The 121,896-nt window shown below is 37.1% G+C and overlaps 8 protein-coding genes across 11 annotated transcripts in view; 4 read left to right on the top strand and 4 right to left on the bottom strand.

Annotated features, from left to right (window-relative positions):
- Positions 1–592: 592 nt before the first annotated feature.
- Positions 593–24,385, bottom strand: LOC117296345 (xaa-Pro aminopeptidase 1-like). 2 transcript variants are annotated; one of them, XM_033779218.1, is made up of 23 exons: positions 24,243–24,385; positions 22,577–22,728; positions 20,993–21,103; positions 19,911–19,974; positions 19,131–19,235; positions 18,624–18,719; positions 17,328–17,489; positions 16,821–16,946; positions 16,056–16,137; positions 15,687–15,784; positions 15,088–15,209; positions 14,718–14,804; positions 13,730–13,795; positions 13,349–13,419; positions 13,152–13,229; positions 12,819–12,890; positions 12,628–12,688; positions 11,896–11,965; positions 11,174–11,278; positions 9,326–9,397; positions 3,450–3,526; positions 2,981–3,079; positions 593–2,795 (listed from the first exon to the last, which is right to left on the bottom strand). In XM_033779218.1, exons 1-23 carry the CDS (start codon positions 24,283–24,285, stop codon positions 2,571–2,573), a joined length of 2,244 nt encoding a protein of 747 aa, XP_033635109.1. In that variant the 5' UTR covers positions 24,286–24,385; the 3' UTR covers positions 593–2,570. The 2 variants fall into 2 exon arrangements, with proteins under 2 accessions (XP_033635109.1, XP_033635110.1); XM_033779219.1 differs by lacking the exon at positions 9,326–9,397 and adding an exon at positions 8,631–8,696.
- A 3,552-nt stretch (positions 24,386–27,937) lies between these two features.
- On the bottom strand, positions 27,938–33,446 carry LOC117296343 (caspase-3-like). 3 transcript variants are annotated; one of them, XM_033779212.1, is made up of 7 exons: positions 33,297–33,446; positions 32,671–32,718; positions 30,394–30,503; positions 29,907–30,253; positions 29,339–29,514; positions 29,064–29,205; positions 27,938–28,462 (listed from the first exon to the last, which is right to left on the bottom strand). In XM_033779212.1, exons 1-7 carry the CDS (start codon positions 33,336–33,338, stop codon positions 28,200–28,202), a joined length of 1,128 nt encoding a protein of 375 aa, XP_033635103.1. In that variant the 5' UTR covers positions 33,339–33,446; the 3' UTR covers positions 27,938–28,199. The 3 variants fall into 3 exon arrangements, with proteins under 3 accessions (XP_033635103.1, XP_033635106.1, XP_033635104.1); XM_033779215.1 differs by lacking the exon at positions 32,671–32,718; XM_033779213.1 differs by lacking the exon at positions 33,297–33,446 and having other exon boundaries at positions 30,394–30,505; positions 32,671–33,290.
- Positions 33,447–33,709: 263 nt separating this feature from the next.
- Positions 33,710–44,606, top strand: LOC117296342 (eukaryotic translation initiation factor 2 subunit 3). The gene is made up of 12 exons (XM_033779211.1): positions 33,710–33,787; positions 34,293–34,356; positions 35,140–35,267; positions 35,788–35,909; positions 37,689–37,783; positions 38,324–38,482; positions 39,012–39,146; positions 40,261–40,355; positions 40,882–41,026; positions 41,464–41,633; positions 42,042–42,214; positions 43,463–44,606. The coding sequence occupies exons 1-12, from the start codon at positions 33,725–33,727 to the stop codon at positions 43,518–43,520; spliced, it is 1,407 nt and encodes a 468-aa protein (XP_033635102.1). The 5' UTR covers positions 33,710–33,724; the 3' UTR covers positions 43,521–44,606.
- A 635-nt stretch (positions 44,607–45,241) lies between these two features.
- Positions 45,242–52,003, bottom strand: LOC117296929 (organic cation transporter protein-like). Its single transcript, XM_033780035.1, has 11 exons — positions 51,610–52,003; positions 51,035–51,138; positions 50,481–50,635; positions 49,915–50,083; positions 49,529–49,670; positions 49,242–49,333; positions 48,127–48,335; positions 47,636–47,744; positions 46,943–47,152; positions 46,121–46,163; positions 45,242–45,356 (listed from the first exon to the last, which is right to left on the bottom strand). Exons 1-11 carry the CDS (start codon positions 52,000–52,002, stop codon positions 45,330–45,332), a joined length of 1,653 nt encoding a protein of 550 aa, XP_033635926.1. The 5' UTR covers position 52,003; the 3' UTR covers positions 45,242–45,329.
- A 2,618-nt stretch (positions 52,004–54,621) lies between these two features.
- Positions 54,622–67,494, top strand: LOC117296927 (zinc finger C4H2 domain-containing protein-like). The gene is made up of 5 exons (XM_033780034.1): positions 54,622–54,865; positions 63,888–64,059; positions 64,639–64,811; positions 65,585–65,747; positions 66,344–67,494. The coding sequence occupies exons 1-5, from the start codon at positions 54,801–54,803 to the stop codon at positions 66,458–66,460; spliced, it is 690 nt and encodes a 229-aa protein (XP_033635925.1). The 5' UTR covers positions 54,622–54,800; the 3' UTR covers positions 66,461–67,494.
- Positions 67,495–78,179: 10,685 nt separating this feature from the next.
- Positions 78,180–83,071, bottom strand: LOC117297091 (glutathione S-transferase A4-like). Its single transcript, XM_033780225.1, has 6 exons — positions 82,684–83,071; positions 82,098–82,149; positions 80,949–81,081; positions 80,498–80,645; positions 79,752–79,883; positions 78,180–79,160 (listed from the first exon to the last, which is right to left on the bottom strand). Exons 1-6 carry the CDS (start codon positions 82,768–82,770, stop codon positions 79,041–79,043), a joined length of 672 nt encoding a protein of 223 aa, XP_033636116.1. The 5' UTR covers positions 82,771–83,071; the 3' UTR covers positions 78,180–79,040.
- A 388-nt stretch (positions 83,072–83,459) lies between these two features.
- On the top strand, positions 83,460–94,004 carry LOC117296350 (ATP-dependent RNA helicase HAS1-like). The gene is made up of 13 exons (XM_033779232.1): positions 83,460–83,696; positions 84,794–84,892; positions 85,204–85,560; positions 86,440–86,590; positions 87,261–87,361; positions 88,136–88,335; positions 88,940–89,054; positions 90,015–90,154; positions 90,588–90,749; positions 91,434–91,586; positions 91,965–92,135; positions 92,475–92,652; positions 93,675–94,004. The coding sequence occupies exons 1-13, from the start codon at positions 83,585–83,587 to the stop codon at positions 93,809–93,811; spliced, it is 2,076 nt and encodes a 691-aa protein (XP_033635123.1). The 5' UTR covers positions 83,460–83,584; the 3' UTR covers positions 93,812–94,004.
- Positions 94,005–94,035: 31 nt separating this feature from the next.
- Positions 94,036–121,896, top strand: part of LOC117296349 (tubby-related protein 4-like) — a 58,166-nt gene continuing 30,305 nt past the window's right edge. Inside the window, exons 1-4 of the mRNA XM_033779231.1 lie at positions 94,036–96,046; positions 101,394–101,586; positions 104,748–105,004; positions 116,115–116,243. Coding sequence (XP_033635122.1) covers positions 104,753–105,004; positions 116,115–116,243 — 381 coding nt within the window. The 5' untranslated portion in view covers positions 94,036–96,046; positions 101,394–101,586; positions 104,748–104,752. The remainder of the gene's footprint in view (positions 96,047–101,393; positions 101,587–104,747; positions 105,005–116,114; positions 116,244–121,896) is intronic.

The raw sequence follows: 121,896 nt of genomic DNA, 5'->3' as shown, positions 1-121,896 counted from the left end.
TGAATCTACGTTGCATAACTAAAAGAAGGGTTCATCAAACTTGCAAAATTTCCAAAACATCACAGTTTGGCAACTGAAACCTTTCCAGTTTCTTCCAATAAGTGATTGATTGATGATGAATGTCTTTGTACAATATCTTATTGTTATAGGGAATTGGTTAATCATTAATATGTAAATGAATTTGGGTATGTCATGGCAGAGTTCTGATGGCTCAGTCATAAGGGCGTGGATCCGAATCCAGGTCCCCACATGTTTGTTCCTGGGCAAGACAATTTACTACAATATCTTTTCATCACTCATGAGTTAGCGGGTTCATGCAATCATGGTGGCTAATTCGACCTCCATGATGCCCGGGTAGAAATTGTTGATGTGGTTGTGAATAATAAGCAACCTCTGCACCCATTTTCTGCCGGTTGTGCATACTCCCAAGGAGTTGAGACTTTAGATGGTACAGAATAGATTCAATTAAAAGGTAGAAATAGTGTAAGATGCTTTGATACAATGTTTAAAAGCACCTAATAATGCATATTGTTATAATTATCATAATTACTTTGGGGAGAATTTGAACAGAATTAAAAGACAAACAATCCAATACTTTAATATGGTTTTGTGCAATTTATTTCTTATCATTTTTAAAAACTAAAATGAAAGAACTTCTGTACAACAATCTGTTCTTGTGAGTAGAGTGCGTTTGATATCTTGTAGTACTGATGTAGTATAGATTTGTCTTTGTACCTCTTGTATTATACTCTAAATATTACTAATGACTTTATAAATCAAATTAATTTCACTTCTACAGGGAATATGTAACATTGTTTATAGAAGCAGAATTTAAATCTTATCCTTGAGTTTTTTTCACAAATATGACACTTTACACATACAAGTTTTATCACACTGTGCATTTTTTTTCAAACATCCAAAATGTATTATTTTCTATGAGCACAAATGCAACGGTTTCAATCTAACTTTGTAATTTTGAACTTTCATTTCCAAGTTTTAATCTCCCTTTAATCTAACTCTAACATTCAAACTCAATCCTACTGAAATATGAAAATGTTTAACCACAAAATCAGTATACAGTAAAAACAAAATTTAAGGTCAACAAGTATCATAATCTTTTCAATTATAATTCAGTTTACAGATGATTGCCATTCAAGTGGAAAGTATTTGAAATCCTTGTTTATGTCTCTGCCCAAAAAGTCAAATGACAGCGGCTTCATACGACAACAATCTTTTCATCAGTGTGTTCACATAATATGTACATGATTTTGTGTTTGCATTATAGCCAATTTGTCCAAGTTTGAAATCAAGTTCTGAGATATTGGAATAGGTTATTAGTGATTTGGTTTAGTGAAGGTATGGTAGTGATTGGTTATGAATGTCTTTCCCCACACTCTAAGCTCCGACTTGTGATGCCACTAGCCACTTTGAAGTCTTTGCCTAAAGCGTTGTTTGACTAAAGCCCACTTTTGTGGAGCTACGCACAAAAAGTTGCTAAGCACAACAAAATTATGCTTATCAGAATTAGATTACCTGTAAAAATGCTATGTAACATCTGTGGACGAATTTCTGTGTAGTCTTGCTATGCAGAAAACTGTTATGACGAATTTTATGCTTAAGCAGCTCTATGCAAATTGGGCCAAACTTGTGCTTAGTTTACAAGTTTCCATTTCATAGTGCTGCAATTTTTAACACATGAAAAGGCATGCTAACCTTCCACATCCAATGCTTACTGTATGAAAATGAATGATGTAACAATTCAAATCCATTGTGAACGCTCAGGCTGGGTGCCTTTCTTTCTTGCTAACCTGTGAAATACTGGGCTAACACTTAAGCAATTTTTTCTGCTATAGTAAGCACAAAACTTTGCTTACCATTAAGCAGTGCTTTGAAATTGGCCCCTGGTTTAAGCCAAAGCCATTTTCTTTAAGAGAAAACATTTTATACCATTCTTCAGTTCTAACAGCATTTTAAATACTGTGTATCTAATCTGTGATAATTTTGATGTTTTGATGAAATTTTAAATAACCACCCCAGGCGTTACTTCTCTAGACATACCAATTATTTCCCTCAAAATTCAACCCTATTTAACAAAAACTATTTGTGTTGATTATTAGTATACTTTGATACCTGAGAGACTTATTGCTACACATAAAGGTATTGTGTTAGAAGAAGGTCATGACATCCATGCACTGTTTTTACACCTTGGTTTATGCCTTTAAAGTATTGCTGAAAACAGTCTAATGGTTATGTCACTCTAGACAATTTACAGGCAACCAGTTCCAGGCAATCGCAAAGAAGAGAATTCATTGACTTGTTCACATTATTCTTGGGGATTGTAAGACATTGTTTAAAAAAATACCCATGTGCTACCAAAGTGTTCCTGTAGCATGCACTGTAGTTGGTTGCCTCCAAGTTGCCTGTAAAAGTTGCCTCATGTAACGAATACATGTAACAAAAGAAACGTGGTAAGAAGTTTGTGTATCAAAAAGCCTTCAATAACTGATCTAAATCATAAAATAATGTACCTCCCTTGAAATATTACTGATTTTTAAGACAGTTTGTTCACTTTACAAGATGGAGCACAGTGTACTGAGGAGCATAGCTAAGATGGTAACCACACACGGTGCTGCTTTCATCACCCCTCTGCTTGCCGAACCAGGAAGTTCAACTTCAAAGGTGAACTTCACAGGGTTGGTGTTCGCCATCATCCATTCCTTACCCTCTGGAGAGAGTCCTTCTCTGGGTCCTATCTCATCACGGACCCTTTGATTATACTCGTTGTACCATTGCAACTGGTGAAATAGAGAATATTTGATAAGGTTTTTTTCTATAAGTAAATCAAAATAATCCAGATGTGGAGCAACATTCAAAAACTTCTTATGAAACAATGCTTACAACTGTTTTCTTTTCATTTTTAACTTTGAAATCAACTGTGCATACTATTTTCTACATAAGTGTTGTGATATTTTTCTCTTACCTGTTTGTTGTTGAACAAAGTGAAGTCGATGAGTTTTTCTTCAAATGGCACAAGGGAGATCATCTTGAAAGTCATGTAGTTGTAGTTATTGAAGTCATGCTGAGATAAAATTAATCGAAATCATAATCAATGTTGGGTTTCTTTCGTTATAGGTTGAACAACCAGATTCCTCACATGCTCTCAGTATTTACGCTCAAAGCGCTCAGGGACAACTTGAAGTAAGTACCTTGCAATTTCTTCAACACCTATAGCATATACAGGCATGCAGCTTTTCAACTTTTCAACTTTTGGTACTTGAAACTGTTAAAGGAATGCTCAGGGTCAAATGTACAGGGGTAGTAATGTGCTTTGATACAATGTTTTAAAGTGCCTTATAAATGCCTTATAATCTAGTTTTGTTTTGTTATCCTAAAAGAAAATGCTCAAAAGCTGGCTCTGTGAGATAATGATTTCTTGAGTTGTCTCTTACCTCAACCGTTGCTGGAATACTTCTCATAACATTCTCAATACGTATTCCAAAAGAGCCATCCTCGTAATATCCAGGCTCTGTCAAATAATACAAACAATGATTATATTGATTTAACATTTAGAAAGAGTTCAGAAAGTTGTTCAAGTTTAGGTGTATCATTAGCACGAACCACATGCATGGTTGAATCATTTGGGAATAGTAACTGAGGATTGTGTTCTTGTCAAAAAGTTTTGTCAAAATTTGTTTTTTTTTAAGAAATGTGTATAAGTTCGTTCAAAGAAAGTTAGATTGCTTGCTTGCATTCAACCAATGCTATACCTTACCCAAAATCCAAATTGACAAAAGATTTGTAATATGTAAAACAAAAAAAGCTGCTATTTAGCACATTATAATTAAATTTTTGTTGGGGGTGGGGGTATTTCACCCATAAATTTTGATACTTTCCTCAGTATAATAGCAAATTCTAGTGTTTCTAAATTATTTTTCAAATTGAATTAGTTCGTTTTAAGACCGATGTTTTAATAATTTTTTTGAGAAAACTTTATTTGTGGGGAGTTTAAACCTTAGTGCCAAGTAGTTTCACATGAAGAAAGTCTCAATATTGTAGAATGTAGTTTTATAATTTATAATTTTAACAATTTTGACCTGTCACTCTGAACCCACACAAAGTCACAACCCTATCTTTATTAAGTTTGACTTGATGGTACAGTGTCTTTTCCCCACATGAGATAATTGGGAGGGGTTAAATTATTGTCATTTAAAAGCTATTGAACTGGCGATCTTGAAAATGTCAAAAGTTTAACATTTTAAACTTTGTCTGGGTTTCATGGTGACAGGTCAGAATTGACAAACAAAATGCAAAACCACCAATCGTCGATTATTTGAGCATGTTTAAGATGTTTAAGCATGTGGTATAGCGAGCAAAGCAGTTATTTCAAACAATGCATGGTGTTAGGTTAATGAATGAAGTGCAAGAATGACTGCAATGCATGACGTGTAAGAAATGATCATAGAAAATTCTATGATTCAAAAATTCTAGTTTGTGAAATGACAGAAGTTACCAAATAAAGGACAGTTTTCGTCATGCTATCAATAGAGTGTTAGATGCTCTAAACAAACCTGTATCATGTTGTCTCACGTTATTTAAAAAAAAAAAGAACAGAATTTTAATTAATGTTTTCCAGATTTTGTGGAGTTCAAAAACATAGAAAAGGATTTCTGTTTAAACATAACACATGTCTTTAAGAATGATAGGTATATCATTTTTTAATTTATTTCGAAATTCTTTTATTTCTTCTTGTAGAGGCAACATTATTTCCACCATTGGGGATTCAAGAGTTCATTAGTGGTGTTGATCATGAAGTTAATACATCCCACAACTTGCCTTACTTTAAGCAAACAAATCATTGCTTTGGAATGAGTTCATTTATCATGCCCGATGTATCATGCCCGATGTGTCGCAAGAGGGTGTCCCCTAAATATTGAGGAAGTACCCCTCTAAATTCTTCTAAAGAATGACTGAGATTCTCAGAACACAATGAAGACACAATAGACCGTTATCATGCTGCCTCCATCTTGGTCATGTACCTCGTATCGTATAACAATAATGAATGCTTTAAATAGGAGCCAGACTATTAATTTGTGTTATTCCAACCTCGGCTTGTTAACAATGATACCAAGGGGGGGGGGGGAGTTCAAGATGGCTGAACCATGATATAGGTCTATATAGGGGTACACCATGACACATATCACGCACCAAATTTGAGTTTTGCTTACCTGTTGAGTGTGCTGCCTAAAAAATCTTGTTTATCTCACACACTTCTGTGTCCTGCCTTTGAGGAATGATTTTTCTGTTCCTCCCTCAACCCATAAGACTCATCCCATGATCTTTCATTGGCTAACAAATATCATAAAGTAAACATTCAAACGAAGAAAAGAACAGCACAAAACGTTATTGTTCTATTTTAATTTTATTAATGCGTGTAATCCTCGTTCTGTGTTTTTATTATGTCTGATGGTTTGCACAACTGAAGCATGTTTAAATAACTTGAAAAAAACCTGAAGTTTAAGAATGTTGTATTCTTGAAAGGTTGAAATTCATTAGTTTCAGTGAATCTCGCTGTGTGTGGTAAATATTGGCAGTTTAGTTCTTGGTCCTACAAGAGAGGGCCATAGATTGGTTGTTGTGCTAATTCATTGGCAAATATCAAGAAAGTAACAATTATAAAAATCACATGTGAAAGTCTCAGCTGAATAAAGTGTCTATACTTGTTGAGTATACAGCAACAAAAAACTGTTAGGGTATTTCCAAAAGAACGTTTTAGAGAGGTGACAGTGACCAACTGATCTCCGGCCTCGGTATTCGTGAACAGAAACCAACCCTCAGAAACCTGAGATGTCATCATGAAGGGATCTCTTTTTAGATTCAAATGTTTAAATTGATTTCTAAGAACGGAGGCAAATCAGACAAACTAATTTCACTGGTTGCTTTATACTGTGTTTATAAGTAAGCTTTTAGATAGAAACTGTTTTCCCCCGGGGTCATTACTATTATGTATGACCCTACCTTTAAATGAGTGATTTTGGTGTGGGATATGTATATGTATTTCATAGCTGTTGATCAATCAACAACAAGGGTTCTTGCTGACTGGATAACAATCATGATTGTTGAACTTGTAAAATTGTGATTTTTGCAAACATTAATGCCCGATACTTTCCACAGTAAAATGACATCATGTTTTGTCAAGTTGACTTTCAATGTATTGATAATGGTATTGATCCATATTGACAATGTATTGATGATCATTGACATTGATGTTGGTGATAATTGATTGATTTAGGACTGAATTGAAATGACTGTATTATTATGACACATGTACCCTCAGAGATATTGATGATAGTCAAGTATAAGTTCAATAACCAAGGTCTTGAACGCCACTCTTGAAGGGGCAGAGGCAATTTGTCCTGTGGTAAGGAACTGAGGAAAAGTGGAATTGTATTCCAAAGGGCACCACAGCAAAAGCACTGAGCACCATAGCCCTATATAGGGCGCTTTCTCTGCACACAGATACATTGTAGTATAATATGAAAGTGTAAGGCCGCCAGGGCTAGCAGCACCACTGGAATTGCTGTGGGTGCTGTGCATTAGTTCACTGTACTGTATCCTCTGATTGATATCAACAAGTAACACTGTATGTAACAAAGGCAAAGTTCGTTTTTATTGTGAATTGTATATTTTACACTGTAAAGTTCAGAAGTACTGAAAATTGTCCGCTCGTTGCTCTAAATGCCCTTTTTCCCCCAACAAACTTGTTCACACTTTTGCCTATCAGACGGTGATCCTTTCATATCTTTGAGTAGACAAGTGAAAGTGATGTGAGTAATACAGACCACACTCAGAGTTTCATTATTGATCTTGTCAAGTGTTTCCAAGGGTATTTTTGGAGAAAGCAGTATTTGAACATTTTATAAATGGGTCATTACATTGAACACCCTAATGTTCAAACTTAATGAACACGTGTGTTGTAATGTAAAGGCCATCACTATCCCCCTACTACTCTTACAAATATTTTTTTGACATAATTTGAGACATTCTTAGCTCTAGTTTGTTTGTTTGTATCCATTCTTATAGATTGAACGCCCTGGTAACATCAACAGCTTGATCGAGGAACGCTTTATGGGAGTATCCAACAAAGGTAAACTCTTTGGGGATATAAATGTTGTTTAAATTTGTTGTGTTGGCTTACCGTTGGATTGGATGAAGTTTGAACGGAAAGATGACAGTGCTACAAATATTCATTGCAAAAAAGCAGAGGGAAAAAAAACACACAAAGAGAGAAAATGAAAATGAGATATAGGAAACATAGGATTCGAACTGCCTCTAGCTGCCGGGCAACCTCGGTAGTCTAGTTGGTAAGACACTGCTCTAGAATTGCAAGGGTCGTGGGTTCGAATCCCACCCGAGTAACATGCCTGTGATATTTTTTCACAGGACTCGGGAAAGTACTGAGTATACAGTGCTAACACACATCGGTGTATGGGTAAAAAAAACCAAAATTAATATTCTTTATCCCCGATGCAAATTTAACATCTATTAAAATGAGATATATTATTTGTATTGAAGAACCCGGCTTGATGGTTACTGTTGATGACCCTCTGTGACCTGCTAATAGATAAAAGAAGTTAACAAAACTTACCTTTAAGTTTGGGTCCAAGACAAATTTACTTGGGCATTTCTAGTTATGATCTGTGTTTCTGGTCTAGAAATGAGGAGCTTTACCTACTTCTATTGCTGTATCAAGCAAAAACTGCAATAGATTATGAATCGAGGCCTCAAAGAAATTTGTGATTTTTTAAATTCATTCTAAATTTTGCAAGCATGCTAAATCACAAGTGCTCTAAAAACTAAGCATTTGCAGTAGCATTGGCAGTGTGAGATGATTCAAGAATGGAGAGCACTTGGTAAATGTTTAAGAGCACGAGTTGCAGATGCATTTCAGTCTCGAGCCATACATACCATCTGATATAAAGACGTCTAAACGTATACTCTGTAATCTGTCATGAATATTTATAGGATCTGATGTGGATATTAGGTGACAAGAAAATACAGGACCAAGATTATCAATGTATGAATCCTTTCAATGCAATTTGAAAAGATCAAAAATAGAACCCTGATGGTGTTTACTGAATCATAAAGCTTTTCAGATGACACGCCTTGAACTTGAACCTTGTTACCTTTGACCTGTTAAGTTTGTATGATAGGATGGAAAAGATGAAGTGTACAATGAGGGATGCATGAGGGATTACAGTCATGAGCCAAGATGCTAAGGTTGCGTATCTAGGGAAAAAGCTCTTTTTAAACAAATTGCTTACTTTGAACTAAGGCAACCCAGTAAGGCCTCTAATTATATTTATATAGTTCTGGTTATGAAACCAGAAAGTGAATTCAATCACTGTAGCTTGCAAGCCCGAGGAAACCTGTAGGGTGCTAAATGCTGTGTAAGCCAGCAACACTGACGGTAACCCCCTACTCTTCCCTAATACTTACAGACTACCCAAAGCAGTGAATGCATTGCAACATTAGGTGTGAAAGGATTACCTGCTTTTTGTTGCAAGAGAAACTGTACATGCTTTATGATAGCCACAGCACTGCATTACACTACACTCTCAAGCCATACATACCATTTGATTCACAAACATTTAAACGTAAACTTTGTTCTCCCGGGTAGTTGGCAACATTTATGGGATCTGATGTGAAAATCAGTTGATAATTAAAATAAAAGAAACAAAAATCTACACTTGATTGTGAAGCTTTTCAGATGACACACCTTAGAGATGAACCTTGAACTGTGAACTTTGTCCTGTCAAGTTAGTGGAAGTTTTTAATACGTATAGTAGATGTGTATTGCTACGAAGAGGCTCTTTTTCGAAGAACGTCTTCATCGTGGATGTTGGCAGACTCTGTAGGTACCGTGTTTCCCATTGGTTGGCTTTTTACTGGCAGGTAGCTTCCTCTAAGGTCAAAGGTGAATATGTTTCAACAAGGAATATCCACTTTTTTGGGTAATTCAATCATTACATGCAAATGAGATTGTAAAGTAGTGGGTTGTTTGCCCTCTACTGCTCATGGATGATTAACCACACAATGTTAGCATCTTGACTCAAGACTTATTTATTAGTAATATTTTTGCTCAACTAAAATAAGTGGACTGCGTCACTTATACACCAAGCTGTCAAATAAAAACTAGGAAAATCCCAGTATGAAGAAATGCGAATGATTGATGTTACGGTTAAAAGCATCATGCATTTTGGAGGTTAATGGTTGCTCCCAGAAAGGCATAGGGAGGGGGCAGAAGGTGGGATGGGGTTCAACATACCATCAGATTGAAACATATTTGTCTGTAATGGTTTCTCTCCTTGCCTAACTCCAATCCTGATCCTGGCTGGACCTACATTAATAAACTTTATTAGTAGCGGGGAACACCTGGAGTTTCAGCACTTGATGCTATGATGAATTTTAGAGGGAATATATAGCTTTACTAATTTATTGATTGTTGACACAAGGAATTGCATCTAGATCAAACAAATAACTACCTAAGGCTGATATAACTTTCTTTGAGTAGCGGTTTGCTACCCTGGGCAGCTAGCTTTACGATACCTCAGTGCCCACTAGTAGGGATATACTGACAAATATCGCTGAGTGGCTCCTCATAGTGACTATAGCCAGCTACAAACTTTTGAGCACTTGTATGGCGCTTGTATGATTCTTAGTACACTTGTTATATGATACTGAGTACACTTGTTAAAATGCAAGTCCCATTTTAAATGAATTATGATTTTACTTTTGTCACAAGATCAACTTGAGAAGAATTGATTGGACAATGAAGTTGCCTTTTTTTGCGAGATACTATTTTGTCCCCTTGCATGTACTTGAGCGCATGCACATGTGGATCAACCACAGGCCAATTTTAAGTGTGTCATATTACCACATAAAGTGAATATACCAGGGGTAATGAGTGAGCAAGGCAAGCTGGAAAAATGTTGGGGGAAATGGTTTGGAGAGATCGTTCACCACTGGGAACGAGGTTGAATGAAAAGGTATTGTTCCACTCCATCTGTTGAATGCCACCTTTGGATGCTCGTTAGCATGATTATAGTCACTAAACATACCTGGGCAAATCATAGTAAATGTAGTGTCATATTATGAATCAGATACCCAGTTGGTCGTTACATTCTGACATCTTGGACGGTTGAAGTTTAGGGCACAAATTGTTATCTGCCAACCGCATCCCCTAGCAAGGATGGGTCTATAATCTAACTTTCTTAACTTAAGAACATCTCACTCCATGGCTTGTCCCATACATAATGAAACTTATACAAAGTAAATGATGACAACATCTTCTTCGTATTTATGATCTGAAAATGAAATCATGCGGACCTACTAAAAACGATTTGGACAAACATCAAAACAGGTTAATATGCATTGATACAAACAGATCATCAGAGTGTTGTCCATGACTCTTTTTAATTCTTTAAACATTTAAAAACAGTTTTTCTGTGTTGTATATTCACATTGTGGTTAAACACAGCTCCTGATTAATTCAAAACGGTACAAAATCTACAAAAAACCTAACCATAGGGTTAGGTGATATATCATTGCCCTGTCCCAAATATCTTGCTGCTACCCATTCTTACCACAATTCGGTTCAAGTAACATTGAAACTGACATTTTAGAGGGCTTTCTAATGCATTTGAATGATAACGTTCAATGCCTCATCCAGTCAAGTGCTAAATTTTGATCTCGAAAAAACTGAGTAAATGATGCTTTATCTGGCAAGGGATGTAAACAACAGCAACCAAAAAATTGTAAATTTTTCCTTATTCCTTGATGACATTCTGTTACACTTTATAGAAGACTTGTCCGGAGTATTCAATTGAATACTCACTCCCTGAGATCCCAATGATCAGAATCAGCAACTGCAATGGAACTTTTTTGCTCAAAATATCCAGCTGTCAAACAATCACCGTATCATCAACGCGACAAACTGCACTTTTTAGTGTGTACACAAGTACAACTTGTAATTGCGCGCATATTTATAGTGAAATTTGATACCTTTGTTTGGGAGTTCAGGTATTTTTTGCTTCTAGTTTTAGCGAGTGTGGAGTGATGCTCCCCAAGATGACATTTGAATCTGTTATACATTGAAACCATGAATTCTACATACCTTCATGGACATTGAGGAAATGCCCAATACCGTGTCCTGTTCCGTGGTTATAGTCCAATCCGCCTTGCCACAAATTGCCTCTTGCGTATGCATCAATATCCCGGCCTGATTATTTATAAAAAATATCAATGGTCACAATCATGTAGTTTTAATTTCATCAATGATGAAAAAATTCTCTTAGTTGTAGGAATTACTTCCATTTATCTCCAGGACCACATGTCACCTTTGTACTTTACTTGCAAACTTGAGAACTAACACAACTCCCCTGTACAAACAGGACCAGTTGGTACTGGAGTACATGCTTGATATCTCCCTTTTTTCTCTGGATTATTTTTTTCATTCCTGATTCCAGACATTCAACATTTTCATGTGTAAAATGAGGATTATGAGAGACTCAATAGGCTTACTACCATTGATTATTATTGCATATTGGGATTATTCCTGATATTCTAGCATAACATGGCTGATTATCGGCCGTGGATATGTCCAAGTGTTCGCTAATGGGAGACTTTGGGACACTAGGCAGCAGACTTACCGGGTAACCTTACATTGTTCACATAGTTCTGAGCATGCGCACATTACCGATAACAATGGATATTACCTAGTAATGTTGCTGCCACCAAGCATCTTAAAAGTCCCCCATTCGCGGTGAAAACATTCTAAATTTTCTCAAAAGAGAAAAACAAAGTCCTGATAATCTTGATTGAGAATGAGGAACTTACCATAAATGCCATCTCTGAACACAGCCATAACCAAGTCGATGCTTCCCAGTAGAACTCTAGTATATGCTTCCTAAAGAGAGATATTAGAAAAGCTCATTAGGGTACAATATCCTTAAGTGCACTACGGGTCTTCCATTCTCCTTTAGTTTGATAGACTTAGTCCAGTACTGCAATGCTAACTTAGCCAAACAATAAAGAGGTTGTTGTTTGATTTCAACTCAGCCAAACAATAAAGAGGTTGTTGTTTGATTTCAAGTGGATCCACACCAATATGGTTTATAATTACTCTTTGGATAGAGTATGATGAGCAAGCAGTAGTCTGCATGGATTTCAGGTAGTTGCCAGAGATGGGTTATAATTCATAGTCTATCCAGTCATTGTCGTGGTGGTCTCAATGTTGTCAAGTAAGAGTTTTGGGCTAGGCAACTTTTTTGGATGGTAAGTTGAATTTTCTACAAAACTTGAGACCAAATGTAAATAGTTATGTAGGGTAGACCAATGAAAAGCAGAATTTGGAGCATCATCCCACGGTCTAAGAGTTTTTGTACCAGTTTCACACTAAGATGTACAGTGTATGAAACAAGCTTGGAACTCTCATTATCGGAGAGTCGCAGTACTCCAGACTCCTTCCCTCCTTGTGTGTTTCTGGTTCATTCTGCAAGAACCGTCCTTGTTTCAACTCTTTGTGTGTTTACAAAGGCTTGTGAATATAATTTGTAGTGAGTCACTCACCCTCTGGAAATTGGTTGGAGTACCAAAATGAAAGGTCCTGGTGATGTCACACGTACCTTGCCTGAAATTATGGAAAGTGGAAACAGTTGCTAAATAGACTGGAAGAAAAATGTCTACTTTGTTATCAAAATGTTGTTGTTTTTGCCTTTTTTCACATTTCCAGCAAAACATTCGAGATTCAATTTACTTACAAGTATTGGCCTCCAGAATCCAACAGGAAAGTACTGCCTTTTGTTATGGCAACATCGGTTTCTGGTGTAGATCTATTAAAATAATATATAAATGTGTTGATTTTGAGATCCAGAATGGGTTACATAATCCATTGTCGTGACCTACTCCTGCAAGGAGGGAAAAATGGTACTATAGCTTAAGACAACTGAACACTATACCACTGTAAAGTATGAAAGTAATAACTTCACCTTTAAAACACAATTCTGTACTTTTATCAACTCCTTGGAGCAGTGAAGCAATTATGGCAATGAGTTACAAAGACAAATCAAAGGGAATCAGAAAAAGGTACTTACGTGTAGTGAATGATGGCACCATGTGGTCCAAACCCAGCAATGGTCCCAAAACTTAATCCTCGGTTGTCCTCAAACGCACTATTCAATTTAGGCAAAGAAAATTAAAAATCAATCAAACAAAATATAGATAAGGTGGGTAAATCACTCAAGTAAATTATAAGACTCACTCAAAAAGTAAAAAAGTAATGTGTACTTACGCTCTAAACTCAATAGCTTTCTGCATAACAATCTGCTCACTGATCACACTTTTGTCTCCTACCATTGGATCCTGCAAATTAATTTATCATAAAAGGTTGAATTTAGAAATGGCTGTTTTTAATTGCTATGCTTAATCTGAAAGTCTAGACACGAAGGCAGTGTTGTAAGATGAAATTGTACGTTATAAGTATTAGAAGATTCAGTGAGGATTGTTATTGTTTCTACAGTAGAGGGATTTGCACTGAATTGGTTACCACATAAGTTGAAATTTTCATCTGTCATCACTTCATTGTGTTTTCAATATTTGCAAATAGTCTATAAAAGTCTGATCATTTACGTGATTACAATTTCTCTTAAATAAAACATGTTTATCATCTTACCTCTAAACCGTCTATGGTTTTTTGCATCCAAGCCCCAAGATTACACAATGCGATGGAATCCATGGCCTATTCAGAAAATGTTGTAAAATATCAAAGAAGGTTCAGAGTTTGTTTGTTGTAACGATTCCTGAAACAATTTGAATGACTTATATAAATAGAACTTATCATATCCTGCATTTACATGAGATTCTTGTCTTTTAATTATCTACTATAATGTGTTTAAAGTATGGTTAGCCACATTTTCAAACAGTAAGGAAATGGCTTACTTGGTCTCACATAAGAGCTCCCTACATTGCAAAGGCTTCTTGTCTTTTAACTTTAACCTGATAAGTTTGAAATAGATGGTAACCCGCATTCACAAACCGGGAAAAATGCCTTAACTTGGTCTGATCGAGCTTCCATCATCATAAAGGCTTCTTGTCTGTAAAAGGTACTGGACCCATTTGGCAATTGCTCAAAATATATATCAACATAAAAACTGACTTGGTAACGAGCAACAGAGAGCTGTTGGTAGTACACCACATTGTGAATACAACTCCCTTTATAGTACAACAAAGCTTTTGAGAAAGAAGTAATTTCTAACTCAAATATTTGGATCTGAGAAAGACTTCAGGCCTGAAGCCTTTCTCGGGCATCTGAGAGCACACAAATTTGTGCAACAATAGTTTTATTTATTTCGTTATTAACTTGTGACTTTGATGACCAATTAAGCCCAATTTCACCGATTTGTTATTTTAGCATACATTGGTGAGAATACTGGTCTTTGAAAATTACCAAATGTGTCCATTGCCTTCAATATTACCTACTACTATACAAAGTTTTTCCGTACTCAGATCAGTTAAAGAAATGCCTTGACTAGGAATTACAAGAGCTTCCTCTATCACAAAAGCTTTTGAGGTTTCTGTTTCTAACTATGACTTCTAAGAAGTATAGAGTATGGTTATCCATTTACTCAAACCAGTAACAAAATGCCTTAATTTGATCTTACATGAGCTTCCTCCATGCCTAGAGCCTCTGTTTCACTCTTTATTGCTTTCATGAGAAGAAGTGGAGAAGCTGTTACATAACGCTTATCCTAAAACAACAAAATAATCACAAAAATACATCATGAATTTCAGTTTTGTTAGTATGGCGATTTTTTGGAGATGGGGGTAGGGAGAAATGTAGTACTTATCAAATCATAAGGTAGTCTTGAATAAATTGTTATGAACTAATAAATGGGACTTAAAATTCATGAAACACTTTAGCAAAACACAGTTTGGCTATTTTTCTTGAAATCTCAATTTTATACTTAGCTACATGTATAGTTGCAGGAGAAGGGGAGGGGCCCTCAATATATTCCTCTCACTGAAACTTACCCCAACAACATCGTAGACAGCATAACTTGCAGCATCACTAACCAGCATCTTGCCATTTATTGCAGCACTCATGGTTGCCAGGTCAGTGAAAAACATGTCATAGTCTTTGATGATGACACAAGCTGTTGATGAAATCAAACGCTAGGAAAATAAGTTGTTTTTCCCCAGACAATGACACTGGCATAACCACCAAAAGAAGGCTGGGCTTCTCCCTGCCTAAAACCCTTGCACCCTCCCCCCAATGTGATCAAATGCAGAAATGAAATGTTTGATATACTATGTATAGCCCCAAGTCTTAACACCATGCTTGCCCCCTCCTAATAGCCCCCCCCCCCCCAAAAAAAAAAAAAGAAAAAAAAAAAAAAAAAAAAAAAAATAATAATAATAATAATAATAATAATAATAATAATAATAATAAAAAAAAAAATGTGTCTGTGCCCCCTGTTCCTTTTTTAAGGAAACTGTTTTATTTATACATACTAAGGTCTTTAACAATCACAAGCTTTTTTCTCTGAAGTTAATGATATTGATATCTAGTAACTCCATTGTGGTAGTCAAAGTAATTCTGTAGTAGGGAGTCTTGATTTGGTTGTACTTACGTGATGATGTACAGGCGTTTGAAGCAGAGTCAAAATTGAGATGGGTTTTGACTTCATCTGGTACTCTCTTTGTTGATGTGCTGTCATAGAGATACAGACTGCAAGAGGCCAAACATCAGAAAAAGTAGATTTTATATTTCCATCTAAGAAGCCTACCTAAAAGCAGGGTTGTTATACTGCTTTCTTTTCACTGGATATGTACATGTATATATGAATTGTTTTGTTTACATTGTCATCTGCCTTGAACATCTCCTTAGATTGATTTGATGCATTACAATGCATTGTTATAATTAGTATTTTACTATTATCAATCAATGAAATATTCTTGAAAATAACTTGAACTTGATCCAAGATGTCATAGGAACTTACATTTGTTCTGTCATGGTTACAATGGCATAGGAGACAATCATTGGATTGTATGGGATATCATCACCACGGATGTTAAACAACCCTGAAAAAAAAACAAATGAAATAGATAAACAAAGTTGTTAGGTTACTTCATTAGAAGATAATTTGTAAAGAATAGTTTACCAATCTAGATTATTTAACACCACTCAGTGCTTCTTAATATATGTTTATAAGTAACTACCTGAGCTAGATTAGATTTCATTTGATTTACAGGAATTGAATTATATTTTTCATATAGATTTCATGCTTATACTAGATTGGTAATTATGAGAAGTGGATGAGATTATTAACCAGACTATTTGAAGATAAGATTTGAGAGAAGATCAGCTCACATCAGATTGAAGTGGATAAACCAGGGCCTAATTTCAGACAGCTGCTTAAGTGCAAAGAATTATGCTTACCTGAATAAGGTTACCATCCAAAACATCACATGTACAACCTGTAACTGGTATCCGTTTTTGCTAAGCAGAAAATTGCTGACTTCGTCTTTGTCTTGGCACCACTTCCAAAATTTTCAATTAGACTTTAAGATTTTCCAATGGAAGTGGCATTAGCAACATATAAATGGCCTTTACCTCCCAAAGATCTGGATATCATACAAAGCCTGTAGTGACTATGACACTGAATGGAGGCTGAAGGAGCTTGAGAAGAGAGCGTAGCTAAACGCCTCTGTGTCGGGAATGGCCCCTACTACTAAAAGAAAATGTTAATAAAATACAATCTTACATGCGATTTCATCAAGCTTGTTGATAACCAATCCCTCAACAGTCTCTGCTGTCATATCTTGGAGTTGTTTGCGAACACTGTCCTGCTCTGGGGCACCGTCAATGATCTTCTGCTGCCAAGTCTCACCTGGCGAAAAAAATCCCAAACAAAACAAATATTGTCATTAAAAGTCTCATACACGAATTTCCTGGTTCGTACTTACTCTCATGTGTTCGGAGAAGAAGTTAATGGTTAGGTTTATACTCGATACACAGGTCACAACAACCAGCTTGGTTTGGTGTATCAATACATATATCCTCAATCATATTTTGTAGAACTTTGTGCAAATCAGCAAGTACTGATTTTAATTTGTAACCGTAACAAGAACTTGTATTCACCACCGCTCAGGTCCCCTGTAACTCAGCTTGGTTCAAAAGCTATCACTTGAACATGTAATGTGTAATTTAAAAACAAGTTTGATTTCAATATGTTATATTTGTTTCATTTTTTTTCCTGTAGTTATCATACCTGTGTATTTGGCTGCATCTAAGACAGTGATGACAGTTTCTGAATTGTATGATGGCTGGTCATCCCAGATTTCATCAACGAGGTTTGTACTGATGGATGTCATGTTGATCATCTTAGATGGTGATTGTTCCTTGAGGGCCGCCTCATAGGCCTGAAAGTCACCTGAAGAGGAAGGGGGCAAGAAAAGGTTGGTCACTTTAAAGACACTGGACACTTCTGGTAATTGACAAAGACCAGTCTTCTCACTTGGTGTATCTCAACATATGCATAAAACTGGCTGTAACGAAGCATAAAATAAAAAAAACTCAATTTTTAAGCTCAATTTTTCGTTGAAGTTGCGAGATAACGATGAAAGAAAAAACACCCTTGTCACATGAAGTTGTGTGCTTTCAGATGCTTGATTTCGAGACCTCAAAATCTAATTCAAAGGTCTCGAAATCAAATTCGTAAAAAATTACTTCTTTCTCAAAAACTACGTCACTTCTAACAATGTTTTATACTATCAACCTCTCCCCTTTACTCGTTACTAAGTAAGGTTTTATGCTAATAATTATTTTGAGTAATTACCAATAGTGTCCACTGCCCTAAAATGTCTCAATAAAATTAATGTTATGCTTATCACTCAGCTTCGCAGCTTTGAGTAATAATTGCTGTAGACTTATAAAAGTTTTTTTTTAGCCAGCCTCATTGACCCTTGATTACAGCTAGAGATCAAGAATTTGTATTTTTCAAAAGGATTGAAAACCGGAGAACACAGAAAATAACCCCCAGGGAGTGAAGTAATGCACATCTCTAGTCACATGTCCCCAACCTGGATTCGAACCAGGGCCACAGTTGTTAGAGTCATGCATGTATCAAGTTCATTTGAAGCTGAAGATAACAGCAACAAACTGCCTTATGTTTCCGTAGTTGTTAATGGATACATAATCTTAGACAAAATATATGACTGAAAGAGAATGCAGATTCTGCATTGTAGAAACTGTTTGCAGTATCTTCATCTTTTGTTGGCGTGAATACATTTGCCCCAAATGAGGATAGAAACAGTCTGGCACTTTAAGTATGGGATTAAGTGCACAAAAATGTTGTTCCATGGAACCTGCTGTTGGAAATCCCATTCTCAATCAGAAAATAAAGAAAGTATAAAGTTCATTTGAAGTTCCTCTGAGGCCAGACTCCACTGCAGTTAGCTTTTAGGGCCACAAACCCACATTTTGAACTGTCAAAGATAAATATCAAATCAATAATAGATGTCAAATCAATAGTTTACTTTTGTATTTGTCTGCATTCAGTACTTACTGACTGACATCAGTGCAGGGTCAAATCCTACTGTATCTCCATCTGCAAGAGTTGTTGCTAAATATGCGCTTGCTGACGGGTCAGTAGATCCACCACCTGCAAAGAATTAGATTATAACGTGAACTGGAAACAAGGTTTCACACCGAAGCAGGTTTTTAGTACTACAGAATTGAATGTAAACATTAATGTACCTCAAACATTAATGTTGCTCAATTGGGGACCTTTGTTACCTTCATTGGGATAAATGTCACAATTGGGGGTAAAAATCTAACCTAATTGGGATCAATGGATGACAACAACTCAGATGATAAATTGTGGATACATTTCTTGCGAGATTCTTTACTAGGTCGCTCCAATAATAACCAATTTTTAAACCCATTTCAAACTTCCACTAACGCCCACCAAACCATCAGGATCTAGTAATGGTATACCAGGCAAGGAGGATTTGGGTAACACATCAAGCAACGGAAAATCTGGGGATGCTATTTTGATACTAAAGCAAGTTACCGATCTTCATAAGATCCCAGTTGCAGTCCATTTCTTTCTCAGCTTGGAGGAAATATCGTCCATCTGTCCACAGTTTAGCCTCGGTCATGGTCACTACGGCAAGACCTAAAATACAAAATAGTGTAAAATCAACATCGTTTGAGTATTTTGGGCCAGGCTTTGCTATTTTCAAGTATTAAAGTCCTATTCTGAAATGGTTTATAATTCAGATAAAATGCTTTTTTTGCACTGTTTGTTTTGGGTGTATACAGACAAATTAACCCAAACCCAATATTCCCAATAGTGTCATATGAATGTGTTTATTAGCATATATCTCGAAATGGCTTATTGTAAAGTGTGACTGTTGAGCTGCTTGATTTTGTCATCCTTTCAAACAATATAAACAAAATGACACAGGAAGAGAAAGAAGATGGTTCCCATTTAATCAACTATATTTATGAAATATTATTGTCATAATTGGCAGGGAATATGATGAAATGGTCGTATATCTTTCAGTATCGAAATAAGTGGTCAAGCCTGGCCCCTCCCCCACTCATGAAAACAATCTGATTTAAAGTTATTTCTTTTTGTCTAAAACTTTAAACATTAGGGTCTATATTCGTGTCTTGATTTTTTTCTGAGAGGAGACAAATATGTATGAGGATAACGAAAGAAAACTTGTAATTATTTAAATATAGGAAACATCTTTTGAAAAAAATACAAAAAGCAAACCTCAAACAATATAGAAAAGGAAGCAAAGTGTTTAGAAATGACTTAGTTGGAGGTTCTTGATTCTCTCACCTGCCGAGCCTTTCAAACCGCAGATAAACGCTCGTCTCATGTCACGTGCAGCCACGTACTCACTCTAAAATAAACCAACCAGATACATCGGGACCTATTACGATTATACAGGTTATGTTAAAGCATTTTTTGTGTATAACTTTTTACTATATTGACCCGAATTCGTTAAAACCAACGAGCGTTTATTAATTTATTTGGCATATCCAACCGTAGTTGTCTCATAAACACGGAGCTTAATGGGATATACGTTTGATAATCACTCTAATTGAAATAAGTGGCACTGAAAACTTTGTTCGAAAAGTACATCTCAGCTTTCGATAGAATGAAGCATTTTAAAGGCAATGGACACTATTGGTAATTGCTCAAAACAATTATTAGCATAAAACCTTTCTTGGTGACGAGTAATGGGGAGAGATTGATGGCATAAAACATTGTGAGAAACGGCTCCCTCTGAAGTGCCATAGTTTTCGAGAAAGAAGCAATTTTCCACGAATTTGATTTCGAGACCTCAGATTTAGAACTTGAGGTCTCGAAATCAACCATCCAAACGTACACAACTTCGTGTGACAAGGGTGTTTTTTTCTTTCATTATTATCTCGTAAGTTCGATGACCGATTGAGCTCAAATCTTCACAGGTTTGTTATTTTATGCATATGTTGAGATACACCAACTGTGAAGGCTAGTCTTTGACAATTACCAATAGTGTCCACTGCCTTTAAGAATCATTTCACTTCGAAGTAATTTAGTTATGGAAAAATATATCAGTTCGTGTCCCAAAAATCTGAATCTTGGAAACGTTACTAGATGAGATACTAGATGAGATACATTTCTCATATTGTGTATTTCAGTAAACGAATATTCTTCCTCTATGGATAAAGGGTAAACCTCTCCAGACCTTTAGCGATATCTCAAAAAAAAAATCTAACACGTTCTGAAATGTTCACAAGGTACACGATAATAAGGATTACAACCGGCTTAAAAAATAAAGATACCTTGCTTATAAACAGGACCATTAATTTTATTTAAGGAAAATTACTTATCTTAAACTTACGATCTCTGATCCAATGTTCCGCTGTACTTACCCCATGTGCGTCTTCTGATGGGATGATATAAGCAGCAATGTTATTATCAGCCATTTGATTGCGAAGAGCAGAAAGCCTGGCTGAAGTATCGGTGACCGTAGGGGGGTAAAACTATAGAGTCAAATCAATACGAACTATATCGGTTAAAATTGTTAGGTTTGTGGGGTTTATTTTGATATTCATTTTATGCCGAGGGTTGTTGTTTTGTTTAGCTTTACTCTTATTTGTTAACACTTTACATGAAATAACGCTATTTTTGTATTACACGTTTGTTAAATATTGACTTTTTAGTACTTCAAATTCTGCATGAATACTTCCAAATGAAGTTACTTGTTGAGTTTGTAATGTTGTGTCCTTGCAGGGTGTGAACCTGCTACGAATTATGCGACTCTATACAAAAAACACGTTTGCCTTTGTTTTGTCAATGCATTCTGTTCCATTTAAAAGCCGTACTACTGAGTCGCGACAACAACGTTACACGTAGTAAAACTACGGTGCGAAAGTAGCAAAGTCGTGTAACTGATTAGACTTTTGTATACATTGGTTGTTGGATGTTCTGATCGATCCAAAATAAGCGAACACTTTCCTTCTTATTCATGTTTTACAAATTACAATAATCTATGCAGGTCTGATGATACTAAAGCCGGCCTCAGGTCGACCTTTAGTCAACAAAAAACAGTCGGCGACTGACTCTTCAGGATCACACTGCGCCTGAGCCAAGACCATCGGGAACTTTTCAGTCAGCGATTATTTACGACCTGAGCGTAACTGCGATGATTTTAAGACAATCTGAAAGAGTCGCCGCTCGAAAAAAAAACAATTAACAGTCGCAAGAGTAGAACAATTTCAATTTGTACGACGTGATCCCGACGGTCGGGAACCAATCGCAGGCGCCAATTTCTCAGTTGTTGTGACCTGAGAATATTAAAGGAACACGTTGACTTGGATCGGTCGAGTTGGTCTTTGAAAAGCGTTTGAAACCGTTTGTTTTGAAATGCATATGGCTAGAAGTAGAATATACAAATCCACACAAACATGCCTCGGAATTTCACGGTTTACGTCGCAAAGAAACACGGTCAGGCCATTTATGGGAGTCAAAAAATTGACTCCCATAAATGGCAAAAACAATTAATTGACTCCCATAAATGGCCGACCGTGTTAGTCGACGATGTAAAAGGAAAACCACGCAATTTCAAGATCATTGTATTCTACTTTTACAACATCTTTCTAACCATATGCATTTGATAACAAACGGTTACAAACTCTTTTTATAGACCAACTCGTCCGAACCAACAACACGTCCTTTAATTTTGTCTGCGCGTTGCTGACGGTTTGTTGCGGACGCAAGAACATCGTAGGTCGACCTGAGACCGGCTTGCAACGAAGGCGATTGCCCCCATGCCCTGTTGCCTTGGTGCCCTCTAACTCCTCATTATAGTGTGCACTTTACCGATGAGAAAATGCCTTGGTGTCCTTTGCCCTTTTAAAAACGAAGCATCAGGCATGTCTGATGTGTACAAAATAAATAAAGTAATGACTGAAAATTTAAAAGGCCATGCGTTATTAATTTTGCTTTATACTTACCGGTGGATCTATTGCACAATTTCGCACATCCTCTGACATCGCCTGACGCTTGCCGCGATCGTGTACACCACATATCGGCGGGCAGCGTGGCCTAGCAGCTGGCTTATCATCCCTAAGCGAAGCAATGGGATCGGCAGTTACATCCAACAATCCTGAAAACGAGATAGTACAAAAACACAGTGAACCATAAAGACTGGATCTAAATAATGCACGGGGTCTTTAAGGTCAGGGATTACGTTTGGTACACAGCAGCTTTCGATAGCATTTTGAGAAGCATTTCAATTCAAAGTGGATGTGTTTATAATAATAGTAATAATATGGATTTATAACGCGCACTTCTCCAGAAAACCGATCAAGGCGCCTACACAAAATGAAAACATTATACAACAGTAAATCAAGAAAAAAACATAGTTTAACTTATGCAGAAAGATATCAGTGTTTATGCCTCCAAATTTTGAATCTGAGAAGCGGACAGTCGGTCTCTCTATTATTCGACGATATCTGATAAAGGTAAACACGTTATGAAATGTTCACAATCCATGTTAATTTTATTGTATTCGTCAATAAACAACCGAACGGTCAAAACCAAAGGTATTACTTGCCTTTAGGTGACAACTCTTTAGCTTTGATATGATGTCCTTGACACTTGAGTGCATTCGGAAAATCCCCTTTTTTAGTAATGAGTTAATTTTTGTCAAGGCGCGGTGCATACCGTGATTCAGCTGTTTTGTAGATTTTGGTGCATAACCCGGACCTGGGTCTTGAAAACACATTGGGAAAAGAGCTGTAATTCCATTCAACCGTTCCCACACAGGTTTTTTTTCACAGAATCCGGGTCAACTATTTCATCTTATTCTGATTACAAGTTCTATTAGTAAGAGATGATTTATTTCCAGGAGACGCCCGTGAACATCTTAAGAATTCCCCCTTAAATGAACTCGTCTAACCCTGGGGCATGTTTAGCTTCCAGTAAACCTGTGAGGAGTTTAAACCTCGAAAGGGAAAATCATGGGTGCGCCATTCTCAACGTCTGTGTACTTTCTGTGGAATGTAAAACAATATTCCAAACCACGGTGCTTTCGTTGCCTTTTCACACGCGTGTAAAGCAATATTTGATTTCGAAAAAAAGCACCGCATTCTCTTTCAAAACAGAGATTCGTCTTACGTTGACTTTTTGGGAATTTGAAGCAAGTCGTTTTTACATGAGATTTAAATCAAAAGAAGTCGGCCCCACCAAATCATTTAACGACCAATGTGAGTATTTACCTGGTATTTACCTGGTACTATGAAAATGTCTACCATGACTAGAGTATAAGGACAGAGATCTATTTATTGCCTGCTACTATTTCACCACAGGAGATAATGTACTATGAACATGTCTACCATGTCTAGAGTATAAGGACAGAGATCTATTTATTGCCTGGTACTATTTCACCACAGGAGATAATGTCTACCACGACAGTATTTTTAGTATATACCCTCTCACTAAATCTTGCGCGGAAACACCTTCTTTAAAATAATCATTGCTTCAATACACTACGTAATAATAAATTAGTGAGGGGACCAACAACGTCTGATTTTGGTGTACGGTGTACACGCCCCTTACCGTTACTCTCTTTAAACATACGTTGCTTTGTTCACTAATCTATAAACAATAACAACTTACCTGCCGTGAGCATAAAGCCAAACACCAACACAATTCGCAACATTTTAAAAGTCTTTCTACCCGATTTGTGAATCAAAATCAATGTCTTGGAAGAGAAACTGCAGAGTTGCTGTAAAACACTGCCTTCTGTGTGCCCTTGTTATGAGCACTGGTGGCTTAGTATAAGACCTCCCACTATTTTGTCCCCAATACTGTTTGGTAACGTGATTGTATTATTGGAGGCTGTGTGAGATGTGGGGGAAATATCAATATTTGTGAACCTTATCGAAAGTCAACATATTTGATATTCAAAATGTTTAAGGGTGTCATTTTCTAAGCTTTGGCTTCGAATTCAAGCATTTGTCTTTTATTTTCCTTTCGAGACAAACTAATGTACGACTTGTTCGTTAAAAAGTCTAGTTTGAGCAAATTTTCTCTCGGAGCACAATTAGACGTGTCCATTGTTGTTTTGGTGCTTGTTTAATTCTTGAGGTAGATTAAGCTAGATTGAAAGCGCATTTTCACCAGGAAAACGATAAAACAATACGTGACTTGCAAACATGTTTTTGTAACACAGTTCACAATCTGTAAAAGTTTAAGTAGCACGGATGTTATACATATCTTTGTAATCAAATACGGTATTTATTCTGATGGGGCAACCAGACTTGACACGCACCGTGTAAAGATGGAATATAAGACCCGTAATATTTCGGGTCAAGGTTTTCATCTCTAAAAATGCAATAACCGAAGATTGTCACGGCCTCTAGACGGATATCCAGCTGTTCCTTTAATCTAAACCAGCCCTGGGACGTCAAAGGTCATTGGAAAGGTCTCAGACTGACTGTTTCTTTGTTGTTGTTGTTGTTGTTGTTGTTGTTGTTGTTGTTGTTGTTGTTGTTGTTGTTGTTGTTGTTGTTGTTGTTGTTGTTGTTGTTGTTGTGTTTGTTTTTGTTGTTGCTGTTGTTGTTGTTTTGTCGTTGTTGTTGTTGTTTTTACTTTTGTTGTTGTTGCCTGGGGCTTCTAAGCCAAAGTCGCAGTGTATTTGGGCCCCAGTTATAAGTGGACCGTAGGGGCTGCTTGCCATTGGTGGAACCCTATAGGTTGGCACCACGACCACACAATGCTGATAATGATAAACACTTGAAAATCGTGCAGCCAGTGAATTTGTCATTAGAAATCGGTTCTCCTGCCAAGTTTATGTTCAGCAGATACATTGTGGCAAGTGCTTTGATTAAGATCTCCTATACACGAAGACTAGAGTCTTGTCAACTCTGCAACTTTAATATCATGGTCGTATTTCCTGTCTGCAATTGATGCGTATGTAACACTGACTCTCATTATACCAGACTTCGATACCAAGTTCGATCAACGACCATAGTTAACTATAGTTCGACTAACTCTGTTCGAACCCGCGTTAGTCAACGATAGTTGGACCAGTCTAGTCGACTATTCGCGACCATCCACTCAAGGCTGGTCGAGGTTGGTCGCATCGTTGGTTACCGATAGCAATTGGTCATATCACAGTGTGATGCAGGCAGAGAGGACCTGGCAAGTAGATACACACATGGTGTTATTGCAAACCAAGAGGACCAGTTATTCTTAAAATGGCTGAAAAGAAGAATGGACTTTTTATGTGTTCACGGTCATCCTTTTCACATGCGGTCGCTAGACTAGTCGTTCGCACTTTTATTTCAGCGCGCATGCGCGGCGTACGTCACGAACTAATTAGTCGACGATTGACCCTGATCGAACTTGCTCTTAGCGGCTGTGGCTGTAACAAATGGTGTTACCCACCCCAGGCAGCCTTTACCTTAACACATGCATGATGAAGTGATGACCAAGCCTCAGCCGCAGTCGTAGCTGCTTCACACTGATTTGAATTACATCTAGCCAAGTGTTTTTCTAGTAGCTATGATTCCATACACCAAGTCTGACCCAAAGGTCAAACATGCCAAACGTGTCAAAACAACCCATTTCTCTACAACATTTTTGTTGTTGTTATTTGAGTAAAAAGTAGTATTTGTGTGTAATTGTTATTTAAATATGTGAAAATGCCACGAAATCGTTGAATGTACAGCCCATGCGGAAGCATAAAAAAAACTCAGCTTACAGTACTATCGAAGTTCATCGGAGCCAAAGATGTGTAACTTGGCATTTATAATCAAAAAGTGTTATTTGAATTAGGCATGTAACATAAGCGGCACTGTTTCACTGTAGACTGGTTTCGGGTGAGGACTGTTCCCCAATGTACTATTTGTTCTTGTTAATAACACCCATGCTTACAATGTGTGTTTATTTTAGGCTAAGTGCATAAGACGAAGCTACTGTTATAAACCATTAGGCCCTTTTTTTTAATAAACCCTATACGCTAAACTGATTGGACTTTGTCCTTTACCTTCGACCAAATTTACCTTTCTACACGCTTGGTGATCATGTGGAAATAAAACAGCACAGTTTAATAGCGACAAATAATAAAACATTATATTTGCAGATAAACATCTACATGTGCTAAACATTTCCTTCATCCATAAAGGCATGAAGACCACAACTTGTTTCCACATTTCCCCCAAAACGTGGCTCAGACCATGCTCAGACGAACCTTTCACATTATCAGCATGAGGGCTAGTATTATAAGCTCAAGTAAGTTCATATTATGTCCAACAATATTTTTAAGAATTAAGCATTTATTTAGATTGTGAATAAACTTGCGATTGCTCAGCAACTAAAACATAAATAAACAAAACAGGCGCTGTTTGATTACTTTATTTAACAAAAAAATCAAGAGGAGAGTACAGAAACACTCACAAGGTTGTGAAAATGCAAGACTTTTGCTAGATTCGTTCATTGAAACATACTGCTGATCAAAAACGGACCTATTTTTGATAGCAATCTCTGATATCTTATTTGCTTGTACCTGAACGATGTTTGATGATAATAGATTGGACCTATTTTTGATAGCAATCTCTGATATCTTATTTGCTTCTACCTGAACGATGTTTGTTGATTTAGATTGTGTGTGTGTGGTAGGTCCATGGGTCAAATGAATTAAAGATATCATTTTATCGTATTACTCGGTACCACGCTATGAGCGGAGTTTCTGGGGTCACAATGTCAACTTGGATCTAACCAAAGTAGCACAAACTTGCTCGTAATGTAACACCCATAAACCCTATTAATGATTAGACCCGACATTCATGTTGTTGTCATGTGTGTGTCACCAACATGCAACCATTCGTTAAACTCAAATGAGGACTTTGACGTGCAGACTTGGCAGCAGCTCAGCTACGGCTCTATCTACTAGTCGCGTCATTATTTGTTTAAGTAAAGTATGTCATTAGCAACACCCTTTGCATTCAGTCGTATGCTGTAGTAACCTCTAGCCAATTCGGGTTCTGACTCAATGATTAATGACACTAAACACTATTGGTAATTGTCAAAGACCAGTCTTCTCACTTGGTGTATCTCAACATATATGCATAAAATAACAAACCTGTGAAAATTTGAACTCAACTGGTCGTCGAAGTTGCGAGATAACAATGAAAGAAAAAATACCCTTGTCACACGAAATTATGTGCGTTTTGATGGATGATTTCGAGACCTCAAATTCTAAATCTGAGGTCGCGAAATCAACTTCGTGGAAAATTACTCCTTTCTCGAAAACTACGTCACTTCAGAGGGAGCCGCTTCTCACAATGTTTTATACCATCAACCTCTCCCCGTTACTTGTTACTAAGTAAGGTTTTACGCTAATAATTATTTTGAGTAATTACCAATAGTGTCCACTACATTTAAATAATAAGTTTAATAAAGATGGTTTAATTTACATAATAATAAATTGGTATCAACTAATTATTTACATACCATAATAGATAATTGTTTGGCCACCTTTGTGTGTGAATGCGTTAAGACAGTGTTTAAATTCCAGTTGCAAAAAACACAGTTAAGTTTATTCAAACTTATGATAGTATACTCCTTTGTTTAAAGTTGTTTGTGCATTTCCTTTGCGACTTCTTTCGGCTTAAAATACAGCTCCTTCGTCAGTGTCGATACAAAACATGGCATTTGTTTCTTCTGCGTCATAGACGTGTTTTGTGATCTGGATTCATACTGAAGCGCCACCATGCGGTTGACAAGAGCTAGGATTCTTGTGATTTCCCAAATTTCGCCATAGGCGTTGAGAACTTTAACAAGGGATTGGATGAACCAGGCGCCGGCGGTACCGTTTCGCCACGATGCGTAACCTGTGGAAAGTATAATAAACATGTGACTTTGTTTTGCAGGCACGTCGAAGACATATTACAAAAGCAAGTTTGTGTCATGCATTGCTTGATGAACCAGATCATATCAGTCGTTCATATCAGTGGTTCTACTACAACAAAGACACTAACAGCTAAAACATTTTGATAATGTGATTTTCAGATAAAACTTAATTGAGAATTTACGTCTATAGAGGGCCTATTATAAACTTAACTGGCGCATTGAGTTTGAGCTTTCCTTGTAAACGCTTACGCAGACTATTTCGCTTAGAAATTCATGCTTCGTAGAAATAAGCAGGAAACAAGACAGAAATGCTACATGTGACATGGTATTTTGGCTGGTAATCTTATTCTGGTAAGCAATATTTTGTTGTGCATATAGCATAATGGTGTGTTTAAGCAGTGTTATGAAATTGGGCCCGGGTCGTTTCTAATTCTTCGTAGAGGTCAGTTCTTTGTATTTTTTTTTATTTGTTTACTAGAAATAGACTGCAATCATATTGCCAAGTTTCGTCACTTGCGATATTTGCCTTTTTTTTAATGCTTTAAATTTGTTAAATTTATTTAGTTTTGAGGGTTTTTTTACCGTCTGGGGATGAGTAAGCTAACAGGAAATCCGCCTCGACTGGAATAGTATGAGCATTTTCGTAGGCAATCAATGCGTCCGTTTCATCGACGTCATCTCTGTTTATAGCAACGCCCTGGTCCACAAGGCCTCCTCGACAAGCCTTTTAAGAAACACATATATCGTAAATTAAATTGAGCGGTGATTAATTTCACATAATCTAGCGTGTGACTTACACAAATGGCACACCCGACTGTTTTTTCACTTTTCTGAGACAAAATCAATACTTAACATACCTGGAAAATGAACAGCTTGGGTTTGCCGATCAAACCCTGGCAATGGTCTCCACGGAACGGCGTGGTGATCTCGCTTGCGTTCATGGGTCCATCCGTGCCGTAGATCTCGCCTTTGTCCCCATGCGTCATCACGGCGACTAAGAGGCAGTCAACATCACTGTGATCGTCTTTGCTTACTGAGGAAAGTGCAATATAAATAACATTTATATCAAAACGACACCCTTTGTAGCAAACAATTGCCATTTTCAATTAATAAAAAGTCGTCCTTAACTTAATTATTTCCCAAGATAGTTCGTTCCCATTTGAATTAGAGATGTCTGTCGAACCTCACCCTTCGAGCCACTATCACGTGGCTCGATTTAAAAAAACACTATTAAAGATTCAACCCAAGATGATTTGTCAGTTTTTTACAAATGTTGTGTAACATCACACGTTGCTTAGCAGTTAATATTGATGTATTCTTTAAGATCAGTTTAATGTAAAATCGCCCCGATCTCATTAATTTTATTATAAGACGCTCGTCGTGTGCGTTTACAAAAGCTGATTTTTTTTTTTTTTTTTTACTCACGTAGGTGCATTAAGTGTCTTATCCTTCCACACGTAAGGTCCTCAAAAGTCTGAACTAAAAATCCCAAATCCTTTAAAGTGCTGCTTAGGGGGTCTACATCGATTGCTGGATTGGGACGATTGGGCATATCAGAGCACTCTTTGAAATTCTCATTATTGATTAATACCGCCCTTCCTCGTTGGCGGTGCGTCATATCGTAGCGGTAGTCTGCCAACAGTGATGTAGACAGTGCAGGTTGTTTTAAGTCGGCTTTGTCTTCCATACTTTTATCATTTGAAGTCAGATGTGTAGGTGGTGGCAACTTTGGTTTTGAAGATGGCTTCAAGTGAAGTTTTGAAACGAGTTTTCTGAAAGAGATATCGTTTGACAAAGATAGAATGGGTGGATACAAATTTCTAATAAGACATTACTTGTTTGTAGCGTAAATAATGTTGTATTTAATACAATACCCGTTTAATGCCTATACCATAGTCTACTTAAAATTTACCCGACTGATTTCAGTTTCTTAGCGTATCCCTCGAAAGTATCATCTGATGTAATCATGTCGTCATTTGAGTCTGCCCCTTCACGAATTGGTCCATTTGTGTGTGTGTCCATCTCTTGGAAAAAGAAAAGGGAAATACCAAAATGAGGCCCTTAATTTTGCTTAACCTATTAGAGGCAACCGGCATTCTCAAACCTTAGTGTTGGTTTCACTTTGTGGTGCAGTTCGTTTCAGTGTTCAAACAGAAGGCAGTGTCTACCCATGGTATAATTGTGACAATGCAACAATAAAACTGTAAACCGTTTCCTCCACATGCAATCTACAGTGCATTCAAAGGCTCTTTTAGATCCAACAATCATGAATTCTTTCGGAAACATTGAACAGCCACCAGCTGCCTGTCTAGCTGAGAACCCCCAAAATACGAACTGAGTTTATGACCGCAGCGTGGCCCGATTATTCTAAAATACTACGAGTCATTTTTCACTTTAGAAAATGTGGTTATTAATAATTTATTACTGCCCCATAATATGTTGGACTTTATTATCTAATCGCTGCATGATAAGATAATGATGATGCCTGTTCATAAATATTGTAAGATTATTATTTCCCTTTTTTTTTTAAAGTAAAACTGTCTACTAGATTGTCAATAGATGCGATACCGAACCAGATGGAAACACAAACTAGGGAAAGTCGACACCCATGCGCAGTACATCCGTGGTAAGATTGGCGTCGCTTGACATTTTGCTGCTTGATTATAGACTCGTGCTCAGACAAAACATTTTTGGGAAATTTGAATAATCAAGAACATAAAAAAGGTAGAAATTCCGGCGACCGAGCAAAGTTGATTTAAAAAGTTTGTTAAATTGTCTATCCCTCCTATCCAAACAATAGGGACGTTTCGTTTTCGACGACGGATGGTTCTGCAACGGCAAAGATGACATTATGGCGTCATCTGCGCATGCGTCGGCTTTGAGGACGGTCGTCCCTCAATTTCTACGACAGTAACCGTCGCAGAACCATCCGTCGTCGAAAACGAAAAGTCCCTAATGTCCAATGTGCGAGGCTGGAGACCTGGCTGAGTTAAATGCCGGTGCCAGCGATTGTGTTCAGTTCTGGTGTCTTCAATCTTCAATGGTGGAATCCTTATTCAGCTATATGTAGCTATACTAGGATGGTGCAGAAGTGACACAGCATCTAGCGTGTGTGGACCATAGAGCTATATAATATAGCTTTATCTACGGTGTGGACACTGTATTATGATTAGAAGAACCACTTTCAAAAATATTATAGACTTGTTATTGTAGCTGGGCCTGCTTCAGACACATCTTCTTCTATGTGGACATTAAGTCAGACATGTGATTTCTATGAGTTTTCTTGATTTCATGATTTTCCCCAAACATTGAAAGACAATGAAAGACATAAATCAGTCGCCCCAATAGTTAGAAAGGAATAGTCGTTGTGTCAAAAATTTAGTTTTGTATTTCTGGGTAGTCCGTAAACCCCATTGATTTTTAGAATCTGAGAGGTTTTTCTGTGTTACAAATAGGAAAACCCAGGCCTAAAAGCAATTTTCCCAGGAAATTTCACCGTCGTTAAAGTCACCTGGAAGTGGTATTTTTTCAAAATAAAGCTTTTGTCACTAATTTTCTATGTTTTGATGAGTGGAATGTAAATAAACAGTTAACTAAGGTTTTGAAAAAATCAGTTCTTATGTTATTTACAAATTTAAGAGTAGACCCCGACCCGAGAGGGCGCTGTTCGTGACGTCAATCGAGGCAGACTTTGCCTGTAATGCGTAGAGTGAACACAATTGCAAAGTACATACGGACCAAGTCGTGAGTTCGTACGTTTAAAAAAAAAAAAATGTTTTTTTTCCGGCAATGCCGACCAGGTGTATTGCTGCTGAATGCAGAAAAACACTTTTTGAAATGTACCAACTCACGACTTGGACGTACATGTACTTTGCACGTCAGTTACTATACGCATTGCAGGCAAAGTCTGCCTCGATTGACGTCACAAAATGGGTAGGCGGAGTCAGCCCCCAAACAACTTTATATATTTTTTAAACATATAAATCGTGACAAACAATTACTTAAAAAATTGTTTTATTGTTCGTAAGCATATACTCTTATGTTTGAAAGAAAATAAATTCTATTTCCAGGTGACTTTAAATTTCATCTCTTTTGTAATTTTTCTGCTATTAATATATACATAAACAAAATTTGCGACAAAACCATTTATAGTCCACATATGAGTTGAGCTTGCGAATGTATGACTTACCTGTGCTCGATCCAACCCCGGCAGTTTCCTCACCACAAGTCCCACTGTCTGGAGACAAATCAGTCATTTCTACTTCAATAGAAACTATAGTTTGTACTTGAGTAGGAATTTTAAATGCAGCTGGATTTTCCGAAAAATTAGGTTTGATTAAGTTGACCTCTTAAATAAAAATGAAAGCAATGTCCGATCGAAAGCAAGATTGCCACATAACGGAATGCAGGGATACTCAATTATTGCTGGTATACCCGTAGCTAGTCAGTCGATGTGTCATTTATTTACAGTATACGTGACTTGTTATTCTTTTTTATCTGAAGCAAAGACCATTAAACAAAATATATTTTTGTGTAGGTTTTTTATGATGGTTTTATTCCCCGTCGATTTTCATCAAACTCGTGTAGTGTGCATGGAGGCATGTACATGACTGTCTGATACGGTGGGAAGGGCCGCTTGGCACGGTTTCTAGTACATGTATGATACGGTGTGGGAAGGGCCGCTTGGCACGGTTTCTAGTACATGTTGTGCTCTTGTTATATGTACCCTCCTATTTGTCTTCATTGTGTGTTGGAATCTTAGGAATTCTTTACATTTTAGGTTGGGTATTAACTTCGTTCAAGATAGCTTGTTACCTGATCATAGAGTGACGGTCCGGCTGCCCCCACGGCGGGCATATGGCTGAAAGTCACTTGAAAATGTTCCCGTTTCAACTTTATAATAAAGATTTAGCCCTTCCCACACCACTCTCTGTCGCCACTCTTCTACTTTAAACCTTGGCGCTGTGTGATACTGTTCCTTTACTTTGTCGCCCCCCTGCCTTTCGACAGTCGCCCCGCCCCTTCTAAGTTGAACATAATGCAGTTCATTACACATTTAAAACAAATTAATAAAAAAGTGTTTAATTAAATAAATTGGTTGAATTATGTGTCAAGAGTAATGTTTTTTTTAGTAATTTATATTTTTAATGTATATTTTATTGAACATGTAGTACAGAATCTTTTTAATTTTATACTTTAGAAATCACAATTTCGTGAACGAGCTTGATATTTCATCAGTCAAGATGGCGACCGAACCCATGCTGAACCCGAACCCGCATCTGGCGAAACAAGATTTAGAAAATCTCGTAAGTTTCCTTGTTGTTTGGTATTTTACAATTTTATATGATGTTTGTGTAGATGTTGGACGGTTATGATTTGTTTTTGTTGTGTATTTGATTTTCATATTATGGAGTTTTATCCTGCCAAACGAAGAACGGTCAGTTGCCGACTTCACTGTTTTTTCTGTAGTGTTTGTGCTGCTCTGCGCTGCCCGTCATGTCCACTGTCCATGTTCAAATGCTAACAACTTGTCTTGTTTGTCGTTTATGTATTGGTACACTGGACTGGAAGTATAAATTGTGCGGCCGGCACTCAAATATTTGAAGCTACGACCCTGCCTTTCTTGAGTATGACTAGCTAGTTTTTCTGTTTACGGGGCCCTTTTGTCTATTGATTGTGTGTGTGATCTGAACTGTTTTATTATTTAATTAAAACTTAAATATTAAGTCGGATTGTTAGGACTTTAGGGGCCTATATAATTCAAAATTTGTTTCTATTGATATTTTATTTGTTATCTCTTTTGTTTTGTAGGATGCTTCCACATTAAATCCTCTATCCCCAGAAGTCATAAGTCGACAAGCCACAATCAATATAGGTTAGTATAAATTAGTAAAAAAATTATTGTTAATAATTTGACCTGTCTTCTCAAGATTGTTAATAGTTTTGTAAATTTGTTGTATTATGAGTATTTGTTTGTTGAGATCGAAAAATGCTCTGTCTGTACAAACCAATACTCTCGGCTCGGTCAAATTTAATTGCACAAACAAACAGACCCATTAACTGGGGCACTTTACTCTTCTGTTCTGATGAAATTTTTATTAAACTTTGACAGTTCCTACTATAGCACCTCGAGGAAAAGTACATGTGTGTACCCCTTGATTCTGCGACTTGCTATGATTTTTTTTGCACATATCCCATTCCAAAGATTTCGCAAATAACGAAAAAGACATGACAAAATAGCCTGAAATATGTCAAAGATGAAATACCAGCCGTTTAATTGTACTCATTATCAAGTTTTCTGTTTTCCAATTTGACATCATCGCTTCAATCAATTATAGGAGGCAGATTCCCTGTGTCTTATTACTGTGCTCGGCACATTTTAGATGACACGCTGTCTGAATGACGTTGTCTACACACCCTTTATCAGTGGTTCTGGGATTGGGTTCAGTTCACATGCTTTGGTGGAGCATGGAGCTATATGTACTCGCACTTTGACTCCCAAAATGACTCCCACAAGTGACCTCAGTGCTAAGGGTCATTAGATGCAAAATGCCTGCGGTTGAAATTGCTTTGGATTCGATTATCTTATATCTATTTTGATATGCCGTTGTTATGAATCTGTCATGGATTATTAATTCACACAATCTTATAATTGTAGGAACTATTGGTCATGTGGCTCATGGAAAGTCCACTGTAGTGAAAGCCATCTCTGGAGTTCAGACTGTCCGCTTCAAGAATGAGCTGATCAGGAATATCACAATTAAGCTGGGATATGCAAATGCAAAGGTACAGTTATCATCTTCCAATTCTTCAAAATTATTTTCTCTCTTTACCACTAACAGTGACATGTCCTCCAAAATCCCTCTGATCAATGTTGTAGCCACGGTGGGTGGGCGGTCCCGGGCGGGCTTGCCCAGAACTAACAAATTTCACCCATCACTCTGAGCAAAATACACTGTGCTGCCCAAGATTGCACTTTAGCAATGATGGTCCCATATTCTGAATGTGTACTATTGGTAATGCTTATTATAACTGCCATATTTTTTAGCATTCGTCTTTAGTTACAACACACCGAGTGACCTTTGTAAAAAAAAATCAAGCAAGCGTTAAACTCGGTATGCCTTGACTGCAGTAATTTTATTAAAGAATTCATATTTGCAGTATTAAAAAAAACTGTTATGTAGTAATTTGCAACTTAAATTCCATGGCACTACACATGTTTAATACATGGCACTGATTTCGATTAGATTTTTGCAAGACTCAACATTCATAATTTTGATTGTTTAAATCTTGGTGTATTTTCCAGGTCTACAAATGTGATAATCCAGCGTGTCCCCGTCCTGGTTGCTACAGGTCAGCAGGCAGCAATAAGGAAGATGTATTTCTCTGTGATCGACAAGGCTGCAACGGCAAATTCAAACTGTTAAGGTATAATTAAACTTTGTTATTTTCTTACAGCGACACCTATCATCTTGGTTATGTTACAATGTTATTGCTGTCTTAGCATATATTCCTACATGAGGTAGTTTGCTGATGAGATGTGAGTTCTGGCTATGTCAGGATATAGGCCATGCCGTCTGTGTCCATGAGCAATGGTGTGGCGTGGTCAAGTGCAGTGGACTCATGCTCTCTTTTTTTCAGATCGACAAAGTTTTGGCTCGAGTCCCAATCTTGACACTTGTGTCCTTAAAGGCAGTGGACACAGGGCTCGAATTTGGGGAAAAAATCCACAAGACTGCAGGGCTTGTTGCTCAGAATTTTTACTGGACCGGAAGATTTTTTACAAGACCAAAATTTTATTAGGAAAAAAAAATTAACACGATAGAACAGCAGGCCTTTTTCATCCCTTAGGAGGCTTTTTTTTGCTGTGAAACCCAATCAATAAAGTTCCATATACCTACTTCACAACATTCTCCCGCCTCAAAAAAAAAATTCTGATTTGACAGGCAAATCACCAACAAAACACTGCAACGTGCAGCATTCATAAAAAGATCGTCATAAAAAGATTGACCAAAAATTTGACAGCAGTAGTCAGAAGCTCATCACTGTTGGTAGCCATACTTAGCAAGACGTTTGGCAACAAGACCTTACTTTTAATCCATGCAACACAGACCTTCTTAATGCAAATTCAACACTCCTTTGTAAGGTATCAGACTTTACACATGGTCAGTGGTAAACAAACATCGCTGTACTAAGGTGTGCTGCCGCGCCGGGTACCAACACACCACTCCCTCGTCCCCGCTCGCTCACTCCCCGGGTGCATAAACATAAATGGTTTGAGACTAGATGTACAATGTGTGGGCATGAGTAAACTGAATGGAAAACTTGTATGCAGCCTGATGCACGTGAAAAAAGGACGGATTGACACTCCGCAGGCGTGCTCAGAACACTGATTTGACGACAAGTAAACAAAAACTTTTATTCTAAATGAGATTGAAATACATTTTTTAATGAAAGATATTATATGCTTCATATAATTATTTGTAATAGTAACTATAATTATTAGTATGCATAAAAAAAAACACAAGACCGCCGGACTTGTTCGGCTTAAAGTTTACTGGACCGAAGCTAAAATCACTGGCCTCGGGCCTGCGGTCCAGCGTGAAATTCGAGCCCTGGGACACGATTGGTAATTACTCAAAATAATTATTAGCATAAAACCTCACTTGGTAACGAGTAATAGGGAGAGGTTGATGAAGTGTCATGGTTTTCGAGAAAGATGTAATATTCCACGAATTCGATTTTGAGACCTCAGATTAAGAATTTGATGTCTTGAAATCAACAATCTAAAAGCACACAGTTTTGTGTGACAAGGGTATTTTTTTCTTTCATTATTTTCTTGCAACTTTGGCTGCCAATTGAGCTCAAATTTTCACAGTTTTGTTATTTTATGCATATGTTGAGATACATCAAATGAAAAGACTGGTCTTTGACAATTACCAATAGTGTCTTTAACTGCAAGCAAGACATATAACCATTATTGCTTCGCCCACTAGTTTAGATGTAAAGTTGTAGCCTCCATGTGTTGTGTGTTGTTCATGTTAAAGAACCGAGTTACACATAGGGAGCATCTCAAACGTCAGAATGGTACAAATGGCCTAATTTGATTGGATAAGTTTTCCAGCCAGGACACATGCTTTACCATCTCTAGAAATGTATTCAGTATGTTAAATTTTTTGTTTTTTCCCTTCTCTTGGTGAACCACAGGCACGTTTCTTTTGTTGATTGCCCCGGTCACGACATTCTTATGGCAACTATGTTAAACGGAGCTGCTGTAATGGACGCAGCCCTTCTTCTTATCGGTAAGAAGAACACATTGCTTCTTTTTTACTCACAAATACGGTATTTAAAAGCTGGTACACTATTGGTATTCCATGGTCAATCAGAGATTCCAACTGTTTGTGAATTTTTGTCCCTGAATGTACAACCATTCTGAACTTATGCAGGGGTTTCCCATAACTTTTTTTTTCAATCGCGATACGACCAAAATTTGGATCGCCCGCAGGTTTTTTCACAAGCCCATATGTAATGACACACAAGATATTTTCAAAACGTAAAAATACAAAAAATAAAAGTGAAGTTTGCAAAATTGCATTTTGGGACGATTTTTTCTGCCTTACATTATACTCTTTCCATCAAGAGTCCTTTTTATGGATTCGAGGATCAGCTGTTTTGAAGTTCAATTGCAATAAAATCTTTGTGAATTAACAATCGGTTGACAACGCACATTGAGAAATAGTATTAGGGTTATTCAACATTGCTTTTCGCCATCCATATAAGGGTCTAGTCTGATAATTTGTTTGCGCCTATGTTGATGTGACATTATTTGTTTTCCTGTACAGCTGGTAATGAGTCCTGTCCCCAGCCCCAGACCTCTGAGCATCTCGCTGCTATTGAGATTATGAAGCTCAAGCATATACTGATCTTACAGAATAAGATTGACTTGGTCAAGGAGACCCAGGCCAGGGAACAGTACGACCAAATCCTCAGATTCGTCCAAGGTAATCTAAGATCTAACCCCCCCCTTAGAGGGAAGATATATGTTTGGTAGTCACTCTTAAAACTAATGGCAATAAACAATTTTGGTTAGAAGCCTACAGCAATTTTTGCTATTTAAAGCTTTGAAGTTACGCGGTTAAGTAAAAAGATATTAGGTTGTTTGCCCCAAAATTTGAATCTTAGAAGTGTTACGCTTAGATCTTCAAATTGTGTTTTTCTATCAGGGTTATTCCTCCTGCGGGGAAATAACCACTCAAGATTTTCGCTGATATCTCAAAAACTTTTTCACATGTTAATTTTATTGTATACATTCATTTATATAGGAATAACATAATCAAACGGTTCAAAAAAACAAAGGAATACTGGGATAACATTTTAAATATTTGTCCAAATTTAAAATTTACTGAATGTTTTTGTAGAAACTCCCTCAAGAAGACAATCTTAATATCTACTTTGCCTTTAAAATAAGTACTTTTACAACCACAGTACAAGATTCAATTTTTATATGTAAGTTGTATCTTAACTTTTTAGGGACAGTAGCAGAGGGTGCACCTATCATCCCGATCTCTGCCCAGCTCAAGTACAACATTGAAGTCATCTGTGAATACATCACAAAGAAAATCCCAATTCCTATCAGGGACTTCACATCTGAACCTCGACTAATTGGTTAGTACTCAAAGTTATTAATTACTTTATAGACCAGTTTTAGACTACTCTTCTTAGCGTGCTAGACATGTTGTTTTGCAAAGTTTGAATTAGTCTAATAATTGCACAAGTTCCAGTGCCTTAGGCGAATACAGGCCTGATACAGTAACAAATTCCCAGTTAAAATTAAAATCCTCAGACTATACAAACAGTTGCTTTGTCAAATTCTGGTCATGTGATTCGGAGCAAGCTTTTGTATAGTAACCTCCCGATGGGCTAAGCCCGCTACCATTGTGCCATACACAGTATCAAAACAATAAATTACCAAATATTAGGTCCATGTCAATGTTAATACAGGCAAACACCAAAGCAAACTCCAAAAAGAAAAATCAATTACTTTTGAAATTTCATATAATTTTGTCAGTTTGACACTGTAAGCATCATGTGCTACCTATGTTTTCCTTTTGTACTGCACTGCAGTTGGTTGCCGCCAAGTTGCCCTTACATGTTGTTACTTAGTTCCTTGACTGGTCATTGGATAAATTAAACAGCCAATAAAGGATTATCTCAAATATATAGATATTACAGTTTTCTAACAGCTGCAGTCCATCCAGGAAACCTAAAAAATATAACGTGTCTCTTACGTCATGTTAAAACATGGTAAAAAATGGGTTTTCTCCAGAATGCTCCGAGCCAAATTTCTGAAATGTGTGGGGTCAAACAAACTCGCGCGACAAAGCAATCATGACATCAGTGGCGGCTATTTGGTGTGGAAACGCCAAAGCTGGAGAACTGTGTTCAAAACCAATATGGGGAAATTCATCACTGGCGTCTAGGGTCATTATATTAGATGAGCCGTTTTTGACTCTCGGCTGAAAAAGCCGCGCGGCCGGGTGCATTTTTGACCTGAGATATTTATTGCTAAATGCAAATTTTGAGAGTAAAATGGTTATTTACCGGTATCTGCGATGTCTATTTGGTCATACAAAGGTAATAGTTGACATATTGAGATCATCCTTTATTGGCTCTTTAATTTCAATGCACTTTTCTATTAAGAGAGTTCTTGTATGGGATCTTTAAAAGAAACTGGTTAATGAAAATATTGAATTGATGTTGTTGTTTTTTTTCTTTCTAGTGATCCGATCTTTCGATGTAAACAAACCAGGAAGTGAAGTCAAGGACCTTAAAGGAGGCGTGGCTGGAGGCAGTATACTAAGGGGGGTGCTTCGGGTATGTACTTCTTAGGTGTCTCTTTGCATTGTTATCTCTGGAGCTGTTAAGAAATCCTTTGATATATTGCTTCACCCCGTCCAAGAATACAACACATACCCTAATGATATATTTATCTGGCTTGTCATGGCCAAGGGTTCAAGCACACAGCACTCAAGCTTTGGTGTTTCTGGTCAGTTGAGTGTGGGTTGAAGTCCCGTTCATAACACGTGTGTCCTTAAGCAAGACACTTTTTACCATTATTGCTCCGGATGGGATGTAGAGCCGTTGGTTTTGTGTGTTGCAAAATGCACATAAAAGAAGCAAGTAGTGATTCCCCTGGTGTTCATGGCGGTGGCTGCTGAGTGCGCCGCAGCACCTTGTAAAAGGCTTACAAGGTGATGAATTTGTTTTGTAATTCATAATAACTCAAAAACCTGTTTTGAAAGTGCCTCTCTTTGTTCAAGGACCTCGAACACCTTATTGGTCAATACATGCGCAATATAATATGAGTATTATTAATTTTTTTATTATCTTTCTGGAATAGGTTGGCCAAGAAATTGAAGTCAGACCTGGTATTGTGTCTGAGGATAATGAAGGCAAGCTGCAGTGTAGACCTATATTCTCCAAAATCATCTCACTGTTTGCTGAAAAGAATGATCTTCAGTTTGCTGTCCCTGGTGGGCTCATTGGTAAGTTCCAATACACTGTATTCTGGAAGGTGTAAACAAAAACCTATAGCTCTGCTAAAATTGAAGACTTTGGCTTAACAAAAACTGGACGCTATTGGTAATTACTCAAAATAATTGTAAGCATAAAACCTAACTTGGTAACAGGCAATGGAGAGCTGTTGATAGTATAAAACATTTTGAGAAACGGCTCCCTTTTGAACACAGATTTTGAGAAAGAGGTAAATTTTCACTCAAATAATAAAAGACTTCAGCCGAAGTCTTTTATTATGCATCTGATGGCACACAAAACAAGGATGTTTTTTCTTTTGTTATTCTCTTGCAAATTCGATGACCAATTATTGAGCCCAAATTTTCACAGGTTTAGCATGTTATGCTTATGTTGGGATACACCAAGTGAGAATAAATTCAACCCAATTTCCTATTGTTCTTTCATCAAGGTGTGGGTACCAAGATTGATCCAACACTGTGCCGAGCTGATCGCCTTGTTGGCCAGGTCTTAGGTGCAGTAGGAGCTCTACCAGAAATCTATACAGAGTTGGAGATCTCATACTTTTTGCTTCGACGTCTGCTGGGTGTACGGACAGAGGGAGACAAGAAGGCAGCCAAGGTAGGTCTACAGACCGCAAATAAACCGATGCAAATTAACGGTTGCAAACTCCATGTTTCATCTTAGTGGCGATACTGAAATAAATCTGGTTGCTTTGTCCTAGCCCTATAGATATGGCCAATACTCTGGCAGCCCTTATACTAAAGGGGTAGGAAATTTTTGTACAAGTTTAGGGCACCAATGCAATTTTCAGAAGTTTCAAAGGGCAGCAAGGCAATCGTAAAAAGTTGCGACGGGAACCAAGGCAATGTTTTGGGGATGAAATTGTCAGAGGTCAGGGTAACGATAGTGCGTTGAAGTCAACAGATCCAACATGAAGATTAAAGTGCCCTAGGGCTTAGGGGTTTCAGCATCTTATTTTTTTAAGTTTCTACGGTGAAGAACATCTTGATGCCTTTTGAATCACAGGTTCAAAAATTGAGTAAAAGTGAAGCCCTGATGGTCAACATTGGATCTCTCTCAACTGGTAGTCGAGTTCTAGCGGTCAAAGCTGATTTGGCAAAAATTGTGCTGACCAATCCAGTGTGCACAGAAATTGGAGAAAAGATTGCACTGAGCAGACGAGTAGAAAAACATTGGAGGTACGTGAATAATAAACAAAATGTGTGTATTTTGTAATCAAAGTTGGTCATGTCAGAAGCATGGCCAAGTTTGAATCTGTTTAGATTTTAACCCAAACAATTCTGGTCCCAAAAGGCACTACAAACTTTGAAAAAAAAAATCCCCAAGTATTATTGCTAAAAACCTTATCAATTACAAGTTTAACCACTTGCCATTTTGTTAACCCAAAAATAAAATAGCCCTAAATTGCTCAAAAGAACAAGTTTAACCCCTTGCAGTTGATTTAACCCAAAATCCTGGCCCAAAAAGTCACATTTTTAAATTTTGGGCGAAAAATAAAATGGTCAGAAATCACTCAAAAGGACAAGTTCCACACCTTGCAGTTTTTTTTTACTTAAAAATCTTGGCTCAAAAAGGCCCATTATAAAACTTGGGCCAAAATTTAAATGGTCTGAAATCGTTTGCAGTTTTTATAACCACAAATCCTAGCAAAAAAACCTATTTTTGAAAATTTGCCCCATAATACAATGGTCCGAAATCAGTCAAAATAACAAGTTTAACCCCTTGCATTTTTTTCCCCTCATAATCCTGGCCCGAAAAGGTCAATGTTTAAAGTTGGGCCAAAATTAAAATGGTCCAAAATCCTGGCCCCAAAAAGCCAATTTAAAAAAATTGGCCCGAAAATAAAATGGTTCGAATTTTCCCAAAACAACAAGTTTAACCCCTTGCAGTTTTTTAAACTCAAAATCCTGGCCAAAAAAGGCTAAACTTGAAAAGTTTGCCACAAATAAAATGGTCCAAATTTTCTCAAAACAAGTTTAACCCCTTGCAGTTTTTGTTTTACCCCAAATTCTGACCCGAAATAAAAAAAATTTTAATTTGGGCCAAAAAATAAATGGCCTGAAATTGCTAAAAAAAACAAGTTAAACCCCTTGCAGTTTTTTAACACAAATTCCTAACCTATTTTTAAAAATTGGGCCAAAATTAAAATGGTCAAAAATTGCGCAAATAAATAAGTTAAACCCCTTGCAGTTTTTTCACTTCAAAATCCTGGCTCAAAATTGCTAAAAAAAATTTTAAATGACCCAAAAATAAAATGGTCTGAAATTGTTAAAAACAAGTTTAACCCCTTGCAGTTTTTATAACCCAAAATCTTGGCCAGAAAAGGCCCATTTTAAAAAATTGGCCTAAAAATTAAATGTCAGTAATCGCTCAAAAGTACCACTTTAAATTAAAATTGTTGTTCTTTATTGTTTTGTTGTTTACAGGTTGATTGGATGGGGACAAATCCGAAAAGGAATTACAATCAAGCCAACAGAGTCATGAAGGGTGCCTGCAATGTATGTCACCCCTCTTCTTTCCATACTCATTGCACCTGTTACTTTTATTCATACACAACCATGGAGATGCTTTCTAACATCAACTCTCATTTTGCTTTGTTTGCCTCGTGTCAAGGAATATTATAGTCCGTCATTTCAATTACATCAAAATGGTGTATAAATATGAGCTATTAATGTTAAAGCAATGGCTTTGGTTATACTTTTATTTGGTACAAACTAATGACTACAGCATCAAAGCCATAGTTATATACCTGTACATGTTTATAGACCGATCCATTAAGCCTTGCCTAACACAGCAACTGCAAAGAAATGGGCCGTTCCACAATATTTACCTCCTTGACAATAGTGCAATTTTGTTCAAAGTTGTTGGCCCTTTATGGTGCTGATTGATCAATGTATCAATAGCAGTTCTTAATGGATCAGTCTTAAATCGGATTTAGAATGGTTAAGTGCCAATTATTCAATATTATTACTCATATTGATGTTGATAATAATCCTTTTGCTGTATCTAATTTACATGCTATTTTTGTTCCCTGCCTTTAACTAACAGCGTTGATCAATGCATACATTGATATTCCTTAACCATACCAAATTAAGTAATTTTTGGTGCAGTGGCAATAATCAGGTTTGAGGCAAAAGCGCTGATGCAGGACTAAAAGCTGAATCACGTTACTTTGTCCTTCGCTGTAGCCAGTGGCTTCAGTGACAATAAAATACAAGACTTTTCCAGTAATGTGGTCATAGCCACTTCCAAAGCTATCAAGGGATATAGCGATACTTGGTTACAACTTCTTGTATACATTGGTTCATCATACTTTATCAAAAGAAGAGCTTTTTGAGAGGGAAAATATTTACTTAAACCTAAATCTATGACTGTGTATCTGCCTCGAGTATGTTCATTTGACATTTGTAACTACCTGATATGTGTTCCCTTTTCGTTGAAAGAGTACTTCATTTATTATTACATGTGAATGTTCTATAGCTTTTGCCACCCACCTCTGGCTTAATATTGTAAGTTGCATTTGTGATGAACCATGTCAGAAATACAATAAAACATAAGTAGATCAATGGATACACTCTCTTGTTTAACAGTTATTTGTTTTGTTAAGGGAAGGTGACACCAATTTACGATGCTAAATATATAGTTGGGAAAACTTGGCTAGACAAACAAGAAATATGTTTTGTCCTGAAGAATTGATCCTATTAAAATATTTTGATAATCCAGAATATCTATAGTAGGTTATTACAGAAATCTTAATTAAAGTAAAATTGACAAAGAATAACAAACACCTCATAAAAAATTGATAGCCACAAATATCAAATTACCACCAGTAGTAAAAATTAAAATCTAAAGTAAAAAAACATAAAAATAATGCAGAGCTTCTCAAAGTATTCTATTAAAGGAACACGTTGCCTTGGATCGGTCGAGTTGGTCTTTGAAAAGCGTTTGTAACCGTTTGTTATAAAATGCATATTGTTAGAAAGATGTTTTAAAAGTAGAACTAACACCGTCGGCCATTTATGGGAGTCGACCCATAAATGGCCGACCGTGTTTGTCGACGAGGTAAAGGGAAAACCACGCACGCAATTTCGAGTGATACTTGTGTGGATCATTATATTCTACTTTTAAAATATCTTTCTAATTGTATGGATTTTATAACAAATAGTTACAAACGCTTTTTATAGACAAACTCGTCCAATCTAAGGCAACGTGTTCCTTTAAATTGTTCCATTTTTATCATGTTTATAAAAACCTTCGTTGACATGTCCAGACAGTTCATTCTCTTCTTGATCTTTACAATTCTTCACTGCCCTTGCCTTCCTAAAGTGAAAAAAGAAAAATCTGAATCGTGTCCAAACATAATTTCTACCATACTGAATTTTTTTAGCCAAAAATCAAAAGGCCCATTTTAAAAATTTTGGCAAAAAGTATAGTGGTCCGAAATCACTCAAAAGAGCAAGTGTAACCCCTTGCAGTTTTTTAACCCCAAAACCTTGCCTAAAAAGGCCCACTTTTAAAATTTGGGCCAAAAATAAAATGGTTTTTCATTGCTCAAAAGTACAAGTTTGACCCCTTGCAAATCTGTTTATCCAAAATCGTGGCTCAAAAAGGCCCATTTTTAAAATTTGGAAAAAAATATAGTAGTCTGAAATCGCTCAAAAGTAAAAGTTTAACCGCATGCAGTTTTTTCCCCAAAAGTCTTGGCTCAAAAAGGCCCATTTTCAAAACTTTGCCAAAAATAAAATTTATCTGAAAATCGTTCAAAACAACAAGCCTTGCAATTCTTTTTAACCCAAAATCCTGGCACATAAAAGGCCCATTTTTAAAAATTGGCTCAAAAATGTAATGGTCTGAATTTTCTCAAAACAACAAGTTTAACCCCTTGCAGTTTTTTAAACCCTAAATGCTGGCCCCAAACGGCCCATTTATTTTTAAATTGCCCCCCCCCCCCCCCCAAAAAAAAAAAAAAAAAAACTTGTCCTAAATCAATCAAAAGTTAAAAGAATCACTGTAGATACAAAATTAGTATAAATTATAATTGTTTAAAGATGGAACATATAGCACTTATCAAACTGAAATCTTACCCTGTGAACATGTATGTATTCAGAAGAACTCAAGCAGCTACACCTGATCATGTTTACAATGAAATAACATGGATATGAATGAAATAAAATGACAATGAAATCATGCCCCCCCCCTCCCCCCCCCCCCCCCCCCCTCATTGCCCATGTCATTTAATATGTTATTGAAATGAAGGGTATGTAGATATTTAAGGGTCGTCCTGTAAATGGATGGACATGACAATATTGCAACCTTTCCCATGGGCAGCTGACATTGTCCTCTCTCCTCCCCAACCCTGGGAGAGAACCTGACACATTAATCGTGTTGTATATGCACACTTTCAAACCTGGATATGACACAAGCATGTGTCAAAAGTTCCAGTGTTTTGCTGCAATCACAGTTCAGCTAGATATTGTTTTATGATACTCAATAAGCAATTGAGGATTATGATCGAGCAGAACATGGGGGGAAAATAAACGCTGCAAGATTTAAAACCCTTGGGAATGAGGTTGATAGTTGTGTTCTGTAAAGTATAATTGCATTCGTGTCTACCTGAGCAATCATAATAAACACAGAAGAACATGACAAGTATCTGACCATTTTAGATTTGGTCCACACCCTTGGGTATGAGGTTGATAGTTGTGTTCTGTAAGTATATTGCATTCATGTCTACCTGAGCAATTATAATAAACACAGAAGAACATGACAAGTATCTGACTATTTTAGATTTGGTTAATGACTGATAATGAAACATAAGTAACATGATCTGTAGCCTCTAGCCTCTGTAGCCTCTGATCTGTAGCCTCTACAAACAAACTTCTTAAGCTTCTAAAGATGAATCTTACCTCCCAAACTGTTCAGCCTCCTCTACTGTCTCTGGCAGTGATCTTCCTTTTGTCTCAGGTAAGAGTAATGCTAGGAGACCAGCCAAGATGGATGGTCCCCCAAACAGAACCAGTGGGAGAGGTTCCCAAGTGTCCCTCAGAAGGAGAATAAGAGGTGAGAGGATACCCCCAATCCTAGATGCCATGGAGCATATGCCCATTCCTGCTGTCCTGTAGTGGGTGCATGAGTTGAAGGTATTAGACAATGAAAAGGTTTTGTGGCTGGTTGACTTAAGATTAAAGACTACAGAAAATAGAGTTTTCTGTTATAATCTGCTTATCAAACCAAAAGGACCTACAGTATAAACACAAAAAAAGTTAATGGCCTGGCGTTTCAAACAAACAGTCATGCCATTATTACTTTACAAGATACTATATACTTGAATATTTCAGGGGGGGGGGGTTGGGGGAGGGGGGGGGGCTCTTCTGAAGTATAATGCAAAGAATATGAGTAAACACTTCGATTAAGAAGTTAATATTTACTTTTATTGTACTTTAAAATCTTTAAATGAAAAATACTCCCCAAATCAAACTGAAAACTGGCATTTTTCTAGATATACTTGAAGACAAGTCTCACATGTACCCCAACTTTGGGCCCTGTTAAAGTGTGCATTGTGTGTACTTTAATCTTGGATTTGTGTGGTTCGCTCTCACCTTAGAGGGGTTGGGAAGATTTCTGCTGAGTAGATATAGACAATGGAGAATGATGCTGCCACACAGAACTTGCCGATCATTGCAACAGCAGTTTGCCATATACCAGGACCTTAGTTAAACAGTTAACAACAGGAAATACTCAAACTAAAGATACTGAAAGAGCCTTGCTCCATTAGGGCATAATTAGCTTTTAAAGTATTGCCCAAATCCGAAGGCCCAATTTCTACAGATCAATATTATTTGAAGGCTTTTTGTTCTGTTTCCTTCATTAATTATCCCTCTTATTGGCCTTGCACCAGGCTCGAATGCTCCATCTTGAATAGACTTGGCCCCCCCCCCCCTAAAATGTTGGTCTGGATCTGCGAGTGGGTCAATCTTCGAGGTATACAAAACCAAATGTATTGTTAAGTTTATTTCGTCTATTTCTCCTCCAACCCCCCCCCCCCCAAAAAAAAAGGTCTTCACCTTTTGTAAAACGATATCTGACTCACCTATAAATATGGTACCCAAACAAGCTGCACCGCCGATGACCATGGTGGCACTCAGATTGAACCTCCTACCTAGTTTCTCAATGGAAACCATTGCAAATAGATAGGCTGGGATCTCAATGGCACCAGATATGAAGAAAGCCAAGTAGCCATTAGAGGCCAAGTCTGGTATGCTTAAAGAGAGCCCATAGTACACCAAGCTGTTAACACACCTGAAATTGTATAGCGGTAAAAACAATAATATACCTAAAGGCATTATTTCATCAATTAGATGGGTACTTCCATTCTTTTTTCTCTGGTTTTAAAAACCACATCAATAGACAGTAAAAAAAGGCCCCGAAATTGTATTTTTCTTTGTGTATGGAATGTGCATTTAAGTATTAAGTGGGACAATTTATTGTTTGAACTTTGTATTTTGTTCATGACATTTGGCTATTAAAGGCAGTGGACACTGTTGGTACTTACTCAAAATAATTATTAGCATGAAACCTTTCTTGGTGACGAGTAATGGGGAGAGGTTGGTGGTATAAAACATTGTGAGAAACAGCTCCCTCTGAAGTGCCATAGTTTTCGAGAAAGAAGTAGTTTTCCACGAATTTGATTTCGAGACCTCAAGTTTAGAATATGAGGTCTCGAAATCAACCATCTAAACGCACACAACTTCGTGTGACATGGGTGTTTTCTTCTTTCATTAATATCTCGCAATTTTGATGACCGATTGAGCTCATATCTTCACAGGTTATTTATTTTATGCATATGTTGAGATACACCAACTGTGAAGGCTAGTCTTTGACAATTACAAGTGTCCACTGCGTTTAAAACAAATGCTCATGTGATTTTCCATCATTATACCAAATTTAGAATACATATAATATAACGATGTCATAGAATGACATTGAAAAACACACTATTTTACTAATAAACAGAATGACCATCAAAGAGCAACTTTTAAAATGGTTTAGAAAAATATTGCAAAACTGTTTGGATTAGATTTTTTTAAAGTGATTTAGGAACTTTTGTTCAGGCTTTGTGCACAATTCTATTCGGAAAATTTACAAATATCATTTCATTGAATCATATAATATCAACAGATTATTTATGCAACAAAAATCTCTTACCAATTAAACATAAGGTTGATCGTCTTGACAGCAGTGTTGGGCGTCTTAAACAAGTCCAAAACTGTCGGCTTGCGTTCAGTTTTCAATTTCACCTACAGAAAGTAGAGGCAAAAAGTATCTTTGAAAATCACAGATTGTTACATTTTGCTTCAGTCTCCACCTTGCTCAACAACAAATGCCAATTGAAGTAAATCCTCTCTTTAGTCAGACGTTTTGATCACATGATATACTTGTAATAATTTAGGATCCATTTGTTTCTTCTTTAACTGTGTCATCGCTTGGTTTACCTTTAGTTCATCAATTTCATCATCTTCAAACAGCACATCGGGAAGCTCCTTTTTGTTCACCTTGGCAACTTTTCGGATGATTTTTTCAGCTTCTTTGTGCCGCCCTCTATTAATCAACCACCGTGCCGACTCTGGCAAAATGCTTTAAGAAAAAAATACATAACGAAACCACCAATAAATGAAAGCAAAAAAGGATTGAAAACTGTTTATAAAAACTAATATGTTTAACAACTTTCAGAAAAATTTCCGAATTCAAACTTTCATGGAGGCAATGGTTTCGAGAAAACTTACATTTACTTTTCTCCCTTGCAATATTGCTGACAATAAATTGACGACAGCTATATTAGTGGATGATGTTTTATAGGAGTACTTAAGTGCTAACTTACGGTATGTAAAGGAAGAATAAGACGATCGGTGCCGTGATGACAAGCTCAAGGGTACGCCAAGCCCGGACAAGGTACGCAATACCTGCTAACATCATTAGCCCGATGGCAAAGAAGATCTGCCCCACGATCCCAGCGATAACACGCTTGGACGGACCTACGAACTCCGTTCCTGGGAGGTTAACAATTACACACACAGCATGGAAAAAAACGCACAAGAAGTCACTTAAAGGACTCTTGTCTTATGAGGTTTTAGTTAGAACCTTTAGATTTGAGTAATGTGGTAACCGGAAACAGAACAATGCATTGTTTTTTTGTTTTTTTTTCTCTCAATATTATAGTCAGCCTTCCATATTAGACAGTATCATGGGCCAATTCCTCAATTTATTTTTAAGAAAACATAAATTATTTTTAAAATTACGAATAAATTATGTGACAAGGCGGTGTGTAATTTAATCACGTTTACGTCATGGGGAACAGTCAATACACGTTGTTTGCTGTTAAAAAAAATAGATAATTGGCAACAAAAATCAGCCGATGTTTTTTAAAGATTCTGTAAATATACTTGCCAAGCACATAGGCAGGAAGAAAGGTGCCATAGCTCCCTGCCCCTCCAAATGCTCTGAATATCGCATAAGCTTCAATACTTGGCGAGAATGCAACAGCAATGGAAGCAACTAACCACAGGGTCAAAGCGATGTACATCGTCTTAGTTCGCCCGATCCTTAAACAAGAAGAAAACACTTATTTTGAGTCACTTTCCGCATTATTTATTGTTTCCAAATTAGTTTTTATTGTGTTGAAATTTACGGTGGTGCATAAAAATAAAACTCCAGACAAAAATTAATTTTCTTCAGTTACCTAAATATCCCATTGATCCTATACTTTGATCTATTCTCCAAGATGCTGTTATTGAAAGAAACATACATTTCTGGCGGCTTCTTTGAAACTATCGAGTCAACTTTTAATAAAAATTGAATAAGCTGTGTGAAATAAATATGTAATTTAGGGTTGAAAATAGACAATTTACATTTTGCTGAACCTTTTAAACACCGATCAAGACAATTCATGAACATTTAATTTACTTCGCTATTTTCAAAAAAAGATTAACTTTTCAACTCACCAATCAGCAAGCGACCCAAAGACCAAAGAGCCAATCAAGATCCCAACAAAGTAGACAGATTGGGCTAAGTTTGACAATGATTTCCTGTCGCAAACTAAATTAAACTGTTGATGTAAAGAGACACAATTTTCGGAATATGTTTTATGGGGAAGTGCTTGTCTCCAAAACAATGTTGACAACTTTTGAAAACAAATAAAAGTTAGTAATAATAACATCTCCATAAATAGAGATAACTTGGGCTTAAATTGAGTGTAAGGTAGAAGAGCAGTGAAAATAAGCCCCTGAAAACTTGAGAATTTGTTTTTAGAAATTTTGAAATATTAACATGCTCTGATCTTGATGAATTTGTTGACAATGTGAAACAAGTCCTTCATATAGCCTTTCAACTTTTCTATCGAAGATGAGCAATACACACACAAAATATTAACAAAACAGACCGGAATTACAAGATCTTTATTTTTATGTGGGTATTTTTTGTGTGGAATCAAAATAATAAAAATGATTTCATAGAAATCGATCAGAAATACATAACTTTAGTAACGTGAGGGGAAAAAAACATAATGATTTACCCGTACATCGGTTTTAATAGTGGTCTGGTACTGACTGGTGTCGAACACCCACCCATCCAAGCATCCCTCCACACTTAAGTTTCTCGGGTCCAAACCAGGATGGAAAGAAACCCCCGTCACGTTGTACCGTTCACACTGATCATAACCCTCCCCATCAGACTGTGGGATCGACGCATTCTTCTTGGCAAGTTCGCACTCTGCATCGGTGAGATTCCACGCCGTGCAATCTTGGTTGTCCCACTCCGGCACAGCACACCAGTGATCACTGGATGCCCCAAGGAACACCTGGGCTAGCTTATGAAAAGCCCCGGGTACACTTACGAGACAGATGAGGAAGAAGATTCGACGCTGGTAAGGGCCAAACTCACCCAGGAGTCCAAGGATCCGGTCAAAATGCATATTGTTGGAAGATATTTGCTCGTATTTCTGACGATATGACTGTAGGAATTAATACAATAATGATAATATTAATCATTAGGGGCCTATAGTTATGGAATATTAGTTTAACAAAATGTTGAATGCAACGAAGGGACCAACATAGCATATCTTTTGCGATGTGCCAAGTTTTATGGTTTCTGCAATTGTGTGCTGACAGCCGTACGATGTTTGTTTGCATTTGCGACATCGCAAATAGCTTTGTCGCAGATAATCAATAATTGCCGATTATTATGCGTGATGAGTGATGCCCCTTTATGGCCACCTGAAGCCACTGGCAGACGTCTACGATGTCGCACAAAGTTAAAGATGCTATGTCAGATTTTTGGCCGATTTGACCTAAAAATTTTGATTTAAAATGCAATAGGTATTTTGATTGGGGTCGAGAAAGTTACAAGCTTTCATTTGAGCCATTGCTCGAAACAGTCCGCCAATTATTAGTAGCAGTGAAATAAAGTGCTCAAAATTAGTTTTTGTCGTGATCCCGACAATATATCACGTGACCAATTCTTATGTGTTTTATAAGAAACGTTTTACATTTTTGTCATGGTTCCTGTCCATTAAAAGTAAAAGTTAAACTTGTTTTCGTTAGAGCGGGTGATACTCTTTGAAATACCATTCACTCAAAAAAATATATTTTTTAATATTTGGGGCCAAAAATCTGACATAGCATCTTTAACACAAAATAATATGTGTAATTCCGCTAAAATGTGCACCAATGTTTGTGTAAACGCAACTTTTTGCAAATAAATTTGCGACGATGTTTGTGACAATAGGCCTATAATAGTGTGGCGACCATGCAACTATTTTAGGCTCGGATAAAAAAAACATTTGTTTTGCAATCTTCGCGATCGGAAAATATGATTATTTGCCATGATTTCCTCAAAGGGTCATCATAATTTATTTCGTTTGAATTACGTAACTCTCAGACCACTATGAGCATTAACATCGATCCACGTTTTAACGACACTTTTATTGTCAAAGATCATTATTCTCACTTGGTGTATTTTAACATAATGCAAAAAATAACAAACCTGTACAATTTTGACTCAATTGGTCGTCGAAGTTGCAAGAGATCAGTTGGAAGAAAAAACACCTTATGTCTCACAAGTTGTGTGCTTTCAGATGCCTTGAATTCGAGACCTCAGCTGAGGTCTCGAATTCGAATACTTTAGTGATAAATTAATTCTTCCTCAAAAACTAAGTTACTTCAGACTTTTAAGTTTATGTAGTATACATTTTTAAGTTCTAGCTTGAATGCACATGCCGGCGTCAAGGGCAGTGTATACCTACCGTGTTGTCTACAGCTACGAAATAAAACCAACAGCTTCTCTATACTAATCAGCAACTACGTGCCAAAAGTGTACCGTTGCGTAACAATACTTCGCCCTTTAGACCCGTTGAGCTTATTTCGAATTTGTGTATTATTTCGGGAGTTGTTTATTTATATAGTGTTGAATGCTATTGGTTTACTGAGAGTGTAAAATGAGAAAACAGAGCATTGTTCGATACACAATAGGCCTACATTTACAACCTTTCTATTTCGTTCTTTCTGAGATCTTTTTACGAACACAACTGACCTGCAACGGATAGCCCGGGGTATACTACGGACACTTATTGTTCTCATTTTTTTTCTTTTAGGGGCCCCTTCTGGCCCAGAAAACTGGGTTGGTTGTTTTTGGGAGGGGGGGGGGTCTAACTTGAGAGGGGTTGTCTACCTGTGCTCGACTATAATGGGCTGCTATTGGGACATGTGCAAAGCAAGATAACTTTTACAGGTTGTTGTAAGAGTGCAGGGGTCTTTGTGTCAGATGAAATTTAATATCTCTGTACACCAGGAGGGTCACCAATAAGAAAAAATTCCATGAAAAGTTGCCAGCTATGTAAAAATTGCCTCTATATGAATTAAACATCACCGCAATATCGGTTCTCAAAGTAATCTCACCTTGGCTAAACACATAAACCAATCAATAGAAAGCTCCAATAAAATATTTTGACTTCTTAGAAGCAATTCTGGAAATGTACAAAAGCCACTAAAATAAATAACTGGAAATGTCCATATCCAGCCAACACTTTTTTTGTATTCATAAACTAAATAGGTATCTGTACTAAAAAAGCAATTATTTAATGAGATAATTACTTTTTGTAAAAATTTGTGAAAATGAGATGGCATGATACGGAAATCTTTAAGAAATAGCTTATAAAACTTTAGTCCGGCCGAAACTCGATACTGCAGTTTTAGGTGCAACCAATATTATTGGGAATAAACCTACAACTCGGGATTATCAGACTCCTAGCAAAACAAAGTCTGGTACAGCTACTCCTCGTATCAAGAACTAGTCTGGAACTCACTCCTGCCATAAATCAGCCCCTGACATACAGTGGACACCAATATTTTGTTATTGCCAAGTACTAGCGCTGGTTTTGCAAAAAGACAAAAGGCAAGACAAAAACATTAATAAGTAAATTTAATCACAAGAGGGCGTTGCACCAATGGGGTGAAAACAAGATTGGTACCTAGACTACTCAGTGTACATAAAGTAAAGTAAACTGTTAAAACAGACTACACGTTGACAACAATAAACAGCTAGCAAAGTCTGCTTTAAAAATCTGTACTCTTTGCAGGAATTCAATCATTTTGCAGCAGTTGTTGGGAAGCGAAGACGTGTAACTAACCTGGTCCTGTGAAAACTCATCACATACATTCTAGTTAGTTAGTTTGAATACCAGTTACAGCTTTTAGCTTTCCATAAAACCAGACGATGGAGGGTGGTGAACGTGAAACGGCAGAGTTATTGTACAAGATGGAGAGAATCAAAGAAATACGGTAAGCAAAGCATTTTGTGTTTACACTAGTTATAAATCTAGCCCAGGTTGGACTTCTGCTTTTACTGGACTCCTCCGTCTACCTCCATGGTGAGGTAGAATTATGGTCCTACCATGCAGTTATCACTGCCAGGCCTTTGTGTTTACAGTTTGTCGACCGTTCTTGATTGATTTTGATACGCAAGTACGGGTATACATTTGGATAATTTGGAAAAGTTTCCGTATGGCGCCACCACTTTTTCATTCGATATGAAAAATATAGTATCTAATTTACCTCAATGAGATATCCCTTTTTGTAAAAATTAGTGAAAAAGTGGTGTCGCCATATGGAAAGTTATCCGATAATTTTCCGTATAGATAATGGTGCCACCACTTTTTCACTCATTTTTACAAAAAGGGATATCTCATGAGCGAGTCATTGAGGTAAATTAAATAATATATTATTTCGGAAAAGTTTCCGTATGGCGCCACCACTTTTTCACTCGATATGAAATAATATAGTATCTAATTTACCTCAATGAGATATCCCTTTTTGTAAAAATGAGTGAAAAAGTGGTGGCGCCATACGGAAAGTTATCCATTATTTCATATCGAATGCGGACGAAACCGAAATAGTTCTAGGAGTAGTCTCGCGCCATCTGGAAACTTTTCCCTACTTCCAACATGGTTTTGCCTTGTTGTGGGAATTTGTTTTCTTCAAATTTTCTTGTTAGTTTACAATAAAACCATAATTTGCTCTGTGAAAGAATAGATACAAATTTCATGGTCAGGATAGATGACGTTCGATTTGAATATTGCTTCGCTCGTACTTTTTCAAGAAACGTTGAAGCATTGGTTGAGCAAAACTTACTCCTACTAGAACTATATATGAGGTTCGTTCCGCTATCGTCTCTTGTTCGTGGTGACAATGGCACAAAAAACTCATAGTTCTGGGAGTAAGCAAACCTTTCAAAAAAAAGAAAAAAATTCAGTGCAGTTTTTAAATTGTTTTAAAAGTATTGTTTTGCCTTGTGCACAAGGAAAGCTCTAAAAAGCAGAACTTGACAAAAAACTGTTCCAAACCAAGCCCTAACCTTTTCGGGACCCTTTTTGACCCATACCATTCTCCTTTCTCGGAAGTGATGCAAAATAAAAATTAGGTAGAAGCGCTCCACCCAACTCAACTCATCCCACAACAAACCAATATGTAAAAATGTCTTTGCTTGCCATTTTCATTTCCGCATTTAATTAAAAGGAAGAAGTATACAGAACTAACATAACTCCATGCTCCTAATGTGTTTTTTAATAGAAATGACATGGTGTTACCGCAAACCTTTATATTTCGTATTTCCACCATGCAAAGTTTCAAATCCTACTTAGAAATGACATGGAAATTACAAAGAAAGATAACCTTTTTATATTAACATTTACTCTCTTCTTAGGAAACATGTGTTTTCCTTAGTGTTGTTTTGTACGTAAACAAAGGTACAGAAATTGTTTCAGAAATAATTGTTTTAATTAATGATGACACAGGTGCATGTATGAAGGAGGCAGGATTTTGGGGGAGTTAAGGGCATTTACATGTACATGTAGTGCAGGACTGAAGACAATTCTTCAAATGGAGTTCTTTACATTGTTTACTGATTTATTAGTAAAGACAAGTATGTACCTCACGTCAATTTTCCAGCATGAGGAATTGTGTTTAGCCAGATTGTAGAAACTATGCTTACAAATGTACTTAATAATTTAGAAACCTTATTTTATGGATGCCCTGTTTCCCAATTCTTGGCAAAAAACCTACCTAGAGAACAAAATACTACAATTATCAATTGACAAGTTTTCAATTTTTTTTCTTTTCCAAAAGCCATTAAGACCTCGTTGACTTTATCTATGCAATCAATGTGAGGAGTCGGTCTTCACTGCCTGACAATGACCGAGTTGGCAGCCTAACACTATTATTGCCATTAATAAATTTCCTTCAATGAAAAAACAGTATCAGTCATTTAAGAATTTCAACTATTTGTAATATTTGTCAAACATGTGGTATGCTTAGTTTACAAGTGACCCAATCCCTCCTTGCCAAAAACACAAAAACATATGCACAAATAAAACATGATTTTACTGTTTCCACACAACACATGCTTGAGTGCATCAATGCTTTTACCAGCTTTTACACAACAAGATACTTGCATGCCATATCGCTAGTTCACAGAGCTGCTAGTATACAGAGCCGCTAGTTCACAGAGCCGGTCTTGATATCACATTTTACTACACCCTGGCCCAATGTGACCAGTCTTCGACCAAATTAGACAGGCATGTGACTTTTCCTCAGATCAGCTGATTTCCTCTCTTTTTTGATCTCAGTTTTATCATTCAAAATGGAAAAATACTGTACAAAATCATAGCAGTTTTGTAAATTCCTCTTTTTTTGGTGAAGTAATAGTTGCATGCCTGATCAGAGTGCATAAACCCTAAATCAGGTATTTATTCATCAATAAGCTTTTGTTTGATATTTGATCGAGGGTTTTGCAAGTGAAAATGTGGTTTTGACTAAAACATCCACTGTTTGCAGTTAAAATTCAACAATTTATGTTGATATTCAGGCCAAATACAAGTTCATCTTTGTTATTTGAAAAAAAGGTTTCAATTATGATTCCTCCCCAAACCAAATGACCAATTTGCTTTGACTCTCATTTTTCCCAAGTAGTCAACATTCACAGAATATTATGTTTCTGCCCATTATTTGAAAGAAACTGCTTAGATTGAAGTGTGCTTTCTCATCACGCTTTCTCTGAATATGTAAAATTCAATTTTAACATTAAGTCTATACATACACACTTTTGTATATAAATGTGCTGTACGTTCAACAAATGATAAGGCATCCCGAATAGCCCCTTTCATACTACGCTGTCATTGCTGAGGTCAAACAAAGGAACAGAATGTGTGTCCTAACCATGCACAACTTTCAGCCAATGACAAGGCTTCCTTTGACCTCAGTAAGGGTATTGTCTTAGACCCATCTGCTATAAGCTCCTCCTCCTAAGGCATTGACCAATCAAAGTCCTGTGACTACAAGTCCCATTACAAAATGTAAACAAGCTGTCACCGTTCTTATTGCTGTTTTGTATTTTGTGTGTGTGTGGTGGTTATTTTTTTGGCGCGCATGTTAACCCATTGAAACTGAGGACTGTAACAAAAAGGATCTGGATATTTTGACAGAGCGAGAACGCCCTTGCTTTGCTTGCAGGTCCTAATGGGGACATGACTAACAAACAGAACACACAATTGGAGAACAAAAAGAAGTCCTTGATTAACCAGGTCAAAACATATGGTTGCCTGTTTACTCTACTTGTTATGACATTCAAAACCAAAGGACTTTAAGAAAAAGGACAATGAATGCGCGATTGTTATCACAAAGGAAATCAATAAGGTCGTCTTTTGTCAGGACAAAGACTCAAACAAAGGAGCACTTGCCTGTGTGGGGGGAGGGGGGGGGGTCGAGGTTGCATACCTTGTGGTAGCTAGATCATACTGGGTCATGTGAAGGCATGCTTTTGTTAATAGCCTTATTTATAATATATTAATGCTTTCGTTAAATTTACATATGATTGGATAGGTCGTTCATAAAACTACAAATTTCATCTAAAATTAGAGACAAGATAACAATCTTGGGATGTTTTACATGATAAAAAGTGATTGTAGTTTGCAATGTGGTCATTCCAATAATGTTTTTCATAAAACAAATGAATGTCACTTAACTTTTCAACATACAGGACACTCAGGTCAATAATTTATTTCTGAAAAGAAGAATACAAAAGGAAAAGAACCAACCAAGTGGAAGTATTTTCCTGGGTGATTGGTTCTTGTCTATTTGTCTTGATTGGCAGCATATTGCCCCACAGCACCTTGTAAACCATTATATGGTGCTGTAAAAGGAATAGATCTCATAATTCAAACTTATTCCAACATACATTGTACCTTGCATGAAATACTGTATGTTTAAAGCGCTTTGAGACGCCCTTCGGGTGTATAAAGCGCCATATAAAAAATGACTATTATTATTATTTCACAGTAAAATGAGCTGATATATGCTTTTTAGGGATGAAATTCTACAGAAAAAAAAAGGAAAAAGACTATAATTTGTCGCTGGCCGAAGGATTCAAACAACATTTAGGATTGCCCGCAAGTTTTTTTCACTAGCCCACATCTAATTCGGTTTTATCAGATTATTTTTATTGTCTCATTTTAAAATATTTTTATTGCATGTATTGTAACAATGTACAATTATCAAAGTGTCCAAATATGACAAGTAATATTTGGAAAATTTGATAACATGCTTGAAGGAAACATAACATTTTACAATAAAGTACTGAATGCAGAAATGCAGAGAGAGAGAGATAAAGAGAAAACAAAACCCAGTGGAAAAAGTTTAAAAAAAACATATCGGCAAAAGCTGTATTGGATTGTGACAAACTTCTCAAGTTTGTGAAGTACAGTTTCTGTCACACAGTCACTGAGACCCATCCCTGGGGACAACTTGCATTTCTCTGAATATAAAAAAAAGAAATTACTACTCTAAATGTAAAACATACAAATTACTCTCTAGATCGAATTGCAGGAACCTTCTTCTGGAACAAAACAGCCCGTGGCTATAAACTCAAACATAGGTTGTTTGCAGAAGAAAAGACCCACCATACGTGCCAGAATGTGTTCCCTTCTTTTCTGTTGTGGAAGACTTTTTTTAATCGTCCATTTACTTTAGGAGAAGCTGTCTATTTGCAAATCAAGCCGGGAGAAAGTGCCCCTTGGACTAAAGCGTAATTGGCTAGACTGTTATACACAGGGCCAGGTTAATGGAAGCGTGGATCATTTACATCATTGACACAGGGCAGAAGCGTTAATGTCACCCTTGGGGCTCTGCCTGTAGGGTTCTAGTTATATGGAGTAGCTAGCCGAGATGATTTTCTTAGGATCAGAGGAGACACAAGTCCTTATAGTCCTTACAAATTTGTGTTGCTTAATAAGTTGTAAGTTTTATTCTGCAATGCTTGCATTCAATGTACCATCTAAAACATTGTAGAGCCTTCTTTCTACACACTTTATAAAAAAATTGGTGATGTCTATGTTGTAGCTTTCTGTAAATGCACTAAAAGGAGTGTACTTGTTAATCGTTTTTGTAATTTAGCAATGTAGACAAAAGGCAAGGCATGAGGATCCAGTCTGTATCCATCCAGCTCAAAGACATTACCGTAAACAAACAGCATGTATCTTCAAGATCCAAAGATCCTTTCAAATGTCCCAAAGAAAAAAAAAAACAAAGTATGGTAAAACAGCAAATAAAAAGTCCAAACAGCCTGACAAATCCAAAGGTGATTAACTTATGTTAAATTACTACACTAGCAAAGCCAAAGGTAGCTGGAATACAATAATTGCATTCTCCCAAGGGCTGCAACAAACTACAGGATATAATCACTATTATTTGGGTTAAAAAACAAAATTAAGGAGATGTAAAAAGAAAGGTGAAAAGTATGTACACAAGGCATTGAAATGTTGGGATTCTTTATTAAAGGCCCTGGACACTATCGGTAATTACTCAAAACCATTTTTAGCATAAAACCTTATTTGGTAACGAGTAATGTTGATGTTATAAAACATTGTGAGAAACGGCTCCCTCTGAAGTAATGTAGTTTTTGAGAAAGAAGTAATTTTCCAAGAATTTGATTTCAAGACCTCAGAATTAGATTTTGAGGTCTCGAAATCAAGCATCTAAAAGCACACAACTTCGTGTGACAAGGGTGTGTTTTATTTCATTCATATCTCACAACTTCGACGACCAATTGAGCTCAAATTTTCACAGGTTTGTATTTTGTGCATAAGTTGATATACACAAAATAGGAAGACTAGTCTTTGACAAGTACCAGTAGTGTCCAATGTCTTTAAAAGACGACTTGGTTTTAAATTGTAGGTGCAATTGGTGCTCGATGTTGGGTATAGCGATACCATCCTCTTATTATTAAGTCTTCATTGTGTGCTTTGAATCGCAGATATTCTTTAGAGGATTTTATGTGGAGGGGGTACGTAGGAACCTTTTTTTGGGTGGGGAGGGGTGGGGTGGTACCCTCTGCCCTAAAATCAGGCATGGTATGATGGTATAAATAAGTTTAATAAAGACTAAACCCAAGTTTGCAAACAGATACTCGGCAGTCTGACTCCCTAACCTCCCACATGTTTATAAGCTCCCAGCTACAGCTATTTCTTGCCTTGGGTTGGGGTTTATGCCTCGTTAGTTCTCAACGAACCACGGTAGTTAATACATTGGATATTGCCTCAGTGTTTTCATAAGGCTAGCCCCCACGCTGTGCACCGTGAAACACACTTCTATTGTACGGACTCTTTTAATTAAACTCTCTAACTTTGATTTTTCATAATTATTCATAAATTTTATCCACAATCTGAATACATAGCATCTTTTGTCTAATACTCATGAATAATTGTGAAAACAACAGAATTGAATTTGGTGCAGTAATCAACTTTTGTTAACACGTAGTGAAGAACTCCCACTGTTATTGCCATTAATAAAAACCATGGTATTCGGATCGAAAAATTGCTTCACCCCCCCCCCCCTCGACCAGAAAGCTGGCTACGTGCCTGACTTTAGATACTATGAACCGTACAATGGGCCAAAAATTGGCTTTGCCATATTGAGGTTGTGCTCAGTGTTTGAATATCCCTACTGTTATTTCAGTTGTTATTTATTTGCTTGTTTTTTCCCCAAAAGTTTTTCTTTAAAATGTTGTAGAATAACAAGGTTATGGCATCAACTGCACAATGACTAATCCCTACATGTACCTGCTGTTTCAAACAGTTTTGTCTGGTTGTCAGTATTCTTTATATTTAAAAAGATCACTTTTGTCTTCTATTAACAGTAACACTAACAACTTTGGAGCACTTACTCTGTTGATAAACTTTCCCTTTTGAACATTGTACAGTTTTGTCTGGTTGTCAGTATTCTTTATATTTAAAAAGATCACTTTTGTCTTCTATTAACAGTAACACTAACAACTTTGGAGCACTTACTCTGTTGATAAACTTTCCCTTTTGAACATTGTACAAATCTTTTCATTTTAGAAATCAATAACACACATGCTGAAAATGTTACAGCAATACCATGTTTAATTAATTTTACAGTTTACTCCTTTGATTAAGAATCTAATTGCAAATATTGATTGAATAAATGTTTAAATAGTAAACTCTCTTCAAGGATGAGCCAGAAAATACAAAAATACGCCTTGAGAATTTAATTTGATTAAAAAGCAGATTCTGCTTTTCAATCAACCTACACAATACAATGCAGTAGCTGATGCAGTTGTGTTGCTACAAGTGTGGATTTCCCACATAAACCAGCTTTCCTCCCAAGTGATTCAGAGCTGAATGCTTAAACAAACATCCATAAACAATAACGATTTCATTTTTTCCCCTGTCAAACTCAACGATCTATCCCTGCCAGCGTATGCCCGGGCTTAAGTCAACAACATGTTTTTTTGCAACAAATTGTCCCCCAAGTGGGTTGGAAAAACAGTTACAAAAGAAAATTCAAATCACTGATCTGAGTTGAGTCTGGTAGGACCCAGGTGCGGAAAGCTGCGAAGATCTAATTTAGTTCTCACTTGAGTTGTATATTCAATAATAGCTGTCCGTTGATCTGAAAGACTTTTTTAAAATAACGCTTTAGGCAGCCCCCGTTTCAATTTGCTGTAATAAATGGCTCACGGTTATGCCTGGAGTTGTACGCTTGGCTTTGTTCCAGCACAATGCATCCTTTGAATTAAAATTGCACTAATTAATTTTTTTGTAGACGGTGGATTGTTGGGGGAGCTAAATGTCAGTGTCAGTCTCGGTTGGATTCAGATGCTAAATTTGTCAAGTCTTTTGGGGAATAGTGCATTATGCATGGTTTGTCCTTCTGGGATTGACCAATCATACCAAATCTCTAAAGAGCTGTAATGTTTTGTTTGTTCAAATAAGTTATAAAACACATTTGACAATGTTTTTGTTTGAATCTATCTGCACTGAAAAAATATCACATAATTGAAAAATTATATTTTTTCATAAGAACGATGTGTTCCTTTAAAAGAGCATAATGCATTTGTTGCAAAATTACAGTTTCGATATCATAAAGAGTATGCATGATACAATTCACTCGCAGTATAAATATGATACTTTTTTGGTACTTTGGTATCGATTGAAATTTCTGTTCAAATATGTGAACAGGCCCAAATGCAAACTTAATTTAATTAGATTTGCTCCTAAGATAATCTCGAATGGTTTATCATTGGTGTGCATAAACCATTATATTGATTTGCTCCTGTGTCAATGTTGTAATGGAGTGTATTGTACTTTAGTATTCAAATGAAACTTTGAAGGTCTGTTCTCCTTATTGCCCCTTTGGATCCGAGATAAATAGCTTTCTAAAAGCACATTCAAACAGGTAATTTTTATCTCTGACTAAAAAACTTTAGAGTTTAGAACTGCGTGTGTATGATAATGAAAGTAGACTTTATATAATAAGGACCATGACTTAAACGTACACAAGTGGTTTTTCTGATGGGAATTTCCCCAATGAGGAGTTCTTTTTGCAATAATCTTTAATTGTAACAGCTCAAATAACCAAATTATTTTCCTTATAAAAAAGATAGGTGAAACATTTAAAGGATTGTACACCTTTTTGATGATGTTAAAAAACTACCATAAAATGTCTGTTGTAGATCTGATAAATATTGACTGGGTATGTCAAATAAAGATTTTTCAAGCATTGCAAAGTAAAATGCTTGTAAACACATGAAACAAAGCAAGTGCTCATGTGTATGAAATAGTTGAGCACCAGCATTGATGAGACTTGTACAGGTTTTCTGATGTAATGGAAATGTTCTTGAGTGAATGTTCAAGTACTCTATTCAGAATTAAGCACTCTTCAGAGTTCCGATTCTCTGTCTTCAAACCTTGGATAAAACAGTAAAAGATTTGTATCTTGTAATTATTTTCAGATTCAAAGCAGTGCAGCTGGAGAAACTGAAAGGGCGTCTTCTCCAGGATGTAGAGGAGACAGAGAGTGAGGAAGAGAGGATGAAGGAATATCGTAATGAAATGGAGCTCCTTAATCAAGAAAAGATGGCACATGTAGAAGAACTCAGGCAGATACATGCAGACATCAATGCTGTAAGAGTTGTGTTCATTATTAGGGTGTTCATTTAGTATACTGTTTACCAGGCCCAATACTTCCCCCCCAATTTTAACCAACAATCTTGTTCTTGTAAAGAAGTACATGTAACCCCACCACCTAAAATCCCCTCAAGAACTCCCAAGATTACCAGCCCCCACTCCCCCTGCTTAAAAGCATTGCCCCCCCCCCCCCCTCATGCCCCCACCAACAAGTTTGGCTTTTACCGCTGTTCCAAGCACACAATGGAGACACAAGGGGGGGGGGGGTATCACCATGCCCTACATGTATATCCAGCACCAAATGTCATGTACAATGTAGAGGTTTGTTTGAAGGGGACATACTGGGGTGGGACAGGTATTAGGATGGAGCAGGTGTTTGGATAAAGAGAAGGTGAAGAATCGTAAAGAGATGGAACTATTGAACAGGACAAGATGGCATGTGATGCTAGTCTTGCATCTTTGTCCAAACAATCATCCCTTACACCAAACTGGAGCAGTGAAATGCTTGTGGTAGAGTACTGCACATGTATTGTGGAAGTAAGTTAAAAGTCAATTTTATTTTGTTAAAATTACCAGATAGAAAATGTGGTGAAGCACGCTGAGCATGACAGGAACAGATCTTTTGAAGCAGCATGCCAGGCCTATCAGGAGTACATGTCTTTGAAGGGTGATATTGACTCCATGAGAACAGCCATTGGCCTAGAGGGGCTACCAACACTGAGTGAAGATGATGGAAGACTAACCCCAAGGTAGGAACGTAGAACCTGAATTGGGATATTACTGCACAGATCCCTTGAATTATTGATAGACATGGGGTGGAGGGTTTCTACGAGCTGTTGAAGACCAATGTTAAGACTCAATACCACTAGGTTGTTTTAAGTAAAAAGGGACCATTTGGTGTAAATGGTTGGCGTATGAATAATCATACTCATCAGTGTTGTGTAGCTACAGTGGGTGGTGCCGGGCAAGCCAGTCTAGAACTTACAAATTTCTCCCAGCACTCTGAGCCAAATATACTATGCTGCTCAGAACAGATTTCTCCCGGATTGCACTCCAGCAATTATTGCCCCATATCTTTTAAAATGAATAATTTGTTGAACCACTCACCTTGGTGAACTAAATTGGATTTAGAGCCCACCACTAAAATTGGTTTAGTTACAACACTGATGCTCATGTACCTATGCAAAAGTCTGTCACATCAGGACTAAGAATCACACCACATCTGCTTGGTTATAACATGGGAACGTGCCTGTACGCTTCGTTTTTGAAAGGGCAAGGGCACCAAGGCATTTTTCCTTGATAAAGGGCACCCTACGAGGAAATTTCTATTGGAGCATTTTAAGTGCACCAAGGCAAAGACCAGAGGGCAAGGAGGCAATCACCTTTGTGAAGTACCATGCCTGGGGGAAACTTGCTCACAGAAAAAAAGTTACAGCTGGCTGCCAAACTGTGTTTAACTTTCGAGGAAATAAACATCAAATGAAAGGTAACAAAACACCTTGAAATTTACTTGTTCCCTCAGTTATTTTCGAAAGAGGAAATCTGACTGGCAGGAGGAGCAAACAGACGCACCCCTGCCAGCTCCACTGACGATCCCTACAGACACCACGCCTACATTCCAGCTACCCTCAACAAGCCACAGCGAGGAACGCCCTCCATTCAGACAACAACCCCCTCCCATGAAGGTACAATTTCTCTCCATTATTTTATAGACTGCCAGTTGCAAAACACTGTGGGCAAACTGCAAATTTATTTTATATACAAAAAGGGGAAAATATTACAGAGTTCTCGCCTTATCACAAGTTAGCTTATCAGGCAAAAATAGTTTTGTTTTGTTGTTGTTTATATGTAAAATTAAAATATTAAAACTCCCCAAACAAAAAACATATTCTATTCCATGAAACGTCCAAAGAATTTATTAAGTATACTTTCAAGTATCACACATGTTGCAAAACTGTAAAACCAACAACACACCCTCACCAACCCCAAACCCAATGATTTCAAAAATAAGTATGAAACCATTGCAGAACAGACAATGTCATGGTTTGGTGTGAAGAAAGGTTTCGTAGTCAGGCTCTATATCAAATATGACAAACCCCTTTAATGATGACATGATCTGGAGCAAAAACGCAACTTTCTATCTTGATATTCAGTTCCAAACCAACACCAACAGAGGGCACTATTTAGCTAAGCTGCACCTGATGGGAACATGTGTACTGATCAACAACACTCTAACTCTATACTTATTTTATAAGTCAACCCGTTCTTTTTTCCCTTGCAGAATTGTCTGTCTTGTCATCAGCAGATTCATCGCAATGCTCCAATCTGCCCTTTGTGTAAGGCAAAGAGTAGATCACGCAATCCCAAGAAGCCAAAAAGGAAACAAGAGGTCAACTAGAGCATGAAGACACAGTAAAAGGTTCGGCAATGGGTTTGGAACAGCTAATATGGTTTATCCACTAAAACTAACCTTGGATTTTTAGTCATGAATCAAAAGTAATGAGATACCATTGTTACTTGCCAGATTTTAAAAATATTATTAACAAATCATTTTCTGCAAACTGCTGATCCATTTCGGGTACCACTTGTTGAGCGAGGGAGCCTTACAAATTGTTCTTCAAGCCCAGTTCATACTTCCTGCGAATTCGAAACAAATTTTGACGTTACAAATATGCTAAGAATGAGTGGCAACAGTTAAACTGTGTTCATCTCCTGCGAAACTTTCGCTGTGAAACAGCCATGTAACCTCAAAATTCTCTTGGCATTCGCATTCAAAGGAAGTATGAACCGGGCATAAGATGCATTATATCAGTGGGTAACTCATTTGGATGAGAATAAATTCATAAGCCAGTCAAGCAGGCAGAGACATGCAGTGATGTACATTTTCAGGTTGTATAACTTGCGCTTTTAGTACAATCAGTTTTACTTGTAAAAGCTTAATGATGTCTTCACAAAAAAAGGTTTTCACTTATGGTGGATTAAAAACTGTTTTAAGTTGACCACACTTTGTGTTTAACCATTATGAATAACTAAACCATGCTTTTCAGTTCAGCAAACTTTATTATCTCATCCTTGTAAATAATCCAAGCTACGCAAAGTATTTAAACGTTTGTAGCCTTTACTAAGCTTTAACCTAGTTAAATCCAGCACACACTGCATATAACATTGACAATAAATTGGTATGGGGGCACATACAAAGGGAGGTTTAACCCATTTAAGTTTATTAACCTTTTGGTGGTAGAGAGTGCATGGATTCCTCCAGATATTTTGTTGATATTTTAGGTTATAATAAACCTTGATCATTTTCAAATGTTCCAAATTTGCCTAGAGAAAGTAAAATTAGTTTTATATTTGATATCCCAGCCTATTTTCTATACCATCCGCCCAGGTAATAGTTAAAAAGCAGGACAGTTCTTTTCAGAACTGAGAAGTCTCCCGAACCACCGAACATCTACTCCGCGGTAGTAGAATAAAGCAAGACAGTTCTCTAAGAACAAACTCTACCTGGCAAGTAGATACACACATGGCAAACCAAATATACATGTACATGTATATTGATACCTCACATTGCAATGCCTCAAATCCTATATATTTTATATCACAACTCTGATTAGTTAATTTTTTGGGGATAGCCACAAACAAAAACAAAACATTACAACAACGGATTTTTAATAATTGTTCAATCCCCTTAAAATCACAGAATTCTTTTTTTGAGTTAATGTCCAACTCGATACATTGTCAAGTAGTTTGTATTTTTTAAGCTGTTAATAGAGCCCTCCAATGTGTTTTTGTAACCTCAGTCAGTTTTTCAAGCTCAGTTTTTTGGGGGTCTAAAGACCAAAGTTAAAGGGACACGTTACGTTGCCGGGCAAGTTGGTCTATGAAAAGCATTTGAAACCGTTCATTATGAAATGCATATGGTTATAAAGATATTTTAAAAGTAGAATATAATAATCCACACAAATATGCCTCGAAATTGCGTGGTTTTCAATCTAACATGGTCGGCCATTTTGTGGAGTAAAGAATGGTCGACCGTGTTAGTTCGCGATGTATAAGGAAAACTGTGCAATTTCAAGGCATGTTTGTGCAGATCATTATATTCTACTTTTGAAACATCTTTCTAACCAATTGCATTTCATAACAAACGGTTTCAAAATGATTTTCATGGACAAACTCGCCCGATCCAAGGCAATGTGTCCTTTTAATTAAAACTTACAGTTGTGGACATTTATTTGCTTTGTTAAGAAAATACACAAATGCAAAGCTTTCTATGCTTCTCCTCAATGAACCCAAGTCTCGACACTCATGGGGTGACAGGTCTTTTTCTTCAGCCGCGCCACGCATCTGGAACTCTCTACCACTTAATCTTCGATCTTGTCTTTGTACCGCAAAATTCAAGACTCTTCTCAAAATTTATCTTACAGGTTTTCAATGACTAATTTTGTTGTGTCTGTTTTTCTTTGTGTTGTGTTTTTTTATTTTTTTATTTTTTACTGCGCCTTGAACATTACAAGTCTTATTATTGTTATTGTTATTGTTATGGTGAAGATTCTTTAATGGAAATCTTTCAATATATGTGTATGACAATGGTACTAAGATTTGGCTGTACATTTCACAAGCACAATGTAAATAATTATTACTTGGCAGTGTTACTTAGATCAGTGCAATATTAAATGTCATTTATTTTAAGGCGTTTAACTTGAGCCCTTGCTGTCTGTAAAATAGTATGGTTGTAAATCATTGTATATTAGTCATTGGTTAGTTTTGAAAAAGTGAGGCCTGGCAGAAAAAATTCCTTGTAAAAATTTGAAATGTTTCGTACTGTAATAAATAATAAAACACTATAAAACATGCACCACAGTTATTCTTTTTGTTTGTTTGATGTATTTGATCACCTCTGAACACTAGATTTGCACTTTTACAGGGCAATAAAGTAACAAGTGATAACACATTACCATGCACCACACACCCTGTTTGATTTATTTTGCTTTATGATCACTTTGCAAATTGGGAGGGGAAAAGTCAACTTTGCACTTAAGATATATTATCCTGAAAATTCAAAAACAAAATGTAAGAAGATAACTAACCTTGCAAGACTCTGTTGTTCAAGTTATTCTTCTGAAGTGTAGACACTCAACTCCTCCCTGATGAAAACCGACCCAGTGCCTGATTCACAGGCTTAATCCCCCGTATAGTTTCTTCAAGAACAGGTCATGCATGCATGGCTGGCTGGATTCATAGAAGCGGTGTCAACAGGGATTATTTACAAATATTATTTATGCAATTCTGCAAACTGGGTCATTTAAAATTCTTTCATGAAGTGGGGGGAATTCGTTACAAGGACTTTTGACAACAATAATCAAAATAGCATCTACTGATCAACCTATAATATCCATTGTGTTTCTGTATTAAATGTCCATCCATAAGGGCCTTTTTATCGTAGCAGAAAGTTGCTACATGTATGTATTTATCCCAAGTACGACATACACAAAGCTAACCACACTGTCCCTGGGCATGGGGCTTTACAAATTCTTCTAACAATCAACTTTCATACAAAGCACCATTTGCTTTGGTTATTTTGTCATTTTGAAAACAATACTGATTTTTGTAAGCAGTTGAGTGATGAATATTTGTGTAAAAAGTGACTTACTTACCTTGTGAAAACTGTTGTCTGAGCAGAAACCTGGCCAGAGTGGGGTATTTCCATTGAATACCTTCTATATTTCTTGCATTTGTGTACCAATGAGGACACAATAATACTTCTAAATTTTCAGCTGAGTGAATCTTCAATACTGAAACAAAAATAAGACAATAATTAAAGACAATCCCAGAACCCAAGCCTTATACAAATGCAACTGCAAATCACATTCCAAGGGATTTACATGTGAAGCATTTGGGAAACTATAGGGCACAGTTTAACTAGTTGAAATTCTTGCCAGATAGTTGTGATGCCTGATTTGTTTTGCGTTAACTTCAAGGATGAATCGATTTTAATATGAACAACCATGTACAGATTACTTTCTGAGTATCATGAAATACATGTTTCAAGTGATTGACTTCAAAATTAGGTAAAATGTCCAATAACTATTATCTTGTCTTCCACTTGTGATCTTACCTTGTCATGTGTTGTCAAAAGGAATTTGCCTGTCTTCCCTTTAATGTGCATTCAACCGTGACGCACGGGCCCTTCTGCGCTCCCCAAAAAGTCATCAATATTTAGCCTATTACCGCAAAATTTTTCACTAGTTTTTGCCAACGTACTTACCTGACAACCTTGCTGACCATGGCCGAATCACCTGAAAAGAGTAAACCTGCACGAGGAAGCAAAAAACGAGGGAAACGGGATCCGTCACCGACCCAATCCCCCAAGGAGCCTGTTGGGGTGCAAGATGGCTGCCAGTCTTGTCATGGTTCATTGGCCAATGTGAACACCAAGCTGGACAAAATTCTCGCTACTCTGGAGACCATGGGTGCTAGACTGTCCACCCTTGAAGTCAACCTCCGGGATATGGATCATCGTGTTAGTGCCAACATCAAGGACATTAACGACCTAAAACATCTCTGGAAATGCTTGAGAAGCAACATATGAATCACTTAGCAGCCACAAACAGCAGGTTCGACGGTCACCATAGTGATACACACAAGCTTGGTAACCAGCTAGACGATCTTCAAAACCGGAACAGGAGAAATAACATTGTCATCCATGGTGTCCCAGAGGGATCTGAGAAAGATCAAAAGTCCTGCGAGGAGTTTGTGGCGGGCTTTTTAGCTTTCCACATGAAGCTGGAGGGAAGTGAAGAAGTTGAAATCGAACGGGCCCACCGCACTCCGGGAAACCATCAATCTCGCTCCGGGTCCGGTACTCAGACTCGCCCACGACTAATTCACGTCAAGCTCCTCAGGTATACGGACAGAAAATTCATTCTCAAAAACGCCGCCCGAACCTTGAAGAACAATCCCTACAAAGGAGCTAACATCTACATCACCGATGACGTCACCTCAAGGATCCGGGCAGGCAGAAAATGTCTCAGAGAGGATCATCTCCAATCCATTCGAAATGACTCAAGGGTACAGTTCGCCTACATCCCTATGTCCGTCCCCGCAGTAATCTCCTACAAACTGAAAAGCGGTCCGTTCAAGACCTTTCGGCTTGGGGAAGCAACCCCCATCTCCTAGCTTGTTTTCTTCATAGTACAACCCACGTCAGCTGAGTAATTTTCTTCTGAGTGTTATCACAAGATTTCTTTAAATTTAATTGTATATTATTTTCACAAATCAATCTTATTGGAATGTACTTGTGTTATTTTCTTGTAAATCAAGTTACCCCATGTTGCTTTATATTGTGGTGCCATTTTGTTCCCTTTGCTTTCATCAGTCTGTACACAGTGCATCTTCTTATTCTTAGCTTGATACATGTAATCACCCCATTGTACTTAATCAGTCTGCTTGTCCGTCGTCACCAATTTGAATTCATTTCACACAATGAGTGATAACGAAAGCGCAAGTATTGACGACAGTAGCTCTGAGCCATTGAATGACACTACTCTTCGTTTCAATGATTGTGTTTTTAACCCGACAATTCTGAATTCAGCGAATCCTAGTCAGCTTTTATTTAACACCTGTGGTGCTCAATACCTGTCAGAAAGACAACTCAGAGATAAAACAAAGGAATTAGAAAATGACTCCTTTTCAATCTTCCACGCCAATATCAGAAGTGTAAACAAAAATGTTGAAGATCTCACCTTTACTCTAAATGAAATACAACATAAGTTCCACATTATCGGTCTTACTGAAACATGGCTCAAAATCACCCCGCATTCTATGTTATCCATTCCTGGATATAAATGTGAGCACAAAAATAGACCTATGCAAAATGGCGGTGGTGTCATGTTATATGTAAATGACTCATTGCAATACACCATTCGGCCCGACATTGTTAGTGCTTCAGGATGTTTTGAATCAATTTTTTTAGAAATCGGTACAAATACAAAGAAAACTATCATCATAGGTTTAATTTACAGACCTCCCGGTCTTGCTGTTTCTAACTTTTCCGAAGAAATGGATGAAATTCTTAACAAACTAACGACTGAAAACAAAATCTGCTACATTTTAGGGGATCTCAATATAAACTTACTTAAAAGTGATTCCCATAACCCAACTCGCGAGTTTTTGGATATCTTATATTCACACTCCTTTCGCCCCACTGTAGACAAACCAACAAGAATAACGTGCAATTCAGCTACTCTTATTGACAGCATTTTCACCAACAGCGTAGACTCTCATCAGGCAGAAATTATTACTTCAGGTCTTAGTGATCATTTGCCAATTGTATTGTTCGGTACAAGTTTTGTTAAAGTTACAAACTCAAATATGTTTTATTGGAAACGGGATACCAGAGATCGAAATGTCTCCTTCATGAAACGTGAAATGGACACAATCCAATGGGATGAAATTGTTAATACTGAAGATGTAAATGAATGTTACTCCCGGTTTGTTACAAAATTAAATGAAGTGTTTGATAGATATGTTCCATATAAACGATTCAAATGTAAGAAATCCGTGTGCAATCCCTGGATGACCAAGGGTCTGTTGAAATCAATCAGACGAAAACACAAGTTGTATAAATGTTATCTCCGAAACCCAAATGAATCTAACAAAAGAAAGTATGATAAATACAGAAACAAGTTAACAACTGTAATTAGAGAAGCGAAAAAGATTTATTTCACTGCTTCCTTTGATAAGGAAAAAGGTAATATTAAACAAACATGGAAAATGATCAATAATGTCTTGAACAAAAGAAGTAAAAAGCCGCCCGGTTCTGATTCATTCTTTGTCAATGGTACGACCGTAGACGACCCAAGACACATTGCTGAGCATTTTAACGATTTATTTACTAATATTGGTCCTAACCTGGCATCAAAGATTCCGGATTCAAGACTAAACCCCACTGATTTTATCGAAGGTGATTATCCTAATTCTCTTTTTATTACCCCTATAACTAAAAGTGAACTTCTGAAGTGTATTGATGGTTTATCGTCTAACAAAAGTCCTGGCCATGATAAATTAAACAGCTATCTTATTAAAAAGACTGGCACCATTATTGCTGGGCCGTTGCTGAAAATATTTAACCTATCGCTGGAGTCAGGAATTGTGCCACATGATTTTTAAGAAGGCTAAGGTTATTCCTTTGTATAAAAATGGTGACCCTAAATTAATATGCAACTACCGCCCTATTTCTATATTACCATGTCTCTCCAAATTGCTTGAGCGCTTGGTTGCTAATCGTCTTAATACCTTTATAACTAAGTATAATATTCTGCATAACTCCCAGTATGGTTTCCGTGCTAACTTCTCAACCCAAACGGCACTTATAGACCTTGTTGACAAAATCAGTTCGTCTATTGATCAATGTCACCACACTATAGGATTGTTCTTGGACCTTTCAAAGGCATTCGACACTATTGATCATGTTATCTTACTTTCAAAGCTTGAGAGGTATGGAATTAGGGGAAAGGCCTTGGACTGGTTCAAAAGCTATCTCTCTGATAGGAAACAATTCGTTCATTGGAAAGATTATGACTCTACATCTAAAACTATTAAATGTGGCGTACCTCAAGGTTCAATTCTAGGTCCAATACTCTTTCTCTTATATATAAACGATAGCTGTAATTCTTCGAAATTGTTATCTTTTATTCTTTTTGCCGATGACACCAATGTTTTCTTTAGTCATAGTAACTTAAAGGAGGCAGTTTCAGTAATGAACTCAGAACTGCATAAGGTTTCATTGTGGTTTAAATGTAACAAACTATCAATTAATGAAAAGAAAACTTGCTTTATGTTATTTTCAAATATATGTAAAGATGACAACATCAATATTTATATAAACAACTCTAAAATAAGCCAAGTTAATTCTTTTAGATTTCTAGGTGTTATAATTGACAGCAACCTTACATGGAAGTCTCACTGCCAAAAGATTCACACATCAGTTTCCCAAATTGTGGGTGTTCTACGTAAACTTAAACATATTCTGCCTAGAAATGTGCTTTTCTCTATTTATAATACGCTGGCATTGCCCCACTTTCAATACGGGATTCTAGCCTGGGGAAATACTCATGCTTCTTACCTGAACAAGCTATTAATCGTACAGAAGAAATCCTTGAGAGTTATAGCCAATTTTAGCTTTAGAGAGCACACTGCACCCCTTTTCAAGCAATTTAAAACACTCGATATTTTTAAACTGTATAAATATCATCTTGGGGTCCTTATGTTAAAGTTTGAATTTAACTTGTTACCAGGTAACATAAGACTCCTCTTTACACGAAATATTGACATCCATTCACATAACACTAGATCAGCTACTAAAATTCATATTGGAAAGGCTCGGACCACTTTATTTATGAAAACAGTCAGACATCAAGGCCCCCTACTCTGGAATCAGCTCACCCCAATACCTTCATTTAGAACTGTGCACAGTTTCAAAAAATACATGAAAAACCTACTTATAACCAGTATCGTCTAAAATGACACCACCTGTAACTACACGCGTACCATGATTATCCATTCCAAATTATCAAGTTTTTTGTAATTTCCTAAATAATGTTCTGTTAATTTTCCTTTTTGTTATCAACTCTCAATATGTATTTATGGCTGCATAGCAAACAATTTTTTTTCAAAACAGTTTATTTACAAACAGTCATTGTTTTGTGTTATTTTTGCTGTATGCACTATACCTTTCACCGTACCTTAATTTCAATAATCAACATTGTTATTGTTATAAAGTAAAACCTATTAATTTATATTATAAAGGGTCCAGGCTCTGTACAAGCCTAGGCTTTTTCCTGGTGCCCTCCTCTTATCACTCGTTGTTCTTATTTCTTGTATGTTTCATGATTATTTATTGTGATATTTGGAAATAAAAAACAAACAAACAAACAATAGTATGGATTCATCTGCAGAGGCAGCAGACTGGAATTTCATTCAATCAAGTATAAGTCCTGAGGTACTAGCATTTCATTATCTAAAGGTATCAACAAAATTAAGATCCATTATTAAACTAAAAACATCCGTGCATTGGTAATCCATACCCCGAATAACTCATTCTTATGCCACTGCAGTAAAACCTATTGGATTTATGTCACACATTAGAATTGTAAAAGAGATTGTCATTGTGAAGTTGTTTCCTCCTGGATGCACACAAAAACAAATTTTGTGGTCGACTGTATCCAAAAAGACGATAAGCTATACATTGCATTAGTTGCAACTCAGTTGTCACCCATGTCATGTTGGGTATGACCTGGTCATTTCCATGTATTATCTCATAATTTAACTTATTACCTTGCAATTTTGACCTTTTATCTTATTTTATTGACTTATTATCAGATAATTTTGACTTATTTACCTTAATATTACATGATAAGGGGGGGGATTATTTAATTTTTTAATTTTTTTATTTTGTATTTTATCCCAACTCACAAGGCTGGACAGCCACTTAAAGGTGCACCCTAGATCAAGTGTCAGCAAGGGCACGCTCAAACAGGGTTACCCTATTCACATTAATTCAAATTCCGTAAGAATAGGAAGGGTGTCGTCCACTAGCAGCCTTGTTGGTTGAGCAGAATGCACTACCTTCCCAACTTTTTATAAAGCAATGATGCTTAAGTGCCTAGCTCAATGGCACAGGTGTCTCGCATGACCACGATTCAAACCCACACTCTTCTGCAGACAACACCTTGAACTAGACGGCTAGGCCATGACATTCACAGTTGCTATGCTATGGTGAATTGAAGGGAGCATGCTTAACACCAAACTCAACCAGTCAAGCATGTTACCTGTTTAGTTGTATAATAAGGTGACCCTGGCTGAGCTCAAACTTGACTTTCCATTCATCCCTCGTCCTCTCTGCCTGTAGGGGGTTACCAAGACAACTTTGAACTTTGATATAGAGCTAAAAAAGTGAAATGGTTAAAGGATAGCATTAGGTTTCAAATTGTATTATTGCGGAACTCTTGTTTGTAAGTTTTAGTCGGAATAATAAGTCATTTTTAAGTCAACAATTACTAGATAATAAGTCAAAACTGTGAAACAATAAGTCCAAACTAAGAGATCAGAAGCTATATTAAAAAGATTGATTTTGGATTGACTACACTTAAGAGTTGCTAAACAAAATCTTTATGATTTATAAAGTTCATTACCATTTTGAAGTTTCAGAAACTGTTCTCTTCTTTCAAGACAATGCCTCTTTAAAACTACACTAAGAAATGAAAGAGAAAGAATGCAGGTAAATCTTTTGACATTTTTGTTCAGTCTTTGTCAAAAAACAGTTAACATTCAATACCACACAACCAGGGCCCTAATTTTTGTTTACAGAAAATATTGCAACAGTTTTCTAAAAAAGCAAAAGTTAGCTTTGAAATTGGGCACAGGGCCCATTTGCATGGCGAAGAAAAACAGAACAAGATGTTAAGCTTCCCCGCCCGCTTCCTTTTTGGGGCTGCTGATTTAATTTTTTGTTACAATTCAATATGAGATTAAAAGATATATAAAAAGACTCAACAAAATACCAACTTGCAATTCATCACTTAGCCTGTGCTGGTTACATGGTTAAAAATGGGACACAATTTCATAAAGCCAGTTAGCATTAAACTTGCTAAGCACAGACAAATCTTGCTTAACCAGTCAAAACTCCATAAAGTTTACCTTGTTGCAATTGGTGCCCCTATGTTAAAGCTAAAACTAAAACCACTTTAAATGTAAGCAATGAACTGCATGTACTGTGCCTTGTCTGAGTGCAACATAAATAATTATTTCTTGCATTCATGTGTGTGCAGAACAGTGGAAAGCAGCCACCTTGAAAATAAAAAATAAATAAATGCCCCTCTCCGCACCCTCTTTCACGAACTCAGACGCTAAACATTTAATTTGTGGCATTCTGTAAAGCGCATAATGATGGTTCTAAGGGCGTGGCCCTGAATAAAATAAAATATAAAAATATGAACTCCAACTCCAAACAAGTTCATTTACAGCGAAGTTGAAAAAGTACTGTTCCTCTTTTGAAAAAACCTTTTGTGTAAATTATTTTATCACAAAAAGGTCGGTTAACTGAAATAAATAAAACATACCAATAACCAATATTACTAAGCTTTGTTTTTGCTGTTTAAGCTACTCAAAAATATTACACAGATTCAAACACTGACAAAAAAACGTCGGATTTTGTTTGATTGAATACATCATGATTTATTTTTATATGCACCATACATTGTACATGTATATTCCAAAGTGCTGGCTAACACACAATTTACATGTAACACACTCGGTTTTGAGACAGTCGAAAAACTAAAACGATTAGTTACTGTTTTTGAATCGGATAATGAAGTAAACAAAATAATGCGCCATATTATGATGAGGCTTGTGTTGTTAAGGAAAACCCTTAAGCTAATAGAAACAACTTTGTTTTGTTTCAACTTGTGGGTTATCCGTTTCAGCATTCACATGTGTACAGCTCAAAACTTTTTGCAAAATGAAATCGGATTTATCACAAAAAAATATACTTTAGGAGTACTCTTCCCTCGTTTAATTGAGTTTTTGTATCAAATATACTGCAAGTATCAAAAGTTTATATCCGTACAAAATTTATGATCAACATGAAGTTATGAAATTAAAGACAGTGGACACTATTGGTAATTGTCAAACACAAGTCTTCTCACTTGGTGTATATCAACATATTTATAAAATAACAAACCTGTGAAAATTTGAGCTTGATTGGTCGTCGGAGTTGCGAGATAACTATGAAAGAAAAGAACACCCTTGTCACACGAAGTTGTGTGCTTTTAGATGCTGGATTTCGAGACCTCAAATTCTAAACTTGAGGTCACGAAATCAAACTCGTGGAAACTTACCTCTTTCTCAAAAACTACGTTACTTCAGAGGGAGCCGTTTTTCACAATGTTTTACACTATCAATCTCTCCCCCATTACTCGTTACCAAGTGAGGTTTTATGCTGATAAATATTTTGAGTCTTTACCAATAGTGTCCACTGCCTTTAAAGGTTCTACTATAGTTAAACTTTTCATACAAGAATCAGCTGACAAGGTTGGAAGGAACGATACACATCATCTATGTATATTAATTCAGTAACATTTATTCCAATGCTGTCATACAATACAATAATGCACATTGGTAAAACTAACTAGTTTTAGAAAAGCCAATAACTTTCGATACACTTAAGTTTTTTAATAAAAGTCAAGGAACTGAGCTAGCTTTTAGCAAAATACAAATAGGGTGATGATTTACGAGTCATCTATGTTTCTAATACAAGCTGCTTAGGAATATATGAATACAAAACTTTGAATTTAGGAGGAATACTTTCAATTCAGTGCAATATCTTTTAGACAAAAAAGAAACGAAGTGGTTATTGGTAAACACAATTAATCCTTGATACCTGAGGTAGGGGTCCCAAAACAATAGGCTTCTGGGGGATTTTAAAGACCAACCCGCACACAATGTTTGGAGTTGATATGCAAAGTCCTTCTCGAGTTACGGTCAATGGTTGCAAACATCAATGGAAAGACATGTCAGACACAGTATGCCCCTTGGATGGCTTTGCCAACTGCGGGGCATAAAAAACACTTCCAAATGAAGATTCAGCCTCAGATTGTTGAACGATGAACAAAGATAGTTAAATTTGGAAACTTATGATACAAAAATTGCAAAGAGATTCTACCCCTAGAATGGATTTCTTAAAATTTATTTGTTATTGTTTCATGATTTTGGTTTATAATTATTGCCTGGATCTTGTTTCTTTCTTAGAAGAGTATTTAACAATACAATAAACATTCAAACAAAGAAATATTAATTAACTTGTCATCACTAACACAAAAACAAATAAATTTGTTGGTATTGATTTTTAAAAGTGGGGAATATTCACTGTTAGACCCACCAGACATTGTATTTGTATGTTAAGTTTGAGCAATGCTGGTTAACTAAAATTGCAGCACCTTCCTGACTGTAGCGACGTACGGCTGGTCAGGCGGGGAGTGCCTCTGAGGTCCTTTCAAAAAAGCGCTGACTCTTGGCTGAGACGAGATCTTACTCACAAAAGCCTATATATACATAAAAAAATCAAAAGAAAATGACAAAATCAAAATAATCAGAAATGAAACTTTGATAATCAAACATTTGCTTTTTCATTCTCTTAGACGTTTTTGTGGGGAAACAAATGATACGGTCCCATGTACATGATAAATATAATCTTGGTGATCTTTCCAAACTTCAATATATTCAGAATTTACTGTAAAATGTATGTTTTGCAATGCAACACCGCAGTAGCACTCAAATAATCCCTGTTCACACTTTATCTCTTTTCCCTTTGGAATACAACCCTGGGGTGACCCGGGACTTGTTTTAACCCCACGGTTACCCAGGCATACTTTCACACCATGTCCCAATTCCACGGGGTCTATGATGCATGTTTTTAAGAATACTCATTGGTTTAATGGCCTAACCCTACTCTGGAGCAAGATGGCCTTTTCCCCAGGGTATATCAATTTGCCGGGGTAGACTAGGGGTAAAGCGATCATAGTGTGAAGTGGCTAGCTGCTATTAACCCCTGGGACAGTAATGTGAAAAGGGCTATGTACACAAACATAAAAATCATATTAAATCTGGTGGAGCTGGTTATGTAAAATACTTACAGTCATACGCGGGAAACTGGAAGACAACTCTGGTACTAACTCAACAACCCACAGAAAAACTTCCAACCAACAAAGGTCTGCCAGAGTCAACGAGTCTCCAACAAGGAACCCAGAGGTACTCTTCTCGTAGATCTGAAAAAAAGCAATGAAGTCAAAGGTGGTGAGAACTTTCTGCATCCTTGATTGCACTTTGTAAAATTTCCAAACATATTTTCCAGCTGATTAAAGACCTTTTAAACAAAGCGACATTGAGGTAACTTGGGTTTTTGTGTAGTATCTCTTGCCCTTAAGGTTATAAATGGTCCAATTTTGAACAGTACAGATCCAAACTGTACCAACATCTTGAGATATCATGTAAACATACACACACGCAACCCACCCCCCCCCCCCCCCGACAACAACTATAGTTCTAACGTAGCCTCATGAAACATGAACAACCTGATTCAAAAAATCTACCGGTACGTGTACATGCCATCAGCATCTTTTGATCTGGTGTATTTGACCCGGGTGTTGGGAAATTCCTTCAGGGCAGAAGATGCCCTCATTTTTTCAAGTTACCAGCCAGGACAAGTACCTTTTCGCTTCACCAGTCCCTCCGCTCTTGGGTCCATTTTTCATACAAAATAGGGATGTTTTTCTAGACTGGCCAGCTGGACAATTTAAAGAGAATTCAACCTGGTCCTCTGCTGCCTTAAGAGGGACACTGCTGGGAAATAGGGCTCATACCAAAGTTTTTAATATCCCACCTTTTCAAACATGGGCACATATCGCTCCTTAGATCTCTTTGCGATCATTTCTATGTCTTGCTGCTTCTCTTCTTCAGTCTTCTTAAACTGTACTCCCAAGACACCAATTCCGATGAAATCTTTGTAGGCCTCAAACAACATATCCACCCTGAAAGAATTCAAACCAAAATACGACAATCACTTAAAAATTTGGAATTCAAGAAAAATTCATCACATAGCCTCAACATTTAGTGGACCAAAAGTCAATACTTTTAAGAAGGCAGAAGTATAAGTAGATGGTATTATTATTTTTTTTTGCTGTATACTAAAATAATTTTAATGTTATTTTTAGTTACACAGTAGTTGGTGAGATTTGTTTTCTTCAGATAGGAATAATAAGCTGATGCAATATGACATTAGTAAACACCATGCCTACTGCTGAACACAGCCCAGCCCTAAGTTCTGATCTTACATTGCAGATTCTTCAACCGATTTGCCCATTAGTCCATGTTTTTGAGCGATGTATCTACAGATAGCACCGACCTGGACGAGCTTCAGTCCATCTATCATGAGAGCAGGTACTTGATTGAACAAGAGTTCACCATCTGAAGGTATCAACAAAATCAATCCATACAAATACATCAGAAAAAAAGTTGACAAAGAAATTTGAATAACATTATAAAGCGACCAATTGATTAAAGGCAGTGGACACTATGGTAATTACTCAAAGAACGAATAATGGGGGAGGTTGGTAGTATAAAACATTGTGAGAAATGGCTCTTGAGAAAGAAGTAATTTTCCACGAATTTGATTTTGATACCTCAAATTTATAACTTGAGGTCTCGAAATCAAGCATCAGAAAACACACAACATCGTGTGACAAGGGTGTTTTTTCTTTCATTATTATCTCGCAACTTCGATGACCGATTGAGCTGAAATTTTCACAGGTTTGTTATTTTATGCATATGTTGAGATAAATAAAGTGAGAAGACTGGCCTTTGACAAGTACCAATACTAATTCCGCCACTGTCTTTAACAATTTAAAGGCTTGTTACCGTTTTGTTGTTTTTTGTGTGTGTCACTACATTGTGATTGGGTTTGTTTGGTTTCCAAATACGTTGCCAGACTCAACAAGTTAACATAAAACATGCTGTGCACCACTGCACATGATTATTACACTACAGGAAATTAATTAAATTGTTATGAACTTTGAGTAATTGTTAGGAAAGGGCAGAGTCATTCGCAAAGAGCACTTCCATTTAAAATTATATAAAGTCTATGGGAAACCTTGAAGGGGCATCGTCGTGGCAACAGAGGTTTGTCTTCTTTGACTGCGCTGCTTTCAATGTGTTTCATACAATAAACCACAGAGCAAGATGAATAAACCCAATAAACCACAGAGCAAGATGAATAAACCCAATAAACCACAGAGCAAGATGAATAAACCCAATAAACCACAGAGCAAGATAAATAAACCCAATAAACCACAGAGCAAGATGAATAAACCCAATAAACCACAGAGCAAGATGAATAAACCTACCATGCCCACAATCTGCCCTTCTTTCAAATGAATTTATGAAAAGCCTAAACAATAAGGTAAAGTATACATGATTATTCATACCATCTCGAAGTTTCAGGAACTGTTCCCTCTCTGTCAGAAAGACTTCTTCAAACTGCGAAAATTTACAAGAAGAAATAATCAGACAAAAATGAAGAATAGTTCGATTTTATTTGAGGAATTTAAAGTTTGCTGTCAAAGTTAGTAAATAGTGGAAAAGTGTCTGTATGGCGCCACCACTTTTCATTCGATATGAAATAATATAGTACTAGCATAAGCATGGAGGTAGAAATGGTACTAGCAGTAGGCTCGACTAGTGTATAATTTACCTTAAAAAAGTGGTGGCGCCATACGGAAAATTATCCCTGCGTGATGATATAAGGACGTCTTTTTACATCTTGGTTGGTGCATGGTGGTGCTAGCCTCACTTATGTGGCCAAGGCTAGGTTATTCAGCTAGCATTGGCCACACAGTGACAGTGGGGATAGGTTGGTGCTGCTGTCAATCAGCTCTGCCCTGCCTGTGCATTGACAGCGGACAGCCACCAACCCGGTCAATTACCACGCGGTGAAGACCGGCTCTCCAAAACTATTATTCCCTAGTTAATTTAAATTTAAATAAGACAAAAGATACAATTAAGCTCAACTACCTCGACTCCTGCAGCCGCAAGAGTGAAACGAATGATTTCACCTCTACCTCGACCATCGAAATAGATCAACTTTGCTTTGGCGGCCATGACTTGCAAAAACTTTCTGGAATTCTGGGTGTGCCTGGTTCGTTCAGTAATTCTGCTGCAACTAACTGTGTTCCCACACCTACCACGCCAGCTAGCAGATAAATGTAAGAAATAATTTAATCCTCTTATGCAAAGTGTGTGTTTGAAGCGAAGCCTCGGACTGTATCACCAGAACGTTCAGCAGAGAGTCAGCACACAATCATCAGACGCAGGTAGGTGTAGGTGATCCGGAACAACCTAAAAGTTGTACCCACATAATCCCCAGATATTCACCATACCCCCCACCAGCTGCAGCACATGTGATACTCTAATTTTTTAACGGTCCTCTTATATACCGCCCTCTTTAATTGATTTATTATTCTGAACCGCCCTCTGTTGTTCATGAACGCGATGCAGGTGATACCATTAGCTGTACGGGGTACATCCTAAATAAAATTCGTAATTATATATACAAAATGTTCTTTATGACCATAAAAACCTACACAATATGTTTTATTAAATAAATTTTGTTATAAATTTATTCACTTGTAAATCTATTGTATTAACTTGTCTTGTGTTTTTTCCCTGTTAGAAAAACCCTAAATTTAATTGTTGGTCGCTTCCTATCAACCTCGACTTTGCTAATGTTTTGTCGAGCCCCCATCCATATTAGCGCAAAATGCAAGTAGATTTTAGCCTCAACCATGGGGTTAAGCTAGTAATTAAATGCGATTGCCAAATACATGAAATAGAAACGCACGTGTTTATTGGTCGTGTGCCCCGTATGAAACGTGTATATTCGAATGACATTGACTAGAGAAGCCAGACTTAAAAAATGGCTGAAACGCAGATGGAAGTGAGTCCGAATAGGAGCAGAAATCAACAAAAAACGAAGAGAAAGAAGAAGTCGCTTTCCTCCGTTTCACAGACTATGGATGCTGGGGAAGGTATAATACATTTAGTGTAATAATATATTATAAGCCTTTTTTTTTTGCGAGATCAGGCTGAGGCTTTAAAAATAAAAGAGAACTCCACGTGCACAAAAAACCTGAAGAAGACCAACAAATTTCTAATGGGATTTTGTACACATGATCCCAATTTTTCTATGTATGTAGTGTAACTGACATGGTTATGTCCGAGGACAAATTGAAATTGTGAGCATGAATTGTACAACGTCAACGGTTTTAGAACCGTACCTTTGAAATACCCCCATTACATTTCTAGCCCTGGTAGGACGTCAGTCAGTGCCACTGCACTGACGCCCTCGGTCCTACTACTTGCCGTCAACTCGCCGACTTGCCGTCAACTCTCCGCTTTGTGTAAATTGCTCGCTGACTATTATCCATCTGCTTAGTGGGTGGTTGACGCAAGTTGATGGCGCAACCAGTGATCAGTGCAAGAAAGTGTTTACACGGAAGTTAGTGGGGATGGGAAACGTCAATTTTAATTTTCTTTTCACAAAATATTAACACCAAAGGAGAAAATTCAACTATTTTAAATAATGCCTTCTTGGAGTTCCAACTACAAGGAACATGTGAGTAAAAGTTCAGATTCCTGAGTTGGGTAGAAATATTTTGGAATTTTTTTCGCAATGGTACGGGACCTTTATACCCTGGACTCCGTCGCGTTGCATGCAACGGAGGAGTCCAACCTGGGCTAATTACATTTCATACTTAGAAAACTTCATCACCTGATCACGGACATGACTACTTTGACCAGGCAGAAGTTGGTGTTTATTACTTAAATAATCCAAAAAAAGTTAAATAATTAGTGGTTAACAAATTCTGTTTGAATCTAACAGATTCAAAGGAACAAACACCAGTTCTAAACAGCACAGATGGAAATAATTAGTGGTTAACAAATTCTGTTTGAATCTACTAACAGGTTCAAAGGAACAAACACCAGTTCTAAACAGCACAGATGGAAATAATTAGTGGTTAACAAATTTTGTTTGAATCTAACAGGTTCAAAGGAACAAACACCAGTTCTAAACAGCACAGATGGAAATAATTAGTGGCTAACAAATTCTGTTTGAATCTAACAGATTCAAAGGAACAAACACCAGTTCTAAACAGCACAGATGGAACGGGAAATCAGAAGAAAAAACTCAAGAGGAAGACTGATGCTGTGATCTCAACACCTGGTAAATATGGCTGCATTTTTATCATTGCTAAAGTATTTAATCTGAGGACCTTTTTGTAAGTTTAGAAAAGTGCCCTGCATATATTTTTATTTAAAGTTAGACATCCACAGTCTAGCCTATTAGTATTATGCCATAAACGGAACTTGAAATGAAGTGTTAAGTTATTGATGTTTCTAAAGAAAAGCGGGTAGTCCATCCATCCTGAATAAGCATGAAGGGCCCGAGTATTTAGAGAGAAGCTAAGAGATTGACAGAAAGTCTAGTTCAGTAATGTGTACTTTGTCTAAAACAATGAACTGTTTCTTACACAGACGCTAAAATACAGAAGAAATCACGCAGAGATGTGGGAGAGGCTTCAAAGACGGCTACACCTGGCACAACAAAAAAGAACAAAGAGAAGAAGAACTCAAAGACATCCAGTGCTAAAAAACCATTAAGAGATGAAGATGATGATCAGGCAGAGTTTGCCGAGTCGGATCTGCAGTTTGAGCCAGAGCTAGAGTTTGAGTCAGATGGTGAAGATGAGTCTGGAGATGAAACAAACGACAAAGCGGGCTCTGATGAGAAGAGAACAAAACCTGAGGAAGATAACGAGGAGGAGGATGCTGAAGATGACAAGGATGTGGAAGATGTGTCCAACGATCAACAAACAAAACCAGAAATACAATGTAAGTTTCCTTTCCATTCAAAATCCAACAGCATGTTTTGTTTGATTCTGTTGGACTAAGGACTTCAACTAGTAAACTGATCATACTTTACATAAGTTTGAAGTGTCGTGGCTGAGTGGTTAAGAGCACCGAATTTAAACTCTGGTGTTTCTGATCAGCAGAGTGTGGGTTCGAATCCCCAGTCGTGACACTTGTGTCCTTAAGCAAGACACTTAACCATTTCTTCGCCTTTTGGATGGGATGGGACGTAAAGCCTTTGGTCCCATGTGTTGTGTAGGGCATGTAAAAGAACCCAGTGCATGCACTTATCAAAAAGAGAAAGGGTTCGCCCTGGTGATCCTAGCTGTAGCTGCTGTATGACATGGTGTGCTAAGGATTAGGTCTCATAATTTCAAAATCTTCGTCCCACTCACCTTGAAGTAAAAATAAATGGTGCTTTGTATCCTTTGGAAAAGGCGCGTTATAAATACGTTTATTATTATTATTATTATTGTTATAAGATCAGGCACACCATCGTTACATAGTCCAACAATTTGGGTGTTGATTTTCTGAATCGTGTTGGACTGAGGACTGCACCAAGGAAAACCCTTGAATCATGTAGGAACTGAAAACCTAATCCACATGGGAAGCTCTACCGTGTTGGGATTGGAACCTGGGTCCATGGAGAAGAAAGGCAGGGAAATAAACAAATGAGCCAACCTGATTGCCAATTTTATAGTATTACATCAGAAAATGTTGACAGATGCCAACAACATTCAAAATCAGTCCTCAAAAACATTTTGTGCTTAGAATCAAATTGCAGACTTTGCTATTGTACTATTGACACTACAAGTGATCATAAAATGTTATTAAATTTGACTTGTTTTTATTTCATCACAGTACCAGGTACAAGCATCGTACTGCCAGACACAAGTTTTGACTGCTTAGAAAGCAAGGTATCAGAGTCCACTCTGAACGCCATCAAGGATATGGGGTTCACACATATGACAGAGATACAGTATAAAGCCATTCCATATCTCCTAGATGGCAGGTAAGTTCCTCGTATTTGTTCACAGTATTTATCCAATTTAGCCAGGTTGAGTAAAGCCATCATGATGCATATCAATTTTTTATACACAGAAAGGTTAATACTAACAGACTGGGAAACATATTTACCACATTGGTTGCTATGGGTATTATATATCAGTTGCTAAGGTACATTACCTTGGCTGCTATGGTCACAGTACATTGGTTGCCAAGGGTATATTATGCATCATGTTTGTGTATTTTTCTTAGTAAAATATGACGTATCGTGTGACACACAGCAGAAACCAATAGATGGGGTGATTAAATGTGCCAGCAGTATTTTGATAAATAAGAGTTGAAGCTTTGCGTGGTTTATAAGATAGGATGTAAAGAGGTTGTGGGTGATAGCCATTGTAATAACCTCCTACGGTCAAATTGTTGGTCTATAAAAAGAACCAGGGGTGAGTTGGACAGTATTCTTCTTCAGTATTTTATAAAAGAAGTTGTTTCTTGCGCCTTTGTAACCAGGAGCATCAAAATGTAAAACTCCTCAAAAGTGTTTTCTATTTGAGAGAGTTAAACTTGAAGGTTCTGAATCATATATCATTAGAGATCAACCACCTTGGTTTGTGTTGAGCATGCCAACAGACATCAAAGTATGGATTGTGAAGTCATTTGTGTTTCTCTTTTTTTAGGGATCTCCTGGCAGCTGCTAAGACTGGTAGTGGCAAGACACTCGCATTCCTCATCCCTACAATTGAGCTCATTTACAAACTGAAGTTTATGCCCAGAAATGGTATGTTATGAATGGTGCATTTTGAGTTTATCGGGCAATAGATTTTGTGAGCTTTTTGTTTTGTATTTGAATTTTGTGCAGAATTTGTTACTCATCATGTCGTTTTATTGATAATCAATGGAAAATATTGTAAAAACTACCTTTAGAAGTTTGATACTGAGAGGTATTTTTGCACCAGGCAGTGGATAAACAGTGCTTAAAGGCAGTGGACACTATTGGTAATTGTCAAAGACTACCCTTCACAGTTGGTGTATCTCAACATATGCATTAAATAACAAACCAGTGAAAATTTGAGCTCAATCGGTCATCAAAGTAAACCAGTGAAAATTTGAGCTCAATCGGTCATCAAAGTTGCAAGATAATAATGAAAGAAGAAAACACCCTTGTCACACGAAGTTGTGTGCATTTAGATGGTTGATTTCGAGACCTCAAGTTCTAAACTTGAGGTTTCAAAATCAAATTCGTGGAAAATTACTTCTTTCTCCAAAACTATGGCACTTCAGAGGGAGCTGTTTCTCACAATGTTTTATACCACCAACCTCTCCCCATTACTTGTCACCAAGAAAGGTTTTATGCTAATAATTATTTTGAGTAATTACCAATAGTGTCCACTGCCTTTAAAAGGTACAATGTACAAGTAACACATTATGCGGAAAATGAAATCCAAAATGACACAACCAAGACTATTGTTGTGATGACTTCAGTTGAATCGGGCACCGTTAAGAACAACAGAGAAATAGAAAACAAATGTTTGCCGATCTTAATTATTTGTAGGCACCGGGGTCATCATACTGTCACCAACTAGAGAGCTGGCAATGCAGACGTATGGAGTCTTGAGGGAGACTCTTAAGTATCACTATCACACCTTTGGGCTTGTGATGGGAGGAACATGTCGTACGGCAGAGGCTAAGAAACTAGCGAAGGGGGTCAACATTGTGGTTGCCACACCAGGGCGACTTCTTGATCATTTACAGGTGAGAACAGATAAAACTTTTTGTAAATTCATCAGAACGATCATACGATAACTAGCAAACTACATTTGTAGTACACTCTTGCCCAACATGAAATTTAGTGCTTACAGTCACCATCCCAGACTAAATGATTCAATCAAAATGTTTGCGCACATGACCAATAAGGTTCGTGCAATTTATTCTTTTCTAATCTTATAATGAAGGCTGCAAAATTGTTCAATAAGCTCGGCTCACTGTACTTGAAAAGTGAACATGGTTAATACATGTAAGGGCTTCAAATGCCCACTGGAGGATTGTCCAGTAATTTTAAAACTTGGCCAGTATCCCCAATACTGAATGGCTCTTGCAGTTTATGTTTGTTCAGGACAGAAACTTTTGAAGATTTTTTAATGAATTCTTGAGCTTTTCAATTTTAAGTCAAATTTTTCAGCAAATATGTAAACAAAACATTTTAGATCTTGTTAAAGATATTTCATGTCTAGTGAAAGTTCTGAACTACAAACCTAGTGGGGATTTTGTAGAAATACAATCCTTGTTCAAGTCCAACCTTATTGAATTTAGTTGTAAAGATTTTGTTTAACATCTTTGTGCTATTTGTCTAATTCAGAACACAGAGTCGTTCATGTATAAGAATCTACAGTGTCTTGTGATTGATGAGGCAGATCGTATTCTTGAGGTGGGATTTGAGCCAGAGATGAGGCAGATTATTCGACTTCTCCCTAGTAAGTTCAAAGGTTATTTGGTTAATCCCACAATAAGGATGTTGTGCTGCTTTAATTGGCAATTTTATGTTTGTTTTTTCCTGCCTTGATAGAAAACCTGTTATGATAACATTAATAATAATCATTTCTTATAAAGGTTTTCTTTGGGTGTCTAAAAGTGCTTGTTATGTTTAAGACAGGTATTTTTAGTTCTTTTGAGTTATAAGAACCATTTCTATAGCACCTTGTTATGATGAGCCATGGTGATGTGGTGCAATCTACTGCCAACTACAGCAGAGACACAGGGCCAAACCTTTTCTTTACACATGGTATGGCTTTTCGTCCCATCTGAAGGGGAAAGCAATAATGGTCAAGTGTCTTGCTTAAAGCCATTATACACTTTCGGAACAGCAAAACAAATTTACAAATAACTTTCAGGGTTTACAGCAGGTCATGGTGAAAGACTTCTCTTTAAATATTATTCCATGAATACTTTACTGTTTGAGAAAACAATAAAACAATTATCAATTCTCGTTGTCGAGAATTACGGATTTATTTTAAACACATGTCATGACACGGCGAAACGTGGGGAAACAAGGGTGGGTTTTCCCGTTATTTTCTCCCGACTCCGATGACCAATTGAGCCTAAATTTTCACAGGTTTGTTGTTTTATATATAAGTTGTGATACACGAAGTGTGGGCCTTTGGACAACACTGTTTACCGAAAGTGTCCAATGGCTTTAAGGACACAAGTGTCAAGAGAGGGAGTCAAACCCACACTCTGCTGATCAGAAACAGAAGAGTCTGATTCCAGGGTTAAAAATATCTGTATTTTATTGTGTAGTTTTTTCAGCACAAAATTGTTTACATCAATAAAGGCTTCACACCATCAATCACAGAGGAAAGATTTTTAATAAAACCAAGTATCTCAATGTCTGAGAACCAGTTTCAATGTTGCATTTATCGCTCCTTTGTTTCCAGAGAGACGTCAAACCATGCTTTTTTCAGCAACTCAGACCAGAAAGACGGAGGACTTGGCAAGAATATCTCTCAAGAAAGAGCCAATTTATGTTGGTGTTGATGACAATAAACTAGCAGCAACCGTGGATGGGTTGGAACAGGTCAGTCAGACTCTTGTAGTTTTTTTAATGGGAATTTGAACCCAGTATTATTCATTTCTTTGCTAGGACCCTGAATGTTTTTTTTCAAATTTACTGTAAATTTGAAAGTACAGAGTACAGTTGCTTGAGCCGTATCCGAATTCAATTGGCTGCTACAGCTACGTGTAAGATTGTTGCTAAAGGTGTACTATACTTAAGCGCATGATGATATGGAAATCTTGCTGTAACCTTTAACCTATAGCCACTAATTCAGACACAGGGTAACTTACAATATTTTAACTTGTGAGTGACAAGGTATGCTGAGTGTCTTAATTAAAGACATACACCCAGATCCTTTCTGTCTACACTAAATGAAATTTCCTACTCTTGATCCATCTTCTGATGAGTCACATGTGCTTAACCCTTTAATTGTGTTTTTATTTTTGTATTTTAGGGTTATGTTGTGTGTTCATCAGATAAACGATTCCTTCTCCTCTTCACATTCTTAAAGAAGAATCGTAACAAGAAGGTGATGGTGTTCTTCTCTTCTTGTATGTCAGTCAAGTATCACAGTGAGCTGTTGAATTACATTGATCTACCAGTCATGGCAATCCATGTGAGTTATTTAATAATAATAATAATAATAATATAAGTATACGGAAAAATATAGCGATTCTGCGTCTTATATCCAACGAGGCCGAAGGCGCAAATTTGGCGCGTGACATAGAACACACAGTAAGCATGGTAGTGATATTAGCCGTGCAATATAGGTTTTTATCACCACTCCATTCTGCGAATCTGATTGGAGGATAAGCGCGTACTTGAAGATAGTAATTATTATAGCGGCTTCTTATATAGTGCGCATATCTGTCACTCAGAGACACTCAAGGCGCTTTAGCATACAGTATTTTCCTGCAAGAGATGCAGGACTATGTTTGAGTCATGAAACCTACTCCTTTATATACTGCCAATCAATTTCACTCTTTAATTATTTATGTAGTACCTTCTCAGGGTTTACCAGGTGCTGCAGCACAATCTGCCGGGGCGAACCCCTTCTTTTATTGATAAGTGTACTAGGTTCTTTAACATGCATTACACACACACAAGACCTACGGCTAAATGCTCCATCCAAAGGATGAAGCAAGTATGGTTAAAACTGCTCAAGGAAACATGTGCCAAAACCAAGAACCAAATCAAACAAATATTTTACCGCTTACATTCCTTTCTTGTTCCCTCCCTAAACAAACCAATTAAGTAAATTGTTTAGACAATTCAAATGTTATGTTTTATTTGCTTACAGGGTAAACAGAAGCAGAATAAGAGAACGCAGACATTCTTCAAGTTCTGTAATGCAGATAAAGGTATCCTGCTATGTACAGATGTAGCTGCTAGGGGTCTGGACATCCCAGAGGTTGATTGGATTGTTCAATATGATCCTCCAGATGACCCCAAGGTCAGTGTAACTGCTGCTTCATTTACGATTCAATCTTAGGCTGTGTCCGATAATGGCGACTTCGGCTACAGCTTCGGCTAGATCGTGCGCGTCTGCCTATTCTTCAACACTGACATACGTGCTGATTTAGCTGTAGCTGTAGCCAAAGACGCCGTTTCGGACACCATGTAAAACATGTTAAAATTGGACTGACGTGGCCATTGGCACCAAATTGAGGTTTGAGAAATACACTTACAGGAATCTGGCCTCTTCTAAAGGTAACACCGTTTTTCAGCCTGAAGATGGTTCATGGCTTCCACAATTCATTACTTAAAAAGAGATAATATATCTTTGACGGTCTTGAAATTTTATTTGTTAAGTTTTGATTTCACCCTCCAGGAATACATTCACCGGGTTGGTCGTACAGCCAGAGGCCTCGAGGGTAAAGGTCATGCCCTTCTCATACTCCGGCCTCAAGAACTCGGTTTCCTGAGATTTCTGAAGCAAGCTCGAGTGCCACTCAATGAGTTTGAGTTCTCATGGACAAAAATTGCTGACATACAGTCACAGGTAGGTTGCGATGAATCATAGTACCTCAGCCTCATACAAGTAGTTTAACAGTCAGCTAAATTAAAAGGACAACTACAAATATTTGATTTGTATTAAACTTGTTTAGCACACACAGATTTAAGACTGAAAGTGTCACTTTTAATGCCTATAAAAACAAATATAACTTTTCTTAATAAATTGTTGGACTTTCTCAGTATTTTTCTAAATGTTTGTAAAATGTAGGAAGGTAGACTTTGTATGGTCTTTTGCAGCTTCTTTTCAAAAGACTTTCTCATTCCTTTCAAAGAGTTTCACAAGTTAGATTCTTTCAGTTCTTACTCAATGTTTTTGTTCCCACAGCTAGAGAAGTTGATGATGAAGAACTACTACCTGCATCGCTCAGGTCAGGAGGCATACAAGGGATACGTACGAGCGTATGATTCACACAGCCTCAAGCAAATCTTTGACATCACCACGCTGGATCTACAGAAGGTTGCCAAGTCATTTGGGTTCAAAGTCCCACCAGGGGTTGACCTCAGTATCCTTTCAAAATACATCTTCAAGATAAAAATAAATTGTATTCAGTTCTTTAGATTGTGACTCTATAGAAGTCCATTGACTGCTTGCAAAGGAATCAATACCTACTGCTTGGTGTATGAAATTGAAATCACTGTGGTCTATGTGCATGCATGCCTAGCAGATAAAATACAGCCCAGTGTTGTCCCTTAATAAATGGATTGCACATGACATCATTGACCGCCATCTTTGATGATAAATAATGGAAACGTGCACAAGTGTGCGTGCTGCGCATGACTCTCGCCTATGATAGTCTTTAAAGCCTGCACTATACATCAACGAGGCAGCCAATGCAAGGAATCTAAAGTTGTCTGCTGGCAAAATGCAAGTTCAAATACGGATCAGTAACTTTTTTTTTTCCAAAGTGTTTGAGCTGGCATCTTCAAGGCTTCTCAAAGCAAGGGTTCTGAAAGCTACATGCAAACCACAGATTATTCAAACAGCTCAAAATTCATTTCTCATATACATTTGTAAATGACAATGTTGAAAGGAAACATTAAGATATGGACCACTGAAAATGTTGGTAGACTATTGAAATAACACGTAAAATAGTTGTGCAGTGCTGGCTGGTCTCTGAAAAGGTTATGGGAAAACCCTGCATATTTATTGTCATTAGCTCTCCTATTGGTGCATATACTCCAAGATGTCTTAAAATATATCATCGTTTTGCACACACTTGGAGTTGATCAGTGCCACAGAATGCCAACTGCCGAGATTGACCGAGGTTGAGAACCTTATTTCCTTCAACAGTGGCTTAAATTTTATTGCAACTAAAGTGCAGTTTTGTTCATTCTCCAGTTCACCCTCGTTGAAGCACATCAGCATGTGTGTGCCTTAAAATGCCACCGTTGTGGCTTAGTGAGGTTATGACTTGGTTGTCTTTAGATAGAAACACTTATGCAGATTAATATGTCTTCATTTATTGTAGGCTGTATGTGTATTGAACAAAAAATCAGATTATGTTCCTTTACCACATTTTCTCAGGCATCAACGCCATCAAGAGGGCTCAGAAGAATAGAACTGGTTTCTCACCAGCTCAGCTCAGTCAAAAGATGGCACAGAAAACCAAGATTTATAAACACATCACAGGGAGCAAAGATAAACGACAGTTTTCTCGCTAGGGCAATTTTATCCATCACACTCTCTTATTCTTACTAACTGATCATTTAAGAAAACAAAACTAGCACTATGGCAACAGTTGGCACACTTGGTGATCACATCAGTGCAATGATAATCTACCATTTAAAGACAGTGGACACTAATTGGTAATTGTCAAAGACTAGTCTTCACAGTTTGTGTATCTCAAAATATGCATAAAATAACAAACCAGTGAAAATTTGAGCTCAATCGGTCGTCAAAGATGATAATTATTTTGAGTAATTACCAATAATGTCCACTGCCTTAAAAAACAGACATTTTTTTGTGTGGTTTTGAAGGATCATGCAACTTTCTTTTGTTTGGTGACAACAGAAGGTCAAGATCTTGGTCAATATTAGTCACAAAAAAAACAAAGTCTCGGTTTTCAATTTGCCACCTTACTTAAATGAGTGGTTTTTTATTGGATGCACTTGTATGTATAAAATTTTTTTTAGCAATAGCGGCCCTTGGAGCTCATTCACTGTGTTTAATAGAAGTCAACAAAATGGAATAATTTATTTTATGTAAATGCACTTGAAGGGATTTCTACTCTCTCAAAATTAAGTTTGTGTTTCAGGGAAGTAAATGCTGTAAAATTGGACTATAGATCGGCTCACGTCCCTCCAATTCTGTGCATCATTTGTACAATATGTATCAATTCTGTTGACCGGGTTTTCCTGAAACTTTATATTAGCCACGCAGGTGACATTTTGCAAAAGTTATTAGCTGTTAATTTAAAATAAATTAAATGTAAATTGAATCTTGGATGGGTAATAAATTTGCATACATATTGGTCATTATGACCATCGTCTAATACCTTATTTGTGTAAGCAATAATACTTTTTATTGACTTAAATCATGTGGCATTTTTAGACCAGGTATTGCTGTGTTGCAACAAGAGACAGTGCTAGTCTTGCGTTTATTCAAACCTTTTTGTGACCACATTGCTCCCACATACATTGCTTTAAAATGAGAAGGATACTAACTTACACACATGTCCAATGTTCAAATATGCTCAAGACTTGCAGTCTATTGGCAATTAATTGGAACAGTAATGAAAATGAACTTTTCCTAATTTTGTTTTGCTGAAAATTGTAGGGACACACACTTTACCTGACTCTCTGTGCATCTAATAATAATAGACCCCCTTGCATAGGCTACCATTGCATCTGCTGAGGACTAACAACGGAAATGCATGCTCCCATCATAGACCCCTTTACAGATAGGCCAGAAGTGGTGATTTTGATGCATTTTGGGTGAGTTTACGAGTATAAGCTATGCACCTTTTATGCATGACGAACATCCCAAAACATCGCATTGTTTTTTCCTATAATTTGTAAAGGGGTCTATGCACAAATCTCAGCCAAATGGTTCTTCCTTTGACCTTGGCCAGCCAAGCGCTGTTTGAACCATTTTGTGAATGTGACTTCATATGCAAGGGGTCTAAAGTATCAAGGGGGTCTAAAGACTTTTGCTTACTATCGTCTTTTCGGAGTACGGAAATAAATGTTGCATTGAATTTAATTGTATCTGACCACAGCAGCTTTATTTTCGTTTAAGCATGCAGTATTTCTGCCGATCAAAGAAAACAGGAATGAAGTGGAGATTCTGTCTGAGATATGACTGGCCCATAATTTTGGTTGCTGCGATAACCATTTATGATTTATAATTCAAAATGAATAGATCGAGTCACCTGCAATCTGCATGTTTTTGTCGATACTTTTGTATTGAAATAGCCCTATTTTGTACTGTGAATGTTTATTAACTTGGAAATGAAACCCCAAAGTGTCCCCCCCCCCCAAAAAAAAAAAAAAAAAAATCCCAATAATCTCACAACCCTAGGGTGATCAACCCTGCTTTACGGCAAAAATATCATCTCCCAACAAGAAGATTTTAGCATTTTCATTTTAGCGCCATGTTATTTTTTATTTATCTTGCCAAACTATGGACACTTGAGGGCGGCAGATAAGATTAACGTGGGTATTTTTTTTTTTTTGCTGTCCCAAAGTGATGTTAACTCTGCCTCGCTGTGCAGCGTTATTCACGTTACAGACGGAGCGGAACCAGCCTATATAACTCGTCATAACAAAACACACTGGCATTGCATTGCACAGTCTATGTTGTTATTTTTGCGGTGGAATTTATACTGTCAGGAATTCTTTGTTCTGGGAGCTGAAATGGGATCACAAACTGTTGGATCTTCACGTGAGAATTAAAAAGTGAGATATGTTATCATGTCTATGTCTGTGTTTATATTTCGGAGTCTATAGCTTGCTTAATCCATCGTTAATCTACGCGTTTTTCATGAAGAAACGTCATTATATTGTCGGTGCATGTCTAGTCATCGCCATCCTACGTTCGTACATGTCCAACAAGGACAGCCAAGTAATCAAGGTTGTGTACACAGCAAGATAACCATCATGCACCAAGTCTAGTCGTAGACATCTTCTAAAATTGTGTTGCACTTTCGGGTCCTACTACTTGCCGTCAACTCGCCGTCAACTCACTTGTGTGCCGTCAACTCACCGTCAACTCCTCCAATATACATTTAAAATCCACAAAAGAAGCATAGAACTGTAAATTATCAGCTCAAAGAGCATTCGCGTAAGTTTTAGGTCATATTTCGGAATAAAAATTGAGTTTTTTTCTCGTGAAAAAAAAATCTCGAAGCCGAAAAACTGTCAGCCGCCATTTTGCTTTTTCACAATGATTAGTCTTGGCCCAAGATGTCAATGATTGGTACTTTTTTTTTATCAACACAAAGTCGTTTTTGTGAATGAATTTGTACCGAAAACCATGAGAAATATGTAGTTTAGCCCAGACTTAACACTTCCGTGCCCCCTTTTTATAGAATTTTCATGTAAATTTAATGAGTTGACGGCACGAAAATGAGTTGACGGCGAGTTGACGGCAAGTCGGCGAGTTGACGGCAAGTAGTAGGACCGGCACTTTCAGTTTCAGGATGAGTATCACGAATTTCCATTCACTCACCTTCCTTCATCATCATCCCATTCCCAGTCAGACTCAGTAGTCAGAGTCAGTGTCTTATTTATAATTATAATAATTAGGTTGATTGAATGATGGTATGATTGTAAAATCAATTCAAAGTTCAACACCTCTCATACTGATAGACCATGGACCTACCGTCCTTATCGTGATTACCGCCTTGTTGATTATGCTGAATGGCTGAAAAGTCACTGTACTGTAGTTTAGGATACTGTAGGAAGGAAAAAGGGGGCTTACACTTACACTACAGCGCCCCTTTCATGACTTTTGCTTCTCACAACAGCCCTTCAATTGATCAAAATCAACCAGCCAGGTAAATAGGTTCATCTATTAATTACTGGAAACTTCTCTGAAGATTGCTATAAATGATTTCTTCAGTGCTGCCCTGGACTCCTCCGTTTGTTGCATAATATTATTAGTGACATAATCCTAGGCCAGGCAAAGTCCGCTGCCATTGCGAACAAATTTTCCTTCTTCTACTTCTACTTGAATACTTGGTAGGGTCCATAAGACTGGACATAAAGTGTTCCTATCTATACCTGATGAAGTTTTGCTTATATATTTCTTATATATCAGGCTTGATCTTTCACAGACAAAGGCAACAAAGGCGATTACCTTCGTTCCCCTTGGTCGTTATGCCCTTGAAATGCTCCAGTAGAGTTTTACAATTTCTTTAAAAGGTGCCCTTAACCAAGGTGAAAATGCCTTGGTGCCCTTGCCCTTTCACAAACGAACTGCCTACATACAGGCCTGTATACTGTATATCAAGAATTCCAAGACTGCTGGGATTTCAGAATTTGTAATATTAACCTTGGGAATCATAAAGGTCTATTTTTGAAAACTTTCTTACTGAATCTGTATCGTATAAGAACTTGTGTTGTGCGCACGAGCGCCCACAATATTTGTAGCAAGTTCATACTCAAGGTATCAATTTTATGGATATATCAATTTTATACAATAATTCAAGTAATGTCAGTCAGTACAGGTAAAATGTCACAAAGTACAGTATCAACAACTACGTTTATGTCAACAAAATGTAACTTATCATTTTACACTGATTTCCATCAGAGTTGCTACGCATTTCGCACACATGCGCACACTTGATCAAAGAATTCGTGGACCAATCAAAATTATTGTTAAGGACATGAAGAATGTGTTCATGAACAACATGGAACAACTTTCTAAATCAGGTAAAAGTATAAACAAGTCAGGCTCTGGTGAAATACTGCATTTTTTAAATACAGTATTTCATATAATACGTTATCATATTTATGCAGGTTACTGAGCAGAATGATTTACTGTACATAAAGTGGGGTTCCCTGTAAGGTAACCCCACCTTTTCACTCATAATGTATCTTATTTACAGGCCAGTAAAAACTTGACTGGACAAGTTTGGTCGTCTTTTGTTTTTTCAGTTGAACAATACCTCACTGTGTAGTAGGCATTAATCACTAATAATGATCAAATTGTGTTTAATTGTTAACTTTAAAAGTTTATTAATGACTTTTAGTACCGTTAATAATTGAAGTCCTGTTTGACAATGCCAAAAAGTGCTTGTTAAAATAAAAGAAGAAAGGTTATTTTCATTTTGATACATGTGTGTGGTCTTGTTATAGAAAATGTTCTGCTCCAGAAAGAGCTCTGCTACAGTACAGTAGCTACAAACCCTCTGGTTTTGTAGTTTTTCCTTCCAAACCAATTACTACTTTTACAAATTTACATTTGGCATAACATCATATACATTGTAGACCTTTATACTCAAATGTAAATTGATGTTACAATTTGTACACTTGTGAAGCATGATGGTGAGAATTAATTTTACGTTCTTCCTAGCAAAGTTACATTTTGCGGACCCTCCTGATTATTAAATAGAATAGAAATTTGTACTTTTCGAGCTATAATATAAAATCAAATCAGTGAATGAAAGCTCTGCATGGGGCCTTCAGTTATAAGCAAGCTTGACAGAAGTCTGCTGAGATCGGCTGTGGTCATCATCTTAAAAAGTTTCTTGTCTCTCAATAACTTTGGTCAGATGTGTTCTGTGAATCTATGGTACCAAGTACACACATGTGTGTGTAATTTAGCTCAATTATAACCTGCCCCATGAACATGTGCAATTTACTTGGCAGTCCTCCCCAACCGGGTCACAGAGTTTACTAGTATTTGGCTAGTACTTATTGCAAACCAAAAATCCAGTGTGGTTTCTTATTTTCTGTATTGGGCATTGGGACTAAATTGGGAAACCATAGAGAAAGGATTTAAGGCCTGGTCCCATTGCAGCGATAACGATAACGATAACGACACAAACAGAACGCATTCTATTGGTTGAATGAGCGTGTGCGTATTCTGCTAGGAGCAATTTAACCAATACAATGCGTTCTCTTTGCGTCGTGATCGTTATCGTTTTCGTTATCGCTGCAGTGTGACTCTGCCTTTATTGTCCTTCCTTAGAGTTTTCTTGAATGTTACAATGTGTTCCTACAGAATTAACAAATTTGCTACATGGATCATGAATACAAATTTGTACACTATTTTTTGTACAGTGCACTTACCGAACATGTTTCTCTTAGTTTTAGTCCTAGTGATACAAAACACACACATAGGCATAGACTAAGTAGTCGTTATCAATTATCATAACTTCACGCAATGCAATCTGGTTATTACTGAACTTTAACACATCAAAGTCTGTTTCTATAGATAACATTTGTAGTAACAAGTAAACTATACGATAGGCCTACAGCACAAAATCAAAGTTTTTTACTTTGAAGACTGACCTGAAGTGTTTTTAGCATCCATACTGACTGTGCCATGCATTAGTGTACGAAGACCCTGCTTTGAAGGTTACAATATTATTAGCAGTAGTAATAAAATGACTGTAGGTAATCCGTCTAAACAGTAATTTCTTTTTGTATAATTGCTTCCAAACCATTTGATGAGATGAGACTATGTACATAGTAGTAGAGAGTGTACTGTGGGAGGATAATATCTATTCAATATGCAAAACATTGTCATGCGTCATTGAAGCCAATGAACTTTATTGTTCTCTTGGATTGATCTCATGCAAAGACCTCTTGGAACAATGAACTGTCAAACAAACTTTTGTGGTCAATTGTTTCCCCACCCATTCCTATTTGACTCGATTGTAAGCCTACACTCAAAGAGAACATGTTAAATGTTGTACATCTACCGTACATCTTAGTTCAATGTATAAGGTTTGTTAGTGAAAAAGTCTGGTCTCATTTTTAAAATTTCATTACTGGCAAAATTTGACCTCTTTACAAAGGACCTAATATTGCATGGTACAGCCGTCTTTTTTTTTGTTCATTCAAAATCCATATTTGAAAGAATACTGTGCCTGGAATCAATAAAAGTATTTAATTGGTACAATAATCTATATTGGGGTGTTGTGGACGAGCTGTCAAGCCCATCAGCTCTTTGAAAGTTCGTATAGCCTAGTCATCAGGTGGGGGTTCAGATCCTGGTCATGCCATTTGTTTGTCCTTGGGCAAAAGGTGCACGCAACCATAAAAGAACCCAGAATTTGTACAACTGGGGTCACACCAATTTGAAAAATGTTACCGTTTATAAAATTTGAAATATCTTAAAAAACAAAAACAATAACGATGTTTTAAACAATTTTTTTTGTCAAATAAATCTAAGTATCTGACATCAGTATTATTTGTTCATGAATGTAACTTCCACGAAATGTTTATTATGACTGTGTTATATTATTATTATGAACATTATGTCCACAAACACAATAGGCATCAACCTGATAAACGGTCAAATAGAGCCTGTGCATTGCGCATTATTGAATTTGATCCTATGGCAGTGAAATTCACTGTACATGTACACTGTACTGTACATGTACATTGTACCTGTGGACATCTTGAAGCATCTCACAAGATAGCACTCAAAATGAGGATGACAAATCTACCATCTACCCGAGCCTTAAAAGTGATCGTTGACAACTTGAACAGGCATGATAGATGAGTAAACATGACTCATCACCAATGCAAACACCCAGAAAAAAGGGCTTTTAAAATTCTCTCTCATTCCAGTGGAATTAAGAGCTGAAAGGATCCTACCCCAGAATTGTCAGCATAAATTTGTAGCTGTTGTAGTGTACAAAAAGGAGATAATGCTTTTTGAGTGCATAAATATTACACAGCTCACCACATTTTGAAGTCAAGTGTTTATTTTCTAGATTGATATACTTGCATGTCTTTAAATGTCCCATTAGAAATAATGAACACTTGGCTGTTCAAAATCTAAACCTGTAGTTTTTTGTGTGTACAGTGTAATGTGCTCAGATATTCTACTCTTTTATTATCCTTTTTTTTAAAGTCTTAGTGTCAATCTATTTTTATAAATTGAACAGTTTTTAAATCAGTTTCCTATTGATCATGCATTTAAGGAAGTTGGCTTTTAAGCTTGGACCTGTTACCTTTAAATTGATTGGTACGTGTAATGAATCTTGCTACACCAATTAGTCCCTCCTCCCTTCTCTTACAAAACCTCTCCCTTCACTCTAATTTCTGGTTTCTATTCCCATTGCAGGACACACAGTCAGGATGTGACTCAGAGCATACTTGGAGTACCCATTCTAGTAGAAGAAGTTGGCGTTACCCCCCCCCCCCTCCCATCTGAGGGTACCGAAGAAGTCATTCAGAGGGGTGCCTGTTCTTGTCCCCTTCCTTCCTGAAAAACAGCTCCCTACTTTTCCGTCACTTGCACACCGGAACACAAACAGGTATACAGGTCTTTCATAATGGTATACAAGGTTTTAGTCATAATTAAAAAAAAAAACAATCCAGATTTTCTGTTAATTGAAAAATATTACTTGAAGGCAGTGGACATTATTGGTAATTACTCAAAATAATTATTAGCATAAAACCTTTCTTGGTGACGAGTAATGGGGAGAGTTTGATGGTATAAAACATTGTGAAAAACGGCGCCCTCTGAAGTGCCATAGTTTTTGAGAAAGAAGTAATTTTCCACGAATTTGATTTTGAGACCTCAAGTTTAGAATTTGAGGTCTCGCAATCAAGCATCAGAAAGCACACAACTTCGTGTGACAAGGGTGTTTTTTCTTTCATTATTATCTTGCAACTTCGACGACCGATTGAGCTCAAATTTTCACAGGTTTGTTAGTTTATGCATGTGTTGAGATACACCAAGTGTGAAGACTAGTCTTTGACAATTACCAATAGTGTCCACTGTCTTAAAAATGCAACCAAACTGGCACATTGATATCATTTGTGAAACTCTACTTGTAAGTAAACTACATAGATCTTGAATGTTTTTTTTTTCATATATTTTGTGATGTATCACTGGTTCTGGTCAAGGAGCATTTTGATCTGTCCTTATTGGAAACTCTCTAAAACCCATAAAGAGAATATTACATTTTAGCAATTAACCTTTACAATAACAAGCATTCGTCAAATCATAAAGCAATCTTCGTCAGCAGTTTTCCTCAATTCACAACAAAATTGAGGCAGGGCGGAAAAATAATCAGGTTCCCATTCATTGGGATCAATTATACATGCACCACTATCACAATGTCTACAGGGAGCCTGACAAAAAAGTGTTTGCAGTTTAAAAAAAGGTCTTTTTGTTAAAGTCAGGTGTACTGTAACTCATTGTTCATCTGCTGAAGAATTCTCCCCTTAGAAAAGAATTCCTCTTACTCTACTTAAAACCTATGCTTGCGTTTGTTAGTCATATCCTAAAGCCCATAAATACTGTTATCTATATTCACATGTAGCACATCAAAAATTGGTGAGGGGAAAATATGTTCTTCATTCACCAGATAATCCCCATGAGTAGGAAATATTTAATTATGGGTTAAGTTTTTGTATAATGAGATGCCTGGTTCACCTTTAAAGGGGGCCACATGCTGAAACCCAACAAACTTTTTCTTCATCTAACGACACCGTTTAATCTGATGCGATGCTTTGATCAGTATGCAGTTGTGTACTGTAGGTTCTTCTGTGTATGCTTGCTTGTCTTAACGACGCAGAATGTGCTCTTTTCAGATTGTCAAACTGCATCATCGATGTTCAAAACTGGTTAATCGCAAACAAACTTCTTCTGAACAAAGACAAAACTGAATTTTTCATTGCTGCTTCTCATCACCAGAAAGTTCTCAGCCACTTGACTGTGAACGTGAACAACACAACATTTAAGCCATCTCAAACAGTGCGAAATTTAGGCGTCTTTTTCGACAGCTCCATGACAATGAGCACACACGTCACACGTACATGCAAGTCCATCGACTATCACATCAGAAACATCTCCAAAATACGCAAATATATTGACACAAACACATGCCACGCTGCTGCCAGAGCCCTTGTGTTGTCTAGACTGGATTATTGTAACTCTCTCCTCAATGGTATTAAGCAAGCTGACATTGACCGTCTACAAAGGCTCCAAAACAATGCTGCACGTATCATTTTCTTGCAACCCAAATACACACACGCATCCACTCTTCTCAAACAATTACACTGGTTACCAGTTAAACAACGCATCACCTTCAAAACATCAGTGAACATGCACAAAGCACTCTCTAACGTACTTCCACAATACCTTACAGAGTCGCTAAATTTCAACAAACCTGGCCGGAATGGGCTCCGCTCCGGCCAGAATCTAATAATCCCTCGCACACACAAAATGGCAGGGGACCGGTCCTTTTCAGTCGCTGGTCCCCGGTGCTGGAACGCCCTACCAAGTCATATTCGGAACACCAACACACTCCAGACATTCAAGAGTAAATTAAAAACACATCTATTCTCATAATCGTCTTTTCCGTAGCACTCTTCCAGCGCATTGAATTTTGTAAAATGCGCTTTATAAGTCTTGTTTATTATTATTATTATTATTATTTGTCTTATAATGAGCAGACAATCTGGTAACATTAATGACATGTCATTATGTGTACAGTGCATAAAAAACCTTGTTTTTAGCCATATGTAAAAGAAATTAACTTGTACTCTCTGCAAACTACAGCTTGCAGCAACCGAAGAATCGTTTGTACGAGTGTTTCCAAATTGGAAGGAATATTATACATGATCATTGTATGCTAGTTGTAGATGCTACATTGTACAAAGAAGGACTGTAGCTTTTTACTACACACATAAAATTGTGTTGATATTGCACATCTGATCGTCTTGACATCCATTACGCACATGAGCAAAGATAATGCTTCGTAAAGGGACCATTAAGAGGGTACACAGTCATTGAAAGCGAGTCAAGCATTAGTTGATTTGTTGACGGCTGTGAAAGTGCAGAGGATAAATCAGCGTGCAGTTGTGGATCTCGTGATCATGGTCATGGGGAGTCGATGACGACATTGTTACTCATACGCAATGATCAGCTTGAAGATGCGTTGCCATGAGCGGATTCATTGAGTTGTGTACTGAGTGTGATGTTGATTGTCTAATGACGTTGAATGTTGTGTATATGTGAGGGGCACACAGCTGTTTGTTTTGAGAGTCTTGTCTTTGTTGGATGTCTTGGCAAGAAACCTTATGAACCAATGTGACTACGGGTTTCAAATATTATAGAGTCACTTAGTACATGAAGTTCTAAACATACACGTGTTAAATGTCACCTCTGATTTGTTTACAGAGCATGATTTCTTCAAGTGATGAAAATTTGAATGTTTGATGTCGATACTTGCAGTTTGACACAGGCTCTTAAACATCAAACATACATAAAGTCGCTTGTATAGGATCCGGGTTTGTGATTGACTTGCCCTTAGAAGATTTATTTAATATCCAATTGCCATGAAACACCCTCAGAAAATATTCAACTGGCAACTCAAGTTGGATTCGAACCCATGACCTAATTACCATTGCGTGGAAGAATTTCCCATCATAGTTACATCATTTTACTTTTTACTTTTAAACAAAGGAATCATGTATGCTGTCCTTGAGAACAATCCTGCAGCCCGCAGTGATTGTACAATCCTATCACTGTCTTGGAAGGGGACAGTACCAGAAAGCGAGAAAGACAAGAGTTACACAAGGAAACGTTGCTACACTGAAGGCTGGCTAGCTACAGGGAACTTAAAGGGGATTGTCGGGGCTACCTTCACATCAAGTCACTCCAGGAAGAGCAGCACTTCACCATCAAGGACTAACTTCAACTTACGAGGTCATAACAGTGAGGTAAAAAGCTACGTGTGTTTGAAAAAAGTATAGAATACTGGGTTTTTTTTCTTCTGAAATGGTCAGCTCGAGACACTCAGGCCTGTATGCTTTTTTTTTTTTGAAAGGGCAAAGGTACCAAGGCATTTCCTCCTTGGTAAAGAGCAAGCTACACGTATGAGGAACAAGTGTAAGAGCCTTTCAAGTGTACCAAGGCAATGTAGGGGCATGGAGGCAATCGCCTTTGTTGCCTTCTAGTATCAGGCCGTGTCTTTAACACCTTGCTAGGTTGAATCCCTTACCTAAGTGTCCCAACGGAAATCATTTCTTACGGGGTGCAGAAAAGTAGAAAAAAGTGATTAGTATGTTTAAAACTCAATTAATCTGTTGCAACATTTAATAGTCATGTGTGAAAACACATTACGCTGCTTTGCTAACTCTGTCATGAAATCTCGTCAATCATTCTGTGTTTCCGCTTCTGAAGATGATGCTCATGTGTTAAGTCTATTAGTATTGAAGACTGACGGGTGTCTTCCAAACACTAGTCACTTTGCCTTGTGGAACAGACCTAATGTTTTTCCCAGCTCATTAATTTACATTTGACCTTGGGTTGGGTTTAGTTTTCAAATTTGAGGTTTTTAATTAAAGCTTACGTCACATGTAGATATTGGTAAAGCAGAAATGATATTTTAACTTCGGTTCTTTACAGACAGGGCACAATTTGATTGAGATGCCACATGCAGGAAATACTGCTTTCCATGTGTTGAGCAAATGGCAGCAGGGAACCAGTCAAAAACACAGTGAATGGCAGTGGGTGTTCGCTGAACTCTGGTTTTTCTGCTAAGTAAAATGAGTCTGTGCTTAGTCATTTTGATAAGGTATTGTCTTTCTCAAAAGCATGTCACAAACTTTGGAACATCATCCCCATCAGCACCAGAAACTGCTCTTCTCTCACTATTTTAGTTCATAGATTTGGGTGTTGGAAGGCTAATGGGGGGGGGGGGCTTCACGGCAATCCTGCTGATCAGCAAACAACCAAATCATATTTATGGCCTTTGGGGAAAGGAGCGATCATTGTCCTTTTGTTTATAGGAAGCCTCTTTAGCCCCTCTTAGGGGTTATTAGTTTTGCTAGATCGATGTGAAAAAAGCTTCATACCCGTGTGTAATACGCTTTACCAGACTGCTATGAAAGGGGTCACTTTTCATAAGATCACTTACTATGTAATTTGTACTCAAAACCTTTCTTATTTTCAACACCATAGTTATTTTTCTATTCTTGTTCAGCGCTTTGATCTCCACTGTAAAAGTGCTTTATAAACATTGGGCTAGTATTGTTATTTATCAGCGCAAATCTAAAACAGAAAACTTACAAATGGCATTCGTAAGTTTTCTGTTTTTAGATTTGATGCACATCGATCTTGTGTGGTGGGTGGAAGTACGTCATACATTTTAACTCTGTCTGATTAGGGATCCAGTGCACGTACATAACACTTGATGAAAACATAAACATGTAAATTAGTCACCTAATGTTGGTTCACTGACTAATAAAATGGCCGGTCAATGCACTGCATTGCAGCGTGAGTACAAGCTCCTAATTCCTTCGCATTATTCAGGTTTTCCACTGTGTTCTAGCCTCGGACACGCTGGAGGAAATCAGCTAATCCAGCAATCATTCTGTTCCATCTATACAGTCTGGATATGGTTGTAATTATTTCCACAATGTGATGACGCGCTGAGCGATTGTGTTGGGCAAGAAACACCTGCATTCTGTGTGTGTTTAAATAGTCTGCCTTAATCATCAATATTTCCTTTCAATCGATACTGGTAGGACAGTTGTTTGGAAATCTGTCTTTCTTTTCACTGGACACATTATATGCAAGTGTTTCTTTGAGTTTATCTATCAGTGGTTTGCAGTTGAATATCAGATGTCTTCTCCTGAATGCTTTATCATTCAGGGCAGGGAAAGTATCCAATCACAATGGGTACCACACATGACAAATCTAAAGCAGGCAACGGATGTTTTAGATTTGAAAGAGAAAAAAAACATGTAAATAGTAGATCAGGTTTTATTTTTCAGTGTTTCTTTTTTATGATAGCACCTGGCACCAGCACATTAATGTACATGATACATGTACCCTAGTGGTGTGTCGTGGCTGAGGTGATAAGAACACCGGACTCAAGCTGGTGTTTCTCTGCAGAGTTTGGGTTTGACTCCCGGTCGCGACACTCATGTCCTCTTGTAGCAAGACACTTGACCATTATTGCTGCATCTTTCCGATGGGTACAAAACGTCGTTGGTCCTGTGTTTTTTTAGTGGGGCGTTTTGGGGCACTAAGCTTGATGCATGTTTCTACTACTTCAAGCAATCCTTCTTCAAATATTAAATAAAGTGTCTTTAAGAAGCAAACAGTTAAACAAGTCACAAGTTGAAAGGGGCAATAATTTGTAGGAACCAGTTGCTCATGACTTGACGCCTCTATTGTGGGTCACCATGCTTTTTAGCATGGCGCATAGTGTGTAGAGCAGCCACAAAGCCAATTGAATTGCATATTTGTACATTTAAATTAACCGATTCAAGGAGTTGTGATTGAGTAATGTATGCTGAGAAAAACAGTGATGCAGTTAGATCGATCACCCGTGGGAACGAGGTTGACCTGGGTCCAAAATGATTTTACTTTCTAAAGCAATTAAATTGCTAAGAACCATTCAGCAAAACAATTTGAAGTACATGTATATGAATGCTTTGTATTTAGCTCTTTTAAAATAAGTCCCACACTTTATGTTGCAAACTAAAATATGCCGGCACTACAGCCAGTTTATCTTAGTTGTTGTGTCTCAAGCCAAACAGTACAGACTGTGTTAGCTACTTGTGTCCAATGTAAAATTATTATAGTCTTCATCATATAAAACCTTGGCACTCAAGCTCTAACCATCACTTACCGTTATTTTTAAACAAAACAATTTAAACAGAAATCACTTATTGTGTCTGTGAAACATGAGCCTGCTGGAAAAGAAATCCATCCAGGCAAAGGTTCTTGCTCGGTCATTATGAGCTGCTAAACTGGAGCAGACCTAATATTCCACATTGTTAGGTCTGGGAATGAAGCGTATGTTTTGTGTACCTTGTGCGGATGCATTACGTTGCAATGTATTCATGTGTACTATCATTGGTAAACATGTTTAAAACAATCAAATTTTCTGTACTTACTGAAGCAATCTTACATTAATTTTCACTTCTCTGAGACCTTGAACTACATGTACGCCTTCCTGGGAAGAGTTATTCCTAGGAAGAGTAATTTTCTTGAAGTAAAGGGCATTTCCATTGTAAGGAAAAATACAATCAAATAATATAGAACGAGGCACCAAAAGTAATGACCTAAGGTGAGCAATTAAGAAAACTGGTATTTTCTAAGGTCAGGGGTCTGTCCCTCCTTTGCAATTCAACACACAGATTTACACATGGTCCCTTTAGTGTCTGCCAGAAGCATCATCTGTACTTAAACAGGGTCACACTGCATAATTGAGAACACTTTGTACATAGGTGGCACTACTGCAGCATCTGTAAGCAGATGCAGCTCTCACTGCAAACAGGGTTAAAGACACTGGACACTATTGGTAATTGTCAAAGACCAGTCTTCTCACTGTAGTGTTTCTCAACATATGCATAAAATAACAAACCTGTGTAAATGTGAGCTCAATTGGTCATAATCGAAGTTATGAGACAATAACGAATGAAAAAACACCCTTGTCACACTGAGTTGTGTGTTTTCAGATGCTCTGATTTTGAGACCTCAAATTCTATATCTGAGGTCTCAAAATCAAATTCGTGGAAAATCACTTCTTTCTCCAAAACTACTCCACTTCAGAGGGAGCCGTTTCATACAATGTGTTATACTATCAACCTCTCCCCATTACTCGTTACCAAGTAAGGTTTTATGCTAATAGTTATTTTGAGTAATTATCAATAGTGTCCACTGCCTTTAACTTACAAAATCTCTCAAGTCAAATTACAAATTTACCCTTTTTCCTTACCAAAACAGTTCTTATGTGTATATTTTATGATGTAATCAATTGACCAGCCAGAAAAACATTTTACGAGTGAGCTATCTTTTTTTTAAGTCTATGGAATAAAAAAGATAAACATTTTGTTTTCATATTTATTTGATACTTGTGTCTCAAATTGACAACACATGTTGCAAGAAGTACATCTCTGGGATGAGAGTGTTTTACATTGTAAAGTATAAAGGTCCATCCAGCCTTGTATCGTTAGTGCCAGAGAAAATGTCTTGAGCAAAATGGCAAAGGGCGACCCATGGGCAGTGGCATTACATACAAGGGGATGTGCATTCACACATTAAATACCACTGACATGTTCCTCAGCATGTAGGCTTGTGAATGTGGTTTGCTGTATTCAGGATCAAACACCATGCTGTATTCATGCTGTTTATGAGAATGTGTGTTTGCTGTTTGGTTGTTTTCTGTCACTTTTGATACAGTTCCTTGTGTCTGACAAAAAGGAACTTGGGAAATAGTTTCATTTCAATACTTTGTAAATAACTAGGCATTTGAACTTAACATCTGATAAGGGGATTTCCTTCTTTTTCTTAAGTATTGGTTCCATAGAAGACTTTAAAAACACTCTGCAAAGTTCTTCTCTATTTTTGCAAAGAACTGACAGAAAATGAAACTGCAAGTAAACATGTATTTTTTGTAGTTGTAAAGCACTTTCTAATGTCTTTTTTCATCGTTATTAAAGGCAGTGGACACTATTGGTAATTACTCAAAATAATTATCGGCATAAAACCTCACTTGGTAACGAGTAATGGGGAGAGGTTGATAGTATAAAACATTGTGAGAAATGGCTCCCTCTGAAGTGACGTAGTTTTCAAGAAAGAAGTAATTTTCCACGAATTTGATTTCGAGACCTCAAGTTTAGAATTTGAGGTCTCGAAATCAAGCATCTGAAAGCACACAACTTCGTGTGACAAGGGTGTTTTTTTCTTTCATAGTTATCTCGCAACTCCGATGACCAATCAAGCTCAAATTTTCACAGATGTTTAGATACACCAAGTGAGAAGACTGGATTTTGACAATTACCAATAGTGTCCATTGTCTTTAAATCTGCATGCATCCATGTGTATCAACTATGCGTTCAATATGAGTAAAAAAAAAAACCAATGATTTCATATTGCGTACCGCATGCATTCACATATGAACAAGTAATTTGATTTTGCCCTTCTCCAAGGTACTGTAATGATTTCAAAATTCAGCTGTTTACATGAAACTTAATTATATTTCTAAAGAGTGTATCTCCAATAGTAATTACTGTCTCTGAAATTGTTTGATCATTTCTCAACTAGGTAGTATTTTGAATGTGAAGGTACCTTTTGAACCTACACACGTGTACCTTTTATAAAAAAAAATCTGAATTTGCCTGCCACAGCAATTTCCTAGAAACTTCTGAAATGCATCTATAGAACATTATGATGATGACAATATTCAAAGAATTGTGTGAGTAAATTTTAAAACAGTAAAAAGTACAGGAAACGACTTCGTTGCCTGAGCTATTTCATCAACAACAAGAAAGACCTGTGTACATTTCATTTCTAATTTTAAATTGGAAAATTTGTTCTTAGATAAATGTTGTAATTGAGAGAAACATGAGTGTTTAAACATACGTACATTGTATTGATTGATACTTGTAAATTGATTCAAATGCTGGCGTTTCTGCCTTAAATGTCAGTGAATTAACTACAGCGCAAGGAAGTTCATTCCTGAAGGAACAAAGCAACTTTCTTGAGTAAAGGGAATGCAATTAAATTGGAACGTCTGTAGGGGCATTATCAAGGGGCAACAAGTCCCAGACCAGCATCTCCATCAGCCATGTTGAAAGAATTATATTCTTATAATTACACAAAAGTTTTGAAGCAAAAAAAGGCAGCTTGGTCAAAGGGGTAAAGTTGTTTTTATCTTGGGTGTGTCTACCTATTGACATGAATACTTTAAATGGGATCTGGATGGTTTGATGAACAGAGGATGCCCTCAGGGTATTTGTTTAAAATATCAGTATGGAAGTCCATACAATGGGAGAATAAAGAAAAGTTCTCAATCTACTGGGTTGTGTATAAAGAGCGAGGACAGGCTCACTTCTCTTTCATTAGGGCTGCTGCTATAGCTAAAAGAACACAGTCAAAACTATGGAAGAATAAAGAAAAGTCCTTGATTTACTGGATGGAAAATTGTGTGTCTATTTGAGGAGGGGGGTAAGGGAGAAGGGGGGGGGAGGGGGTTGATAATGAATCAAAACATCTGTAGATTTCAGAGTGTTCAACAGTATCTACAGTAAGAGCAGTCATGAATTACCCAGTCTGATTAGCATGTACTTTGATATCTTCTGGGATTAACCTGGAGTCTGCTGGATTTGGTAGGCGTCTTTCGGCATAAGACGTACATGTAGAAACATTTCATATGCGTGTACATGCTCTACATGTTAGATACATGTGCTCGTACATGGTAAGATCTTTCAAATTAGTCTGTGTGTCTCATAAAGGGTTTAGAGTTTCATATAGTGTTTTCATACTCACAAAAATCTCTTTAAAGTGCTTTTTCATGTAGTTTCTTGAGCATCCATTTTTTTAACCCAAGGGAGGAAGTAAAGTTACAAAACATTTACTCTAATTTACAACAATGTAGATCGCAACACTAGTTTTTACGTCAGCGCTTTAAATGTTTGAACTCTGTTAAGATAGGCAACGGATCTGGCACCATGTTTACAGGGACACGTTGCCTTGGATCGGGTGAGTTGGTCTTAGAAAAGCATTTGAAACCGTTTGTTACAAAATCCAATGGTTTGAAAGAAGTTTTGAAAGTAGAATATAATGATCTACACAAACACAGGCCTGTATGCTTCATTTTTGAAAGGGCAAGGGCACCAAGGCATTTTCTCCTTGGTAAAGGGCACCCTATGAGGAAATTGTAATTTTCTACTGTAGTATTTCAAGGGCACCAAGGCAATGACCAGGGGTTATGGAAGCAATCGCCTTTGTTGCCTCCGTGAAGAATCAGGCCTGCAAACATGCCAATGATGTGTTGTTAAAAAGAGTATTAAACCAGTCCCTACCTGGTTGCATTGGTTTTCCCCTCTTGTTTGTTTTCCGCCCACATTGAACATTTCTTCTTCTTTTCTATTACTATCCTGTTATTGGCAATTGACAAATGCCACTAATGTGTAATCAAATCAATAAAAATAAAAGAATCTGAGACCCCAATCCCACTGGACCCGGCATTAATCTCCCAATTCGAGAAAAGGGCGATCAACCCAGGTCAAAATTCAACTGGTTCAACTGGATAGTGACCAAAGTCATCCATTTTCCATATCAACCAACTGGTTTGGACTAGGTTTAACTGTGTTCATCTAGGTTTAAATTATAAACCAGTTTGTGTCTGTCCATTTTCCATAGTAAACCAACTGGTTTTAACTGTGTTTAACTAGTTTATCAACTGGTTTTCAACTAGTTCCAGTTAAATCCAGTTTAACTAGGTTCAACTAGAATTTCGACCTGGGAAGACCCCGAAGGGGCGATCAAAGGGTGATCAAAGAGAAGTAAGTTCCAGTGGGAACGCGAGGGGCGATCAGGATCTGACCGTGCAATTTTGATCCTCCTCGGGAGTAGGATTAAAGCGGGATCTGATCGCCCTTGTGGATTAATGGGCGATCAAAAGTCTAGTGGGACAGTGTTCTTTTGAATCCACTTCCATTCCCGAAAAGGGGGATCAATGCGCGGTCATACTCAAGTGGGAATGCGACTGTGATTTCACACCTCCCTGCAACTAATCTTGTTGCGGGATCCCGATCTCGCAGCTGTGGATCCAGTGGCAACGCTGTGATAGTGTACAATTTAATAATTACTAAAAGTATTACTAATACTAAAGTAGAAAAAGTTCATTTCAGAATGGTTCTCCTGATATAAATGTTTATCAAATACGATTAAATTGTTGTAAAACCAATTTTGTTCAGGTTGGCAGATTTTTGAAGTAAGGTTAAGGTTATCACTAATGGACCAGCCTGTACACACAGTATGTTTACCACTTGAGAACTGGCAGGCATGAACTTAAAGCTACACTTGTACGAGTACAATAATGTACCCCCCTTTTCTCTGGAAATTCTTGTTCCCAACCTGCAACTAGATGTCCAACACTACCTTGCTATCACTATCTCCACTTTGCAAAATCTAACTCAATCACGGAACATAACCTGAACCTTATTAAATCAGGGAAATATTCAGCGTCTATTTAGAAAGTTTCTTAGAATAAAATTTCCCCATCCCCGCACTTGTCCTCGGGCGGAAATTTCTCGTCTCACTTCTCTCACAGTTGCAGACAGATTCAAAGTCCTTTTTTTTTGCCTTCTGAGGGGTTGGAGAACGACCACTCACTCTGCAGTTTCTTCTGCATATCATGCCACAGTAAGAGGGCTCTCATATTTGCTGTAGTGTGCGACATACACATCTCGACCAACACTTCATTTAATTTCTGCTTTTGTCCGTGGGCAAGTAAACAAAAGCAGCACACATTACATGTAGGACACTCTTCTTTTTCCCGCCGTCTGTTTTTCTCGAATGTGAAGGCATTTATGCAAATGTGTGATCTTTAAGGAAGCGTAGCCTACAGGATGTAATATCCTCCTAGTTTTAATAGGCGATGAATTGTGTACGGTACTTGCTTCCTTAATCTTGGATATGTTTTCATTGGGGAAAGCATTATAAAAGCATTCTAATAAGTAGTTTGGAATAAGAGGGCTTAAGATCTTTACTATTGCATTCATAAATACTCTGAAAATGTCTCAATCTGTTTACATGTATTTATTGCAAAGTAATAATCCTTTTTTTAGAATATTTATTGACAACACGTTACAACACAGAACATTTTATTGTGAATGGTTCATGAAATATTAAACCTGCTTTGTATTTAGCTGTCAATTCAATCAGTGGTCTAATAAAATAAGCCGTTAATTTTGATCAAAATTTAAATTCATAAAGAAAGCGACATTTTTGGGGCATGATATGAAGTGTATTGGAGGACCAGGTATACATTAAGTTATAGTAATATGCAGAATTAGGCCAGCTTTAAAATTATTATTATTATTCCCCCCTCTCCTGTCAAATTGTAGCAATGTTCAGTAAGCCACCTGTTTTCTATAAAAGCTATCACTCTCAATAGTCTTATTGAATGGATGAGATGCACACGTGTGTACCGTCGAGGTGTAACCATTACATTTTGTAATTCATCAGAAACCAGCAATGACACCAAATCAATCTGGAATCGTTTATGCTTGTCTTTGCGTATCCTTCTTTTAATTTTAACGTTGAAACCCTGTTTTGTAAAATACTGAAGGCGTGTTGGACACAGCGGATGAATTTAGGTTAAGTACTGCGTGTCCTTAGGCTGCAGATGCTGCAGATCTATACATGTGTAGCATCAATGTGTATTTAAATGCAAAGCTTGCGGTAAAAAAATGTAAGATGTTAAAGATAATGGAAACAACCCTGAGAGTCACTTTTGGTTGAATTGTACAATGGTAACTTGATCTATATACTGTGAATGGTATGAAGTTTAACAGGTTTTTTTTTAAAATCTGTTCCTGACCTAATTTAATAAAAACCACTACACGTCTTGTAGAAATGAGAGCCAGTGCTGGTACACTTGCATCTGTAATTTTAGAATTCATTCACTCAGTAATGCACCATAGTTGATAACACCACATTGCCTGTAAATTTGCAGGCAGCTCATTGCAATCGGCATTGCACGTTGCACCCCGGGTTGCAGAATTAAATTGTGTCTGGCGAGCTATGTTCAAGCTGCAATGAAAAAGGGATTTATCGCTTTTTAAATTGCCCCGGTCTCCATCATGGCCAGCCTGCTCATTCAGAAAATAAAGTGTCAGGTTCAAATGGAACGACAAGACTTTGTTTTTCTGATACAGTCTGGAAAATATCTGGAGGCAGGAATGGTGACAAAGCATCTCTTCATTTTGTGATGTCCTGCAGTTGTTTAGCATGCTTTATTGGCCTTAATTTAGGTTGATAAAAGTGCGGAAGTTCTCGTTTTTGACAGTGAAATTAATAATATGGTCCAAAAGAATGTAGTAAAGTAAGTGTCACGTTTTTTTATAACACTTTTTGAAGTAAAATTTTTAACTTGTAAATAAAAATGAGGACGGTCAAAACAGATGGTGAATCTATTTATAAAAATAATGCATTCAATATTGAGTTATTTGGTTCAAATGTTCCCGAAACAATGACCGTAACGATAAAAAAAATCAGGTAATGGCATTTATCAAATCAGTTTGATAAAAATATGGATGCAAAACAACAATATGATGGCGCCTTGTATAGTAACATATTCAAATATATTGTTGTTTTGACATCATCAACTGATACAAAATGTCTCGCAACCTAATTCTCATTTTGTTGTTGTACGGGTCAGTTTCAAAGCAGCAAATTTTGCTCAGCAACAAAAGGGTTTACTTAATGTTGCAACATTCCTGATTATCTTCTACATGTACATGTACGTGTACTAAACAAAAGTCATTTAAAGCAATTTTTTGGTTAGTTCAAATTGCTTGTTTAGCAAATAGATATGGTAAGCTCTGACATTTTTTGCTGAGCAGAAATTGATAACCAACCAAATGACCAGGGCCCAATTTCATGGCTCTGCTTATTACCGCATGAATTCTGCGATTACGATCACGATTCCCCGCTTACTTGTAAGCACAGAATGCCAAGTAACAGGGAGTATGCACGCGCATAAGCCAAAATTCGCCGCTAACCCGTGAAATACGCTTGCCGTAAGCACAGACATCCCTGCTTCCATAAGCGCCGATTCTGTGCTTACAGTAAGCAGAGCCATGAAATTGGGCCCATGTGAGTCATGCTGTTGCCGGTTTCCTATTTATGCTAAGTAAACACATTTGAGAGTAAAGCTCTATTGAATTCAGCCGAGGCCTTAAAGGTAATTTCACTGAAACAAGTTTTGCAACTACTTCTGTGTAAGGTCCTAAAATTAATAATGACAAGTGCTACTCGAGACACGCAAATTATTTATCTTTTTCTTTCTTCACGATCTCCCAGGTTGTACTTGTCCGATGGAATGAGCCCTTTCAGAAGATGGCAACCTGCGATGCACAGGGTGTCATCTTTGTTTGGATCAAATACGAGGGGAGATGGTCAATCGAACTGGTCAACGACCGCTCATGTCAAGTAAGTCACATCATTTCCTTGTGTGTGTTGTCACTGCACATATGCAACGTACTGTCTAAATCAATCATTCATTAATGGATGATGGATCGGGAGTGAAATTTAGCGGTGAATTAATTTGAAACAGGGGGGAGGGGCCTGTATACACTAGGAACTTAAAGGAAGAGTTTTAACTGTCTTTTTTATGATGAGTAAATTTGGAACAAGAGAATATACAGTTGATGCATTCAAATGTAGTTGCATTAAAATATTTTGTTTCTGTTTGCTTAGGAAATTGTGCTTTGTTTGGACATTATTGGTAAATGTCAAAGACTAGTCTTCTCACAGTGTATCTTAACATGTGTATAAAATAACAAACCTGTGAAAATTTGGACTTCAAGGGTCTGTGTACTTTTTGGAGGACATAAAACACAATGTCCACAGATTTACACTAAACTTACACAGTTTGAAAATAATGATAGTAGAAAGCTTTCCTGAAAATACTACTTGCTGAGGTGCTGTAGTTTTTAAGAATTGAGTAAAACAATGTAATGAAAATAATTTTTGTCTCACTGATCATGAGGCGAAAATTATTTTAGCATGTAAAACGGTATTAACATGACAACGTTTTACTCATTTCTCAAAAAATACAGCACCTCAGCATCTAATATTTTAAGGTACGCTGTCAATTGTCATTATCTTCAATTGGTGTAGGTTTAATGTAAATCTGTTGACATTGTGTTTTGTGTTACAAAAAGTACCCAAATCCTTTAAGTTGCGAGAAAATAATGGAAGAAAAATTACCATTGTCACACAAAGTTGTGTGCTTTCAGATGCTTGATTTCGGGACCTCAAAATCTAATTCTGAGGTCTTGAAATCAAATTCGTGGAAAATTACTTCTTTCTCAAAAACTACGTTATTCGGAGGGAGCCGTTGTTTCACAATGTTTTATACTATCAACATCTCTCCATTGCTTGTTACAAATAAGTTTTTATTGCTAAAAATTGTTTTGAGTAATTACCAATAGTGTCCACTGCCCAGAGTATTTAAAATTTCCAATGAAGCTACGAAGACCAGAAAGACATATGGGAAAGTAGGGGAGGCCTGGAATTGAGTTTTACAGCTGTTTAAGGCCACACTCGTTCTTGGAAAAGGCGGGGCGTCAATGACATCGTCTCAACCACGCAACCACCAATGATGCTTTGGGATTTACTTGGCGGCGCCTGCTAAACTAAAACTTGTTTATGCGCGTACTTTACAGACAAATTTTGCTCAGTTCTTCTTTATCAAATATGCACGAATTGTAATTCTCAATGGCTGCAGACTTTGTATGAGCATTGTCCACATGTTTGAGCAATAGGGATCTACCTCAATGATTCACATGACTTGGACTCTTTGGCAATGGTTATGAAGATCTGGAAGAAATGTTTCCTGGTGCAATTTTGTCTGAACTTCAAGGAAACAAAATGAAACAGCGAATCACAAAATATACTGACACAGGTACCATCTCGATATTAATATTCAAAACATGTTGACACTCCCTTGAAGGAAAGTGTCATTGATGTTCTTGTAGTTTGAGATAATTTGACCTACCGTCGGCAAACTTTTATACAGTTATCCATTTAGAAAAGTTTCATGGTAAATTTAAAAACGTAGAGTTACAGGATTGTAGTCGTAAAGAGCTTATATGTGTGCAATCTTCATACTTATTCTGCAAGAGCAATAATGCTTAATGCAATTACAGTGTTCGTCATTTTAGCAACAACATTAAGTGGAAGGTTTGTCATTTGGGTATTGAGATTTCAATATGTCTTCTCCGGCAGCCCTGAGGATTCTATCGCTATCCCAGGTGAAGTGCCTTTGTCTGGAATGTTTCACTAATTTATCTGTCAGACATGATGCTTTGTGCCTACTGGAAACTATACACATGTGTTTGGCTGTTGAGAACATGTGTGTAGACATGTCAATTTAATTATTTCTGTGTGGCATATGAATTCTCTAAGTTCAAGATCACACTCAACGAGAACAGTTATGTACAACAGCTTATTTAATACTATGTGACTTAAATACGAATGTCTATCAGACATGTACAATGTATCACCAAATGTATCGTTGATGAGTAGAGATGAAACTCAAGTAGCATTAGAGATCTCAATATCGTTGAATTGGATAGAGTGGGATTAGGACCACACTGTCACTGTATGGGACTGAGATATCACTGTCAATGAGTAGGATTGAGTTCTCACTATCGTTGAGTTGGATAGAGTGAGATTAGGACCACACTGTCACTGTATGGGACTGAGATCTCACTGTCAAGGAGTAGGATTGAGATCTCACTATCGTTGAGTTGGATAGAGTGAGATTAGGACCACACTGTCACTGTATGGGACTGAGATATCACTGTCAATGAGTAGGATTGAGATCTCAATATTGTTGAGTTGGATTGAGTGAGATTAGGACCTTACTGTCACTGTATGGGACTGAGATCTAACTGTCAATGAGTAGGATTGAGATCTCACTATCGTTGAGTTGGATAGAGTAAGATTAGGACCACACTGTCACGTTATGGGACTGAGATCTCACTATCAAGGAGTAGGATTGAGATCTCAATATCGTTGAGTTGGATAGAGTGAGATTATGACCACAGTGTCACTGTATGGGACTGAGATCTCACTGTCAAGGAGTAGGATTGAGATCTCAATATCGTTGAGTTGGATAGAGTGAGATTAGGACCACACTGTCACTGTATGGGACTGAGATCTCACTGTCAAGGATCAGGATTGAGATCTCAATATCGTTGAGTTGGATATAGAGTGGGATTAAGCCAGGGTTTTATTGTGACACATTTTTTAAAAAGGAAAACAAGAAGCTGCAACAAAATTCAACAAAATAATACTGCTGGTGAGCCGTGAAATTTTGTAAAAATTCCAACGTGAAGTGGTTAAAACCAAAGCTCAGCACTGACTTCATGGAAAGGTCTATAAAAGCACACATTTTCTAAAATGGTCATTCACAAGTTCCAACCAAAATGCTTGATTAAAAACTGGGCACAGAAATTCATCTCATCAGAACATTATTTTATTTTTAACTAAAGGCAAACGCGTATACTAATATTAATTTTTCTACACCAGGGTTTTCAAAAGCCACAATGAAATTATTGCTGTATCACTGTCTATTCACATGATGTGCACTGTTTATTTTTGAGAGGAGGGTCTGTGTCTTAATTGCATCCAGGGATCACTCACATCAGTTGGTAATTGTACAATAACAAACCACAAGATGTGTGTTTAATTTAAAGATACGATCTTTTGGTCCAAGCAGCCTATCTGAATCTGATGCCTGTACGTGGATTGGCATGTTGCGATAAGCTTAAAGGAACGTTACTGAATTGGTAAGAAAACAAAATCGAGAAGATCACAGATTTACATCAAACTTACACGGTCTAATGATGATGATAGTAGAAAACATTTCTGCCTGAAATGTCATACTTGATGAGAAATAAATAATCTAACTTTGCGTTTGGAGTTTATCGCTCAGTGAGCGCTTTATTCACTCTTTTGTTTGCATCAATGTCATGCAAAATGTGTAATCAGTTTTTCACTATTTTCTCGTGACCCAGATGGCCGTTCAATCTCAAACTTCTACAGGTTGCAGTTTATGTATATGGTGGATTACATAAAGTGCTTACACTGCCAGCAACTGTTTTGTTAGCAAAACCAATTCCGTAATGTTCCTTTAAAAGAAACGTGACTGGAAGAATGCGCATACATTACATGTATAGTAACACTGATCATGCACATTGGAAGAGTGTTTCCTTGTAAAGCTTGTCTGTAAAATGTACATGAAGGTAAAACAGGTCCAAGCATTTAGTGTAGTTGTGAAGCGTAAATTGTTGTATAAAAAGGTTTATTAAATTCACTTAAATAAAAAGCAATTGTGAACCAGTCAAACCGCTACAAAGTAAATGTTATTTAATATTCTGGTTACATTGTGAATAATAAATATTCAGACATTTATTGCACCTAACTGCACAGACTGCCTCTCTCATCAACATAAATGCAAAGCGACAAAACAACCCAAGAGGGTCTTAACTTGTGGGAAAAAATACAACAGCAACAAATATAATGTCCATGGCTTCATTTGTGTTTTATTTGAGAACTGTCAAGTCTAACATTGAGGTTAATATGTCAGATAAAGGTTTCTAACGCCGACCAAGGAGATGCAAACTCTGATTCTTTCCCAGTGGCAAACACAAAATGATGGATTCTCAGGGCCAAGGGAGTCTAAATTAGGTTGGGTTGCGTAAAATTGAACACTTGCATAAAGGAGACGAGGAGAGAAGATTTGCAGGCTCTGGAGAGGAACCCTCATGGGGGGATGAGGGTAAGGATGATTCGCCCGGCCAATAGCCAATCATGATAATGACGTGAATGTACAGGATACCGACGTGTATCATATTCACAGTTAAACGCCGAGGGCACCACATCACATCAGACTGTGGAGTTCACACACAATAACAAGTTCATCATCAACATCATTACAATCCTCAATCAGGTGGCCACACTTGAAGGAAATTACGTTTGATGTGCCGTACCAAAAAGATGTGATGACGTGATTCAAACATCACTTTCTATGTTCGGCGAGCCTGACAAGCACTCTCTGGTTTCAAAATTAAATTTGATGTACATATAAATCCTGATATTTTACTCTTACTATTCAAACACTTTATATAAGAAAAGGAAGTGTCTTGAAATCTTGTTAATGGCCAAGTCCTCGACTACAAAGACATTGGCCTTCAGGGTCAGCTTGGAAATTAATGGTCTACAGTATTAAAGAGGTTGGACAGGCTTACAACACAAACCCTTTCAAAGTTATCAAATTAGTAAAGTTGATGGTCATATCAGTCAACTGTAAATGTTTATGAACATTTTGAATGCAATTCGTCTTCACAAACTAAGGATATGCTTTTTGTATTGAAAAACAGCATGTTTTAAACATTTTAAAAGTATAAAACATGACACACAATTACTTGAATAAAATTCTCTTCCTGGAAACATCCTTTAAAAGCATACAAACTAAAGCCCACATTCGGAAATTGAACATTCTAAGCACCTCTTGTTATGCCATTATCCATAATAGTCAGAAGGTATCAAACAAGTTCAGGTTTTTCTCACCAAGACAATGGCAACTAATTTGATAAATAAACCATTCATGAGCTCCTTGTATGATTTTTGTCACTTTGAAGTGTTAAGACCCAGATGTGCACTAAAGCTAACACTTTATAAAGAGCGGGAATTATTTAAGGGGAATGGTGTTAACAGACCCGAAGTTTATTACATGACCCACAAAATATGCTTCAGAAAAGTAAATAAGCAATATATGTATGTAGACAGTTGTGCTTAAAGGCAGTGGACACTATTGGTAACTACTCCAAATAATTATTATCATAAAACCTTTCTTGATCATGAGTAATGGGGAGAGGTTGATAGTATAAAACATTGTGAGAAACGGCTCCCTCTGAAGTGACGCACATGTAGGTTTTCCACGAGTTTGATTTCGAGACCTCAGATTTAGATTTTGAGGTCTCGAAATCAAGCATCTGAAAGCACACAACTCCGTGTGACCATGGTGCGACAAGAGTGTTTTTTCCTTCCATTAATATCTCGCAACTTTGAC

The sequence above is a fragment of the Asterias rubens genome, chromosome 11 (genome assembly GCF_902459465.1).
Source record: "Asterias rubens chromosome 11, eAstRub1.3, whole genome shotgun sequence".
Taxonomy (NCBI): Eukaryota; Metazoa; Echinodermata; class Asteroidea; order Forcipulatida; family Asteriidae; genus Asterias; species Asterias rubens.
The sequence above is the reverse complement of the archived record's forward strand: the minus strand, read 5'-3'. Positions and strand labels throughout refer to the sequence as shown.

What these genes read in the sequence shown, in the direction of transcription:
- LOC117297091 (XM_033780225.1), bottom strand. Translation starts at nt 82,770, where the DNA reads ATGGCCGCCAAAGCAAAGTTGATCTATTTCGATGGTCGAGGTAGAGGT. An exon ending in TTGCGGCTGCAGGAGTCGAG is followed by an intron (nt 82,150 to 82,683) that starts GTAGTTGAGCTT and finishes AAATTTTCGCAG; the next exon opens with TTTGAAGAAGTCTTTCTGAC. An exon ending in GTTCCTGAAACTTCGAGATG is followed by an intron (nt 81,082 to 82,097) that starts GTATGAATAATC and finishes TGATACCTTCAG; the next exon opens with ATGGTGAACTCTTGTTCAAT.
- LOC117296927 (XM_033780034.1), top strand. Translation starts at nt 54,801, where the DNA reads ATGGAGGGTGGTGAACGTGAAACGGCAGAGTTATTGTACAAGATGGAG. An exon ending in TACATGCAGACATCAATGCT is followed by an intron (nt 64,060 to 64,638) that starts GTAAGAGTTGTG and finishes TAAAATTACCAG; the next exon opens with ATAGAAAATGTGGTGAAGCA. An exon ending in AACAACCCCCTCCCATGAAG is followed by an intron (nt 65,748 to 66,343) that starts GTACAATTTCTC and finishes TTTCCCTTGCAG; the next exon opens with AATTGTCTGTCTTGTCATCA.
- LOC117296929 (XM_033780035.1), bottom strand. Translation starts at nt 52,002, where the DNA reads ATGCATTTTGACCGGATCCTTGGACTCCTGGGTGAGTTTGGCCCTTAC. An exon ending in ATGAAATTGATGAACTAAAG is followed by an intron (nt 49,334 to 49,528) that starts GTAAACCAAGCG and finishes TACTTTCTGTAG; the next exon opens with GTGAAATTGAAAACTGAACG. An exon ending in AATACATACATGTTCACAGG is followed by an intron (nt 45,357 to 46,120) that starts GTAAGATTTCAG and finishes TTTTCACTTTAG; the next exon opens with GAAGGCAAGGGCAGTGAAGA.
- LOC117296343 (XM_033779212.1), bottom strand. Translation starts at nt 33,338, where the DNA reads ATGCCCGCCGTGGGGGCAGCCGGACCGTCACTCTATGATCAG. An exon ending in AAGAAACTGAAATCAGTCGG is followed by an intron (nt 30,254 to 30,393) that starts GTAAATTTTAAG and finishes TATCTCTTTCAG; the next exon opens with AAAACTCGTTTCAAAACTTC. An exon ending in AAGACACTTAATGCACCTAC is followed by an intron (nt 29,515 to 29,906) that starts GTGAGTAAAAAA and finishes CACTTTCCTCAG; the next exon opens with TAAGCAAAGACGATCACAGT.
- LOC117296350 (XM_033779232.1), top strand. Translation starts at nt 83,585, where the DNA reads ATGGCTGAAACGCAGATGGAAGTGAGTCCGAATAGGAGCAGAAATCAA. An exon ending in GACTATGGATGCTGGGGAAG is followed by an intron (nt 83,697 to 84,793) that starts GTATAATACATT and finishes TGAATCTAACAG; the next exon opens with ATTCAAAGGAACAAACACCA. An exon ending in TTGCTGACATACAGTCACAG is followed by an intron (nt 92,136 to 92,474) that starts GTAGGTTGCGAT and finishes TTGTTCCCACAG; the next exon opens with CTAGAGAAGTTGATGATGAA.
- LOC117296345 (XM_033779218.1), bottom strand. Translation starts at nt 24,285, where the DNA reads ATGTTGCGAATTGTGTTGGTGTTTGGCTTTATGCTCACGGCAG. An exon ending in CTGGGATCTTATGAAGATCG is followed by an intron (nt 18,720 to 19,130) that starts GTAACTTGCTTT and finishes AATTCTTTGCAG; the next exon opens with GTGGTGGATCTACTGACCCG. An exon ending in CTCCAACCAATTTCCAGAGG is followed by an intron (nt 11,966 to 12,627) that starts GTGAGTGACTCA and finishes ATCTCTCTTTAG; the next exon opens with GAAGCATATACTAGAGTTCT.
- LOC117296342 (XM_033779211.1), top strand. Translation starts at nt 33,725, where the DNA reads ATGGCGACCGAACCCATGCTGAACCCGAACCCGCATCTGGCGAAACAA. An exon ending in AATCCTCAGATTCGTCCAAG is followed by an intron (nt 38,483 to 39,011) that starts GTAATCTAAGAT and finishes TTAACTTTTTAG; the next exon opens with GGACAGTAGCAGAGGGTGCA. An exon ending in ATCTGAACCTCGACTAATTG is followed by an intron (nt 39,147 to 40,260) that starts GTTAGTACTCAA and finishes TTTTCTTTCTAG; the next exon opens with TGATCCGATCTTTCGATGTA.